The sequence below is a fragment of the Chlorocebus sabaeus genome, chromosome 26 (assembly GCF_047675955.1).
Source record: "Chlorocebus sabaeus isolate Y175 chromosome 26, mChlSab1.0.hap1, whole genome shotgun sequence".
In the NCBI taxonomy this organism is placed as follows: domain Eukaryota; kingdom Metazoa; phylum Chordata; class Mammalia; order Primates; family Cercopithecidae; genus Chlorocebus; species Chlorocebus sabaeus.
Genome location: NC_132929.1, coordinates 42,336,886 through 42,480,336, shown reverse-complemented (window position 1 = coordinate 42,480,336; position 143,451 = coordinate 42,336,886). Strand labels below are relative to the sequence as shown.

At 49.6% G+C, this 143,451-nt stretch overlaps 2 protein-coding genes across 2 annotated transcripts; one reads left to right on the top strand and one right to left on the bottom strand.

Moving 5' to 3' along the window:
- Positions 1 to 1,658: 1,658 nt before the first annotated feature.
- LOC119628060 (cytochrome c oxidase subunit 7C, mitochondrial-like) lies at positions 1,659 to 2,690 on the top strand. Its single transcript, XM_038010082.2, has one exon. It carries the CDS (start codon positions 1,823 to 1,825, stop codon positions 2,012 to 2,014), a length of 192 nt encoding a protein of 63 aa, XP_037866010.2. The 5' UTR covers positions 1,659 to 1,822; the 3' UTR covers positions 2,015 to 2,690.
- Positions 2,691 to 26,028: 23,338 nt separating this feature from the next.
- On the bottom strand, positions 26,029 to 106,817 carry SMAD6 (SMAD family member 6). The gene is made up of 4 exons (XM_008016164.3): positions 104,977 to 106,817; positions 97,023 to 97,079; positions 92,314 to 92,391; positions 26,029 to 27,033 (listed from the first exon to the last, which is right to left on the bottom strand). The coding sequence occupies exons 1-4, from the start codon at positions 105,791 to 105,793 to the stop codon at positions 26,495 to 26,497; spliced, it is 1,491 nt and encodes a 496-aa protein (XP_008014355.1). The 5' UTR covers positions 105,794 to 106,817; the 3' UTR covers positions 26,029 to 26,494.
- Positions 106,818 to 143,451: the final 36,634 nt, after the last annotated feature.

Below are 143,451 nucleotides of genomic sequence, written 5' to 3'. Positions count from 1 at the left end.
TCCCAAAGTGCTGGGATTACAGGCGTGAGCCACCATGTTTAGCCTGAGTTTTTATTTTAATCTTACTAGAGCTGAGCTGTGTTTAAGATTTGCTATAGCTATAGGTGCCAAAGGCTTTGCTTTCCTTTAATTTCCTTGGTTTGTTTTTCTCTCCATGGTTAACTTTGGGTTTCCCTAAGAACTTCTTCTTAAAGAGTCTGTGTCTTATAGCTGTTTCAGTTGTAATTCATTGTTATTATACTGAAGACCTGTTGTGGTGGTGGAAATAAAATGTTGGGGAGAGGAGGCATTCTATACTCTTATTGTTAAATCTTAGTTTTTTAGTTGGCCTAAGCCCCTGGGCTGTGACCTTCAGAAGCATTTTTTGGCCCCATTATTTTTTCCCTTCTCCTTAAGTAAGACAGACAGGAAGGATGGAAGGGGTTGAGTTGTCTAATTGCCCCAGTCAGACAAGGCTCTGATAAAGTAGTTTCTCGGGAGGGTTGGCCTTTGTCACTGAGAAAGCTCTAGGGGTATTTCAAATGGTGATTTTTCCACTCTTTCTGTCTGGAACAGGGTTTTGTTTTTTTTTTCTCTGATCTTCCCAGTGTCAGTCTGGTCGGGTTCCTGGAGGTAAAACCCACTTAAGTATTGAAGGGAGACCTACAACTAGGCCCCCAGAAGTTTTTAATTTTCAAACAAGTTCATTCTTCATTTCCAGAAATTCATCGAAATTACTATTCAAGTGTTCCCAACAGTTCCTGGCTCCAGTGGTTTCTGCTTCAAGTAAGCTGATCTTGGCTGTATTCACTCATCTCCCCAGATTTCAGAGTGGCAGTTTGCCCTGTGACTTTAATTCTCTGATGAGAATTAAGAAACATTGTTGACTTTCAGTTTGTTCAACTTATTTCATGGTGTGAGGATGGGTGTGACAACTTCCAAGCTCTTTATACATCAGAGCTAAAACCAGAAGTACCCCCTGCTGGTGTTTTAACGTATCTGCCAAAGGCCTGCCTCCCAGTCATGGGACAGAGGGACAGAAAGTGCAGGGGAAGCAAAGCCAGGAGGAGCCAAACCCATTATAGGTCCATTCAGTAGACCTGTCCCGCTGCCCTGCAAAAAGGAGGCCCAACCAGGGGAAACCAAGGCCCTAGGGAAGGAGCCACAAGCTTCATGCCCAAGACCTCTCAGACTCCCTGTTCCTCTGCCAGCCCTGGCCTCCTGGATCCCCCTCGAGGGCTTGAGTTGGGTTGCAGTAGAGGAGGAAGCATGGGACACGTGAGGGTGGCTGAGGTTAAGCTGGCCAGGCAGTAGCTCCACCCCTCATTAACTGCAATACCTTGGCCTGGTCACTGCCCTTCTGGGGCCTCAGTCCCCATCTGTAAGATTATAAAATAACAGCACTATCCTGGTATAACTGTGGAAGGGAAGAAAGTGCCTGGCACTGAGCCTGGCATACCCCAGTGTCATACAAACACATTTCCTTCTTCCCGCTACAGGAGTCACCTCCAGTCCAGTATCCCTGCCTTTGCACTGCTTTCTCTGACTCCTCACAGGTCAGCACCACCTTCCTTTCATCCGACCCCAGCCCAAGGGTCACCCAGAGGAGGGAAAGACAGAAGACTGACAGCAAGTGATGAATGTTAATGGCGTTATGTGCTAACCACTCTTCAAAGCATGATGTATATATTTGCTTAGATATATGCACCAAGAAAAGGTATGATCTAGAAAATGTGTTACCTCGAAGCACGGGAACAAGGTCATGAAAACAAGGTCTTGGTGAGATGCTGCCATTTCATCCGTCCTCGGTCTCTGCGCCTTTCGCAGAGCTTCCAGCAGCACTATGTTGGGTCAGAGCATCCGGAGGTTCACAACCTCTGTGGTCCGTAGGAGCCATTATGAGGAGGGCCCTGGGAAGAATTCGCCATTTTCAGTGGAAAACAAGTGTTCGTTACTAGTTAAGATGTGTTTGTACTTTGGATCTGCATTTGCTGCACCCTTCCTTATAGTAAGACACCAACTGCTTAAATCATAAGGATGTTTCAGTTCATCCATTTAACAGATATGAAGAGCATTTTAAGAGATACAGCCTCTGGAAATGGATCAAACTCTAACTCATATGGCATACTAGATATGTTTGTTAATAAACTTATGACATGAATGCTTAATGCCTCTTTTTTGAAATAGGGAATGTAATAATTGGCCATTTGCCTACTTTATTAATTTGGATAACATTCCAGTATTACTCTGTGATTTAGCTTATTTAATGGTGTTCAACTGAGGTTATATTAAATTTTTGATTCCCAGGTCAGGATTTTGTTGGTAATATATACAATAAAAGGGAAAAACAAATCTGAAAAAAAAAAAAAAAGAAAAAGAAAAAGAAAAGAAAACGTGTTACCTCCATATTACAGAAAAGGAAAACCAAGGTGCAGAGAAGTTTAGCAACTTCCAGGATCACAGTCAGTAAGTGGCAGAGCCTGGGTTAGAACCCAGAGCCCACATTCTAGGAAAAGAAATAAAGGAAGTGAAGATCTTCTACCTTGGGAAGTGGCGGCTCAGAAGGGTGAGAGCCTCCCACTCACTGTACTAGTTAGGCTGTGGGGTTTTAAGAACTGGAGGCTTCCTCCAGTGACCTCAAGTTCCAGGGTTAACCGAGGGGATGCTTGTGCCAATGAGGGAGCCAGAGCCCCCATGGAGCTGGACTGAGCATGGCGCAGATCCCAGATCCCCGTGATCCTGTAGTGGGAAGGGGTCAGGGATCTGCCCGTGTGCCTCACCCAGGACTTCTTGAACTTGAATGTGCTCACAAATCCCTGGGGATCTTATTAACATGTAGATTCAGATTCAGCAAGTCTTGAGTAGGGTCCACGATTCTGCATTTCTAATAGGCTCCCAGGCATTGTTGATGCTGCTGCGCCAGGGACCACATTTGGAGAAGCAGTTCTCTATGGGACCCTGAATCTCTCTCAGGCCTCACTTCCTTCAGGCCTCTTCTTGCTTCTCTCACTCCACTTGCCTGATTCTCCAGTTCTGGAGTGAGGGTTCTCCCCACTGCTCCACCTCTTAGGCGGCAGGACAGCTTCTGAAGGGCATTTTAAGACAAGTTACCCAGGGAGTGGCCAGCCAGCTACTGTACTAGTTAGCTGGCATGGGCCAATCTATGAGTTGGGCCTAGCATCATCCATCACTTCTGAGATCCCAGAACTGTGGCTTCTGGTGAAAAAGCAGCATTTATATCACCTGTAAAATGGAGAAGTTATCACAGAGCCTGACCTCAATGGGCTGGCTTGAGGATTAAATGAGTTAGTATACACAAAGCAGTGAGCTCAGTACCTGGCACACAGTGAGCGCTACTTAAACCTTAGACCTCACTTTGTTGAATGACTTTTTAGCAGATGTGGGTTTGATATTGGCCCCCAGATTATTGCATGCAGTGGTCCTCAAACTTCAGCATGCATCAGAATTGCCTGGAGGGCTTGTTAATCACAGATCGCTGGGCTGCACCCCAAGGTTTCCGATGTAGTAGGTCTGTAGTGGGGAGCCGAGGATCTGCACTTCTCTCAAGTTCCCAGGTGCTGCTGATGCTGCTGGTCCAGGGACCAACTTTGAGAACCTCTGATCTAGGAGCAACCCCTGTCCCTGCCCTACAAGGAGCCTGAAGGCCAGAGCTGGCAGTGCTAGGCCAGGTCACACCCAGAGTTAGAAGCCTTACCAGCCAGGTATCCTGGGCTCCAAGGACACCAGAGAGGGGCTTGTCTGAGGCCCGAGGCCCCTCCACAGGCCTCTCCTGCAGGCCTGTTGCCTCCTTCCTGGCCCAGCGCCCTGGCCCTCGGAAGGCCCCTCCACCCAGCTTTGTTTGCATTCCTGGAGCCTGCGTCAGCCTGGGCAGCGGGCGTGTCTATGCGGGCTGGCCTGGTGCAGCTCTGATGGCTGGCCCTGCACTCCAGGCCTCCTGGGCTGGGGCCGCAGTGGCCACGCAGGGCTCACTTGGCAGGCCAGTGACTCATGCTTCCTCCCAGATTCCGGGAAATGCCTTCCTGCTGCTGCTGCTTTTTTCTTATTTAATGAGAAGTTCTCTGCAGACTCCCATGGCAACCTCAGGATGGGGAGGCAGGGGGAGGAGGCCAAATCTATTCCCAAGAGGGGCCCCAAGAATTCCCATCTCTCTCACACACGCACACACGCTCCCACCCTATCGCCAGCCCCAGCCTGAGTCCCCAACCCACCATGGTGCTTTGGTCCAGGAGGGCCAGCCCCAGAAATGCTTGCTTTTATTAAAAAGGAATGGCCTCACAAAGGCACAACTGTAGGAAAGGTTGTAATTTGCCCAAATAAAACTTAATTTGATCCATGAAATAGCTGTGGTTTATTGTGTAATAGATGTGCTATGTGTTTCAATTTAATAGAAGCCAATATAATAGGGGGCCAATGGGGGCCTCCAGAGGCCCACCTCTTCCCCTACTCACAGTAGGGCCACACAGCCCGCTCCATTGTTGGGACCCTCCACCAGGAGAGATTGGAGAAGGGCTGGCCATAGACCTCTGGCCCAGACCACGGAGGCTCATGGGAGAGACAGCTCAGGGACAGAACAAGTAAGAGTGCTTAAAGAGGAAAAAAAAGGAAAGAAATGAAAACCACCCTTTTTCCAAAGCAAAGGCTGCGGGTGCGTGAGTCTGAGGAGGGGGCCGTGGGGGCTGAGTCACTTCCCTGTCCACTGCTGGAACAGGAGGGCCTCTGCTAGGGGCTGTGGGAGAAAGAAGGCTGCATCTGTCACTTAGAGTATATTGAGGGGATCCCTTTGAAGAAGCCTTCAGGGACAGTTCCTGGGACAACGGGCAGCTGCTTCAGCCCCCAGAGCCTGTGTGTGCTGCCTGTGCTCAGACTCAGAGCGAAGGTAATAGAAGCTGGGGGTAGGAGAAAGACAGGAATGGGGCTTAGCTGGGTCTGGTGAGGCTCCCAGAGATGGTCCCATCCAGCATCCCCCTGCCCCCCACCACCCTGGTGGTCCAGACTGAGGCCCAGAGAGGATAAGTGAGTTGCACAAGCTCAGCTGGTCCTCATTCCATAAATTCTTAGTACACACTGGTGCTAGATCAGGATGGGGGTAGGGTGGGATGCCAGGCTGGTTTTACAGGAACCACCCCCAAGAGTGCTGAGCAACTGACAGAGAGCAGCAGGGGAAGGGAAAGCAAGTATTGCTCTAAGCACGTCATGTGCATCATCTCATTTAATCCTCATGACAACCCAGTATGGTAGGTATTGGTGGCCCCATTTTTCAGCTGAGGAAATTGAGGCCAGGGCGGTGGCTTGTCCAAAAATCACAGTTACCCCTCAACCCCCTGCTGCCTCTTGTGAGCGGAGACAGTATCTACCCCATCCTCCCGTCCTTCTGGGTTCTGGGACTCTGATCCCTACATCCAGGTTATTCCTCATTCATTCTTCCCATTGGGTGCTTTTCTTTAAAAAGGCCTTTATTTGGCTCAGTGTAACCTTGGACAAACTTCTGAGCCTCGGTTTTCTGATTCATAAAATGAGAACTGTATGCATCTCACAAGGGCTATTCTAAAGGTTAAATGAGATGCTACATGAAAAGCACCATAGCCAGGGCCTGGCATTTAGTGGGTACTCACAGATACTCATGAAATCCATCTATTTCTAACAACCCCCATTGAGAATACCATATGCTAGGTAAGTTCTGGACATTAATAACGGAGGGAGAATAACTGGGATTTGAATTTCAACTCTGCCATTTATTCACATGGTATTGGAACAGGTTCTCATCTTACCTTTCTGATCTCGGTTTCATCATCTGTAAAATAGGTATAACATTGCCCATCACAGGGATGATGGGACAATTAAATGAGATAATGGATGGCACATAAAAGGTGTTCAATAAACAATAGTTGTTATTTCATCATTATTATTATTATTGCTTCCTAAATGCTTTTCAGTGGGCTGACCTCCAGTGTATATGACCAACATGTCTAGTGTGATGCTTCCCCCTTAATCTTGGTCCTGTCGGCTCCTTTCGCGAGAAGTTTCAGTGTGTCTGTGAGCTGGAGTTTCTGCCCTGAGGCTGAGAGAACGCTCTGTGTCCTGTCTGCCCCAGAAAGAAATCACACATGAATTCAATGACTGAAGGAACGGAAGGCAGTTACCCTGGAAGCATTTGCAGGACACAGTCTTCTCTTTTGTTCTTCCAAGGAAATGCCACCGCACTGCCAAACCCACTGTTGGGCTGAGAAGGGCGGGTTTGTGGGGCAACAAGAGGGGGGGAAGTTAGTCAGGGACAGCAACAGGAAGCCTTCTCTGAAATCCAAATGAGAGATGAGATGCCCCCATCCCCTCACAAGGACCCTGGGGTGCTCCTCTCCTCCCCTGCTGCCTTGCCAAATCCCACCAGTGCCCACTGGACCACAGGGAGGCCAGGAGGCCCAGTTAGAAAGCTGTGTAACGGCTTGTTCATCAAAAGTTGCACCATTGGGCTTGTGTGATATTGGAGCCCTTGAAGACCGTGATTCACCCAAGGTCACAGCACATTTGTGTGCGTGTGTGTGTGAGTGTGTCTGCCACTTCCCTATGTCGTGTGATCTCCCTTCATCTCAGTACCTCACAGGGGTGCTGCAGGGATCAAGGGAGGCAGTCACGTGTGGAAGTCCACTATTAAATGATACAAATGTGAAGATTGATTTATTTATTTATCTATTAGACGGAGTCTCGCTCTGTCGCCCAGGCTGGAGTGCAGTGATGCAGTCTCGGCTCACTGTGACCTCTGCCTTCCAGGTTCAAGCGATTCTCCTGCCTCAGTCTCCCAAGTAGCTGGGACTACAGGCACGTGCCACCATGCCCGACTAATTTTTTGTATTTTTAGTAGAGATGGGGCTTCACCGCGTTAACCAGGATGGTCTAGATCTCCTGACCTCGTGATCTGCCTGCCTCGGCCTCCCAAAGTGCTGAGATTGCAGGCATGAGTCACCTCGCCTGGCCTGAGGATTTATTTATTGTCTTTTAATAGAGTCAAACTTCAACTAAGCAGAGCACTGGCAGCCAGAGATGTTTAATTGAGATTTAATGGCAAATCCTTTTTGTTCAACATTTATTGTGGAGAAACATTTTATAATTATAATTCATAATGAAGTTTAATAGAATGAAAATGATATATGATCTGTGTAGAAAATTTTTAAAATGTGGGAAACTATAAAAGAAAAAGATTGCAAAAATCATTCCTAACTTCATATATGCATGCATTTATATCATTAATACTATTATTATAAATTTGCATGCATATATACACCATTTTATTCTGCTAGGGGCTGAATTCAGTGCTTACTACATTATCTATGTATATATGTATAAATGAAGTATCACATTACACATATGTATGTTTATCACCTGCTTTTTTTTCTCATTCAGCATTATTTAATGATAATTTTTCTATACACTAAAAAATACTCTAAAACATGATACTTTTCTTTATAACAATAATACATGTGTATGGTAAGGTAACTAGTCCAGAAAAACAGAAAGTAGAAAGAAAAAATCCAGTTGTATCTCCATCTCCCCCCGCCATTCCCCAAATGCAAGTGCCATTAACAATTAAGCATAATTTTTAAAAGCTGTATAATATTTTGACACATAGATGTGCCATCATTTCTGTAATTTCCTATTATGGGACATTTAGACTGTTTCAGAATTTTTTCCGTTATAGAAAAATGAATATTTCTCAGGAAAGATCCCCAGAGGCGGCATTGCTGGAACAAAGGGTACAAACATTTTTAAGGCTTTTGATCCAGATTGAGAAACTGATTTCCTGAAAGCAGCTGCCATTATAGCCTCATCCGCATGGAAAGAGAACATGCTTTTCGCCCATTTCATTTTATCTCAGCCCCACTGAGCATGACTTAAAAAAAATACTTTGACCAAAGTGATCAGTGAAAAACAACATCTCCCTCTTGTAATGGAATATTTTGTTTTCTACTAAGATTAAGCATTTTTCCATATACTTAGCCACTGAAATTTTCCCTTTTGATTTCCTTTATACATCCATTGCCCATTTTTTCTCATTCTGGGTTTTAGACTCTTTTTCTTTTTGATTGGTAAGTGTTCTTTACATATTTCTTTTTATTTTAATTCTATTTATGGTGTGTTTTGATGTACAGAAGTTTCCAATTGTAAGTATTCAAATATACGCATCTTTTCCTTTATAATTCCTTCCATTACTGCTGTGCTTAGAGAAGCCCTTCCCATCCAGAGATCAAAATCACGAACATTTTATGTTAGTTATTTTATGATTTCATTGTTTTCACATTTTGCAGTCTCATCCATCTGGAATTTATTCTGCTCTGTAGTGTGAGGTGAACATGGAGCTATTTGCTCCTCGCCCCACCTCCCTCCACCATCTCCTTGGTTTCCCCTGCTCCACTTCTTAAGCAAATCTCCCTTTCCAGGAGAGTTCTGTGGAATGTAGCAGCTCCAGGCACTGTGCCATCACCATCTGAAGACCCCTTAGTCCTCCAGCATCACCTACATTTGCCCATCATGTGCCACGGCCCTCGCCTCCTCCTGGGGACACAGACCCCAACACAACACAGTTGCCACTCTCAGGCAGCTGCCAGTCTAGGGAGACAGTAGTTCTGTAAACAGACAGTCACAATAGCATGTGCCAAAGGCTGGAACAACGACAGGTGTCTGGGGGCTGTGCGAGCCCTCGGAGAGGACTCAGGGTCTACCTGTGCCAGGTGAGGGGAGAGCCGTTAGGGGATGCATCCCTGAGGAAGGGACAGGTAAGCAGGAGCATTGAGAAGCCAAAATAGTAAAAGACTCCAAAACACACAACCAACAGGTAACTCCAGGGGATCACAGTGGCTGGGCCTGGGTGGGAGGAGACAATTGTCACTATATGCCATTTGGTCCACGTGCATGTATCTCCTAATAAAAACATTAAATGTTCACAAGAAGGCCGGGCGCAGTGGCTCACGCCTGTAATCCAAGCACTTTGGGAGGCCGAGGCGGGTGGATCACAAGGTCAGGAGATCGTGACCATCGTGGCTAACACAGTGAAACCCCGTCTCTACTAAAAAATACAAAAAATTAACTGGCGTGGTGGCAGGCGCCTGCAGTCCCAGCTCCTCAGGAGGCTGAGGCCACTGCACTCCAGCCTGGGCGACAGAGCGAGACTCCGTCTCAAAAAAAAAAAAAAAAAAAAAAAAAAAAAAAAAAAAAAATGTTCACAAGAATCACCATTTTAAATGAACAGAAAAGAATTTCCTTTCTGCAGTTCAGCAGTGGAGTGGGTGAAAGGCCTTCTAGGAAGAACAGAAGCAAAGGCTTGGGGTCACAAACCGGGAAGGCATGACAGCTCAGCCTAGGGAGGGTGAGAAGCTGCAGACTAGGAAGGACCTTCTATTCGCTGGGAAGAGCTCAGGCTTTGACGGGCAGCCGTGGAAGGCTTTGCAAGAGCATTGACTTGGCCAAGGCTGAATTTTAGGAAGATCTATCTTTCTAAAATTGGCTGCATCATAGAAAGAGGAACAAAAGTCACTCCTGGGGTAAGCAGAGGGACCCCGGATGAAACAGCTATGGTGATGTCACAGAGAGATGATCATGTACTCAGAGCCATGGTGGTCTGGGGCTGCCTCTTCCAGCCTGGAAGAAGGTGAACATGTGGACATCTGGCATTTAGTCACTTTGGGATCCTACCATAGGGGAGGATTCTGGGTCTGCTCTGCCGAGGCCCCAGCCTCAGTGTGTTTGGCTTCTCTGGGCGTGAGAGTTAGGGGGCTGGAAAAGCTGAGGATCCCCAAAACAACTAGTCTCTGTAGCAAGAAAGATCTCAGTCCAAACCCTGACTCTGTCTCTTATTTCTCGTGAGAACTTAAATTACTGAGATCCTGCCATCCTCATTTTTCTATATCTGCACAACAGGACAAAGGGGTTAGTGTGAGTACCCGGTGGTAAGCATCCCATTAGAGAATGTATGTAAGATTCCATGTGCATGGGCTTCCATTATGTTATATGTAAAGTACCATACCACTGCTCTAAAGAGGAGGAGTGCTTTAAAAGGAGAGTCTAGGCCAGGCGCGGTGGCTCACGCCTGTGATCCCAGCACTTTGGGAGGCCGAGGTGGGTGGATCACCCGAGGTCAGGAGTTTGAGACTAGCTTGGTCAACATGGCGAAACTCTGTCTCTACTAAAATTACAAAAAAATTAGCTGGACGTGGTGATGCCACCTGTAATCCAGCTACTCGGGAGGCTGAAGCACGAGAATCGCTTGAACCCGGGAGGCAGAGGTTGCAGTGAGCCAAGGTCGCACCACTGCACTCCAGCCTGGGCAACGAGAGCGAAACTTCGTCTTAAAAAAAAAAAAAAAAAAAGGAGAGTCTAGAAGATGCACTGCTTAACTCAAAGCCGTACCTGGGATTTCAGGCACAAGAAGGCAGCTCATGAGAAAACCCTGGCCCAGACTCTGATTAGCCCTTTCCACTCTGCTCTGTCCATCCCAGGCCCTCTGGCAAGCCTTTCATTCTCTCCTGGGCCATGTCTCAGACCACATCACCGTCTACGTCAGTACTTCCCATTTTCCAAAGCACTTTCCTGCTCCTGAGCTCATTTTTCCCTCACCACAAGACCTAAGCATGTCTTAGACCCATTTCACAGATGAGGCAACGGAGATTCCCCTATGAGTAGGGGGCATTAGAGAGCCCATTGGCTGCTCCGTGCCCCGCCCCCCCCCCCCCACCCCCAGCCTTCTAAGCCTCTCCAGGCTTAGATCTGGTGGTATCCGGAGCCAAGAAACATGAAATGCTACAGGCCAGGGTCTGTGGGGCACATGAAAGAATGCCAGCACTTTGGATAAGGGAAAAAACTACTGAGGCCGAATTTAGGGAGCACTGGAACTGAAGTCAGGCAGACCTGGTCACAACCCAGTGCTAACACTTGGCTGTGTGACCTTAAGCAATCGCTTGACTTCTCTGATCTTTTGCTTCTCCCCTGCAAAGCAGGCACTATCCCACAGAAACTGAAGCATTACTGTGAGCGTAAAACAAGAGGCCTGATGGTGCAAGAGTTATCTCTTACCTGTGTAACAAATTATGTGTCTTTGAAGAGACTGCCTAAGGGCAGTCAGTCCAATCTGTCCTGTTTGTCTACACCACCAGTCAGGTACCATTCATCATTCCATGAAATGATGCATGCCCCGCCGCCTTCCAAGGCGTCTGTGGAACAATGCGTGTGGGGCGGGGCAGACATCTGTAAGTGCTGGCAGGTGTTTTGCATGGGAGGTGCAGGAGCTGGGCTATCTCATGCTATTTCCTTCAACTTCTTAGTTTTTCAGTAAGGTTAAGGGAAACGGCAACCAGATAATGGTTAGAGCCGTCTGGTGCAGGATGATCAACCCAGCAGTCTGTTAAATTTAAGGCACTTGGAACAGTTTGGGAGAGCGGCACCAGGGCATCTTCCATTGTGAGAAAGCCTCCTGAAATCTAAAGTGTCCACCCTTTCCCAGGTGCTGGGGTGTTGCTTTTCTTCCACTAACCCAAAAGCAGTGTGTTCCATTGCAGTAGCTGTAACTTCACCTTTTTTCCGATTGTGCCTTACTTGTATCCAGACTTTTCTTCCAGAAGGGTCAGGTACAAGAGCAACAGGATATTTTTATAAAATTTAAACAGAATTCAATTTGAATCCCCAAGATACCAGCATGGGCAACATGGCAAAACCCCATCTCTACAAAAATACAAAAATTAGCCGGGTGTAGTGGCATGTGTGTGTGGTCCCAGCTACTCGGGAGGGAGGAGGCAGGAGGATCGCTTGAGCCTGGGAAGTCAAGGCTGCAGTGAACCTCTTGGCCGAACTATCAACTGTAGGTTGTATCGACTAGGTTGGCCATTCAGGAGAAGTAAGAAGTACAAGGCCCGGGAATTGTTAGAGCAGAATCTCAAATTTTCAAAATTGATTTTTTTTTTTTTTTTGAGCCAAGGTTCTCACCTTGGTGCCAGGCTGGAATGCAGTGGTGCAATCTTAGCTCACAGCAGCCTCAACCTCCCAGGCTCTCCCGAGTAGACAAGTACCATCATGCCCAGCTAATTTTTGTATTTTTGTAGAGATGGAGTTTTGCTGTGTTGCCCAGGCTGATCTCGAACTCCTGTGCTCAAGTGATCCACCCACCTTGGCCTCCCAAAATGCTGGTATTGCAGGCATGAGCCACCATGCCCAGTATCAGAATTGGTCTTTATAAACCCCCCACCTCTTTCATCCTGGTCATTACGCAGAAAGTGGCCAGGAGTAAATGATCTCTTTCTGGACAGCCAGAATCAATGACCAAACTGCCTTATTCAGGTGTGTAGACTAGGAGATGGTGAGACAGAGTTGGAAACCTCTACCCAAGTTTTGAGGAGGTTGTTCCAACACTCAGCAGTATCGGATGCCGGCGGATGGCAGGAAGCATGGAAGGTCATCGAATACCTTGATGGTCAACCCATTGTTGGGTGCTCTCTGCAATCAAACATACTCTCTCTTTTCTTTTTTTTTGTTTTGAGATGGAGTTTCACTCTTGTGGCCCAGGCTAGAGTGCAATAGCACAATCTCGGCTCACTGCAACCTCTGCCTTCTGGGTTCAAGCGATTCTCCTGCCTCAGCCTCCCGAGTAGCTGGGATTACAGGCGCCTGCCACCACACTCAGCTAATTTTTGTATTTTTAGTAGCAATGGGGTTTCACCATGTTGGTCAGGCTGGTCTTGAACTCCCGATCTTAGGCAATCCGCCTGCCTTAGCCTCCCAAAATGCTGGGATTACAGGTGTGAGCCACCATGCCCAGCCCAAATGCACTCTTATCAAGCTATAAATTGTCCAGAAAGCTGAAGACAAGACAGATAAGTTTCAAGGACCACAATGTTGTAGCTGGAATTGACCGGTGAGACTGCAACAGCAATGCCAGAACCTGAAAACGTGTCAAGAGAAGTGAGGCAGCCAACAATAGCTACCAGATGGGGTCCAAGGTTCAAGGTAGTCAATCTGCTATAAGCAGACAGAGGCCATGCCCACTGAAAGACATCCAGGTCAGCTTTTGGCAGAAGTCACGAGTCTGGCAGGCAATGGTAGAAGCATGGAGTCCTTTACTTAGTATATCTCTATGAGGTAGAGGTATTGACAGGTCTGGTAGGATGACAGGTCTAGGCAGCAATGGGGGCAGTCTGAGCAGAGCCAGCTTGCCAGTCAGTCTCATCAGAGAACAGGCCCTTATGATGGGCATCTACAGGAGTGACCCAGGTAGTTCAATCAGCAGCCTCAAATGTTTCCAGTTGGTGACCCCAAAGAGGGATGTCTTTAATCTGCCAGTCTGTAGTTTTCCAAGTGGCAGATCAAACAACCAAGCCATGGGCTACATCCAAGAGTCAGTAAAAATATCACAAACTTCATCAAAGGGAGTTGGCCTGAGCTGTGAAAACAGCATGAATTTCTGCTCATTTCTGGTTCCACAGAGCTGACACTGAGGTTGAACAGCCATAGCAGCCTGGTGGACACCGTTGGGTTTTGGCTCAGTTGAACCATCAGTGAACCAGGTCAAGTCATTTGGGGGAACCTCTGTGGATCAAGGTCCATGCTGAGCCAGCAGCTTTGCTTCAGGTGGTATAGGGTGGGATCAAGTTTCCCCACAGGGATGTAAAACTGAGATGCTGCTGGGGCCAGGTGAACTCTGTTGTTGAGTCTACCATTCCCATTGGATGAATAGAACTTGGCCTTTCCCACCTTGTTAGTCACTGAATCTGAGTTGACCCACCCCAAATGGGAATATCAGACCATGTAGTCACAAGGCCCCTGTTTGGTTAGGTGTTCAATTTCACTAAGCCCAGTAGCAAGCTAACAGACAATTTATAAAGGAGTATAAATCATATAAAGCTTCTCCTTTTAGCCAGAAGCTTCGATCAGCAAAATCACCTGTCACATTTTGCTCTTATAGCTCAAAGGGGTCGTCAGGATTGTGGGGCCTCAAAGGTATCAGCATTTCTCTGTGTATGAACTTTCCCCATTGAGAGAATCTCAATGACCCTTATGGGACAGGGAAGCACGAGCATCGAATCGCCAATTCCTGCCAGCCATTTAGATGTAGAAGCCACAATAGCAGTATATTGACATGGCCCGAAGTATCATGTTGGTTTCCCTTCCCCTCAGCGAACCTACTCAAGTACATTAGCTGAATCCAGGCTCCCCTCCCACCATGGGTAGTATGTTGATTTGGCTGCCTGTCTCCCGCAAACCCATAAAGATTTGAGCTCTTCTCCTCTCTAAAGCTCCTTGGTGTGCTTGAATGAGAGCAACTTTAGCCCCCTTGGGAACAAGAAGACTTTAGCCCCATCCCAATCTTTTTTTTTTTTTTTTTTTTTTAGGCGGAGTCTCACTCTGTCGCCAGGCTGGAGTGCAGTGGCTCGATCTCTGCTTACTGCAACCTCTGCCTCCAAGGTTCAAGCAATTCTCCTGCCTCAGCCTCCTGAGTAGCTGGGATTACAGGCACGCACCACCACACCCAGCTAATTTTTGTATTTTTAGCAGAGACAGGGTTTCACCATGTTGGCCAGGATGGTCTTGATCTCTTGACATCATGATTCACCCACCTCAGCTTCCCAAAGTGCTGGGATTACAGGTGTGAGCCACCACGCCCGGCCCCACCCCAATCATCTTACTCCTTAGATCAGTTGAGGTTGTGGTAGCAGAGGAGGGAGCAATCAGAGGTGTGAAGGGAGAGAGTGCTTCGGTGCCAGTAAGCAAGGTGCATTCACTTTTGGCTTCAACCAGCATGGTGGTTGCTTATGGCCCAGCTAAGCAGTCCACTTAAAGCCCTATATTGGGACATTCTAATGTTAGTATATTAGGACATTCTTGCATTGCTTTAAAGAGATACTTGAATGTCTAAGACCAGATAATTTATGAGAAAAGATTTTTAATTGGCTCATGGTTCTGCAGGCTGGACAGGAAAACATGGGGCCCGCACCTGCCTCTGGGGAGGCCTCAGGAAGCTTTCACTCATGGCAGAAGGCAAAGTGAGAGCAAACCCGTCACATGGTGAAAGCAGGAGGAAAGAGTAAGGGAGAGGTGCCACACACTTTCAAACAACCAGGTCTCACCACTCTCACAAAGACAGCACCAAGCCATGAGGGATCCACCACCACGATCCAAACACCTCCCACCAGGCCGCATCTCCAGGACTAGAGATTACAATTCAACATGAGATTTGGGCAGGGACAAATATCCAAACTATCTTACAGTCATCGTTGTTGACACTTCTAGCTTAGTTTTAGTGATACCTTGACTCAGCGGCTGTAGCCACATTACTTTCTGGCTGGGGCCACGGGATTTATGCCCATAGACTAAGTTGGGCCTGACCTGCAGACAGTGCAGCAACTTGTTAAAGGAGATCACCTGAATCCAGGGCATGTGCTGCCCCAAATGTAAGATCTTTCAACTTCTTATGTGGTTTCAACATAAGGACTAGGAGAGTTTTCCAGGGTGGTGCGTTGATAGCAAAAATTTATCTAGATTTCTTTGGCTCAATTTCTCATTCTCTAATGGGTCACCATTGGTATTGCAAACCCAGCATGAAGGATTAAGAGCCCTAATACCAGCCAGGCATGGTGGCTCATGCCTGTAATCCTAGCACTTTGGGAGGCCGAGGCTAGTGGATCACCTGAGGTCAGGAGTTTGAGACCAGCCTGGTCAACATGGTGAAACACCATCTCTACTAAAAATACAGAAATTAGCTGGGCATGGTGGCGTATGCCTGTAATTCCAGCTACTCGGGAGGCTGAGGAATAGCTGGAACCCTCGAGGCAGAGGTTGCAGTGAGCTAAAATCATGCCACTGCACTCCAGCCTGGGTGACAGAGCGAGACTCTGTCTCAAAAAACAAACAAACAAACAAACAAAAACCCTAATGCCCACCAATTCTTCATCTCTGGTTTCCTCTAGGAGTTTGTTTGTCCCAGAGAAATCTCCCCAAGCAGGCCAAAACTCCCATATATTCCCTTAGAGCAGCCAGGGCCCATGGTAAAAACAATAACAACAACAACAACAACAAATAAATAACAAAAAAACTGAGACCGATTTCTGTCATCTCCAAATGGATGGCATCTCCAGTTGGCATGTTAGAGGGCAGGAGGGGCTGAGTGTTGTCCTTCTTCCTTTACAAGCGTCATGTGCTCACCTCTGCATCTCCTGAGTGAACCTGCCTAAGTCGTAACAACCCTTCTGGTTTCTGCCCACAGCAGGAGTGAGTTTGCCTCCCTTCACTCCCTGTGCACGTGGCCATCTCTGTAATTGCTATCTGAAAGGCAGTGCTACCTTCTGCCCACCCAGGACAAAGCTTAGTGCTTCTTTGTTTCAATGGCAGGGGGCAGGGATTGAGGCTGGCGATTAGATTGGTGAGGAAGCCCAGAGAAGAGTTAACAACCACCAAGGCACTGTTTTGGCAGCTGTCTTTGAACCTACTTCCCAGTACTCAGCCTGCAACCACCTCTCCAATTCCTTCTCATTAACAAGCATTAAAATAAAATAGTGGGCCACTTATTGCCCATGTGACCACACAATTTGATTAGTATGTTTGGTGCTGATTTCCGTGGACTTCCCTCAAATTGCATGAATTGGTTTGTGAGACCCTCATCTTTCCTCTTCAAGAAAGCTATTTCTCTGTCAGCACCCCATCCTGATCATCAAAACTGTCAAGAACTGTGAAGAATCTGAGATTTTATCCATTTTTTAAATAAGATAAGAAGTTAGCTTGTCACTGTTTCATGAAAGACATGAGAAGACACAAGACTCCTGGGTCAGAGACAAAGGACTTCTTTCTGTTCCTCATGACACAGAATGAGCATCATCATAGTTTCCCTTGTGATGCCAAGAGAGACAGGTGATACCTGCACACTCAGTGGAGGTGCCTTACAGGAGAGGAACCCTGGACCTAGGGAACCCAAATATTTTATAATGGGCAGTAAAGATGCCTGCCCATTGCACCAAAGGGAGACACTATATCTTCTAATGCTTGTGGCTATCATATACCCTTTAAAAGATTGTCCAGAACAAAGGCCATCAGTGCTTCTGCTTGCAATATTTGCAGAGAGACCCATGGAGAATTGTCTCTAAATGCGATATGCTTCCTCATTTGATTCCTACATGGTAGAGGAGATCATCCCCATTTTACATTTGAGAAAACCAAGACTCGGGGGAAACATGAAATGCCTAAATTCACACAAACTGGAAAATGATGGAGCCAGGATTCAAACCTGTGTCCACTTTCACTTCTCTCTGAAGCTGGCCCCTCCATCATCATCAGTAGCTCAGGCATAAGGCTTGATGGAGAAGGTAGAGAAATCTCTCTGTCCAAGGATGGTTTTCATTGGCTTTGTGGACTTCAAGTACCTAGTGTCTCCTCTTTCCCCAATGACGGAAAATTCAAGAACAAACTTGCCTCAAAGGCCTTTGGTTTCTCCTGGTCACTTGGGAGCCACCCCCAAGGCTTAGAAACTGTCACAGAAGATGTGTGATGACATCGCCTGCTTCCTCTGGGTCTGGGCCAGCCCTCACCTAGCAGAGCACCCAGGCTCAGACTCAGACAGAAAAAAGTTTCCCAGACATATGGATTGACAATTCCTCAATTTACAAATCTACGTGGCTCAAGTCTTTTCTGCAAGCTGTGACAAGGACACCTCTCATCATGGCCAGGGTGCAGCAGGGATCCTAGGTGTGGGCCCACATGGTGCCAAGGGGCCCTAGGAGCTAGACCTCAGAGCCCCTGGGCCCTAGAGTGGAGAGGGTTCAGGAGCCACCAGGACAGACCCAGTGCCATTCAGCTTTTTGGGGGACCTGATGTGGCTTTTGACATTCATTGATGTTATATTTGGAGCAGCACAAAGCAGAGAATTCTTAAAGGGTCAAAATCGTTGTCATCAGGGCCAGGAATGGCAAACATCCTTGCCCCATTGGTAGAGAAGGAAAGGAAATAAGGGACGGGGGCAGTCAACAATTCCAAAAGATCAGCTTCTAATACACACACTGTACTTGGAAAATACCAAAATGCTGCCCATTTTAGGCAACTTGAGGAACTTGGCCAACATTGAATGGCCTATTTTGGAAGAGATTTTTTTTTTCTCCTCTGCAAAGACTCATGAATAGTTGTGTTTCTGTTAAAACGTTCACGAAAATGCATCTCGGACTGTGCGCATATATGCAGTGGTGTTTATGTGTGCGCTTTCCTAGGCATTCCAAAAACTCCGTTTTGTTCATTGCTCAATGATGAGAAATAGAAAGCAAAACTATTTTAAAAATAAACATTTCCAATGTGCTGGTTCCAGCAGAACTGATCAAAAAAACTGGCAACAGACATAATTATAGAGACAGAGTCTCACTATGTGGCCCAGGCTGGACTCAAACTCCTAGGCTCAAGTGATCCTCCCACCTCAGCCTCCTAAGTAGCTGGGACTATTGGCACACATCACCATGCCTGGCCCAAACATGATTATTTTAAAGATTCAACAAATACTAAATGTCACTCACGATAGTCCAGGCCCAGGCCCTGCTTAACTACTTCACAAATATTAACTCATTTAATTTAATTTCCCTAACTACCGTATTATTATGCCCATTTTACCAGATGAGAAAACGGAGGCTCAGAGACTATAAGTATCATGCCTAAAGTCACTTAGCTCGAGGAAGAGCTGGGCCTGGAGCCCCAGAAGTTGGCTGCAAAGCCTGTGTGCTCAACAGCTGTGGAAAGTCAAGTTCAGAAGTGCTGCCACCAGCAGGGGTGTGGGGGTAGGAACATCAGCTCTGGAAGGAGAGATCTGAGTGTGAGACCCAGCTCTGATACTTACCAGCTGTGTGACCTTGGCAAACTTGTTTAACTTCTCTGAGACTCATCTATAAAATGGGATAAGGATTACATGACATAATATAAACATAACAAGTACATAACAAGCCCCTCAGTAAATGATTACTGCTATTATTATCACTAAGTGAAGTAAGAGTTCTGTTACTAGCAATCGTCCCAGCTCCTCTCTGCAGGTTCAACGTGGAAGTCCGCCGTATCTGCCTCTCTTGGGAGCATAAGACTTTTGGGTGAGGGGCAGGAGTTCTCTTGAGCCCCTGAATTCCCCCAGAAGCCATCTGGCTCAGACTTCATTTGAAGGGCAGTTGAGGCCTGGGAAGAGGGGGAACTCTCCCAGCGTCACTTACCCAGGTCTCCCATGGTACCCCAGGGAGCCCAAGGAGGTCAAGTTGAAAACCATCTCTCCTCTGCTCAGACCATGGACTCCCAGTCTCAGGCTCAGAAATCCTGGGCACTTTATCCACATTCCACTAGTCCCATTGATAGTTGTTTTAAAAATGGTTAGAGAGGGCCGGGCATGATGGTTCATGCCCGTAAACCCAGCACTTTGGGAGGCCAAGACAGGCGGATCTCCTGAGGTCAGGAGTTCGAAACCAGCCTGACCAACATGGAGAAACCCCGTCTCTACTAAAAATACAAAATTAGCTGGGAGTAGTGGCTCATGCCTGTAATCCCAGCTACTCAGGAGGCTGAGGCAGGAGAATCTCTTGAACCTGGGAGGCAGAGGTTGCGGTGAGCCGAGATCATGCCATTGCACTCCAACCTGGGCAACAAGAGCAAAACTCTGTCTCAAAATAAATAAATAAATTGAAAGGTTAGAGAGACTACCAGGCTGTTTCAGTCTGTGTTGCTAGTGGTGATCGGCCTAGCCTGAGCACCTCCTCCCCAACTCCGCAACAGCCTCCTCCAAACCCCCAAATGGACCAGGATGACACACACCCTCCTCTAGGTCCTCAGGGCTGCTGGAAGTCAGCAAGGGCTCAGAATCCCAGGGAGAGGGATTTTAAAACCTTGTCTTCATTTGCCTTTCATTAAAAAGCATATGGAATGCAACAATGAGAATGTGCTTAACGCCACAGGACTGTGCACTTAAAAATGGTTAAAACGACAAATTCTATGGTATGTATATTTTACCACAGTAAAATGTAAAAAACACAGGGAAGATAGAAAAAGTTCTGAAGACGGATGGAGGTGATGACCGCACAACAATATAAATGTATTTAATACTGCCAAACTGTTCACTTAAAAATGGTTAAAATGGGAAATTTTATGATATATATGTATACATACATATATATATATTTATTTCACCACAATTAAAACAAAATGAAACATATGATCTACACCCCAACTCTTCTTGCCTCTCAACTGCTTTGCTCAGGCCAGTGCTGGCTTCCCAGAAGCCTTTGCTGCATTGCTGAGGCTGGCTCTGGAAGGAGCTTCAAGTCATGTATTGGCCTCCCTCTGCTACTGCCTTGCTGTGTGATCCTAGTTAGCACCCTGCTCTCTCTGGGCCTCAGTTCAGGGATAGCCATGGCACTAGATGCACTCTGAGGCCTTTCCCAGTTCAGATGTTCCCTAAGTCTGTGGTTCTAATTCATCCAATGGATGACCCCCCACCCTGCCCACCTCCCACCACAAACGAAGAATTCTTTTTTTCCCCCTGTACTTTAACAGATGCAAACAGTAATTCCTGCCATCACACTCTCAAGAGGGTAGAATAAGGCTGCAAGCCATGAACCCCCAGAGCCTGGGCCTGAGGGTGGGGAAGGGGTGAGTGATCTTAGGGGCCTGTAGGGAGAAGCCAGCTGGGGGTTGTCATGGAGACACATGATGCTAATAAACATACGCCCCTCTACATGCCTGCTTGGCCCTTTAGAGTTTATATAACTCGCCCACATCCACTACCTCCATAGTCTTTTCATTCCACAAACATCCAGGGAGTCCATCCTTTGTATCTGCCACTAGGCTGGCCCATGGCCATGGGAGCCAGTGGGATATGAGACATCTCTGGCTCTCAGGAGTCTCCAGGGGAAGAAAGAGTAGACACCGGTGTGGTCAGAGCCTGGATGGGGTAGGCTGGGAGATGATTGAGAGGAGGGGACAACTTGGGCAAAGGCCTGGAAGACACAAACAGACAGAGAGAGAAGTCTGGAGTGCAGTGTTTGAAGGGGGTTGTCTGGGGTTGAGATGGGGCAGAACCACATTCCATCAGTGCATCACAGGCCACTCTCAGAGGCAGGTCTACATCCTCTGAGGGTACAGGGAGTCATCCTGGCACTTGGAGGAGGAGTGGGTCAGATTTGGGTGCAGACCATCCCTGCGGGTGGAGGATGGATTGGTAGTAGCAGGAGAGGGGCAGCAACTGTCAGGGGAGGGACGTGACTGTGGATCATTGACTCTACTCCCCAACTGAGGAAACAGGGGTTCACACAGGTCAGGTGACTGCCCAAGGCCACTAGCAGGCTCAGGGATCTGGATCTGAGTCCTCACACTTGAGAAGTCCCCACACCAAAGCTTTACTCACCTCCCTGAGCTGCCTTCCAGGCCCCCAAGTCATACCTGTGAACACCTGACGAGTGGTTAATACACGCCAGGTCTGAGTGCCTGACAGGCACGGGTTCATCTAATCCTCCCAACAACTCTAGGAGGTAGATACTCTCATATTAGTATTCCTCACTTCTACAGATGAGGAAACTGAGACAGAGAACTCAAGTAACTTGCCCAAGGTCACACAGCTGCTAAGTGGCAGGGTCAGGATTAAAACAAGGCAGCTGCAGCCATAGGCGATTGGGGCTTTTATGCCCCTTGCAATGTGTGGGATGGGAGTTTGCAGGAGGGGACAGATGGGCAGGAAGTGGCCTATGGAAGTGTGGAGCACCAGGAAGTCCCCAGAGATGAATAATGTGTGTGCATGCTGTGTGACCTCAGGCCACTCGCAACCCCTCTCTTGGCCTCAGGTTTTCTCATCTGAGACAAGAACCCAAAATCTCCAGGTTCTCTTCTCTCTCCCCATCTGTTCCTCTCATTCCTTAGGTCAACCCCTCCATTCCTACCCTCAACATACACACCCAGAGACTAAGGCAGGGGAGGTGCTGGAGATCGGAGTGAGGTATGGAATGGAGGGGAGAGGAGAATGTGGGGACTAACCCTTCCCCAAAAACCTAGTCGATTGCAGGAATACCTCTGGGGCATCACCTTGGATTTGGGAGGCAGTAAGTCCTACCAATCTTGTCTCCCAGGGCCTGCAGGGACCGGGCTCCCCCCAGCACTTTGCAGAGACCCAGGGCTTGTTTAGAAAGTGTCTCCATTGGAGCCTGAGTCACCAGATCCCTGGGTGGTCTAGGGGAAACCACAAAGTTACTGCAAAGCAACAAGACTAGGAGAGGAGGGAGAACGGCAGGTCCTGCCACCGCTGAACTCAGCAGCTAGACCAACTCCCAGAACTCGGTTTCCCCTTTTGTAAACTGAGGGGTTGGAACTGGACTCTCAGACCCCCGAGAAGGTGGCCACAGGGCCTCTCACTGACACTTGAGGCCATCCGAGGACCTCAGGGAAGTCCTCAGCTTCGGAACAGGAGATAGCTTCAAGGTTGAGATCCCTGGGTCCCCAGAATTCAGTCTTTCAGGAGGGCATATTGTCCCCCAAGAGACAAGCCCACTCCAGCAAAGCCAATCACAACCAGGGCATGGGGAGAGCTCCAGACTGTCATTTGAGACAGGGGCTTGTTCCTTCCTCCAGAGAGCTTGGACAAATGATCATTAATGTAAGCATCGGCTTCTTTATCTGCAAGGACTCCCAGGGAGTGAGTGAGTGTCACTAGTCATTGCTCCAAGCACATCCTCACAGAGCAGCCTGCTACGAGCCTGCAGAGTTCAGACAGAAGGGCCAAGGCCTGAGCAGTGCAGGGAAACAGAATGGGTAGGGAGCCATGGGGACTTCCACGTTCAGTTCGGCAATGGGAAGGGGTGTAGGAGTTTGGGTTGGCAGCAGAACGAGGAGAGTTTTCCTTGAAGGCCAGGGTGGGGCCAGTGAGGCTTAGCTCTAAGAAGCAAATGTCAGCCAGGCACGGTGGCTCAGGCCTGTAATCCCAGCACTTTGGGAGGCAGAGGCGGGCAGATCACCTGAGGTCGGGAGTTTGAGACCAGCCTGGTTAACATGGTGAAACCTCGTCTCTACTAAAAATACAAAAATTAGCCAGGCGTGGTGGTGGGCACCTGTAATCCCAGCTACTCGGCAAGCTGAGGCAGGAGAATTGCTTGAACCCGGGAGGCAGAGGTTGCAGTGAGCCAAGATCACACCACTGCACTCTAGCCTGGGCGACAGTGTGAATCCGTCTCAAAAAAAAAAAAAAAAAAAAAAAGTCCTCTGCCTGGCTGGTCGCCCTCTGAGAATCTGGGAGACAGGGAGAGGATGTCAACTTTCTATATACATGCAATAGTCCCCAGGGTAGGGGGCAGGAAACCTGGGTCACACTCCAGCATTCCTTGACTACAGGCTTGAGATGAGCACCTCCCTGCTCCAGGTCTGTTTCTTCACCAATAAAATGGGGCTGTCAACCTGTGATGATGGCAGATTATAATGATCACTTCCACATCCAGGCATTGCAGGGTGACTGGCCGCTTCCTCTAATGGCAAGAAGCCCCTCTCAGGAGACTGGCATTGGTGGGCACCAGGCTCAAGGGGAGCCAGGATGGGTTCAGGGCTCAGAGGACCGTGCAATGATCCTTAAGCTGCCCAGATCTGCTCATCTCCCTGGCCCACTGAGAAGCAGCCCACCTTCCCCCCTGCCCCCTGAAGATCACCCCAGCTCCTCATCTTGGTGTGTGAGGGCCGCCCAGCCCTTTCCAGCCCTGGCTCTGTGTGAATAATGGCAGCTGTGTCCTGGTGACAGACCAGGTACTCTGTGGCATGCTTCACTCTCCCAATTCGTACCTACTTCGAGGTAGGGGCAATTCTATTCCCATCTTACAGATGGGAACACCAAAGTATGTTAAGAAGTTATTAAATCACTGAAGTCACTCTGAGTGGCAGAACTGGGATTTGAACTCGGGCAGCCCGGCTCCAGAGTACGAGTGTCTGGAAACTCCCCTCCTGCTTCCTGGTCTCTGCCATCCCCAAACTCTTTGCTCCTGCACCCTCTGCCACCTTTAGCCTGCCAGCTTCCCGCTCATTTGTCCTGTGAGGACCAGAGGTCAAGGCACTGAGCCTCCTAGGTGGCCTCCCAATTCCTCCTTCTCGGCACTCACATGGAAGTGGTTGCTTATTCCTTTTGGATGTGCACCCACAAACTGCCTGTGAGCCTGTGGTGCCTCCCATCCTGCCCCCACACCAAGAGCCCTCTGAATACTCCAGTGTGACGGCCATCTCTGCTGAGTGTCTTCAGGTCAGGGCCTCAGTGCAGAGCACCCTGGCGTGAACAGCTGTGGTCAGCCCAGAAGCACCGGCATGCCTCAGTATGGGGACATTATTACAGGGGTGGGGACAGTCTATTCGTAAATAACTTTGGGAAACAAAGTTAAACGGTTTTTCTTCTTGGACGATGTGGTGGCCATGATTCCTGTCTCCTGGTATTCATGTTCTTGTGTAGTCCCTCCCACATTGTAACAGAGATGGTTTGTATGACAAATAAGTATGGCAGAAGCGATGGTATGTCACTTCTGAGATCTAGTTACAGAAGACAGCAGCTTAGGTTGGGCATGGTGGCTCACATCTATAACCGCAACACTTTGTGGGGCCGAAGTGGGAGGATCATTTGAGCTCAGGATTTCAAGACCAGCCTAGGCAACATGGTGAAATCCCATCTCTACCAAAAGTACAAAAATTAGCCTGACATGATGGTGTGCACCTATAGTCCTAGCTACTCAGGAGGCTGATGTGGGAGGATCACCGGAGCCCAGGGAGTTTGAGGTTGCAGCGACTCATGATGGGGCACCTGCATTCCAGCCTGGGTGACAGAGTAAGACCCTGTCTCAAAAAAAAAAAAAACAAAAAACAAAAAACAAAACAAAACAAAAAACCCAGCAGCTTCACCCTTGCTGTTCTGGATCACTTGCTCTGGGGAAGCCATCTTGCAAGTAGCCCAGTGGAGATGCCCACGTGGCAGGGAACTGAGGGCTCCTGCCAGCAGCTAAGTGAGCGAGCTTGGAGCAGGTCCCCCAGACCCAGTCAAGACTCAGATGACTACAGCCCTGGCTGACAGCTTGATGGCAACCTCACCAGAGACCCCGAGCCAGAACCACTTGGCTAAGCTGCTCCCAGATTCCTGACCTACAGAAACTGTGGGAGATAATAAATGTTAGTTATTTTAAGCTGCTAAGTTTGGGGATAATTTATTATGCAGCAAGACATAATACACAGGACTTCTCAGAGCACTTAATATGTTAATATAAATCTCCAAGAAAAAAGATATACAATGCAACATTCCTCTTAGTTATCTGGCCAAGGAGACTTTCTTTTTTTGAGAATATTCTTCAGAAAGCTGATCTAATGATATGGCTCTGGTCCTACAATTCCATGTAACTTCTAACCTTGATTTTGTCTCATGAGCAAATCATTTATCCTTCCAGAACCTCAACTTTTCCCTTTTACAAAGTAGAAATAAACCATCTGCCTTTACATAAATCATTAATACCACCCTGGATGGGCAGATTCTGAGCTATTTTTGGCTGGGGGGTGGGAAATAGCCTGTCGAGGTCCTAAAAGGATCTACTCACCATGGGGCTTCAGATGGTTCTGCAAGGTAGCAGGTGGGCTTAAGGCCCATTTCAGTCTTTGTTCCCCAGGCCATTTCCACAAAATGGTGAGAAATAGTGTCTTCTTTTAGCTTGCTCATAGCTCAAAGATGGGAGGCATAGACCTGGGCCCTTCTAGGCTAGGGCATGAACCTCCTCCATGAGACTGGAAAAGCTTGTTCAGGATAAATGGCCAGTATATTTTCCCTTTCCTCACCGCCATCCCTATCCAATGGACACACCATAGCCATGGGCAGGAAGGAACAACAGAACCTTCTCTGGTTTACTTAAGAGTAAATGTGACTTTCCTCCCTTTTCAATTCGTTCTATCTTTATCCAATAAAACATGAAAACTCAAGTCAAGTTTCAGGGTACACTATGGGTCAGAAATCCGCTGAAGCCTTACCTGCCCCTCTTCGTAAAAAGAAGACAGTTTAAAAAAAACTATAATGCGAATACTTTATTATCGAGTGACTGGTATTAGCTTTTTGACTGGGCATTAATATCTCAAAAACCATACACCAAACCCAGGCTTTTCCACCTAGCTCTGCTGTATCATTTTCTTTATATATATATCTATATATATATATATATATAAAAGTAAAGAAGAGGAAGGAGGAAGAGAAAGAAAATATATCTGTATTGAAAGAATTATAAGCCAAAGTGCGTCTTTGTTTTGTCCATATACACACATTGCACCATACATAAATAATTACATTGTAAAAATGACTCCATAATTACAAGTATAATATATATTTCCATATAATATATAAAACTTTATATTAAATCTAGGTAGATGATATCTGGGGGATTTTGTCCGTGGGGGCTGTGTCTCTGGGCATCGGCCCCTCTCGAAGCCGGCAGGTGGCGGCGGCCGCGGCCTCCCACCCACCCCTCCGCCGGGCCCGCCACTATCTGGGGTTGTTGAGGAGGATCTCCAGCCAGCAGGGGCAGGAGGTGATGAACTGCCGGGAGTAGCAGGGCCCCCAACCCTTGGCGAAGCTGATGCGGACGCTGTTGGGGTCGTAGGGGCCGTCGGCGGCGTCGGGCTCCGGCGCATGCTGCAGGCCCGAGCGCTCGAAGTCGAACACCTTGATGGAGTAGCCGGGCGGCACCTTGCGCACGACCAGGGCGCGGCCGCCGGGCGCGTCCAGCGTCGGGGAGTTGACGAAGATGGGGTGCTCGCCGCGGTTGTAGGCCCACACGCCATCCGGCTCCTTGCTGAGCAGGATGCCGAAGCCGATCTTGCTGCGCGTTCGCCGCACCGACTCGCTGCGCTGCTCCAGGTTGAGCTGGCCCAGGCAGAAGCCGCTGCCCTGAGGTAGGTCGTAGAAGATGCTGACGGCCTGGTCGTACACCGCGTAGAGGCGGCCCACGCGCGTCCGGTGCTCCCAGTACGCCACGCTGCACCAGTGGCTCGGCTTGGTGGCGTCTGGAGACATGCTGGCGTCTGCGGGACAAGCAAAGGGACCGCCGCGTTATTCGGGGTGGGGAGGTGGGAGGCACCGGGGAGCGGAGGTGGGCTCTGCTGTCTGCACAGTGGGAGCTGGGTAAGGTTTCCAGCACTCAGCAGTCATGTGGGCACCGACTGTGTGCCAGGTTGTCCTCAGGAAATATAGCACACAACAGGACATCTCTTTCACACACACACACACACTCACACAAAGGAGAAAACAAAGGTTATGAGCCACGGAGTGCAAGCCAGAGAGCACCTGTTGTGTGCTAGGTGCTGTGGAAGCACAGACATGAACCCTGCATACCCGGCCCCTGCCTCTTCATGCTAGCAGGAGAGACAGACAGCTGCCTGCAGGCCCCCAAAGGAGGGACTGACTGTGGAGCACCCATCACGGACCAGGAGTGGAGCACTGTGCTTCTTACTCTTCACAGCACACAGGACTCACTTGGTCCTCATGATCACTCTGCAAGGGCGCCACCTTCTCCTCCTTCTACAGAGGAGGGCACCCTGCCAGGATATGAACCCACTAGTCCAAGTCTCAACCTGACAGAGTAGGGTTAGGCTATTGGTGGATGGGGGGGCAGTTGACATCACCACATCAGAGGACTCAAGCACAGGGAGGTGGGCTGGGGGTGGGGGGAGTTGCCCCCAGGATCCCATCTGGCCTGGAGCAGCAGGATTCCTGTGGTGACTTTGTTATAAATATGACTGCCCAACTGCTCTCTGCCTGTCTTAGCCTCCTGGTACCGCCCGCTTGAGTTGGCTTTCTTGGCAGGAAATGCAGGTTTTCACCAGAACTGCAGCCACTTCTGCATGGCGGAGGAGCTGAGGGTCCCTAAATGACAAAGAAAATGGCTCCTTAAGGGGTCTGGAGCTGCCCAGCAATCGAAGGTGTGTGCTGCTCCTCTCTGGGCCTCAGTTTCCTCACTGTATAGCAAAGGGGTAGCTAAGGTGTTACTGAAATCCCTTGTCACACTCTGACTCGGGCCATCTGTGTGTCTAGAGGAGTTTAACAATTTTCTGAGACCAAAGTTCAGACCAACACAGACCAGGGTGCTCCGTGCTCTCATGTGGCCAGCTTCTCAGATTCTGACATCTGGCCTTTCCTTGGAGCTCACAGCTCTGAGAAGCAGGCAGGCACCTGTAACTGCCCAGTGAGGTGACATGATTTGCCTGCCATGCCTGCTTCCACACAGGTCCCTGGCCTGGGCCTGTGCAGAGGCAGGTGTTCTGCTGGAGGCCTGACAGAGCAAAGCAAGGTGTTTCATGGCTGTTTTTCTGAGGAAAACTGATCAAAGTCCAACCAAATCCCAGAGGACAACACTTCTAACAGCTTCACCTGGGAGCCTGCGTGAGGCCAGCTCTGGCTGCCTTTGCCTTGGTCTTTCCCCTGCCTAGAAGCCCCAGAAGAACAGGGTGGCAGGGCCCCTGACATCCCCTTACACATTGGGAGGCCCGCCCAGCCACCTGGCAGGAGGCCGTCTGCCTCAGGGGCCTCCTGAAGGCTGACTGCTCTGCTGTGGCTTTTGGCTGGGCACAGGCTTCGTGAGTGTGCCCCTTGCCCTGTGCCTGGCACTGAGTCCCAGACCCAGGTCCCCAAGTCTGCTGGGGGGTAATCCAAGTCCTCACACCAGCCCACAGCTTGGATCATTTTGCCTCAGAGTCTCCAGGGAGGCCTCTGATGCTTCCAGCTGATGGTCAGGAGAGGAGGAAGAGGTTCTACTGCCCTCGACTGAACTGCCCTTAGCCAGTGGGCAATAGTGACAGAGACAGCCCAAGCCCTTGGGAGGTCATTAGGTTCAGGCACTAGGCCAGTCCCAGCAGATAGGCAGCTGGGAGAGCCAACTCTGAGCTCCAGTCACTCCACTCCAGTCCCCCTCTCCCCAGCCATCTATCTAGCATGGGTCTGGGAGCCCCCAAGGGCCAGAAAAGCAGCACCGTGCTAGCCTGGCCATGAAACTCCAGCACCCACACTGCCCACCAACCAACAAGAATTCCATGACTGTGTCAGGCACAGCAAGGTGGGGATGCAAAAAAGTGATGCCTGGAGTATGCTGGGAGACAGGATGGGCAACGGCATGCATGAGTGCCTTCTGTGAGCTGGGCCCCTTCTTCACAACAGCCTCATTTCACCTCTGCTAGCAGCCCATTCCACAGGTGAGGAAACTGAGGCCCAGGGTACACACCAGTGAATGCTGGGGCCGCCTTGGTGCCAGGCCACACTCTATAGACGGGAGCTCTTCTCCACACTCCAGACAGAGTTCTGCCCTGGCTCCTTCCTAAAACCTGCACACTGAGCAAGTCCCACTCCCTCCCTAGGCCTCAGTTTCCCTATCTGTAAGCATGACTGCTCTCATGGTCCATGAGTCCTAGAGGTGATTGTTTACAAGCTGAGGCGTCACTATCCCCACTCTTGGAGGACTCCATTTACTGTCTCACTGAGGGAGGGGTCACTGCTGCACCTCTTCACAGACAAGGCTCTGAGACAGCTGCCCAGCCACTCTACCCGACCCATGGAAACAGGCAGAGTCTAGCTGGGGAAGGGCAGGGGCGCAGGGGGCGGGGGGAGCGACTTTCTCTTTCCCAGCTTCCAAAAGGTTTCTGGCTGGGAACTCTGGGAGGCTGAGGCAGGAGGCTCACTTGAGCCCAGGAGTTTAAGCCCAGCATGGGCGACAAAGCAAAACCTCATCTCTACAAAAAACGTTTAAAAATTAGCTGGGCATGATGGTGTACATCTGCAGTCCCAGCTACTCGGGAAGCTGAGACAGGAGTATTGCTCGAGCCCAAGAGTTTGAAGCTACGGGAACTATCATTGTGCTACTGCATTCCAGTCTGCGTGACAGAGTGAGACCCTGTCTCAAACAAAAAGAAAAACAAAAAAGAAAAGAAAAGGAAGTTTTTCAATTCAAGGATAGGTGGGACTTCCTATTCCCCTCCTCTCAGTTCCCCCAACCCCAGCCAGGCCAAACTCACCCCATTTCCCCGCTCAAAACCCATGTCCTCAGGCTAGCCCCAGTTCGTGTTATGGTACCCTGTGACTGGGGATGAATCCACAGAGCCGCCCTCAGGCCTTGCCTGCCCCCAGCCATCCAGCTAAGGGACACCCAGGGCTTGAGCCAGGCCCCATCCCCTGCAGCTTCCTTGGTTGAACAGACTGGGTTACACCTCATCAGGCCTGCGCTCCTGGCCATGTCTCCCAAATCCAGGGAGACAGACCGCCACCTCCAGGAAGCCCTCTTTGACCTCTCCTTCCTGGGGCACCTGAACTGCAGCCCCTCCTCTGTCCTTAACAGGCGTCTGCGCTCCTGGTCAGTGCCCCCAAGTTGGTCTACATTCTGATTGGGAAGGGGTGGGGTGGGTCTCCATCTCTCCCAAGGCTGCATATCTTCCTTGGGCTCAAGCAATCCTCCTGTCTCAGCTTCCTGAGTAGCGGGGACCACAGATGTACACCCTCGTGCCCAGCTAATTTTCAAAAGCTCTGTTGTAGAGATGAGGTCTTGCTTTGTTGCCCAGGCTGGGATTAAACTCCTGGGCTCAAGTGACCCTCCTGCCTCAATTATTTTTGCACCAACCTCATAAAAGGGAAAGGGGCAGAAAATAAAATATGTCCCAGTGCCTGGACATTGCCCCCACCCCCCACCCCACAGGGAATCCTGAACCCAGCTGGTGGGCTGTTGGGTTCAGGACCTAGGGCACGGAAGGGTGGTGGGCAAAAACTGGGGTCTCTTGTCTGATCCAGAGGGTAAGCCAGCCACTCTCAGCCTCCCTGTCCCCACTCAGCTCTCAGTCCCGGGGCGTCAGAGCTTGAGTATCCACTGACATTATCTTATCCAGTGAGACCCAACACTTCAGCCTTCCACAAACCAACACTTTTTTTTTTAACAGGGGAGTTGGGAATGACACAGGGCGACTACTGCTTCATTTTTGTTTCTGTTTGAGAAACAGTCTCACTCTGTCACTTAGGCTGGGGTACAGCAGTGGCGCAGTCTCGGCTCACTGCAGCCTCGACCTCCCAGGCTCAAGCGATTCTCCCACCTCAACTTCCCAAGTAGCTGGCATTATAGGCACACACCACCGGGTTTTGCTGTGTTACCCAGGCTGGTCTCAAATTCCTGGGCTCAAGCAATCTGCCTGTCTGTCTCCCAGAGTGTTGGAATTACAGGCATGAGCCATTGCACCCAGCCTACCACTGCTTTATTTTGCCATGTACAGACTTATTTTCTAACTTATTTTTATTTCTTTCACCATGGACCAATGAAAACTTAGTCTTGAGACTAGCCTGTTGGGACCACTAATGGAGTCCAATAATCTGGTGCCCCAAAGACAGCATCCTGGGAGGCGTCGAGGGACTTGCCCAAGGACACACAGCAGTGGGTGGCAGACCTAGGGCCAGAACTTGAGAGCCCAGAATTCTACTCTAACCCATGCTGCACGGTCCACAAAGTTTCACAGTGAGACTGTCCTAAGGCTGCCACCACTGACTGGATATGTGGTCATCGATAAACTGCTGAATGTCTCCAAGACTCCGTCACTGTATTTGCAAAAAGACTGATTGAATAATCAAGTGTCCCACTCACACACTGTCCATCTCTGAATTTTCTAGACACTCCGGCAAAATCAAGTGGGTGCAGAAGGAAGGAGCTGCCTTGTTTAGGGGCTCCAGTGCTGGCCTTACCCTTCAGAGGCCAGGGGTCTTTAGTGGGGTTGGGGGTCATGGCCCAGGGTCGCCGCCATGGAAGGTCTCAATAGGACTGTGGACAAGGCCCTTTGCAAACTGCAAAGCACTTTGCAAATGTTAGGGGTTGGCCCCTAGCCTGGTACCTGCAGCGAAAGAGGTGCCCAGTGAGTGAAGGAATGGAAGAATGAAGCAATGCATGTCTGAATGTCTAGAATGAGCCCTGCTGTGGCTCCATTCTCTCACACACATATGTGCACTCAGATTTCATGCAGTGTGTCCAACACAAGCTGACACGCTCTCTGCGACACCATGAGTGAGAAGGTAGGTACCCCCTAACCCATGGTCCCTACTCTGTACTTCCCACAGCTGCACAGCCCCTTCACCCCGTGCCTCTCAGTCACAAGCCTGGGCTGCCACTCAGGTGAGGGGACAGTCTCTTATAGAAGGATCTTTTTCTCCTCGTGGCTCCTAGGCTGTGGTACTGCCATCTCCCACGGCCATCAGCCTAATTAGGAACCAACTCTTTAATTGCAAATAAATACCGGGGAGTCAGACCCGAGTGAACAACATCAAAGATGACCGAGTTCTGACCGAAACGCCCGCTCACTACCCCCTGCTCAGGGCCTGGCCTAGTTCCCAGCCAGACTCTGGGTCCTGCTGGGAGGGTTCCGGGGGAGGAGGAGAGGCGCTGTGTCTGGGATGGATCTGGCAGAGTGGCACTAGCCTGGGAGGAGTCCTGCCTCCTGGCCCTGATCCAGCAGGTCATCTCCCTCCTCTGGCCTCAGTCTTCCCCTCCGAACAATGAGATCATTACTCTCTCCCCAGCTCTAAATTTCCGTGATTTAGTTAATGTCCCTAGGACTAGCAGCTCTAGTCCTAACCACCCAAACCCAGAAACCAGCTCAGATATCTATCAACAGAAAACCAATAAACAAAAACTAGGAACATCCAGCCAATGAGACACTACTCACCAGGGAAAAGGAACAAGCTACTGACACCCGCAACAAGGTGCATGAATCTGAAGGGCATCCCATTGAGCGTGAGAGGCCAGACACAGAAGGTTCATGGCGTATTTCCACCGAGACATAACTCTCGAGAAGGCAAACTAATCTACAGCAATGTGTGGCCAGGCATGGTGGCTCACGCCTGTAATCTCAGCACTTGGGAGGCTGAGGCGGGTGGATCACCTGAGGTCAGGAGTTCGAGACCAGCCTGGCCAACATAGCAAAACCCCGTCTCTATTAAAAATACAAAAAAAATCAGCCGGGTGTGGTGGCGGGCGCCTTAATCCCAACTATTTGGGAGGCTGAGGCAGAAGAATAGCTGGAACCTGGGAGGCGGACACTGCAGTGAGACAAGATTGTGCACTCTAGCCTGGGCAACAAGAGCGAAACTCCATCTCAAAAAATAAAATAAAATAGATCAGAACAGTGGTTACCCCTGGGGAAAGGGAGACAGCTGGGAAGAGGCACAAGAGAACTTTCCAGCATGATGGAAATGTCTGATTTCTTGATTGGAACCATGGGAACTTGGGCATCTGTGCTGTAAAAAGACACAACCTGTATACTTAAAGAACCGTGGATTTCATTTTAGGTATGAGACCTTGAAAAAAATTAAAAAGAAGAAAGTGGCAATGTCCTGTAGCTGTCCTAGAGTGGCCCCAGCAGGGCTCCACAGTGGCCCAGGGGACAAGCCCTTTATCCTCCCGGTGGCAACCACATTCCTGCCACCAGAGGGTGGTGGCTGTCTGCGCCGAGGAGGAGGAGGTGACTGGTCCCAACAATAGGCCTTCTCCCCTGCACAGAAATCCGCCCCTCCGACGGCTGGCATTCTTTCCTCTACGCCTCTCTGCCCAGGGAGGGTGCTGCGAGCCCAACATGTAATTTTGTGGGGGTGCAGGGGCACCAAGGGAGCTGACTGCAGTCTGAGGGAGGCGGGGAGTGCTGAAATCCCAAGAAAAGCCTTTAGCTTCTTCGAATCAGCAGTTTTCTGTCAAAACAAAAGGCAGGAACGTTCCTGTGTGCTCCCCCGTGGGCTGCAAGCTCCAAGAGCCTGAGCATAAACTTCAGCCTGCTTTCTTCCTGCTTCCCCCTTTCCTTTTGACCAGACTGCCTCAGACTCAGCCATCCCCTAAAGGAACCAGTGTTGTGCCCAGCTTAGACTCAAAGGTTCAGGGCCTTCATGAGAGGCTCAGCCCGAGTCCTCTGGGTCTTCAAGGGTCTGGGTCAGCAGGGGAGCAGGTGGTCCCTACTCCTTCCCCTTCCAAGTCTTTGCTCTGCTTCACACACACCTGGGCCATAGCAACCTCCCTGGCTCTCCCAGGGCTAGATGGAAAGGGCCTGCTCAGCACCTCGTTGATAGGCCTGAAACAAGGGCAGACAGGCCCAGACCCTATCGAGAGCGAAGAAGAGATACTCAAAAGTCTCAGAGGCCCAGAGAGGTTACGTGACTTGCCCAGGGTCACCCAGCAAGTTGATGGCAGAGCTGAAGAGGGGCCCGGGGCTGGCTTTTCCAATCTGCTTTGCACAGGGCTGCACTGAGGCCTCCTGCCGTCCTGGAAAACTCCTTTCTTCTGTCCCATGTCATGCCTGTGGCTTCAAGTTCCAGTCCAACCGGCAGCTTTTCATCTGTGGCTCCCAGGCCTGGGAGTAATTACGTGGCCCTGCATCTGGTTAACCTAACACCCCTTTTAAAGCCTTGTTTGCCCATTAGATAAGTAGTTTTTGTTATCAAACTTAGAGGGAAAAAGGAGTTTCCACTTAACTCTCCTTTGTCGTTTTAAGCTGCAGAAATGGCTTCAGGTTTTGCAGCAAGTCTCGAGATGCAGCATTAATTAGAGGCTCTTTTTCTTTTCTTTGTGAAAGGAGGGGAAGACCAGTTCTTTATCCACTGGGCTCCGGCAGTAAAAGCAGAGAAGGAATGTGCACAGGGCCATGTTAATGGTCAACAGCTTAGAACGAGCCTCTCTGCTGAACTCTTTCCAAAAGCTGGGCCCAGCTGACAGGAGTTTCCTCTTATTCGCTCCCACCCACCCCTCCCCACCCCCCACCTCAGCTCCAGCACCTTTGGCTCCTAGAGGAAGCCGGGCTTCCAAGGGGAAGTTCCTAATCGGTCATTACATCACGGGCGGTCTGGCCACCACTGCAGCCTGCCTGCACAGGGCCCACCTCAGGGGCTCTTTTGGCGGCTGGTCTCTACACTGGCCACCACCCTCCAGACAGCCGCTCAGCTAGTCGGCTGCGGGTGGAGGGATGCCCCTAAGACAGGGAGTGTGATGGGAACAGGAGGGCAGCATGACAGAACCAGGAGGAGGGAGCCTGAGGAACATGCCGTCCACATGGCCAAGGCGCAAAAACAGGCTCAGAGAGGTAAAGTGACTTGCCAAGGTCACAGTGGAAATGAGTGACACAGCTGGGACCAGGAGGTCTCCTGCATAGGGTTAAAAGCATGGACCAGGGAGCAAAGGTGCCTGCATGTGAATCCCAGCTCTGCCACTCAGAGCTGTGAAATCTTGGGTGAGTGACTTCACCCTTCTAGGCCTCAGTTTCCTAACCTGTAACACAGGGATGCAATCAATGGTTACTTCATCAGGGTGTTGGGATTAATTTCAAGTGTGTCAGATAATGCCTGGCTCAAAATAGGCATTGCATAAGTTAACAGCTATTATGCTTACTAATATTATTACTACCATGCAGCCTTATCTACATATATATCTAAATTATATGACAGAGTGACTCAGCCTGTATAGTTCATAAGGGCATTCGTATTCAGTAGTAACACCTGCAAACATAATATGTGCCAGTGGAGTTGAGAATCAAGGGGGAAATAATAATAGTCATGATAATAATATAATACACTAGCTCACATTTAAGAAACCTTTACCAAATACCAGGCAGTGTCTGAAACCCTTTAAATGCACTACCTCAACATATGTTAATTCTCCCATCTTAAGATGAGAGAGCTGAGGCCTGAAAGTCCGGAAACATACCCCAACTTCTCAGCGACGAAGCTGCAGAATTGGGATTTGAGCTTCCATCTATCTAAACTTAGAGATGTGGACTCTGCATCACTCCTGTGGTTGCAACCTGTGGGCCGCAAAATCCTAGAGGACGTCAGGGCAATGGCACAGAGACCATGCTATAAGAAGCTAGCCACGTCCACTCCAAGCCATCATGTGGGGGTTCTGCAAAGACTGGACAAGAAGAGGGGTCCTCGGAGGTGACAGTGCTAACAACACTGCCCCACGACATGCTGCCCACCTTCCTAAGAGGGCGGTGGGCTTTTCAAATATCACACCCTAACAGCTATTGCTGGCCCCCTATGCAGCCCTGGAAACACACTTTTTGGCTTTTAAGTGTAGTTTCTCCCCCACACTCAAACATTCTACCCCTCTAATACACAAAAATGAGTATTTTGTAGATGGGCTACAATCATAAAAATTGATCTTGGGCAAGGGCTGCTACCCCTGGCTAGTCCCTGGGGAGTGGGAGGCGCTCTACATGCTTCATTCATGATCCTTTTTGAACTGTGCAAGTCCAGGAGGCAGAATCATCCCAATCCTCAGGACAGACCCAAAGTCAGAGTGCAGCGCAGGAATCCCGATCGACTGGCCTGACCCTGAGCCCACCGTCTCTCCTCTGGGCCCTCCTTGGTGCTGCCTCATATGCTCCCTTAGCTCTCCTGGGTGGTCCTCAGAGTCCCCCAGTCGCAGGAGGGGTTTAGGAGTGATCTGGGGTATCCTGACGGTCCGTGGCCACCTGGCTGGGCTGTACCCAGCCTTCTTGAGGCCAAGGGTTTTCTGCAGGCTTTTCTCTGCAGAAAGGCCTCGGCGCCCTGACTGCAGCCTGCTTGGCCCCACCTCTCTGGAAGAACAAAGTGGTGGCCTGGGCTGTGATGGGTAAGGTTTCCATTCTTTTATCTCTTGCAGTATTCAAACAAATCCTGAACAGATGAACTCATCTTGCAACCCTGACACAAAACAAGCTTTTTTTTTCACCCAGGTCCTAATATACAGGCCTGCTCAGTGTCTCCTCCACAGGCCGTTTCTCCAGGAGCTATTAGGCCTTACCACTCCAAGGGGCAAGGGGACCCACTCCCATCAGCATGCCTCTACCTGCCCTCCACCTGCAGCTCACCCGTCTGGCCCTGCCGAAGAGATCGTCTCCCACCCGCTAAGACTGCTCCGGGTTCCCTGGGCCCAGACAGCATGGCTTTTCTCTGCAGGTCCCGGGGCTCTGTGGTACAAGCTCCCTTCACTACACTCTCTGCAGGCAGCTATAGCTTTGAAGAGCCACATGGGGGTTGGTGGTAGAGCTATCTCCTCCATCAGAGGACTCATCCCTCAGACTCTGTGCCAGAAACAGTGGTGCTGCCCTCTTAAAAGAAACCCCAGCTACTCAAGCCTGAAAAGGAAAAGACCACCTGGCAAGCAAGGCAGGGAAACCCCTCAGGCCCTTGGGGAGGAAAGGAGCCCAGGTGGGGGAACTCTGGTTCCCTGTGTCCTGGAGGGAACGAGGGTGGAAAGGGAGAGCCAGGGCAAGACAAGCAGATTATAAAATCAGCCCACGTTTTGAGAAGGAACCAGTTTCTGCAACAAAGCCTCTGAACTTTGCTCCCATTCCAAGTCCTCTTTTGTTTTATCATAAAGTCAGACTCTGGAGTGTGTTTGTTTGTTTTCTTACTCAGAGACCACCTGGGGTGGGAAAGCCTTGCTTTCATTATTGCCCCTGGAAAGGTTCTAAAATAACAGTGTGCAAGACAATGAAGCTGGTACCTCAGTCCCCAGGTGGCAGTTGTGAGATGGGAAGGGGCCCCCAAATCCTCCCAGCCTATGGGTCTGCACTGCTTATGGCCAAACTGCTGGGTTCACCTATAAACCAGGGCCTGCACCACCCTTCAGGGCTGTTGTTCTCACATCAGGCTGGGCCTGAGTTCTCATCTCAGGCATTAAATGCCCAAGTTCACCAACTGAACCTAACCCTGAAGTCCCTGGTTAATCTGAGATCACAGATTGGCCCTTTGGGGTTCAGATAGGGACAGCCTGGGCGTGCATCAGAGGTGCAGGGATGCTGGTTTGTAGCAGATGATGGTAGGCTTCAAGAAAGCCCTTCTTGGCTGGCCGCGGTAGCTCAGGTCTGTAATCCCAGCACTTTGGGAGGCCAAGGCAGGTAGATTGCCTGAGGTCAGGAGTTCGAGACCAGCCTGGCCAACATGGTGAAACCCTGTCTCTACTAAAACTACAAAACTTAGCTGGGCGTGGTGGCGGGCACCTGTAATCCTAGCTACTCGGGAGGCTGAGGCAGGAGAATAGCTTTAACCCAGGACGTGGAGGTTGTAGTGAGCCGAGATTGCGCCATCGCATCCTGGGCAACAGAGCAAGACTCCGTCTCAAAAAAAAAAAAAAAAAAAGCCCTTCTTTTGGCACATTCTCCATCTTGCAGGTTCCCAGAGCTGACAGAACTTGAGGCACCTTTAATTGTCTTTTATTCCCCATATACAATGTGTTTTATTGGCAACCCTCCTGCCTTAGACTTCTTCTTGGACCTAACTAATATAAAGCCATAAAAGCAAAGTACCTAAAAATTGTCCTCAATTAGCCTGTCTCAGCTCTCAGGAACAGGCACCCACACTGGTGTAGAACTGTCCCAGGGGGTAACCAGGTAAGGTACCCACAGCCCAGCCCCCTCAAATCCTTGGCCACTTAGCTCCCTGGGCTTTGAACACCCCACCCAGTGTGCATTTCATCCATCCACTCTCTTGATCTGGAATGCTTCCTGAGACCACAGATGATGGAGAGGTGAACTCGTGCAAATCTTCACGGCTATGTTACCGTGGGCAGGTGACCACATCTCTGAGAACCAGGACCAGCTGTCTACTTGTGAGGGCCCAGTGAAAAATGAAAATGCAGGGCCCCTTGTTCCAAACTTATGAAGATTTTCAAGATGGTGAGAGCACAGCATTCAGTTAAGCAGAGACCTCTTCTGAGCAGGAGCCCTGCGTTACCCCACACATCGAACACCCATGGAGTCAGTGCTGCCAGGGGCTGGTTTCCTCTAGGTGATTACCTAACTCACAGGGGTTAAGGGGTTTTCGAGAAGAGCCTGACAACAGTACCCGGCACTCGGTGACCATGAGTTTCTTTCTCCATTCCCTAATACTTGTCAGAAACTTGCTTAACCATCCAGACACCACTGTCACTTCCTTTGGAAAGCCTTCCTCAGCCCCTGGGTCTCAATTACACACCCCTCTTCTGTGACACTCAAATTTATGCTGTCAACAGAAGGGTACGTGTCTCCATCCAACTCATCTACCAGCAGGCTGGCCTGGGATTCAGCTGGCTTGATCTCCCCTCTCCTCCCCGAGGACCTGGTACTATGTGGCCTAACAGAGGTGCTCTCAGCAATGGGGAGCTGAATATAAAAACTCAAAGGCTGGAAGGGCTTTTGGAAAGTCGTCTGCCTCCTTTCAAACCCAGCCCCAGGTTTGAAAAAGGCACTGTGGCAACACTGTTCCCATTTAACAGATGGTACTACTGATGCTCAGAGGTCAGTATGTTAGGTAGGCGAGGAGAACCAGTGTCCCCATTTGCTGATCCTCCTGATGCAGCCTGGTTAACAAAATGACAAATGAGCTCACTATGTGTGAGGATTGTTTCAGTGGCTCGAAATAAAATGAAATAAAATCACATCAAATCACCTAAAGCCTACAAGTCATCTTACCTGGCCATGGGGGTGGATTTAATTTCTCTGGCTTGTTAAGTCTATGAAGGTAAATGGAACAGGGAGCATGGCTTTGACTGGAAGAGCCAAAGAATGGGTGGAGAAGCTGGTTTCCTTATTTGTGAAGCTCTCAAATGTAAGCTTCATCTAACACTATTTTGTTGTTATTTACCAACTAGACAGAATCAGGTGACCTTTGCAAGTCAAATATACCTGCCTCTATTTACACTAAAGATGTAGGCTGGATACGGTGGCTCATGCCTGTAATCCCAGCACTGTGGGAGGCCAAGGTGAGAGGATCGCTTGAGCCCAGGAGTTTGAGATGTGCCCTGGCAACATAGCAAGTCCCCATCTCTACAAAAAAATTAAAAATTATCCAGGCATGGTGGCATGTACCTGGAGTCCCAGTTACTCTGGAGGCTGAGGTGGGAGGATGGCTTGAGCCCTGGAAGCCGAGGCTGCAGTGAGCCATGGTTGCACCACTGCACTCCAGCTTGGGAAACAGAGCAAGACCCTGTCTCCAGAAAAAAAAAAAAAAAAAAAAAAAAAGATGCAGCTTGGGATAATCACTACAAAATTAAAAGTACAAAGGTGGGACATTAGATAATAATTCTTGCATTAAATCCTTTCCTTTAAAATAGCCTTTTATTATACAAAAATACAGGATCCACACCTCTTTGGTGAACACAGAGACCTATATATACTGAATTTTCTTAAAGTGAGGATTGCCTCGGTCATTCTTGCGTGTTTCTGGAACAAGCAGGAATGCTTTATAATTAACAAAAAGCTAATATTGACTGGAGAGATTATTAATCCACAATTAAATACTAACATTTGCTGTAGAGAATGCAGGAACATGAGACTTAAGCATTCTCAACAAAAATGTTGCAAAATGCCCTACTGGCTTGGCAGAAGTACACGGCTCTGCCATGGCCACCCGTCTATTCTCTGTGGCTGTGCTACTATGCAGGCAAGTTGAAGCTGCTTGACGCATCCATGCCCAAGCTCCCAAGCTGCCAGGAAAGAGCTGGCTTGTTTGATCAGGGGTGAAAGGTGCAGAGGAGGGAGAGAGTCAACTAGTATATCCATCCCACCAGACTAACAGGCAGACATAGCCCCACAGAGACCCCAGGACCCACACCTCTACCCCAAGTCCAAGACTGGTTTCCAAGGTAGAAGGAGGCCAAGCTTGGCTCCCACAGCCCATGCCAAAAGGGCGGTTCTATCCTCATTGATGGTGATGGTGGGATGTTCTTTTGAACTGTGGAAGGTTTCCCGATTCTGCAAGCCCATTCATAAATGACCTTGTTTTCGCTTACGGAATATAAAGCTCAGAGGTTTGGTGACTACCCCGCGGCCCACAAGGTGCATGACGAAGCAGGATCAGATGCTCCTTCCAATGCCACTGCCTCCCGCCCAGCATCTTGAAGAAGTTGAGTCATTAGCTCAGTAAGAGTTTCATATTTCTCAGAGTAATTCTTTAGCCTGTGTCTGGATAAGAGCACACACTGCATGACTAACACCAACACAGCAATAACATGAGGGCCGTGATCACAACTGTCAACCGGCTTCTATTTGGTCTTCTATTGCCAAGGTTAACTTTTCAGTGAAGATCGGCATGCCATGTTTTCCATGATCCAGTTCATCATTCTGGATTTCTTCTAGAAAAGACCTGAGTCCCATGGAGACGCTGGGCTGAACTCAATGATGGCAATGCCCAAGTGCCTTCTAGAACTGTTTCCCCCTCCAGCGGGCTGTTTGCAGCTACAGAGACCTGTGTGATAGGTGGGAGGAGGGGGTGCCTTTCCTGAATCACAGGGAAGCCTTGCTGGGGTCTACCCAGCAGGCAACTTACATACATGGGCCCAGCAAACATTGGCAGAGATTCGCTAACAGGGACCCTATTTAGGTTGCTGCAGACACCCTCTGTTCTCGCTGGGTCTCCTATGGGAATCCAGTGGCTACTGAGCATCTGTGTCCACATATCCCATCTCATTTAATGCTGACAACAATCCTAGGAGGCAGGTATCACTTTACAGAGGAGGAAATGAAGGCTCAGGGAGGTTAAGCCCCCAGCCTAAGTCACACAGCTGACAAGCCCCAATCCGAACCCAGGGCAGCCAGACCCCGCAGCCATTCTTCCTGCCATTTCTCTTCACAGAGTGCATCCTGGACACTGCTCAACTTCTAGCCTGTACCTAGTTCCAACAGGCAGTCAGCACAGTCCCTCTCCCTGACACCTCCCACGGGTGTGACTTGTGCCTCCTCCACGAGGCTGGCGCCTGCCCCCTGCCCCCCATCCCTTCCACCTCCCTTCCCCATGGGCACAAATGGCCCTGCAGGCCGCCAGCGTCTGCATTCCTAGAGCACATGCCCACTAAGGAGGATCCTGAGTAATTCAGCCCATAAATCATGGCCATTGTGAATTTCCCTTTTAGCCACAGGCAAAGTCAAATTTTCCTTCCCCCACTGTAGTTAACCACTCTTTGTTCACTGTATCTCTCTCAGCTCCGTCTGGCTGGGGGCCAGCTCTCAATTATTAATTAATCTGGGAGGCGCAGGTTGCATTCCTGGCCACCTAACCACTTCCTCCTCAGTAGGGAACTTGCAGGCCGGGCCTTTTGAGTTACATCAAGTGTCGCACAACATCCCAGTCCTGTCTTGTGGCCACTGCTGCAAGAAAGAATGCCTAACATCAGAGTTAAAAATAACAGCAGAAAACCTGAATATCCAGAAGTCGCCTTTCCTGACTTCATCCCATAGCACCAATCCAACCTGCATGCCCCCATCATCATAAAGCCATGATGCGCCTCGGTTTCTCTTGTCTGTGAAATGGGTAGATGTTCCCTGACCAAGTAAGCCAGCAGTCTGTGTGTTTGTGTAGGAAGGGAGTAATCAGTGAAATCAATGAGCCCTCCCCTCTGGCAATTCTTACTTGCTGGAAAGGGAGACACCAAGACTTAAAAGTTAAGAAGCAGTCCTGGCCAGGCACGGTGGCTCACACCTGTAATCCCAACATTTTGGGAGGCTGAGGTAGGCAGATCACGAGGTCAGGAAATAGAGACCATCCTGGCAAACATGGTGAAACCCCGTCTCTACTAAAAATACAAAAACTAGCCGGGCGTGGTGGCGGGCGCCTGTAGTCTCAGTTACTTGGGAGGCTGAGGCAGGAGAATCACTTGAACCCAGGAGGCGGAGGCTGCAATGAGCCAAGATCGCGCCACTGCACTCCAGCCTGGGGGGACAGGGCCAGACTCTATCTCAAAAAAAAAAAAAAAAAAAAAAGTCCTGAGCCTGAGCCACAGCTGGTGCTGCTTCTCACCTCATCCACTCGCTTTCTCCTCGCTGGATGAAGGAAAGCGCCAGGCGACCGGGGTAGTGGGGATAGATAGCAGGGGTGAGGGCTGCAACTCAGCCTTATTAAAGTCATTCAAGCATCTTCAGGGGGAGAGGATGAAAGTGTGACCCCTCTTCGCTGGGTCAAGTTTTCGGGAGGTCGCTGCATGGACAAACACCCCGAGAAACAAGGGGACCAGACTTGGTGTGAAATGGAGCCCTATGGCGGTGAAACCCAGGGGCGGAATCTGAGCAGGGTCTTTAATTCCTAAAAGTAACAAAGGTCTTTCCTTCTTTTAAGTTACAAGTTAGAATGGGTACTTGATGTCAGCAACAATGCTGAACCTTTGCTGCTAGCTGGATGGAGCTGGATGGAAGACAAAATGAAGCCGTGAGATCAGAGAAGGACAAAAATGATAGAAACAACCTATCATAACAAGGACAAACACTTACGTGGTAAATGCCATCAAGTATCCTAGTATCCTTTTGGTCATCTCCCTCCTCTGGGTCTATACACAGCTTCCAGTATGTCAACCTTACCCACAGAATCCACCGAGCTGTCAACTGTGAACTCCAAGGACTCAGCACCTTAGGATATATAGTCTAGGAAAGATCTTTAAATCTCATGCTTTCTGCATTCCATGTTATATCTGCTTTTGATGTGACAAGACAGATGACTTGGCCCCATATCTTCATATACTCTAGGGAGGAAGGGACGCTTTTGTCTCTTGGCTTCCCTTCCCTAAATACTGAGGCTTTCGGATAAAGCACGCATCCCACCAAGATAAATTACTGTGCGCATACAATAAAGTACCATTAATTAGGACTCATAAATCCAGAGTTTGTAATAATTCCGAAAGCAGCTGGGTCGAAGTAAAAAAAAAAAAAAAAAGTTTTGATAAACAAATGCAAAATATAAATAAGGTTCAGGAGAACTGTTTATCCTATTAGCACTGTATAAACAACTGGCATACCAATTACAAATCGCTCTTATCTGCTCTCGAAAGCACATCTCTGCATGACCTCTGACGGGAAACATTATCCAGTTAGTATCACGGTCTACAGTATTTGGAAATCACAAAACCTGATTTCTTAGACAGTATCCTTTCCAATTACCCACCACCCAGTCAGCCTAAACTGGTGAGGAGCCCCTGAGCTGTCAGTGTTCTTTCTCTGTGTATCTGGAAAGGAAGTCCAGTGGATGGCCGAGGCGCCTCAGCCCTGCTCTGGTAGTCAGTGGCCACCCAGGAAGGAGTGGCAGCCCTTGGCTCTGGCATGCCAACACGCCACCCAGTTATCTCCATGCCCATCTTCGAGAAGCAGCGTTGCCTAGGGCATTTGGCCAGGGGGGCTGTGCCAACTCGGGCTTTTCCAAACGGGCAGGGTGGGCCCCACCCCTGTGTGGAAACCCCTCAGGCGTCAACTGCAGTAGGTGAACCAAGGACAGCCCGTTTGTGGCTTCCTTGGTGATTTACACATTAGCTGGGCCCCAGGTTCTCTCCCTGGGAGGAAGCAGCATTTTCAGCCTTGGGGAAGACAGACATGAGGGGCCCCAGATAAGCTGGGGAGTACGGAGTGGCAGGAAGAGGCCCCGGGCAAGGCTGTGAAGCCAAAGCGCGGAGAGAGTGCGTCGGTCCTGGCCTGAGAGGGACAGACTTCGAGGCCCCAGAGAGGTGGGCAGGGGGCCAAGCTGGAAATACCGAGGGCTGCTCCAGTTCAAGGAGATGGCCCTGCCAAGTCGGGGAGGCGGCACTGACGAGAGAATGGCAGGTTCCGGCTGGGCCAGTCCCGAAGGGCACCAAGTCAGGAGCAACTGCCTGTGTCTCTGGGCACGTGGGGGCTGGAGCCATGCCAGGGAGACCCAGAGCCGCCAGTCTCCCCAGGGTGCCCCTGTCCTGGTGCTACCCTGCAGCCCACCAGCCTGAGGACCCCTGAGGAATGCAGAGCCCCTCTCCAAGTGGCACGCTGACCTTGGGCAGGGAGTCAGGCCTGGCCACCAGACTGAAGATTGCTCTTTCCCCTCCACCTTCCGACTCCTAGTTCTGGAGGGGCTCAGCACATCTCACTGAGCCCGCTGTGCAACGGGTCCCTGCTGCTGCTTGCCTTGAGGGCACTTTGGACATCTTCTGGCTCAACAAGACCCTGACTGCACCCACTGGGTGAAGGAAGCAGCCTCAGAAGGGGATCCCAAGACTGGCAGGGACCTCTCCTCTGTGTCCTTTGGGGACGACTCCTCCTTTGGGACAGGGAAGCCAGGTGTATTAGTGAACTCCTTTTTCTCTCTCCCCCTACCAACTCCTCTGCATCTTCCCCTTGGGCTTCAAAAATTGCTATTGTAAGACCAATAAAAATACTACAGTTGGGGCTTGGCACTGTGCAAGCATCCTGCCACCAGACGGACATTCTGCCACAGACACCATGGGTTCTGAAGCTGACCCTTAACGGTACAGTTTGATGGCAGGGATTCTTTATCTCTATGTCTGGAATCTGAGCATCCACTGAGTTCAGCCCTCTTTCCCCTCATGGTGTTTACTCTAACCAACTCACTTATTTGTGAAGACCCAGCAAGAACCACTTCCCGGCAGGTCCTTCTTGCTGGAGTCTGACCACCTCTACCTCCCCCAAAGTGCCCCCTCCAGGCAGTGCTCCCACCCCACCACAGAGGGCTGCCCTGGCCTTGAACACAGGGAGCTCCACCCAGAAACCCTGGAAGCAAATTCCCTGAGGGGAAAGAGTGGGTAGAATGTTTTCAAGAACCACTCATTGTGGGTTTGGGTTTCAGCCAGCAGAAGTGCCACTGAGATGCCAGAGAGGCATTTCCTTGGGAGACAGGGTCCCTCTCACACGCTTGCTAGGCGCCTACTGTGTGCAAGGATGCACCCACGCAGGCATACCGGAAGGAGGACGGATGCTGCGGCGAGGGAGGCACTGGAGGTGGAAGTGAGGAGAAAATAACGGGGGAGTTCAAGGAAATCAGGGAGACTCTTGTTTTTGTAAACATCATTCCTTCCTTCTGGTCAGTTCCAAGTTCTTTAGTGGGCTCTACACGCATTATTTTTTTCTCTCACATCAAAATAGCCCTCCCTCAGACTGGAAGAAGAACACAAACATTCTTTGCTGCTGGCCTGCAGGAGGTGAGCAGTCGCCTAGGGCTGAGCTGACTATAAGCCTGAAGACGCCCCAGCCTGGGAGTTCTGAGCGCCACTTCCTTGCTCTCGATTCAAAATGGACTCTGGCGTCTGGGGAATCCGCACACCACCCCAGTGGGCCATGTGACTGTCATGGGGTGAGGTGGGCATGCCACCCTTGGGCTGGTAAAAGCTCTGAAAAGTACAGGGTGCTGTGGAATGTACTGTCCAGCAGCAAGGGTGTGCGTATTTCAAAGAAATGTGGAGGAAGCCAGGGAAATCTAAAGGATTCCTTGGGAATGTCTGGGCCAGAGATCATTCAGCCTGACCTCCTCCCTTTACAGAAGAGGGAACTGAGGCCCAGAGCGCAGAGATCACTCATCCAAGGTCATCCAGGAAGGTAGGGCCTTACAGCTAGGGCTGCTGCCTCGGAGGAAGGCCCCCCATCCTAGATACCACCAGACCCAAGGAACAGAGACAAATAATCCTGGTGAGTCCAGCCAACATGAATTATTTTTGCAAAATGGTCTGTTTATTTGTTCTTGTGGGTAGAAGGGAGAGAGTCCTTCCTCGCATGGCTGTCGGAACAACTCCCCGCCTGGGCCTGCGAAGTGACCCGCCCTGGCTGGCCAGCACCACCACCAACTCTCAGGCAAAGGATGTGCGTTGCAAAAATGGGGCAAAGTTTCCTATTCTGAAGATAACATTGTAAGACACAGGAAGTCTGAGAGCACAGCTTGGTTTCCAGAAAGCCTCTGCACGCCCGTTTGCAACCCCTTCCATTGTACGGGGCTGCTAGAGATTCTGAGGCTGGGGGTGGGGCAGGAGGGACAGGGACAGTGCTAGGAAGTGACAGAAGCCACAGACCAGGTAAGAGCCCAGAGAGGGGTTTTCCCGGCTCTCAGGCTCACTGGACCTCGTGGCAATGCAGACGCCCCTCTGAGTTCCAGCTTCCTCAACTGAAAAATATAAGGGTTAAAAGAGGCAGTGTTTCTCCTGCCCTGGTGTCCAGACTCCCAGGCCCCGCCCCTGGAGATTCTGATTCATGGGTCCTGGGTGGAGCTCGGGAACCTATGTTTTTAACGAGATTTAGGAGGCCCCTTTTCTGACTCTGATATATCATGATCCCTCGAGAGGAAGGTTCAACAGCCTGGCATGGTGGGGAGGGAGTTAGCTTCCTCCAGGGAGGGATGACAAGGGCAGGAAGGAGACCAAACCAAGTCAACTTCCTAGCATAAGACGGACGTGGTTGGTCCCAGCGCCAGGCCTGGGAGACTGGCCGGGAAGGCGACACTCTGGAGCCGTCGCGGATGGCCCTGACTAGTGTGTCTGGGTGTGTTTGAGGACAGGCCCTTGGGACAGTGTGCACCTCCCTGTGGGATTTGGAATCAACGACCTCAGTTCAAATCCTAGCTCTGCCGCTTCCTAGCTGTGTGTCTGGGGTGAATGCCTCAGTTTCTCTGGGCCTCAGGTTTCCCAACTGTGACATAAGATCAGGAGCAGCCATGAGGATGAATCACTGGAAGGGAACTAAAGTACTAATCACTGACAAGTCCTTCGAGCCCGCCATGTGCCAGGCACACCTAGTTCTCACAATAACCCTACAATGTGGATGTTCTCAATTTTCAAAGTCACACCGGTGGTACGGTATTCTGACGGTTCCGCTCTGGCATGCAGGGAGTCTTCCCCTCATGCTGCCTTCCTTCCCTTCTCTGGATTTCAGGCACCGCCTAGCAGCCATGACGGGCACTGCTCTGCATGGGGCACCAGGAGACTGAGACACATCTCTGCCTGCAAAGCTCCAAGTCCAACAGGAAGAAAGGGTGTGACCGCAAAAGAGCATTATAATGAGGGGCAGCGAGGCAAGGAATAGAGAGACATCACATCCGTCGAGAAAAGGAAGGTTAACCATTAGAGATTTGAAGGCTGAGTGCAGTGGCGGGGAGGGTGCGAGGGATGGGGAGGAAAGGCGGCATTCCAGGTGTGGGGAACGGCATAGGCAGAGGCACACAGGCAGAAGACAAGGCCAGAAAGGTCTCGTTTGACCAGATTGCAGAACGGCATAAGGGCTAGTGAAGAGTCTGCAGAGGCCGCCTGGGGACCAGACCACGCAGGGCCCTGACTATCTGGTCAGGAGTAAGCACCTGTATTGGGCAAGGAGAACCAGTTCCCAGATCCCAGTCTCAGGTATGCACACCCCAACAGAGGGCAGGGACCCTGCTTACACTACCTCTGGATCTCAGGATCCCACGTGGCACCGACAAATGGAGGTAAATAATACTAGAAGACAGGTGGGTTCTACAAGTGCAAACTCTAGGATTGTACAAAGCAGTGAAGATTCAGAGCTTTTGTTCCTGGTCTTTATTTCTGAAGCCTATTTAGAGGTAAGACAGACCACTCTAGTTTAAAAAATAAAAGGAGTAAACGAAAATCCAGCAAAGTACAGTGGGACGAGCATCTATAAACATATACATATGTAGATCATCAAGTTTACTGTGCCGCAATCCATAGTCACCCATAGTCACAAAGATATGGAACCAACCCAAGTACCCATACATATCGGGCACAGTGTACATTGCTCAGGTGACAGGTGTACTAAAATATCAGAATTCACCACTACAGAATTCATCCATGTGACCAAAAACTACTTGTACCCCAAAAGCCATTGAAACAAAAACAGTTTGCTATGTTGTTCATGAGTATTTCTCTCTCTCTCTCTGTCCAATAGGTCTGTGCACTTCCGAAAGCATGATTATAAAGCCCCACTTTTTCTGGGGCTTTATCAAATTCTCTTATTTCTGTCCATTTTTGATTTAGGTATTTCAAAGACATGTTATCAGGTGTACAAAGATTTTTGACTATTATACCTTACAGATTGTTTTGGCTTTGATATAAATAAGGGAATCAGCAAAAGAGAAATTTGGCCTGCCAGTTGTTTTTACCAAGTTTTGTTGGAACGTAGGCATACTCATTGTTTTATGTATTATCTATAGATGTTCTCAGGCTACAGTGGCAGAGCTGGATTGTTGCAACAGAGACTGTGTGCCCTGCAAAGCCTAAAGTGTCTACTATCCTTTTTATAGAAAAAGTTTGCTCTGAACCTCTTGGTTCCTGCTTTTTTGCCTGGAATTTTATTACTTCATATTAATATTGCTCCTTTTGCTTTCTTTTTCTTTAGCATTGACTACTATGTCTTTTCCCCATTCCCTTTAGTTTCAACCTTTCTCCATAATTTTGTTAAGTTATATCTCTTCTAGATTAGCATGTATAAAGACAAAATCTGAGAGCGTTTATCTTTTTTTTTTTTTTTTTTTTTCTGAAGACAGAGTCTCACTCTGTTGCCCAGGCTGGAGTGCAGTGGCACGATCTCGGCTCACTGCAACCTCTGCCTCCCGGGTTCAAGTGATTTTCCTGCCTCAGCCTCCTGAGTACCTGGGACTGTATGCGCCTGCAGCCATGCCCAGCTAATTTTTGTACTTTTAGTAGAGATGGGGTTTCACCATGTTGGTCAGGCTGGTCTCGAACTCCTGACCTCAGGTGATCCGTCCACCTCAGCCTCCCAAAGTGCTGGGATTACAGGCGTAAGCCACCACACCTGGCCTGAGAGCATTTATCTTTTAATAGATTATTTTAACACATTCATATTTATTGTTATGAGTATTTGGACCTGCCATGCTGTTCTGTTTTTTGAAATTTATCATGTTTTGTGGTTGTTTCCATCCTGCCAAGCTTTGAAACTCCCTCTCAGGAGAAGAGTGGGATGGGGAAGAAAGAGAAGCTTCTGTTTAGCAGTATGTTTAAATTCTATAGAGAGAGAATGTCACTATATTTCTTGCATAATCATGTATTACTTCATATTAATAATAAAAAAGAGTTTTCAAGAACCAAGAGTTGTGAATGTACAGGGATCTCTGTGATTAATTCTCAGGTCAGCAACAGTTCCAGTCACACTTTCCTGCCACTGCGTCCACCCGCAGACACACAATGACAACAACTTTCTATCCATGGAGTAAATGTGGAATTCACTTCAAGGAGTATCCCACACCCACTCCATCAGACTAACAAGAAGGTGGCCCCTCTGGGCTCTGCTGGTGGCCACGGGAAAGTGCTGTCAGGGGTAGGCACGCATGCCTGAGAGCTGTCCCTGCTGCCCCTAGTCAGGCCACCACCACCACGTCTGCAGAGCCTACCCCAGTGCCCGGGATGCCCAGCGCATTCCACGCAACTCTGTTGTCCTGCCAGCACTTCCTTCACGGCTCAGTGGACATTCTGGCATCCAGGCTGTGTGACCAGAATGCAGCGCTCAGGGCAGCCCTGGCCAGACCCCCTCCAGACACTGAACTGCTAGCTACCCTCATGCCTCTGCCAGGGGGCCCCACCTTCAGAATTCTCTTCAGCCCTCCCCAGAGTGTCAGAGCCAACCAGGACCTCCAAGAGACTGTGGGACAAGGGCCAGAAGGGGCTGGCATCAAGGCAGACCAGACCCCAGCCTGGGAGACCCAGCCTGAGGGTCCCGCTGGATACCCCTCAGGAGCAAGCCTGGTTCAGCTTTGCCTCCAGCCAGCCCCACACCATCTCTGGGCCTCTGCTCACTCCCCTGGGCTAAATACTGTGTCCACTGTCTCCTGAGTCCACATGAACCTCTGTCATTCTGGGGGACTCCTCCTTAAGGGAAGGGTGGCTAGAGGGGGTCCCTGAGCCGAAAGGAAAGCAGCATTTCTTGCTACGTCTGACACCCCTAGACACCAGGTTCACTCCTTCAGAGGCAGGCTGGGACTGTACACCACGCCTCCTTCCATACCCTACGTATCGGAGTTGGCAGTTGGTGAGGATGTTTAAAAAGTGTTCCCTGGATGTCTGCTGTGTTTCGTGTGTCTCGCACCACCCCCGTCTATTAGATCCTTATGGCGTGGCCAGGAGACGAGGACTATCAAGTACGCTACAGATGGGGAAACTGAGGCTCAGGGAGATTAAGCCATGTCCTCAGGACACCAGAGCTAGTCAGCAGCAGAAGTTCCCCATCGCTAACCCCAAGTCTAAGGACTCCCAGTTGGGGTTTTTTCCACTACACCACAACCGTCTCAGGTAGACATGAGGCAGAACTTCCCTCCCAATGTATGAGCATCGGGCCCAAAACTCCCTGTAGGGGAGGAGGAAGGAATCTTCCCAGGGAGAAGAAACAGCCAAAACAGACATAAGGGTAGCATCTTCCTCCTACCCCTAACCCTCACCTCTGTCCAGGGGACACAGCTCATGCTGCAACCACTCTGCCTGAATCCACTTTGTGATTTTCCTGGACTTTGGTTTCCTCAAACCCAAGAGGATGGACTATCAGAAACTCTGGTGTCCCTTCTGGCCCCACCAGTCCAATCTCCACTGGCAGATTCTGCCATGTGTATGGGACCCTCCCCTTTGTGGGTATGTGGGATGGAGGGGAGGGCAGACAGAACGATGGAAAACAAATATTTTCAAGGGATGGGAGTAAACACCACTGTTGGCATGGCAGCACCAGTGGAGCTGCTGAACTAGAATCCTGAAACCGTTAAAAATAGGAAAAGAAACGGTACAGTTCACATATTTTGCAAAGCTAAGTTAAATCAACATCTGCAAAAAATATCCCTGTTAAACGGAATAGCAGGATTTCATTAAGTAAATTGCAAGTTGGCAAAAATTCTGAAAGAAAGGGGAAAAGCCACGGGCTGGCCTGTAATTTAAACCTTATTTTAACTGTGACAGCATGACTGCAAAGGGCTCCGTTTCCAAACGAAAGGAAAAAAATAAAATAAAACCTAAAAAAAAAATTTTTTTTAAAGGGCCTCCTGCACTCCCAGGCACCCCCTACTCCTAGCTTCCACGTACCCACAATATTTTCAGTAATTATAATGTTACCTAGTTTTCCCATGGATACAACAAATGAGGGACAGGGAGAAGGGGGAGGTGTGGGGAAGAAGGAGGAAAAAGTGAACACACAGACAAAGTCACCATTGTCACCTCTAATTAGTTTTTTTTTTTTTTTTTTTAACCAAAATGGCTTGAAGCATAGAACTCCGGGAATCTTTTCCTTCCTCCAGGAGGCCTTTCTGTTTAACCCCACTGTGGGTTCCCCTGGCATGAAGCCCCATACAGTGGTGGGGGCCAAACCCAGCTTAGCCCAGAGAGGAGGAGATTGCCCCTTCACTTGCTGGGATGACCCTGCTGCTCACCTCGGGCAGGCTCCTCCCTCCCTGAGCCTCAGGTCCTCAGCCCTGGAATGGGGTGACAACAGCAGCCACTGCCCAGACCCTGGAGTACCAGCAGAGCAGTGGAGAGGAGGATAGGAAAGCCCTTTGCAAAACCCAGAGCACCTGAAAGTCCGGAGACAAGCTGGGGCTCTTCCACCTGAAGCCCAGGTAAGCAGATGGCTGCAGTGGTGATTTCATGAACCTGTAAGCAATTGCAGACACAGCCTTCAACACTCAAGATCCTGCCCTACATCCTCTACTGAGCACCGCAACCTCTCCTTTCATAGCTAAAACCCAGGGTTCCCTGCATCAGTCCCTGTGGTGTCATTCAAGGATGGTTCAATACCTGGAATGTGCTTCTCATAAAAGAAATTTGAGCAGAAGGGATCATCTACTTGGCTGTTAAAAAATCTGTTTTCTTATTTGGCAATGGAACACACACTCACTTCTCTCTTCCCATAAAGAATCTTACTGTTAACCTTCATATCTAAAAAAGATCAATGTAAAGCCAACCTGTCACGCTGGCTGGGCCTGTGAGTCCATGAGAACCTGCCTGGCACCATCCCGTGAACAAACAGAAATTTCTGCTGGATCCTCAAACTGGTGTTGATTCTTCAACATGGCAGTGGCCCTTTGTAGTGGGCCATGACTCCTCCCCATCCCCTCCAAACCCTTATGAAGGCTTTGAAGGGTAAAGACAGCACTGGAACCAATAAACAGCTTCTTTTCTGCACACAACTGATCTGCTGCCAGTTTCCAGAAAAAAAAAAAAAATGGACCTTGAGAGTGTGCAGTAATTTACAGGCCCAGAGAAGGTAAGGTGTTTGCCTAAGGTCACAGAGCAAATAAGCAGTAGAAGAGGGGATTACAAATAAGAATAAAGCAGCCTATCCCTTAGCCCCTACTGGAATCTTATCTGCCTGGTGAGGTGAGACACATAGCACCCCCAGCCCACACAGCCTCCCCTTACCTAGCACCCCTCTGCTCCCTCTGCTACCTCTGCTAGGAGCCACAAAGCCTCATTCTGTCCTTTTCATTGTTGTCTTAAATGGACTTTTAGCTCCCACCCTGTTGGGGTACCTTTCCTCTGAGCCTTAGTGAATCCATCTGTAAAATGGGAATTACAATTAATCATATCCCATCCTCAGGATGGTTATAAGGATTCTGGGAGACACTCTACATAAAAGGCCCAACTCTGTGCTGAACAGCTATTAGGCACTCATTCTGCATAACCCTACAAAGCCCAGCACAGAAGGCACTCAGAGAAATCACTAAATAGTATGAAAATGAGAATAAATGAATCCTATCCACCTCGTAGTATCAATGCTGAGGGACAGAAAATAAAATGGGCACACGCATCCACTGAGCTCCTGTCCGGTACCACTGGCTGTACTTCACACAAGAGACCTGGGTGAACAGTGTATGTCCACGTGCAAGTGGAAGGTGGTCAGGGGAGGCTGTCTAGAAGATGCAAGTATGAACCCCTGAATACTGCAAAGCTCAGTTCAGTCTTTCTGCAGCACAGGAAGAGCCTGCCCATTACCCAGGCAGTGACACCCAAAGCCAGGCAAAGGTCTCACCTTTCTGCAAGGGTAAGTTTCAGCTTGACCCCTGCCTTTAATTTGAGAGCACAAGCAAGAGGTTGGCCCACTTATTGAGAGTAGCAGAGGTTGAAAGAGTCCAGAGAATACTCTGCTGTCAGGCGGAGAGACTGGAGGAATGAGAAATATGCCCTTGTTTTTGAAGACCAGGTAGCCATAGCACCCATTTATGGAGCATTACTATGTATATTCTTAACTCAATCCTGAGATGAGATTTTTACTTTTACAAAGCAGGGCAGATGAGCCCATGACCACCCACCTACATGTCACTCATGTAGAGGTGACATCTGAACTTGAGCTTCCAGGCACCCTGCACACTGCCCTTTGGGGCCTCCGAGGGCAGGCAGTGCCAGGAAGTTGGCAAGGAAATGAAACCCGAGTCATCCAGCCTGGGCACCCCTGAGCCAGGATCAAGGAGTCCTGGCTACCTGTCTGGGGCTGTTTCCCTCAGACCTAAATCTCCAAAAGAGTGATGAAGTCCTGCAAGAAGAGGAAGAAAAAAAATGTAAATTTCCTCTTCAAGTTCAATGAGGATCTTTGAGGAAGGGAGGTCTGAGTTGTGCAAGGTGGGGAGCAAGTATTAGATCCTGTTGGCCCTCCTACCATGGCAGAGGGCTAGAGGAGCCACAAGGCTCACTCCCAGTTCTGCCCAGTTCCTAGTATGGTATGACTTTGAGTAAGTCGCTTCCCTTCTCAGAGCCTTGGTTTCTCCATCTGTGGAATGGACTCAGGCCCACAAATAAGATCCTTACAAAAGGCCACCCAAGGGAGCCGAGGCAGGAGGAGGGAATAAAGAGATGGTGCGTACAGCAGCAGTGTTGAGTGCTACAGGAACAAGGAGGTGCCACTGGGGGTCCTTGGAGATGGCCCAATGCACAAGGACTCACATCTGCCCAGATCCCTGCGACTGGAGTGACAGAAGGGCAGGCTGGGGTATGACAGGCTGCTGGCACTAATGGGCACTGGATGTCCCCGCCCCTCCCTGGGCACACCCTCTTACAGGACCCATCACCTTTCCCACATCCCGGATCCTAAAAGTGCTGGGAGGGTCTGATCAGGCCTCATGGACCTTTGTGGGAAATGCATGGGAGGCTGTGGAGGAAGAGGAGGGAGGACAAGGGGCTTTAAAACCTGGGCTGCAAGACCCCAAACAAGCATTCTTCCCTCTCTGGGGCCCTCCAACTTCACCTGCAAAATGGCAATAACAAAACAACCTTCCAAGGGTTGTATGTCATGAGAATTCAGTAAGACAGCACACTGAAAGCATGCAGCACATGTATGCCTTTGGCAAACATTACCCCTGTACCCCTGCACCTTCTCCCTGGATGCCCCTTGCTGTCCCGTGCCAAACATCACCTCCTCTGTGAAGCCTTCCCACACTTACCTAGGCAATTCTTCTGGGTTCCCACAACAAAATATTCAGATCTCTATAAAAGTTTTCTGTATTTTTTTTATTTTTTATTTTTTTAAAGAGATGGGGACTCACTCTGCTGCCCAGGCTGGAGCGAAGTGATGCAGTCATAGCTCACTGCAGCCTCGAACTCCTGGGCTCAAGCAATCCTCCCACCTCAGCCTCCTAAGTAGCTGAGACTATAAGCATGTGCCACCACGCCCAGCTAATTTTTATTTATTTATTTATTTTAGAGACAGGGTCTCACTATGTTGTCCAGTCTGGTCTCGAACTCCCAGCCTCAGTAATCCTCCTGCCTCCGCCTCCCAAAGTGCTGGGATTAAAGATGTGAGCTACTGCACCCAGCCCTATGTATGTATTATTAAATTATGAGTCTGCTTCCATTCAACTGTGAGCATTCTGAAAGCAGGGGCAAGAGCTGGTGGAGTGACACAAGATCATCTATCCTAGTGGAAGAACTCAAAACACCCTCCAAAGTCACACAGACAGTCAATGCCAGACTTGGCCTTGAACCTGAATCTTCTGAGCATGAGCCTGGGGCTCTCCCCTGAGGCTCTCCTCCAGCAAGATCTGTGGTCTGTCAGAAAGTAGGGAGGGCCCCCCATGGAGGCAAAGCTGCCAGCACTGGCCCCAGCCGTCCTGACCTACGAGAGTCCCAGAGTCCTGGGAGTCCTGAGACCCAGAAAAGCTTCCTAGGCCTCAATGACTCCAGCTTGAAAGTGGGCAATTCTCATTCCACCTCCCTCCATGGTTTCCCTGAGGAGCAAGTGAAAAGCTGGATTATTAACTGCCTGGGAAAAAAAAAAAAAAAAAACAGGTGCCATTAAATGAAGGGGTTTTTATTATGTTTATAAGCAACTATAATAAAACATACCTTACATAGCAGCTTCCTACGGAAGAAGTAGGAGGAAAGGCACGCTGGCCCTCCAGGGCCCAACTCCAATTCTGGCTGTCACTAAGTCACCGTGTGACTCGGAGAAGTCACTGGTGTCTCTGAGACTGTTTCCTCTTCTCAACAAAACAAAGGTTTGGTCTGGCCCATCGCCAAAGTCCCTCCAGCTCTGACATCCTGCTCTGTGCCTGGCACCGTGCAGATGTCGGGGGTAGAATGGACAACTCAGGCGTCCAAGCTCTGGTGAGTCAAACATCTGGCACAATGACCCACTGAAGACGGGGTGAGGGCCACAGCCAGAGCATGGCCAGTCACCTCCTTCCCACCACTGGCTTCATACACTTTGCTTTGACCTTGACATAGGCCTGCCACATCAGGAAAGCAGTGTAGACTAGGGGCTCAGGAGGCCAGGGCTTTGGGTCTTAGTTCCTATGGGCCTCAGTTTCCCACTGTGGAAGAGGCAGCGATAGACCCACCCAGCTTGCCACCTCACAGCCTGATGGGAGGGCCATGGGAGGGCATACACGATCAGCCTGGAAGGGAAGGGAGTGGGAATGAACAGTCCTAAACATCCACTATGCGCTAAGTACCAGGCACTGTTCATGGACTACCATTTAAGGCTCACAGTTGGTGGGCAAGTAGGTTCAGCAGCTTCACCAGGGCCACGGGCTACCAAAAGGCCGAGCTGGGACTGGCCCCACCTTTGGATTCTAGAGTAGGAGGTAAAGCCTGCAGGTCTGAGCCCTCTATGCAGAGCAAAGATGATCACCACCACCACCCTCTGACTTCCTGCAGAATAAGGCTCAACATTTTGCAAAGTGCTTTTACTCAGAGAACCTCAGGCACAGGGCCTTCTCGGTATTTGTTCTCCAAAAGGCAAGGGCTTGCTGGGTTCTCCTTTCCTTAGAACAAACTACTGCTCTAGGAGACCAGTGCAGGGGGTGGGGGTGTCTCTGGGTTACTCGTGGCCTGACACGTGGAGGCCCAGCAAACACCTCTGCCGGCGCTGTGCTCACGTACCCTCAGCCCCCACCAATTCCATGCAAATGCCAACACCTGCTTTTGTCCTAGGACTCGCCCTGCCTGCTAGGGGCTTGTTCTGCCTGAGTACTGGGACGTACCAGGAACAGATGCACTAGGAGTGGGGGATTAATACCCCAGCTCCCTCACCTGTTGAGGAGGATGTTGGGGTGAGTTCTGTATTGCTTCTCTAAGTTCCCAGCAGGATTCAGCTCCAATTGCCCACAGAAGTAGCTGGCTTGATAATGCCACCTGCACTGGCCCCTTCTCTTCCCTTCCCAGCACTCTCCTAACTGCTGTTTCCTGGGTCAACCCCCCTGCCACGATACACTGTGCACTTGAATTTCTGGTGTGAGATCTGCTCCTGGGAAAACTGCCCCTTGGCATCAAATAAATCAGACCATAGCCAAATCCAAGTCCTTCAAAAGATGGGAAGCACTGTGAGAACAAGGTTTGGGTCCTATCTGATTTGTACTCCACACTAGGTACAGGGATGTTCCCTTAAATGGAGCAAAATGAAATTCAGATGAGTCATTCAATGAGCATTCACTGGCCACATGGAATGTCCCAATCTTCTGAGCATACAGAAGGACACTTGTCCTTGTCCTCAAGGCACCCCCAGTCTAACTCAGAGCTAAGATATGCAACAGTTTATGAAGATACCCACAAAGAAAGAGGGGTTTGCTACCAAGGGGGTTTTCTTAGTTGTCTCGATTTGATGCCTCTGTCTTACTCAGCGGTGACTGGCCCAAGGTCATGTTGCTCTGCTGTTTATCTGTAAAAACAGATTTCAAGCCATTCCAGGGCAGGGTTGCAAAGAAGCCCCACTGTGTCCCCCACAGCAGCCCACAGGATAAGCTGGCAATCAGTACAGGGCCACTGGTTAATCTCTGAGAAAAGAACATATGCGTGAGGGCTACGTGTGCTTCCCATGTGTACACATTAACCTCGAAGGACAACACCTCGCCAGGGCTGGAAAATGTGCTGAGGACACATGATATTCCCTTTCTCTCTTCAGAGCCAAATCCAATCTGCAGCAGGCTCCACTGTCCCAGCAACTCTGAACAACTGTCCATGCACAAAGACTCGATTCTGGCACACAGAAGGGGGTGCCACCTGGGGTCAGTCCTCCTTAGGTAGGTATCAGCTGCGATTAGAATCACAGAGTCTCCGGATCCAGGAGGATTCAACCAGGCACCTTCCATCATGCATTGAGCTCACTGGACACAGGAAGTGCCCAATGATCGCTGTGTCTCTGCCCCCTCGTTTCCTAGACCTGCAAGGGCCCTCTGGAGCTTCCACTCCATTAATTTTTTTTTGTTTTTTTGAGATAGGATCTCTGTCACTCAGGCTGGAGTACAGTGGAGTTATCATGTCTCACTGCGGCCTCCAACCTTCCGGGCTCAACTTTGCTCCCATCTCAGCCTCCTGGGTAGATGCATGCCACCATGCCTGGCTAATTTTTGTTTGTTTGTTTTCAGATGGAGTTTTGCTCTTGTTGTCCAGGCTGGGGTGCAATGGCGTGATCTTGGCTCACTGCAACCTCTGCCACCAAGGTTCAATCGATTATCCCGCCTCACCCTCCCAAGTAGCTAGGATTACAGGCACCCACCACCATGCCCGGCTAATCTTTGTATTTTCAGTAGAGACAGGGTTTCACCATGTTGGCCAGGCTGGTCTCAAACTCCTGACCTCGTGATCTGCCTGCCTTGGCCTCCAAAAGTGCTAGGATTACAGGCCTGAGCCACTGCACCTGGCCAAGGTTTTGCCATGTTGCCCAGGCTGGTTTTGAACTCCTATGCTCAAGCAATCTGCCCATCTCAGCCTCCCCAAAGTGCTGAGATTACCGGCATGAGCCACCACACCGAGCCCACTCTGATAATTTTGAACCAAGAAGGCACAACAGAAGTACCTGGGGGAACCAACTGAATTAGAGTGGGCATCGGGCATGTGTATTATGACAAAGTTCTTAATCTGAATTCCTGATTTAACAGAGGAGAAACTGAGTCCCCAGGGGTGGTGACTGACCCAGGAATCCATAGCTCGTATCAAGTCCTGGCAAATAAAATATTTTGAAAAGCACATCTCATCCAAGTCTCTCCCTATAGCTTTAAAAGGAAACTCCCATCGAGTCTCCTTTTCCTGACAGTCTTGGGCAAAAGCAAGTTAGGGAACAGCAGGGAAGGGGAAAAGCCTGGGGAAGGGCAGGAGAGTAGGAACTCCCTCCCCTGAAAGGGCCTTGCAATCTAATGAAGTGAAGAGAGGGAGATTCAGGTGGCAGTTCAAACGCTAACGTTCTAAAGATGAAAGTATGCAATTCAATTAAATGTTTAAATAGTGTTTTCTCATACTAAATCACTGAAACGTTTGTGCATTCCTTGAATTTCTCAGGGCACTGTTCATTTTTATTTATTGTTGTAACCCAATGCCCTTAGCTGCGTGAATGGTGCTATTCGAAGGAAACTTGTTTTGCAAAGGGGAAAGTTGTCCCAGGTCTCTTAAAAGGTTCATTATGTGCGTGGCAACTAGGCTCTATTAATAATCCCGGACTATATAGGCAGGGCTTACTTTCCATTTAGCATTATATTTTCCACAATTCTGTAAACAGCTCCTCCACACAAACTCTTTTGATATTTAATTCCTCCCCATTTTTTTCCCTAACCACTCTTCTCTCTGGGCCTACTCCTTATTAAAAAAAAAAAAAAGAAAAGGGAGGGGGGAGAAAGAAATCACCAAGCACACATATTTTTTCAATTAAGCCATGCTTGGTGCCAAAATATATGGATCCCACTAATAGCCATAAGTAATCTTAAGGTCTTTTCCCCAAATATTTTGATTATTTTACAAATCCCCCAAGGAATGTGCTCTTAGGATGATTTATGGAGCCCAGGGAGGCTCATGATTGGAAGGAGGGGTCTGGCTACAATGGGCAAGTTAGGGTGTGGGGGTGGCTGTGTGCGCCCCCAGCCACTGCCTCATGCCGGAGAAGTAGAAGTGGGGTGCAAAGGGCTCTCAGGGAAGACTTTAGGCCATCCCTGTGAGAATGGTAAGGATTAAGGGTTCCTACATGGGACAGATGGCTGCAGTCAGTCCTGAGGAAATGGTGGCCAGAGCAGAAGTGACCACCCCAGACAACCCCTGATGTCCGGTAATCCCTAAGTGATTTGCATTGGCCCTGCATTCTAAGGAAGGTGTTTCGTCCAACCTCTATCAAGTTTACGCTCTTCATTTTCCAATTATCCTAGGTAGGTGTGACTAAGGGGAAACCATGGAGTCAGTGTCCGAGGAAGGCTAACCTAGTCCTAAAAACTACCTATGAATCAGCTTCAGGTGAGAAGCAGCAATGCCAGTAGGCAGATGCCAGTAGGCGGTGCCAATGCCAGGCAGGCTCTGCACTCTGAATCTCCCAGCCTCCTGACCACGAAGCCCCTGAACCCCCAGAGGGAACACCCAGAAAAGAAGGGGGCCAGGGCCCACAAAGACCAGCCGGGAGGAGCAGGCTTAGTGCCCCCACGGGGAAGCAGGGAGTCTGGCCAGAGCCTCCTGTTGACGGAAGGAGTCCAAATCAAGGCCAGGCTCCTTAGCACCAGCAGGTAAGGCACTCTTGGGGAAGGGCAGGTGTGGTGGGAAGGCCAGGCCTTGGCAGTCAAGAGGCCCTGGCCCATCCATGTCCCACTGGCCTGGTCACGCAAACACGGCAAACCATGCAACCTCTGGCCAAGCCTTATTTTCCCCACTTGACATGTGGAGATAAGAATTTCTGTCCTCCTGGCTGGATCCTCTCAGGGAAGATCAATTGGATCAATTAGATTAGTTGGATTATTTTTGTAAAATGAAAATCAAGCCAGAAGGAATTTTATGTATTAGTGCTATTATAGCAAGAGCTGACATACTAAATGTCCAAAAGCACAATATCCCAGAAAGTCACTCAAACATACTCTTCCCTTATTAATACTTCAAAACAAGATTAACCCTTTGGAGCATTGGATCATGCCCCCAGCTCTGGGGGATTCAATTCTTCCCCCACCGTCAACTCTGATTTGAAGGGTCTGGGAATCACATGGAGCCGGGGAACTTGCTGGATTCACTTATGGGTACTGTAAGTTCAAGTCCAGAAGCGAGCCCTCTCCACTACCTCCGCCAGCTGCTGTCAAATCAAACCTCGCCCTGCCTGGTCACCTGAGCAGTTTGATTATCGTGTCCACCAAGGACACAAAATCAGCCACAGCCAGAAGTGTCCAGGCCTCAGCTTGACAAAACTCAGGGTACAAAAACCTCGGCAGTCACTGTCTCAGCCTCCCACATGCAAGACGGTGTCTCAAGACAGCATTTTTCTCTGAATGAGTGATTGACTTCTAATAAGCAGGTATGCACAGATCCCCAGCCCCCACGGCCAACACCAGGACCCCCCACCCCACCCTAGTGTAAATCCAGAGAGGAACTTGGAGCCTCTGTGTCAGCAGGGGGAACAATAGGCTGAAGTCAGGGTCCTTGAGGATGTGGAACAAAGAGCTGGCTTGCCAGGGACGGAGACCTTTAACTTCCAGACCTTTAAACCACACATCCCAGCCCACGAGAACCAGCCCATGCACCCCAGCCCACGCGCCCCAGCCCACGTGAACCAGCCCATATGCCCCAGCCCATGCGCCCCAGCCCACATGTCCCAGCCCACGCGCCCCACAGGAGGGAGGAGGACAGCCTGTGGGTCATGCGGCCTTGTGAGGGTTCCAGCTTTGCTGGGGCCAGAAAACCCCCACTTCACAAAGGATTAACAGGACAGGAGTCACCAAAGTTGCACAGCTGCCGTTGCCCCTTTCAGCAAGTCTAGCATTTATCATGAAACTTTCCCTCACCTGTATGGGAGGGCTTGGGGAGGTTCCAGAAGGGGTGGGCAGAGGATGGTGAACCCACTGCCAGCCTGCTCCATCTCCCCCACCCCCAGCACCCTCTGATGCTTGGGGAGCCTCGGCCTCTTATCCGGGCCCACCAGCCAGGCACTAGGACACATCCCCACTGGCCACACCTGCCTGCAACAGGCCTTCGTCTCTGGCTCTGAACTGGCTGTGGGACGTGGGGACGAGGGAGGGGTGGGGGTACCACAGGACTTCGGGGAAAAACAGAGGAACTGCAAGGGGCCTCCACACTTGACACCATGTGGTTCTTATCTAGACAAAGAAATAGAGGTGAAAAGAACTCAAAGAGCATCTACCACCCACCCATTCACTCTGTGGGTGAGCAAGCTGAGGCCCGGAGAGGGAAAGGGACTTGTCCAAGGTCACACAGCAAGCTGGAGGCAGAGCTTGGGCTGGAGCCTGACTCTGAGTCTTCTGCCAGGCCACTGCTGGGCCACGTACCCGACACAAGCAGCATCACTTTTCTAACACTTGGTGTCCTCATCAACAAAATAGATTGAGTAGTCAGATCACCAAAATACCAGGAAAGTCTAAGATGGGTGTTTCTGCCAAAGTACAAGTGTCCTCCTGGAGTAGGAAGCCCTTTTCCCCTTGGCCTGTGGGGAAGGGGCATTTAGGGAAAGGAGTAGAAGAGAACAGGAGGGAGGAGACCACTGAGAGCTGTTTAAAAGTGGGACCCAGGAAGCCGGGTGGGGTAAGGAGAGTCCTCTCTTGGGGGAGGGGCCTCTGGAGCTGCCAGGCAGAAGGCATGCCAGCTAGGGTGGGGGTGCTGTGAAAGAGGGACCCAGGGTAGGGGTGCGGGTAGTGGGCTCAAGGCCTAGAGGGCTCGGCTAGAGCTCCAGATTTTAAAAGCAGGATGTGTGGCTGGAGCCTCTCTTCTCTCAAATAAACAATCCACAACCTTATTCAAAACAGAGGGGCAGCCAGGGAAGAGTTGGATCACCTTATTTCCATACCCCCTGGGGGTGCCACCAGCCACCTTGGAGGGTCCTGCTAAGAGGTTCTGGGGAGGGCAGGGTCCTGGGCTGGAAAGCAGCCACCCTTTGGCCAGAGGTCACCTGGTGGGGGGCAGGCTTGCTGGACCTGTAGGGCCAAATTCTTGGCAACTGACCCTCCCCCAGCCCCCATCTTGACCACAGGCACCCAGATTCTTGGCAAGAACCAGAAAGGAGCCCCCAAGAACCAAGTCTGGTCCCTTAAGAACACTGAGGCTCAGTCAGGCAATTGCCCGGGTCTCATAGGAGCTGGGGACAGGAAATCAGCCCAGACTCCCCACCCAGTGCTTCCTAGCACCCACTAGAGTGACTGGTGATGAGGGCTGTGGGCAGCACACTGGCTTATCCACTTTCCTGCTGGGATCCAGACCACTCCACCAACCTTCTTGGATTCACTGGTCCCACGGAGCCTTTGTTCACTTGACCAGTATTTATGACAACAAGGTTCTAGGCTTAGGGGGTGTAGCCAGCCATGAACAAGACTCAAGGCTTACTTTAAGGAGTTCACAATCAGCTTCTGTGGGTAACACACTGCTTTCTGTTGTTCAACATTCACTGCACGTCTGGTCCACATGGCCCTGAGCAGGTGCAGGGATGGAGGTGGATGGAGTGGATGTGGTGGCCATGGCCCCACCCTCAGCCTGGACTTGGGATCCGGTGGCCTTTCAGGTGTCTGCCAGGTGTCCTGACACATGACATCTTCCCCCTTGAGGCACATGGAAGCCGCCTGAGGACACAGACCTGGTCTCTACTCTTCAGTACGTTCCCAAATGGCCTGGCCCGAGGCAGGCCACACAGCATTCACTCAAAAACTGGGAGTGGACTATTTACCAAATGCCTCCCTTCCTCTGGCAGGAAGTCGCTCCCAGAGCCGTGGTTTTTGTTTTTTTCGACTCTTTCTGGGCTCGTGGTTTGGAAATAGCAAAGGGTTGTGAGTTACAGGATCCGGGCCCTCTCCTCCAGGGTTGCTGAGAGAGAAAACAGATACAGCCTTTCCGGAGGGCACTCTGACCTTAAATGTGTGTGGCCTTTGACCTGGCAATCCCACTTCTAGGAATATATCCTAAGGAAATCACCAATGATGTGCACAATGACATAAGATGCTCGCCAAGCGGCAATGTTTTATGATAGTTTCTTTTTTAAAAAAGTCACTGCAACAACCTAAATATCCAGCCTTGGGGGATTGGTGACGTAAATATGGCATGGAATACTAAGCAGCCATCAAAAATCACAGACTATGTGTTGAATTGAGGACAATGTTTTCAGAATTGCTAAGAGAAAAGAGCTATAAAACAGCTATATGAACTTTTTCATTTGGCTACATAGAGACCATTTCTACTTCCCATATTTTGCTAAGAAAGAGGATGATACAAAAAATAACATCCAAATAATTTTAAGAATAATAATATAATTATTTTCTTTTAGGGCAGTAGCATTAAGGGTAATCTGTTTTTCCTTTGTGCTTTTCTTGTTTTCTAGATGATCTGCATGAATCATGTATTGCTTTAAAAAAAAAAAAAAAAAGAAAGAAAAAGAAAGAGGAAATGCTACTGAGGTAGGGCTTGGGCTCAGCTCCTTCACTAACTGGCTGAACAAGCCATTTAATATCCTTGAGAGCCTCTTTTCTATATAATGAGGGCATCAGTGACGTTGATAGCTAGGAGGATTATACCTGCACATGTATGGGCATATGTGATCTCATTTTACACTCACAAAAGCTTTTTCAGGTATGTACCCATTTTACAGATGCAGAAACCAACTCCATGCCAGCCCGGAGGCCCCTGCTCACCATTCAAGCCCAGCTACTCCAAAAGAATGCAGTCCAAGTCAGCCTTGTGAGATTAGCTTATTGGGGGTGCCCTGGGAGATAATTACCCAGCCCAGAGCCACTCTCTTTCTTAGAAAGAAAACTCAGCTGCCACTCTCACTGCAAACTGCAGGGAGCTCTCAGGATCCCATGAGGAAAAAGGAACTGGAAGGGTCTCTGGCTGGTGGGAGCATCCATCCATTCACTACGCCTTCCCTGGGCAGCTGTCACATCAAGGGCAGGGTGACACATGGTGGGGCAGGGCTATAAAGGACCTATTATTTGACAGAGGGGGAAACTGAGGCTCACAGAAGGAACGGTCACACGGTCAGGGCATGGACCGCCACCACATGCTAACTGTGGAAGGGCAGCTGTTCTGGAATGCGGACTCCAGGTGGGGGACTCCAGGGAAAAGATGTCAGGGCTGAAGATTCAGAGAAGAACCAAGTAAGAGCACCCAAGCCCAGAAACAAAGCCAGGCCTCAGGCCAGGGAACGCAGAGGGCAGTCCAAGCAAAGGCAATGTCCACCAACCCCCCTGGCTTCCTTAAGGACAGCTGGGGGCCTGGGAATGAGTGCTAACTGTGGACAGGGTCAGAAATTCTGGCGGTGACCCTGAGAGCACGAGCTTCATTATGAGGGAGTACGTAGCCAATCAGCTACTCCTTCCCCACAAGAGGGGTCACCTGTGGCTGAATCCCATTTTCAGAGCGATCAATTACTGTCCAGAGGGGCTGGCTAGACCCCATGGGGCCTCAAGACCACAAACACTGAGGCTGCAGAGGATCTTGCATAGGGTCTCACTGCCGGGAAGACACAAGGGTGAGTGTCCTGGCCAAGACCACCAGACATACCCTCAGCCAGGGCAGGCGCACTGGGAAAAAGTCCATCCTTTTCATTGACAAGGTGGAACGAAAGTAATTTGTCCCCCCACCCTAAGACTGTGACCCTCATAAAGGCCTGTTAGGGGTGAAGCTTCCAGGTATCCCAAGTCGCTGAGGGAAACTAGACAATTGTGGGATTTTGAGGACCAGAGCCTCAGCCCCTAGTGGCCAGAGGAAGGGCACACGCTCAGGGCAGTGAGGGGATGCTGACTCCCGTGAGGGAGGCTGAGAAAGGGGAGAGGGGCTTCTCCGGGGTACGGGGCCACCACTGTACCTGTGTCGTGGCTGTGAGATGCTAAAAGTGCCACAAGAATTCCATATGCTGAAGCTGAAAGGGTCACTAGCTCTGAGTAAGTGACTGCCCCCCTGCTCACAGTGTGTGGGGCACTGTGGACAGGGAAAGGCAGCAAGACCTCCGCTGTCCTGGAAAGTTGTAGAGAAACAGGGCAATCTCTCCCCCAGTCTGGCTTCCTCCTCTCAGAAACTTCTCATCTTAAATCATAAAGGGCCTGAAAACCAGATTCTGTCAGCAGGAAACTCCAACCAGGAGAGTAGCCTTGCAGCCTCGGTATGTAAGGGTCCAAGTCAATGCCTCAGGACATGCACTTGTAGAGCTGCCCAGAGGGACTGGCGGCAATTGGAATCTCTCGGGGCATTTGAATGAGGGAGTGGTGACAGCTGCAGAATGTTGCAAATATACTAAAAACCACTGAACTGTGTACTTCAACATGGAGTTCTGCAAATTTACTCTCCATTTTCTAAATTGCCCCAAAAATGTACACTCAGAGGCCCTACCCCAGAGATTCTCTGATTAGTGAGCCTGAGCCTGGGAACCTGCATTTAACACATGCTGCAAGGGATGATGGTTCCCAGTCAGGGTTTAAAACTCTCAACCCCAGGACCCCTAGTTTCAATATAACATTAGGTCTACAAGTTATATGCCCTCCCACCCAACCTCCTCCTCATTTTACAGATGGGGAAACTGAGGCCAGGAGCAGGAAAAGGACCCAAAGTTCCTGCAGGAGCCTAACGAGACACAAACCTTCCCCACCTAAGAGCAGGGTCTGCTCCAGAGGTAAAGACCCTCGGCAATCCACCTCAAACGTGATGGATTTGAGGGTGGGGTTTGAGGCAATCCACCTCAAATGGGGTACAGTGGTTCAATCTTCTGCAGATGAGGGAGGGCTGGGGAGGGCCAGGGATGGCCTTTCTTGTCCGGCTACTCTGAACAGAGAGCTGCTTACAGGGCAAAGGCATCCACCATCTCCCCACCTGGGGCCGAAGAAACCAGAAGGCCAGAGGAGATGGAGATTTTTTTTTTTATTATTGTTATTTTTTAAACACGAATTATTTCCAGCCGGAAGGCAGAGGGATGAGGGCCATTGGAGGCCTCCGGCCGCCGGCACCCAGCCAGCCTCGTAAATATCTGGCAGCTGGAGGGAGACTCAGCTCATTGCTATCGAAATGAGCTCGTTCCTGCTAATTTCCCTGGCTCACCAACTGATGTATCCAGTGTGTTCCCAAATCTCCAAAGACATTTCCTACGCCACCCCCCAGGGATCTGAGAAAGTCATGAGGTGTAGGTGGGAACTTCAGGGTGGCCTCAGTTTCCCCAACCAAAGTGTAGGAGGAAGAAAATGGAGCAAAGATCATTCACTCAACTGTAGTTGAGTCAACTATAGTTCTGGTCAACCTTTACCCACTGGGCTGCTCATTCTGGTGGGTGGAAGGGGAGATGGCAGGATAAAACAGTCCCACTACTGACACTCAGAATAACCCCCATCCCTTATCAAGCACCCAACATGTCCCTGGCACAGTACTCAGCACCTGGCATATAACCTTTTTTGGTTTTCACAAGAACCAGGCAAATGGTCCATTACTATAACCCTTATTTTACAGAAGAAGCACCAAGACTCAGAGAGATTGAGGCATTTGCCCAAGGTCACACAGCTAGTGAACGGCAAAGTACTACTCTAAAGTCAGGCTCTGCAAAGAACTCAAGAAAAAGAGGCCAAACATGGCAGGACCGATACCACCATGCCATCTGGGCAGCATGTACTGAGGATCAGATGTGTCTCCTTCTCAGGAGTTCAGAGAGGATGGCAAATACCCACTGGCCACCCCAGGCTGAGTGATCAGAGAAGGCTTCCTGAAAAAGCCTTCAATTCATGCCCAGGACTGCAGAAGCTCAAAAAGGGGAATGGATAATGCAGGATGTCCACAGGACTGGGCAGGATGTAGCACAGCCAGGAATGCACAGGGGAGGACTGCCAGGGTGAGAGTGCCACGGCCTGCCATGTGGGCAAACCCCACCTCCCAGCCGGGGCTCTTTCTCCCACCTGGGAGACCAGGTGTCCAACTCACAAGCTAAGAACTCAGCCCTAGTAGATCCATAGGCCAGAATAGAACGCAGCCATCAAAAACAATGTTTATGAAGAATGTTAATGACACAGGAAAATATTTATGTAATGTTGAGGAGAAAAGGCAGGACGCAAAACTGTATTTTTCAACAGAACAGCCAGGTGCAGTGGTGTGTTCCTGTGGTCCCAGCTACTCGGAAGGCTGAGGTGGGAGGAGCGCTGGAGCCTCATAGTTTGAGGCTACCCTGGGCAACAAGGGAGGCCCATCTCTTTAAAAACTAATTAAATTTTGGCCGGGTGCAGTGGCTCACACCTGTAATCCCAGCACTTTGGGAGGCCGAGGCGGGCGGATCACAAGATCAGGAGATTGAGACCATCCTGGCTAACATGGTGAAACTCCATCTCTACTAAAAATAAGAAAAATTAGCCGGGTATGGTGGTGGGCGCCTGTAGTCCCAGCTACTCGGGAGGCTGAGGCAGGAGAATGGCGTGAACCCGGGAGGCGGAGCTTGCAGTGAGCCGAGATCGCGCCACTGTACTCCAGCCTGGGCAACACAGCAAGACTCCATCTCAAAAAAACAAAACAACAACAAAAAAAACTAGTTAAATTTTTTCTTTTAATTTAAACAGAATACAGCAAAATGTTAACAGTGGTTACCTCTGGACAGTCAGATTATGGGAGTTCCCTCCCTGCATCTCTTTGCACTTTTCTCGGCTTTCCAAGTTTTCCCTAAGAAGCCACATGCTTCTTTGCAAAACAAAAGCAAATAGGTATATTTAAAGCAAACTACAAAGATGCCACTGCCAGCCCCCCGCCCACACCTTCTGCACCCCTCACCAAGGGCTCTTAAGAATGCACACCTGCAGTCCCTGAGTGGCTCTTGCTGGCCTGCCTGCCCACCCGTGCTCCATGTGGGACAGGAGGGGCTCTGTGCTGGCAGTTAGAAGGCCTGGGTAAGGCCGGGCACAGCGGCTCACGTCTGTAATCCCAGCACTTTGGGAGGCTGAGGCAGGCAGATCACGAGGTCAGGAGTTCTAGACCAGCCTGGCCAACATGGTAAAACCCCATCTCTACTAAAAATACAAAAAGTAGCTGGGCGTGGTGGCAGGTGCCTGTAATCCCAGCTACTTGGGAGGCTGAGGCAGGAGAATCACTTGAACTCAGGAGGCGGAGGTTGCAGTGAGCTGAGATTGCACTATTGCACTCCAGCCTGGGTGACAGGGCAAGACTCCGTCTCAATTAAAAAAAAAAAAAAAAAAAAAAAAGGCCTGGGTAAGGTTCCTCTCTTAGAGCCCTGGGAAGATGGACACATAATGGTAAACATTCACAGGTCACCTCTAGTGTCCAGAAGGCTGCAGGATAGCACAGTCCACACCCAGGTCCTATTTGCAACCAGATGAGGGCCTTAGCTACTCTCAGGTGATACAGGACCCAGAGAAGGACTCCTGTGAATGCACTGCAGTGACTCAAAGATGCCACCTAAATAGTCTCGGCCTCCACCATCCATGACCTTGCTCCAGATAGATGCCCTCAAACTGCCAAAGTGTCCCTCCTCACTCCTCCATTTCAGTCCACCCATCGGAACCCGTTCTCTGGCCCCAGATGCAGCCACTCCCACACCCACCCTGCTGCTTGGAGGGGAATTCATGGAGGACACACTCCCTGGACAAAGCAGGGTTTTTCGTAGACATTTGGAAGCCTGGGTGCAACATGGAAAAGTGTTTAATGTGACGTAAGGTGAGGAGGGCAGAGAGGAAAATGTTATCTTCTCTGCCACTGGGCTGTGATCAAGTGGAAATATGTGCATGAGACAAGAAACTGAAGGACAGAAAGGAAACTGGGCATGGCAGTCGTGGAACAGGCAATATTTTTCTATTTTCCAAACTTCCTGGAGGATCGTGACACTCCTCTCATAACCCCCTGCAACGTCCATGGTGACACGAACAGATCCATGTATGAGAGCGGCACGTGTGCACAGCCCCAGTGTCCTGTTCGGAGCTGAGCCTGGAGCGTGCGCCTGCTGCACACCTCCAGCTGTGCCTCACCATCCTCCCTCGAGCAGCCTTCCCTGGCTCCATGGGCCTGTCTGTCCTGGGATTGCCTGCCCCACAAGCGTGGGAGCTTCCCACAGGCAGGGGGCTGTTTTCTTCATCTGTGTCCCCAGCTATTGATATAAAAATAGCCTCTTGGTGTACATTTTCCACAGGATAAAATAGGAGGCTTTTCTCCTTTTGCAAGATTAAGAGTTCTGTGGATAGACGGTGGTGATGGTAGCAGAGCAAGGTAAATGTACTTGACGCCACTGAACTGAACACGCAAAAATAGTCCAGACAGTCAATGGTATCACAATTTTTTAAAAGCCTTTTTATTATTACCATAGAGCAGGTACCCCACAGTTCCCTCTCCTAACCAGGGTCCTCACCCCCTCTCCTCCTCCCAGCCCTATATCAGAAGGGAGGAGGCGGCACTCCTTACTTCCACGTTTATCCAGAGTTAAGTTCTGGGAACTGGAGGCTCAGCTCCGCGTCGCTGGGGCTTAGGTCCCAGGCTCTGGGTTTGCCACACAGGCCTTTTTCCACCTCCTTAGGCCTGAAGCTGGAACTGCATGACTTCCTGGCTCACTTGCCTTTTTTTTTATTTTTTTCCCCTTTTTCTCTAAAGTTGTTATAAACCTGTTTACCTTTGGGCTGCAAAGGGCCCAGGCTCCAGGCAAACAGAACTTAGGTGCCAAGCAGGAAGAGGAGTGATGGGAAAGGGGGATCCCTCCAGGGCCAGTGGGGTGAGGAGGAAAGATGGGACCCCACTCGCCCAACAAAACCCTTCCTCCTTCCTCCAATTCAACACTCACGTGTCAAGTGCCTACACCATGCCAGGCACTGCTGTCGGACGTGGAGAAGTACTGAGCTAGCAGCGAAGTGGGTGAGCCGACCTGCGCTCACTTCTGCTAGTAGAGTGCTACTCCTGAAGCCACGAGTCAATGAAGGATGGGGTGGCCAGCTCTGCTGTGGGGTCAGGGCAGGCTCCAGAGAGAGGTGATGTGTGTGGGACCTTCAGAACCAACAGGAGGAGCCAGCCAGATGGGCAAAACCAGCCTGGCAGGGCATTACAAGTAGAGGGACTGGCAAAGGCTGGGAAGGAGCCTAGCATGCAGGCAGTTTGGGGCAGAGTTCATGTGCCAGGCTGAACCTGGTCCTGCTGGAGGCAGGGACCCAGGGAGGATGCTGAAAGGAGAAGTGATGCCAGCTCCTCCAGAGGCCTGTGCTCCCTGCCTTCCCCCTTGGTTTATTCCGTCTCAAATTCATGAACAATGAGAGCCAGCGGCCCAGGCCAATGATTCTTGGCCCTGAGTGCATGTTAGATTCACCTGCAGAGCTTTAAAAAGGCACTGAGGGCACCAGGTGCAGTGGCTCATGCCTGTGATCCCAGCACTTTGGGAGGCCGAGGCAGGCGGATCATGAGGTCAAGAGATTGAGACCATCCTGGCCAACATGGTGAAACTCTATCTCTACTAAAAATACAAAAATTAGCTGGGCGTGGTGGCACGCACCTGTAGTCCCAGCTACTTGGAAGGCTGAGGCAGGAGAATCACTTGAACCTGGGGTGGGACGGAGGTTGCACTGAGCCGAGATCACGCCACTACACTCCAGCCTGGCGCCAGAGTGAAATTCCATCTCAAAAAGAAAAAAAAAAGGAACTGAGGGGGAAGGGGACAGTGTCTAAGAGGGACTCTGATGTAATTGGTTTGGGGTGGAGCCCAGGCCTCAATATTTTTTCAAAGCCATCTGGATGATCCTAATGGGCTCTGCTGTCAGGCAGCACCCTCATGAGGCCCTGGTGAGAGAATGCCTCCAAAAACCTTTTGTTAGTGCCGTACCCTTCAGAGGTAAAAAACATAAGCTTCAGGGCCAGCTCCACCTCACTATGAATCTCAGCTCCACCACTTACAAGATGTGTAACCTAGGTAGTGTTATCAGATAAAAATATAGGACGCCCAGTTAAAATCTGAATTTTCGATAAACAGCAAGTAACTTTTTAGTATGTGTATGTCCCCAGTATTGGATGGGACACATGACGCTACAACTCATGCAAAACTTTTTTCATTGTATTCTAAAAATCAAATATAAGTGGGCATCGGGGTTTTTATTTATTTATTTATTTTTTTTTTTTGCTAAATCTGGCAACCCTACACCTAGAGCTGGCCCTTTAACTTTCCTGAGTCTCAATTTCCCCACTGGTATCGGTGAAATCCCCGAGACGGAAGAAGGCAAGCAAGATGCTTGGCGTACAGCCAGGGCTCGGTGGGTGGCTTTGCCTCCTTCCTCCTCAGAACTTTGTTCTAGTAGAAGCTTTTTATTTTTTAGGAAAAATGTCAAGCATACACCAAAAGTGAAAGAATAGTAACAATAAACCCCCATACACCTCTGCCACGGATGCTGTGACACGCCCTATCCAGGTCCTCTTTACCTCTAGCTACTGGGAGTTTTGGGGGTAATGGCTCACAGATGTCCCTTTATCGGGAGAATTGTCCTGGGTCAGGCAATAATGCCCTGCTCCAATGAGGGGTGTGTGTATGTGTGTGTGCACACGCACATGCCTGTCTGCCTACAGCCAATGACCAACGGACATGGGAACAAAGGGCTGGGCCCCATACCTCAAGGTGTGACCATTCGGAGGAGCAGTTCCCTCTCCACGTCCCCAGGGATCAGGCTGAGCTAGACTCCAGCAGAGACCACATTCCTGCTGCCCCAACACGCTCCCCTCACTTCTTTCTTCTGAGAACACGCCCCCTAATAAACTATGTGCATCTGAATCCCATCTCAGGCTGTGCTCCTAAGAACCCAACCTAAACTACCTCTCGCCCAGATTCAAAAGTTATCAAGATTTTTGCCACACTTGCTTCATCTAGCCCATTTTATTTGGTGTTTGGCTTGTTTGTTTTGGCTGAAGTACTTCATATCATTTCCCCCTACATCCTTCATGATGCATCTCTAAAAAAATATAGGCAGTTAAGTTCTGACTTCCTTCCCTGATTGCCCTCCCAAAGGAGAAGGCTCTTGTTGGGGAAAGAGTCATAACTCCCAACAGTGCCAAGGGACAGAGACCAGAGGCCAAATAGGCAGGCACCCGGCCATCCACTCTGGCTCCCACCCAGCCCTGGACTATGGTGTGGCTTTGGTGGCCAGCAGGCCATGGTCACCTCAGGTCCCACCTCTTTTGTGTGGACCAAGAGCTCTGGGATGGTGTCCTGGCATCCTCATAATGACGCTGCCAGGGCCTGAGTTTCTCTCTATCCTAGAAGCAGGGGATGGCATGAAAAGGCTGAGCTGGCTGTGGCTATTCTGCTGGCCACAGCCCCTGCACACCCTTCTGCTGGAAGCTGGGCAGTCCTACCCACTGGGAGACACAGCCATGAGGGTCCACACTCTACCATGCCATGGAGCCTGCCATGGCATGAGGCAGCATGGAAGGCACAACAGCTTTTATTTAAAAATATGGTAAAATACACATAACATAAAACTTACCAACTTAACTGTTTTAACGTGCATAGTGCAGTGGCATTAAGTACATTCACAATGTTGTACAACCATCATCCTATCTAGTTCCAGAGCTTTTTCATCATCCTAAATGGAAGCCGTCTACCTAATAAACAGTCACTTCTCGTCACACCAGCTTTTGAGTTCAGGGAAAATTTGGGTTTGCATTGCAGCTCTTTCACTTGCTATCTGTGTGACTCTGGTAAGTGAAACCTCTCTAAGCCTCAGTTTCTTTATCTGTAAAACAAAATAACTTACAGGGTATCATAAAAGTCAAAGCTAAAGGGTAGTGCCATGTACGTAGAGCTGCTCCTGGCACTATTAAATAAAGGCCAGGCTAGGGCCTGTCTGACTAAAAAGGCTCTTCCCCTCCCTTAACCTCCACTCCCTGCTCTGTTCCCCCTTCAGTTTCCCGAGCTGTCTGCAGTGACCAAGGAAGATGAGGTTGCTTCCTTCTCCCAGAGGCAGGGCGAATGGAATGAGCACTAATGCATTCCAGTGTTTTCCCCTTGCCATGCCCAGAACCCAGTTCCAAACCAAAGAGTTACAAAGGCCTTTAAACTCCACACTCAGTACCTCAGGGTGAGGTCAGCCAAAACCCGCATTTCCAAGCACAGTGCTTTTCTACTCTGAAAACAGCCAAATGTGAACTGGCCACTCCTGGGGGTCAGAGCTCCCGGAAGAGCCTTGGGCCTCTTGGCTGCAAGCACTGATGGCCACCTCTCCAGCCTCTCCCTGCCTCCCGGCTGTGGAGTCGCCTCCCAGTCACCATGCTGGGTTGCCTTTCCCAGTCCAAATCAGGAGTGCAGGACCCCAGGTCGGGCACAGGAAACCTGTCCCCTCATCAGCCACTGTGCAACCGCAGGCAAGTGCCCTGCCCTCTCAGTTCTGTACAATGAGGAAGGGAGTCCCCATGACAAGGACTCAGCTCTCCTCCAAATCTCCCACCCTGCAGTTTATGTGAACATCACTGCCCAAGCAGAATGGGACCTCACCAGGTCTTTCAATCCAGTTTTCTCCACTGCCTTCCATTTTACAGACAAGAAAAACTCACACCCAAAGGCTGAGGCAACTTGCCCAAAGTGTCACATTTGTTTCTGGGAATCCAGAAGAAATAAATTCTTCACTTTGCAACTCTTCCCCTGAAACAACGCACTCAACACCAAGCATCCAAGCCATGCAAGTCCTATGCATACATGGTCAGGATATAAAAATCAATTATACACTAGCAATAAATAACTGGAGAATGTTTAAAAGTAACATTTACAGTAACACCAAGAAACATGAACTACCTAAGTACAAGTTTAACAATAATGTGCAAGATCTGTATATTGAAAACTACAAATCATTGACGAGAAAAATCAAAAGACCTAAATATATGGAGAGATATATTATGTTCATTGACTATAAGAACCAATATTGTCAAAATGACAACGATGCCCACATTCATCAACAGATTCAATGCAATGCCAATCAAAACCCTAGCAGGCCTTTTTTGTAGAAATCAACAGCTAATTCTAAAATTTATATAAATATGCAAATGCCTAGAATAGCCAAAACAACTTTGAAAAAGACAAAAGACTCACATGACCTGATTTCAAAACTTACTATAATAAGCTACAGCAATCAAGACAGTGCAGTATTGGTAAAAGGACAGACACATAGACAACGGGACAAAGTTAAGAATCCAGAAAGAGAACTACACATACATAATCAACTATTTTAGACAAAGTTAATTCAAAAAGAAAAGAGTAGTCTTTTCAACAAATGATACAATAGAACACCCTCTATATGCAAAAAAAAGAAACTAGACTCATATTTACACCTCATACAAAAATTAACTCAACATGGATTATAAATCTAAATGTAAAACCTAAAACTATAAAACTTCTAGAAGAAAACATTAAAAAAATATATTTCTGACCCTGGGTTTGGCAGAGGTCTTCATATAACTGACATAAAAAGCATGAAAAGAAAAAACTGATAAATTGAATTTCAGCAAAATTAAAACCTTCAAAAGACTTCATTGAAAAAAGGACAAGCCACAGACTGAGAGGAAATACTTGCAAAACACATATATTTAAATGGCTGCTAACTAGAATATGTAAAGAACCCTCAAAATTCAATAATAAGAAAACAACCTAATATTTAAAAATTGGCCAGGTGAGATGGCTCACACCTGCAATCCCAGCACCATGGGAGGCCGAGACAGGAGGATCACCTGAGGCCAGGAGTTTGAGACCAGCCTCGGCAACACAGCAAGACTCTGTCTCTAGAAAAATATATAAAATAAAATAAAACTTAGCCAGATACAGTGGGACACAGCTGTAGTCACAGCTACTTGGGAGGCTGAGACACGAGGATCACTTGAGCCCAGGAGTTCAGGGTTACAGTAAGCTATGGCTACACCACTATACTCCAGCCTGGGTGACAGAGTGAGACCCTGTCTCTTTGTGGGGAGGAGGGGAAGTGCAAAGATTTGAACAGACACTTCACCAAAGAAGATATACAGATGGCAAGCCAGCACATGAAAAGATGTTCAATATCATTCATCATTAGAATGTGATTTGAAACCACAAGGCCAGGCATGGTGGCTCATGTCTATAACCCCAGCACTTGGGCTGAGGTGGGCATATCATTTGAAGCCAGGAGTTCTAGACCAGCCTGGCCAACATGGTAAAACCCCACCTCTACAAAAAATACAAAAAATTAGCTGGGTATGGTGGCGCATGCCTGTAGTCCTAGCTACTCAAGGGGCTGATACACAAGAATCACTTGAACCCAGGAGGCAGAGGTTACAGTGAGCCAAGGTCACACCACTGCACTCTAGCCTGGGTGATGGCACAAGACTGTCTCAAAAAAAAAAGAAAACAAACCACAATGAGATACCACCGCTTAATAACTCAAATAAAAACAAACTGATCATGTCAAGCACTGGTAAGGATATGGAGTAACTAGAATTCTCATATACTGCTGCTGGGATTGCAAAATGGTACAACCACTTTGGAAAACAGTGCCTGTTGTAAAGTTAAATGTACTTTCAACCATATGCCCAGCAATCCTACTCCTAGGTGTTTACTCAAGTGAACTGAAAACCACGTTCACACAAAAACCTGAACACAAATGTTTGTAGCCAAAAAACCTGGAAGTAACCCAAATGTCCATCCAAGCAACAACACGGATAAATCTCAAAGCAGTATACTGAGTTTTAAAAAAGGTACAAAAGGCTACTTGCTGTATAATTACATTTGGAAGATGGTCTGGAAAATGCAAAACTATAGAGACAGAAATCAGATGGGTGAATGCCAGCAGCTCAGGGCTGGGGTTGGGCTGACTACAAAGACTCACCAAGGAACTTTTAAGGGTAATGGAAATGTTCTCTATCTTGACTGTGCAATAATGGTTACATAATTATAAAAAATCATACACTAATACACCGTCACAAAATTTTATTGTATGTTGATTATATCTTAATAAACCAAAACAAAAACAACAAACTCTATGCAGCCTCATGAGGGCTTCCTGTTTCTCCACCCAGTCTATGAGTTCACTGATAGAATGTGATGACCATTCTGGCCCAGAAAATAAAGTGACTCATCCAAGGAAACAAGCTCTGGAGGAAGGCAGGCCTGGGTTCAAACCCCAGCTCTGCCATTTACCAGCTTGTTGCCACTGGGCAAATTACCTCTCCCCTCTGAGCCTCAGGTTTTTCACCTGTCAAGTGGAGGTAAGTGACAATAGAATTCATCTTATTGGTAGGACGAAATAAGCTTAAGGAACAAGAAACAGCACAGTGTCTGCCATCTGTTTTGTACTCATCTTTTAGCCACTGTTATTACTACTCCTACTGCTGCTGTCATTATTACTATGAAAGAGCCAGGACTGACTCTTGGGGAATGACTCCACACCATGTCCTCCTGCATGAGGTGGGCCATGCCAGGCACCAGGGCCACCAGTTTCCTGGTTACAACCCCAAGAAGCAAATGCAGACCAAGGTCCTGCCCAAAAGTCACTTACAATCTGACTGGGACAGCAGATAAACTCAATGCAAATTCAATGCACTACAAGGGAGCAGTATAGAGATGAAAGCTACTGAAGGTTCAGAAGAGAGAGGCCACTGTGGGCTGTGCAATCCCTGAAGGCTTCCTGGACAAGGAAGCTTTTCATGAGCCTTACAGACAAATCAGATGTAACAAAATCAAAAGGAAAGAAACTCTCAGAAAAAGAGGAGCCGGAAAATCCCTCTACCCCAACTTCTCCCCCATGGCCCAGCCCAGCCCTCCATCCATCCCTGGCAAAAGGCAGTGGGCAGTCCGCATCCTTGGCATTTCCTTCCAAGGAACAGCCCTGCACCAAGGGGAGGTGCGGGCATGAAAACAGAGAATCTGGACACCATGCGTCAGCGGGGCACCCACATGTGTCCCTGCATCTGGGCAGGAGGGTCTGATGGAGGGCTGGCCTGGGATCTCGGGCTTTAACTCCCTCCCCACCTTTTTTTTTCCATGGACCTGAATTTGAGTTTGTCTGGGGAGTGTTTTCTTAAGCCCAAGTGTTTTTCCTGCAGTCCAGGCCCACCCCCTCCCCGCCCCTTCTGCCGGCTCAGGCCCTCGTCTGGAGCAGAGAGCCCAGCAAAATGCTGACTGGCCGGGCCGCGGTGCTGCCTTTGATGCACACCACTCTCCAGACTTCAATGTCGCTGTGTGCACGGCCCCTTTAATAAGTTATTTCCGTGGAAAACCCTGGTAACTCGGTCGTGAATCAAGCCTATAAACACCTCAAACCCATCAAAGCACCCAAGAAAGGGAGGGGGCGGGCCAGGGAAGAAAATCCCTTACGGTAACTCACACAGTGCTCCCTCAGAAGGGCCTGGGAGTCCATGCTGTCAGAGGGGCCCGGCGCCCCCTCGCCTGGGGCCCAGTCAGCCAGCTGAAAACACCACACTGTCACCCTGAAATCCAAGGATCCAAAGCCCCAAAGGACACTGCCCGTCTGTGTGTCCCGGGGACAATCTTGACCCAACTCCCAGCAAGATTTACAGCCCAGAGAGGCAGACCCGGCCGGCTGCTCCCGGGGTACAGGAATGTAATGTTTTGGCTACTGGTGAAAGGCCCAGTTTATTGGAAACACACTTCTTTTCCAATGTTTAGTTTCCTTTCACTCTTTTCTCCTTTTTGTTTTTCCCAGAGTGCACTGCCCAGGGCCTTAGGAAAGGACATTATGGAGCTTAAAATCTGGCCTCAGGGGTGCCCGGGGATGCAGGGAGACGCATGGGGACAGGTCTCAGTTTTGTCTGAGTAGCAGGATGGCCACCACCTCCGCGTGGGCAGAGGTCCTAGACACAGAGAGGGGAGACCCTGCTCTAGGCCGAGGTCTGCCACTTGGGAACTGGGGACCAAGCACAGGCGCTGCCCCTCTCAAGGCACCATCTGTAAGGGGGCGAATGAACCAAATCCCCTCTAGAGGGGCTTCTGACTAAAACGCTGTGGTCTTGGAAAACAATCTGGCACCGAATCTAATAAGGCTGACCACATATATAATGTAGGGAGCTCAGCAATTCCACTCCCAGCTATGTACCCAAGAGAAGTATGACCCTGTGTCCTCAAAAAAACTGGTATAAGGTATTGATTGTAACATCATGGGTAGAAACCAAAAGCCAGGCACTATCAATAACTGGTAACCATCAGTAATAGAATGGATATGTTAGACTAGAATCACAGTCCATTCCCACAGAATATTATCCGGCCATGAGAATGAGCAATTGGCAATACACAACAACAATATGGATGAGGCTGGGCGCAGTGGCTCACACCTGAAATCCCAGCACTTTGGGAGGCCGAGGCGGGTGGATCATGAGGTCAGGAGTTCAAGACCAGCCTGACAAACATGGGGAAACCCCGTCTCTACTAAAACTACAAAAATTAGCTGGGCGTGGTGGCACACTCCTGTAATCTCAGCTACTCAGGAGGCTGAGGCAGGAGAATCGCTTGAACCTGGGAGGTGGAGGTTGCAGTGAGCCGAGATCACATTACTGCATTCCAGCCTGGATGACAGAACAAGACTCTGCCAAAAAAAAAAAAAAGGATGAACCCCACGAATATTCTGTTGAGTTAAAGAAGCTATATTCCAAAAAGGCAACAGGGTATGCCTCTGTGTGCATCAGTTTCAAAAACCAGAAAACTAGACAATGGGGTTAGAAGTCAGGATAGAGCTGAGGTACCCTTGGGGAGTGGGGTGTGGGGAGTGGCTGAAAGGGGACATGAGAGGGGGCTTTTGAGGTCATGGTCTGTTGCTTCATCTGGGCTACAGTGACACAAGAATGCTCACTTCGGCCAGGCACGGTGTGACTCACGCCTGTAATCCCAGCACTTTGGGAGGCTGAAGTGGGAGGATCACCTGAGTTCGGGAGTTCGAGACCAGCCTGACCAACATGGAGAAACCCCATCTCTACTAAAAATACAGAATTAGCTGGGCATGGTGGTGCATGCCTGTAATCCCAGCTACTTGGGGAGGCTACGGCAAGAGAATTGCTTGAACCCAGGAGGCAGAGGTTACAGTGTGTGGAGATTGCGCCATTGCACTCCAGCCTGGACAACAAGAGCAACACTCCGTCTCAAAAAAAAAGAATGCTCACTTTGTGAAAATTGTTCACATGTGACATCTGCACTTTTCTGCATGTATTATGCATTGGTAAAAAGTTTACATTAAACAAACAAAAAAACTCTACACTTGGGGCCATACAAACCTATTCGCTAAGCCCACAGTCATCCATGTATCAATTAAAAGGATTTCTGGGACACCCATCCCTGACCTACCACAGACAGAAGTCCAGCCCGCCCTGAAGTGGCATTCAAGGCCCTCTCCCTGTGGGCCTCATTCCTTACTGCCCTGCCAGACTCATTCCCCATTCCCAGAACAAGTGTCCTCACATCTTCCTGCCTTTGCCCGACAGTTTCCTAGGCTGGGATGCCCTTTCCCTGCTTAAGCCTGGTGAAACCCTCCACCTTCAAACCCAGCTGTGACCCCAGCCTCCCTGGCAGCCACCTGGCACACTACTCATTGGAGAAACAGCATTTATGGCTGGGCACAGTGACTCACACCTGTAATCTCAGCATTTTGGGAGGCCAAGTCAGGCAGATCACTTGAGGCCAGGAGTTCGAGACCAGACTGGCCAACATGGTGAAACCCCGTCTCTACTAAAAATACAAAAATTAGCTGGGCATGGTGGCGCACGCCTATAGTCCCAACTACTCGGGAGGCTGCGAGAGGAGAATCGCTTGAACCTGGCAGGCAGAGGTTGCAGTGGGCCGAGATCACACCACTGCACTCCAGCCTGGGTGACAGGGTGAATGAAACTCTGCCTCAAAAAAAAAAAAAAAAGAAAGAAAGAAAGAAAGAAAGAAAGAAAAAGAAAAAAGAAACAGCATTCGCCTTGCCTCCCTCGGAAGCGCTTTTCCCCCAGTCTTTTCTATTAGATTCTAAGTTTGCTGAGAATGCCCAGTCTCTTGGGTATTTTCTCCTTCTCACAATCCCATCCCTCAAGCTAACACTTGATTACCAATTCATTAAATCACCATTTGCTAAAAAGTACATGTGTGCCAGGCACACCGTGCTACATAGGGTCATTGTGATCTCCACGACCTCCTACAAGCTGTTGCTGAGCCCACCTCTCAGGAGAGGAAATGCAGGCCACAAAGGGAAGCAAAGTGTTGTTGACGGCAGGTCTGCCTGGCCCCAAAGCCTGGGCTTTCAGCCTGTGCCGGCCATCCCTACCCCTCACTCCACACCCCACTGCAAGGTCTGCAAGCGGGCCTTGGGAGCGCTGTATGGCTCTTTCGTTTTTAGTAAAATTGTTCAGACCCAAGGGAGGCATCAGGGCAAGGGCGTATCAGGGCTCAGGTGGGGCTAGCTCCGGCTTTCCTGAACAATCACAGAGAATCTACCTGCATAGGATGACAACATCCGTTCGGAGGAGTTGGTCAGCAAATGTTACTTTAACCACTGCCAGACTCAGTTTGCTCATCTAAAAACTGGAAGTTACAACACCTGCCTCACCAGGTTGTGGCGAGAATCGAATATGTAAGCCCCCAATGACCCCTCTCAGAGGGATGGTCAGATGTAACCCCCTTGCACAGCTAACCCCCAGAACATAAATCACAGCTACAGAGACTAGAGCCAGCACAGCTCACAAAAGAACAGGCTGTTTATCCCATGTATGTTCACGCCCAGAAGTAATCAGGCACCGGCCAGGGGCTCTGATACAGAAAGGACTCCTGCCTTGAGGGGAAGACGGTCTGGGGGCTCTGCGATCCTTCCAGGTCCGTCTAGATTTGAGTTCTTAGCCTAGGCTGCGCATTAGAGTCACCTGGGGAATTAAAAAAAAAAAAAAATTCCAATGCCCAGTCCAGCCCCAACCATTTTTGGAACGGGGTCTGAGCTTTTCAAAAACTCTTCAGAGGATTAATGGGCAAAGAGGGTGGAGAACCAATGATTTGGACCAAATGATCCATTTACACATGAACAAGCCCAAGTAGAAGCAGTTTGAGACCACCAAGAAACAGGGAACAGAGTCAGGACTAGGAGCTGGGCCTCCTGGCCCCCAGGTAGGGGTGGTGCTACCTTTAGACTCAGAGGAAACCCCTGGGCTCTCTCTGGCCTCCGCCCTGTGAGGGAGAATGCAGCTAGGACAGCTGGGCAGCCACGTAGCAGGAGACAGGGCCTGCCCACTGAAGAGCCTGGGCCCTCTCTCCACCGTCCTCGGCTCCCCTCTCAGTCAAACAGCACAGGAGGCCCCAGAGATTTCATCACCTAGCCCCCCAACCCCAGTCAGAGTCTCCTTGGGCCTGAGACAGACAATCCCAGCTGAAAGAGTCTGGTGGTATGGAGACGCCTTGGCCTCTCTGTGCAATCTGTCCTGCTTTATTTTGAACCCTTGGAGGGGGGAAGGAGCAGTGGACCCCTCCGTGAATCACAAACATAACCTCAACGTCTACAACACACCAGGCTCTGCTCTCAGAGCCAAGCCCCCCAAGCCTTATTCCCAACATCTGCCCTTGGGGAGCAGCCTGGAGTCCTCACTTTGGAAACAGTGTCTCCTCCTCCCCAGTGATCCTGGGCTGGGGAGCGGCGGTGCAGGGAAGAGGCCTGGGAGTGACCCTGCACATCCCTCGGGCCCAGCAGCCTCCTCAGGGGCCGAACCTGAGGTCCAGAGTGGACGTGTGGTTTACAGACCACACAGCCACTGGGTGGCAGGGCCAGGGACATTTCCCCTGAATGTCATACATAAGGCAGTGGGCAGGAAGACTGGGGAAGATGAGTGAAGGGGTGGCAGGTGGGGGAGAACCAGTCTTGGGACACCCAGAGGACACAGGCCCTGAGCATGGCCACCTGTCTGCAGCAGTGCCTGCTGGGTGCCCCATTTCACCTCATTTCTTCAAGGAGGCTGGAGTCAGACAGCTGTACCCACCCCAGCCCCTCTCCCAATGCTCCCCACTGACCACATCTGCCCAGCAAAGCCCCTCACCGTAGCTGCCTCCCATGGCTGCTGAGGAGCCAAATGGTGCCCTGCCCCTCCCAATTTCAGCCCATGTGACGGAGCTGGCCTCCCCTCCTTCTTCCCCACCTGGCATGGAAGGCCTCCCAGCCCAGCTTCTCCCTGCTCTGTCCAGCATTGGCACTATCCTGGACAACTCAAAGAGATCAAAATGACTTCCAGACCCCTATCTGTGAGCTCCCACCTCTCCTTTTAAAGATCAATTAAAGTCTTGGCAATGATTCACCTTGCAGTCTGGGATGGTAGCTTTGATGTCCGCTCCAGACATGAGACCTCTGTTTTTCCAAATCTAGAAACTGCTACCAAATGGTGAGGGTAGGGTCCCTCCCTGGGGCCAGAGCAGCCCCAGCTTTGCAAAGATGCCAGCCCCAAGGTCTTACCCTCACTGGCAGGGGGTGCCAGGCCCTGACTGGGGGGCATGGGGAAACAGGCCATGAATATCAGGAATTCCTTCCACAAAGGACAACTGGGAAAGCAATGCATCTCTGCTTCCCTTGGCAGCCAAGGGCCATGGAGGAAAAATGTTTAATATAAAAACATCTGACAAAGTGCCTTCAGGATATATTTTCTGCATCAAAGAAGTAGCTCTTGGCAACAGCCACTCTACCCTGACAAGGAAACTTTCGAGCGCAGTTCCCGATTGTTACAGACGCCCGATTGTTACAGACGCCCGATTGTTACAGACGCCTGGGGAAAGCATGCCAGTGGGGACAGGAGGAGGGGGACCCTGGAGCCCGGCAGGCAGATGGTTGTGATTAGGCTGGACGCAACCAAGTACATTTTCTGGAATTTCAGGTCTCCTCAGACAACCTGCTGGTTCCCCTGATGATGCAGGCTGCCAATGTATAGTGAGGGGTAGGGGCCATCTGCAGCCAGCCCTGGACAGGCACCCGATACCCTGTCTCGCCAGCAGCCTCCCCTCACAAGCCCACCCACCTGCCATCTCGCTGGTCATTCATTTATCCACTCAGCAACCACCCAATGAGCAGGGGGGCTCAGTGATCATTGTTCATGCTGAGTCTCAGGTACCCAGGGACACAGAAGCCCCAGAAGCTCAAGAACCATGTTTGTGTCCTGAATCTTCCAGGGCCAGCAAGGGCACCTCATCAGACACTAAGGAACCCAACAAGTGCCAGACTGCCTGGGTTCCAATCCCAGCTCTATTGCTTTCTTGCTGGGTGACCTTGGGCAAGTTACTTAACCTCTCTGAGCCTGTTACGTCTTCCTTTAATTTGGCTAATAAAAGTGGCTACTTCAGAGAGTTGTTGAGAGTAGTCCATGAATAAATATATTTATGGCACTTAGAGAATACCTGGCACAGAGCTCTGTGTTAGCTGTGATTATTAAATATGTGTGATGATCTTTCTGTCTTTAAGAGCTCTCTCTGGATCTCTTTATCCCAGGCAAAAATTCATTCATTCATTCATTCATTCATTCATTCATTCATTCCACAATGACTCCCTAGCTGTGAGCTAGGCCCAGTATTAGAAGCCAGATGAGGTCCTTTAGGACCAAGTATATCCCAGGGTTCCCTGGTATCCATGACCATGATCCCTCTGTTTCAGCTCATTCCTCTAGTGTTCAGGACAACTTCTCTGGATTCATCTTTCCCCATTCCTCCATCTCTCACTTATTTACTTTCTAGCCACAAACTCTTAGAGCATATGGTATTAACTGCATGCCTCCTTGCTTTTGCACAAGCTGATCCTCCTACTTGAAAGGTTATCTACAGCCTGTTGTCCTCTTGGTGAACTCTTAGTCATCCTACAAAACCCAACTCAGAATCACCTTCTCTGTGAAGGTGAATGCCCCCTGAACACTCCCATCCCCACCGCAACAGAGTCCCCTGCTTTGAGCACATCTCTAGGGCAGCACTCAGCATGATCAGTCACCACTGTCTGTTTGCTGTCTGCCTCTCCTCTAGACCAACAGCTCCTAGAGGGGAAGGTCCAGCCTTTCTCCATTTTGTGTCATCTGCCACTGGCATGTAGTAGATTCTTTTTTCCCCTTTTTTATAATAAATTCTTGTTTTTAATTTTTATTTTTCTTATTTTTTTAGAGACAAGATCTTGTTCTGTCGCTCAGGTTGGATCACAGTGCAGTGGTGCAATCACGGCTCACTACAGCCTCCAACGCCTGAGCTCAAGTGATCCTCTTACCTCAGTGGCTGGGACTACAGGTGTGTGCCACCATGGCCAACTAATTTTTTAATTTTTTTAAGAGGTAGGGGTCTTGCTATGTTGTCCCCAGCTGGTCTCAAACTCCCAGGCTCAAGCAATCCTCCTGCCTCAGCCTAGGATTACAGGCACAAGCCACCACACCTGGTTGCAGTAAGTTCTGAATAATAAATGTTCAATACATTGACTTGTCATTCAAAAGCCCACACTCAGGAAACACAATTGCCCTGAAGTCCTTTGTCTGAGGCCATGGGGCATCTAAAAGCTCTGTTACCTCTGTTGAGCCAGTTGCCCTCTCTGGACTTTGCAAGTACACCCCCACTGCAGCCCCCAAGCTTTAGTGCCTTGGGATGGAGGGGTGGAGGTCCAAGACACTGATCCCCTCCCTCCTCATGACTTTGTTCCATGCCACAGTTTTGCCTTTGGACAATGACAGGAGAAGCTAAGATGCCCCAGGACAGAAGCCCTAGCTCTTTGACTACTCCCCACCCCAAGGCCTGGGAGCTGGTACTTACAGCCTGGAACACATCAGCACCAAGAAGCCCTTGAGATCAGTGACCCAGTGGACCCAATATACAGCTGAGCAAACTGAGACTAGAGAGGCAAGGAATTTGCCTGAGGTCACATGGCAGGAAAAGGGCACAGCTGAGCCTAGAAACCACTCTGGCACACTGCCCACCGTCCCGCATTGCTTCTTGGCAGGCACAGGTTGTCTGGGCCCTCCTTTCAGCTGCCTGTTCCCCCAGGACTGCTCTAGTCAACCCCATCACTCCTGCCGACTGCCCCTCACACCTCTCCCCCAGCCCAGGAAGAATGGGTCCTTCTGTGAGATACTCAGGAGGCGTCAGGGAGGGAAGGCATTTTTTTTCCCTTTGGTTGGTCAAAGCTAAAAAGACACATGGCAAGGGCTTGATGTGAGTAGTAAATACCATCCATGTGGAACTGGAGCTGCATGCTCCTTCTCCCCTACCCATTACTGAGTTGGACATGGCAGGGTGGTGCTGGCCAGAATTGGTGTCAGTCTGGCAACCTATCCACTGCCTCCAGGCTGGAGCCTGACCCCTGGGGATAGGCAGAGTGGGCATGGGTCACGCCCGAGGGCCACCTCTTAAATCCAAGGGGACCAGGCTAGGTTCAAGTCTGATTGTTTCAGGGCACCACTCACCCAGATGAAATGCCCTTCCTGCTCTCCAAAACTTAATGAAATGTTCTTTTCAGCTAAAACGTATCCCCTGCCCTCCTGCTTTCCCTTTGAAACCACTCTGCATACAGCACCCCAGACCCACAGGCAATGAGCACCCTCACGTGACAGGCCTGAGCATCGTCATATGATAGCCACATTCTGCAGGCCCTGCCTATCGGTCAGGTGTGATCAGTCTGTGAAAATTCACGGAGCTGGCACTTATATGTCCACTCTGCAGGTTTGGAAAAAAGTTTTTTAAAAAATCTTTCCCAGGTCCTGGCCTCTGCCCATCTCGTCTCCCACCAACATCTGGAGCTTTGCTTCCCAGTCGCTTGCAACTCCCTTGGTTTCTCAACGTCAAGCTCTTTTCACACCTCCAGGTCTTTGCATCTGCTATACCTGGAATGCTCCAAATCCTGTCTTTCTGACTTCCATTCATTCTTTAAATATCGCCTTTAGATATTGCCTCTTCCAGGAAGCCTTCCCGAGCTACCTGCCTACCACACCAACAGTTGATCACTAATCCCTTCTTCCTCTGGACTGTCTCCTGTTATTGTTTGTGTCTTCACCCATCTGTGAATACCTTGAGGGAAGAAATAATGTAACTTTTATCTCTGTGCCCCTAGCCCTATGCACAGTGCCTGGAACACTGCGATGGCCACACCCACCACATGCAGTGTGCCAGGCCTTGGCAGACTCACAGGCATCATCTCATTTAACCCTCACCAGTAGGGATATGTTGTTATTATCATCCCCATTTTACAAGTGAGAAAACTGAGGGACAAAGCAGCTGAGTGGCTCTCCCAAGGTCACACACCTTATAGACGGCTGACTCAGGGCTTGATCACAGGGCCCACTGGTGCAGAGCCCATGCTCTTCAGCCCACCACAGCTATAGGAACTCAGGACCCACGGAATGGACCAAACCGCACACCCTGGAACACGGAACTCTTAGAGTCTGTTAGATGAGGGTGTTGGACGAGAACACACTTGCTCCCTGTAATCGAGAAAGCAGACACTGCACACACACACTCCTCTCCCAGCTTCATTAGGCATTGATGGTAACATCAGACAGCACCAACCCCAAGGGACCCCTGAAATAGGCAAATGGCAGGCACAGTTGCTACCAAGTGGCAGGTGGGTAAGCAGTGTGGACCCACCGTGGGTTGCAACCCTAGGTGGATCCACACTGCTCTGCTTGATGTGTGGCTCTGAGCCAGTCTCCCAACCTCCCTGAGCCTCTGTTCCCAAACTCTGCCAACTTACACAATGCAACAATCTATACAATGATCTGCGCCCTCAAGGAGCTTACAGTCTGGCTGGTGGAGGAAAGACACCCACATCCAGCTCAGCCCCCAACTCTCCAGGTAGCCTACTGTGGCTCCCTTCCTTCCCCAGGCATCCTCCTTTCTAAACGGAAGGGCCTGCTCTCACTGACAGAGCTCTAAAGAACCCACATGCTGTGAGGACTGACATACCAGGCACAGAGGGCCAAGGTTCCAGCAAGGACTGCCCGATCCCAGTGATGGGCAGCTTAGACCATGCCTTGCAAACAGCTGGACAGTGACTGCCCAGCTCCCACCCTGAGGGCCCTTGCCCAGTGTTCCATAACAAGCATCCCCCTCCCCTTCCCTGCGCCAGACCCTGGCAGGGGTAAAGTCTCTCATTTAACCCTCACCATTAAGGATATGTTGTTGTTATCATCCTCGATTTACAAGTGAGAAAACGGAGGGACAGGGTGCTTAATAAAGCACTTGAACGGTTATCTTACAGGCACTAGAATAAGATAGCAGAGGGGAGCCACTGGTCCTAAAGAAGCTTGCCCTGTGCGCCGCCTCCAGCCCCACAGCATGGAGTCAGGCAGGCCCGGGTGCTTAAGCAGCCCTGCCACTTCAGGCTCCCGCTAAGTGACTCAGAGCTCACCCAGCCCGGCCTGGCCAGGGCTCCTTCCCTCACCCAGGTCTTAAAGCTCCTTCTGACATGTTCATTGTTTTTCTAGGCTGGAGTCAGAGATGCTGAGAGAACCCTGCCCTCTGCCACCAGCCTTTCTCGGAACTGCCATTTCTTCATCCTGCAATTCTGAGAATTATGGCATGTTCTACTTTAAAGTTGGAAAAAAAAAAAAAAAAAGTTTGCCTACCAGCCACTCACACCTTAGTATGAATTTATTTAACTAGCTTCTCTTCCTTCCCTTCCCAAACTAAACTGAAATCAAGCAAATGGAAGAGGAATGGAAATACTGCAGAGAAGAGGACAGCCTGACAGGGACCTTGGACGGTCAGGTGACAGTACCCCAGGCCCTGAATTAGGTGAGGAAATCAGAGTGCCAGAGTTTTGACAGTACCCCAAAAGTTCTAGGCTTTCCATTCTTCCCAAATCCCATCAAAGACTCCAGGTATAAGGTCTCTAGATTTGCTTAAAGCTCTGCATTCTAGCCTCCCTCCACCCCCCTCCCCATCCCCAGTCACCTTAGTGAAGCCATTTGCCCCCTCTACACTGTTTAGTGGGGATCACGTATCCAAATTGGGAGCTGATGTAGAGATCAAATGAAGGGTTTCCATCAACTACTCAGCAGAGCTGAAGCAAGTGCGTCTCCTCTCCTGCAGCCCCTCGCCCTGCCCACGCATGCCTCCTTGCCTGCCTGGGCCTGGGACTAAGCCTCAAGAGGCCCATCCTTCTCCCAAGTGACCTCAGCAACAGGACAGGGAAGTAAAGCAGAGACCATGGAGCTAGATAAAACAGAGTCCCAGGCCCGATGCTGGGATTGTCACTGTGCAAGACAAACTAGGGCAGTCTCCATCCTGGAGCTGCAGACACCCTGTTTGGGGATGACATGCATCCCAGGACACTGACGGTGACAAGGCTCTTGGGATCGGCAGACCCCCAGAACTCCAGGAGATGGAAGGCCAGGCCAGCAAGTGGTGTGATCTCTGGGTGGTCCCCAAGGTTTGTCTAGTAGTGGCCTGGGAGGGCATGGAGCTGCCCTGCACCCTTGCTAGCCCCTCATCCCCTTCCCCAGTACTTAAATCAGGACAGGTGTCAGGCTCCTTTTGATCATTTTACTTTGCTCCTGCCAGGGTCTGGCTTGGGGAAAGGAACAGGGATGCTTGTTGTAGAACACTGGGCAGGGCCCTCAGGGTGGGGGGCTGGGCAGTCACACTATCCAGGCTCACGTTCCAAGCCTGCCACTTACATTATGGGCAGTTGGCCCAGCAATGAGCCTCAGTTTCCTCCTCTATGAAATGGGAAGAATCACACTTGTCTCACTGGGTTGTGGTAAGGAGTCAATGAAATGGAGGATGCTGGCGCTTAGTAAAGTGCCTGACACGTAGTGAGTGTCAATAAATGTCAACTACTGTCATCATCAGCACCATCATATTATTTGTCCTTAGACACATCAAATGCCCTGGCCTGGCCCAACACATTGTGCCCGCCTCTGCCCCTCACCTTTCTGACTTCACCTCCGGCCCTGCCCTCCCACACAACCTTGCACTCCATCTTGCAGAATGACTCGTGCCTTCACCACCCACCAAGACCTGTCATCCCTAGGCCATTTCCCTCCCTGAATATGTCCTCCAGTGTGACAGCCAGCACAGCCCCATGTCTCCGGGCTCCAAGTAGGCAGGTGGGCAGCTTAACCCACAGGACCTCAGATCCCCACAGCACAGAGCAAGCTGGAAAAGCTAACAGTGGGCCCTTGGGGGGAAACACTCCTCACATGGCATCCCTGGAAGGGACCAGGATGACACAAAGGTAAACACTCCATTCACCTACTGAGGCCACCCAGAACTCAGACCAAAGTCCTTCAAGACCTCACTCAATGTCCTTGGCATAGGAAATCCCCAATTTCCTCCCCAAATCCTTCCACCCCTTAGAATTCTAAGGCATTGGACACATTTTCCAACACAGTCCTTTTGCACAGTCACGAGTAGCAGAGACCTTCTCACCACCCAATACCAAAGACTACTTTGGGGTATCTGGGCGGAAATCTCAGACACAGGCCCAGTGAGGCCCAAAGGCAACCAAACTAATGGCCTTGGGGTCTCCTGAGACCTCCCAGCCTCTGGATTTAGGGAGGGGCTTCCTGCAAGTGCTTAGGGGTCTGGTCCTTCCAGCCTGAGCCACACCAGGCCTCCTCTGGAATGGCTGGGATCAAATGAGACTACATCTGCAAACACCTTGAAACTATAAGATATGCACATGCACACATGCACGCGCGCGCGCACACACACACACACACACACACACCACAGACTTTCCACCATTAACAATAGGGAGAAAGAGGATGCCAAAAAATTACCCATCTGTCCAGACAACCAACGCCAATGGAATCCATCGGAGGGCTGGCAGTGACACAAAATCGTAAATTCAGAAATACTTTCAAGCCCCCTGCTTCAAAATTATATGTGGCTTTCACTCATGTAGGTGCAGAGGAAAAAGAAAGGATTGAAATTTTAACTTGTGTTCATCTGGTTGGGACTTTGAGGGAAAGAAATTATTAGAGAAGGAAGTACCCTAATGAGGGGAGCCACCAGAGACCAGAAGGCACTCAGGAATAGGACCCAGAAGACCTGGATTCCAGGACCACTGGAGCCCAGGACCAGGCTGCCCATTGTGGGACCCTGTGTGGCAAGTCACATTCCTGCTTCCGCTTCCAGCCTCCCCATCTCTGCAACAGCCATACTCTTGTGAGCTCCCATGCCTTGGTGAGAAGGGAATGGATGGGCGAAGGCTGTGGGCCTGAAGGAAATGGCCAGGCAGCTGTGAGCAACCAGTGCTGCATTATCCTTAGAGTTTCAGAGAGACCGCATCAAGAATGACAGGACTTTAGGGGAAATACATGTATCGAAGGTACATTTGGCCCTTGCAGAAAAGTGGGGGACAAAACAGTGACGAAGAGCACAGACCCTGGAGACAAACAGCCCGTGGCTGTTCCAAGAGAATGCACCTAAAGGCAGTCAAGTGGAGTGCCAGCCATAGCATACACTCAATAAATGGCTATTATTTTGGCGACTGCTACTATGGCATGGATGTGGGGTGAGGGAAGAATGGCTCAGATGGAGACACACAGCCATCCAGCCATGCCCACGAGGTATGCAGCCCCAGCCTGAGGGGCTGTCAGTCCCAGCCAGCACGCCTCCAGGCCACTATGCCACCAGCCATGCTCCCAAAGGGCCCCACAGACACTGCCTCTGGCCCTCAATGTCTCCAGTCCAACACCAACCTCTCATTTCTCAAGGAAAGTTTGATTCAGGTATTCCTCCACATGTGGGGGTCCCTATGACCAGCTTCTAACTGCAGGGGACAGAAGACTCCAAAGCAGGGTCCCCTTGGCTTCCTATCCCAGCATCCGCTGCTCAGGGAGAGACACAGAAACCACTGGCCTTTGCCAAACTCCTCACTTGCCAGATCCTCCCTGCAAGCTCATTCAACCAACTCCAATTTCCCCAATCTTCTGACCCTTCCCATTGGTCCCTGCCCCAGTGTGGGGACAGGAGGAAGACAAATGTGTACCACATCCACTTTGCTGCCTCTCGCAGCTGGGGGAAGAGGATCTCTTTCTAAACGAGAGATGGAGAGCTGTGCTGAGTTTTTATCATTTCCAAGCGAGACAAGAGAGAGACAACTGGTTAAAACATGGTAGACAGGTGCTTTAAAAGTTATCTTCAGGTTTCATTCATACAGACTGTTCTTAACCCCAAGAACACCAGCGACTGAAACACTGGCAATCTTCCCATCCAAGGATTGGAGGAGAAGGGAAACAAAAAGAAGAGGGGAAGTCAAAAAGTCTTCCACCAAGCCCCCTCCGCAGCTGTCCCCTTCGATAAATTTCAACACAACAGCAATGCACGAGAAAAAATGCCGACCTGAGAATTCACCCGGAGCAGTGATGAGGGAGTTGGTAGCCTCCGTTTCAGTGTAAGACAATGTGGAATCGGACAGATCTGTGGGAGGAAAGAAAAAGAGAACTTAGTTGGCCGTGGGGCAGCACTCTCTTTTTTCTTCTTTCTCATGCATCTGTGTATGTGTGCACATGTGTGGATGTGTGTGCTTGCAAAGGGCAGCATGTCCCTCCCAACGTTCTGATGTCACCCTGTAACCCCTTTTCAGGATCACCCCAGACCAGCCCAGCCCAGCCCAAGAACTCTTCTGGAAAGTGCTGACTGTGAAGCTGGTACCTGAAAATGTACTGCCCTGACCACAGAAATAACCCAAGTTCAGGGGACCGAGCAAGTAGCAACTTGGAGCCTCCCTGGGTAAGGTTAAATTAAGCCCCTAAACAATCCATAGTTGCCGTACTTAATTACAACCATTAAAATTCTTGAAGTTGTTCCTTCTTGCTTCCTTCCTTCCTTTCTTCCTTCCTTCCTTCCTCCCTCCCGCTGGAGCTGGGGAAACTGTTTTAACAAGTCACCAGCCGTCCTCACTCTGTCCCGCTTACACCCCTCTAATTAAGGGCTCAAGCATTTACTCCCAGATTAACTTTGTTTTTCCTCTCCCCTCCCCCACTCCCTAACATCCAAACCTGCTCACACAGCAACTTTTAATGCCTGGACTGTTTTTCTTAAGGCGTTCTTTCTTTATTTTTAAGTAGCTTTAAGTACATTATTGGTTTTCCTCTGTCTGCAGAACAGTTAGATGAGAAAGAGAAATTCTTTTGCACATTTTCTATAGAACACTGAGCTGCTAGAACATTGACAAGCCGATGCCTTTTGGGACAGGCAGACTTGGAAAATTTTTCCTGGGCCTGTGCCTCTGCTACCAGCAATGGGTGTTGCCGCCGTTAAGGGACAGGCCTGTCCAGGAGTTGGAACGCCTGCAGCACACTCACCTTCTCACCCAGCACAATCCAGGACTGGCTTGCGTGGCCCCACCTGGCCCCACCCGGTCCAGCACAGCTACTCCAGGCAAAGGATTCCTGGGATAAAACCGTTTGCCCAGGCCCTCACTAGCTAGAATTCCATTTGATCCTGCAGGAAGTTTTTTCCTTTTACCACATGGCTTGGGGAGCGGGAAGATAAAACATTAACCAATTTGGCCTGTTTTTTTTTTGTTTTTTTTTTTTTTCCTCTCTAGTTTCCCACTTGCCAGATGCTGACTGGGTGTTCTGGGTTTTATTTTGTTTTTTGGTCTCATGTGATCACAGAGGCTTAGAAGTGAACTGGCTTTTTGTTTATGAAAAAGCAACAATGCAAGGAAGAGAAAATAATACCAAAAAATAACCCGGGACTATTTATCAGGGAATGAAAAAGTTATCTGCTGGAAAAATATGTTAGGAGAAAAATAACGACACACGGAAAAATCTTAAAAAAAAAAAAAAAAAACCCTCAATGCTCAACTGGGAACTTCTTAGAAGAGTTTTGCTTTTAATACCGAATGTTCCCAAAGTGCTTAGTGCTCAGAGCCCTGCTGCCACTTCTCATCTGAAGTAGCAACATCACAAGCCGAGTCCTATTTCTTAGTGAACTGCCTTACAGCCAACACAGACAGCATTGTGAGGTTTCCAGAAGAGTGGGAACGACAGGCGGTTTCCACCTTTCACAGCTAGTAAGTCCCTATCACGCCCTTGCCAAACCCTCACATCTAGTGTTTCTAGTGAGGCCCTGGACGGTGTCTCAATGGCTGCTGTGCAAAAGAACGTTCCCAACCTCCATCACTGCTCAAGCCTCAGGGAGGAAGAACTCCATCTGCAAGTTGGAGCTCCAGGTTCAGGTCCCGCCTCCACTATGAGTCAAGCAACATCAGGGCTCACCAGCTTTTTCTATAAAGGACCAGAGGTTAATATTTTCAGCTTTGTGAACTATACAGTCTCCGCTGCAACTACTCAACTCTGCCTCAGCCATGGACAAAATGGAAATGGACAAGCCTGGCTGTGTTCCAGTAAAACTCCACTTCTGGACACCAAAATCTGAATTTCACGTAATTTTCAGGTGTCACGAAATATTAGGCTTCTTTGGATTTTTTTTTAAACCACTTCAAAAATAAAAGCCATTCTTAGCTTGCAAGCCATATAAAAACAGGTGGTGGGCTGAGCTATTCGACCACCGGTAAATGTCACTTCCTCTTTCTGGGCCTCAGTCATCTCATTTGTAAAATCATGGGGACAACTGTTTGATTTCCACATGGTCACTCTGCAGGGCTGGGCAGTGCCCTGATTTTTGCTGCTTTATCACATGCTAACTGACAAACCCTCAGGGCGATGATCCTTGACATTCAAGCTGAGGTGCTAAGAACTTTCACTAAGAACTTTTGAAGGTTTTTTTCTCTAATGGAACTAAGGATCTTGCAAGCAACTAGGACAATTATGCTGACTTAGGAAATGCTGAGACAGGCCTCCGAGGGAAGGACAGCGAGCCCCCCACCTGAGTGGGGGCTGCTCTGAGTTTGTGCCTCAACCCTGCGGCTCATTAGCTGGGCAGCTCCTCCCCCTCACTCAGTCTGATTCTTCATCTCTTAAGTGACAAGCTCCCACCAGAAGATCTCTCCAGTTCCCCAGAAACTAAGGCTCCCCCATTCATGGGACAATTCTACTTCTGGAACAACAATAGGGTGGCCACCATAGTTTGGTCGCTGACTCCCACACCCTCGTGGGACAGCCTCTGCCCACCTAGCCTGAGAAGGTCATACTTCTGAAGGGACCTGGTGGGCACTTCTGACTTCACGGCAGGTGAGGGGTCTGGAAGGAAAACTGGGGTGGATATGCCTGAGTGTCTACAACACTAAGAAGTGACCTCCCCAGCCAGGTGCAGTGGCTCATGCCTGTATTCCCAGCACTTTGGGAGGCCAAGGCAGGCAGATCATGAGGTCAGGAGATTGAGACCAGCCTGGCCAATATGGTAAAAGTCCGTCTCTACAAAAACTAGCCGGGAGTGGTGGCGTGCACCTGTAGTCCCAGCTACTCGGGAGGCTGAGGCTAAAGAATCGTTTGAACCCAGGAGGCGGAGGTTGCAGTTGGCCGAGTTCACGCCATTTCACTCCTGCCTGGGTGACAGAGCGAGACTGCATCTCAAACAAAGAAAAAAAGAAGTGACCTCCCAGATGATGCTAACACACGCTACTGGGAGGAGGCCTTCACTTGGTGGAATGTTTCAGCATCGTTGCCACGCCATCTGACTTTTAAAGCTTGAGTCCCACGGGAACTGCTTGGGTCACAAAGTTGCTTTCCTGGCACTGTCAGGGCCAAATTAACTTGCCCCACAGTCAAGATCCTACAGATTCCATCACTTCTCTGCCTCAGAACCCATGCCCTGAAACCCCACTAGAGGAAACAGAGAGCCAAGCACTCTCCACTTTTATTTTATTTTACAGATGGGGTCTTGTTCTGTCACCCAGACTGGAGTGCAGTGGCACAGTCATACCTCACTGCAGCCTCTAACTCCTGGGCTTAAGTGATCCTCCCACCTCAGCCTCCTAAGTAGCCAGGACTGCAGGCCTGAGCCACCACACCCAGCTAATTTTCATATTTTTTATAGAGATGGGGTCTTGCTATGTTGCCCAGGCTGGTCTGGAACTTCTGGCTTCAAGCGATCCTCCCACCTTAGCCTCCTAAAATGCTGGGATTACAGGCATGAGCCATCGTTCCCAGCCACAATCTCTAATCTTTTTTTTTTTTTTTTTTTTGAGACAGAGTTTCACTCACTCTGTCACCCAGGCTAGAGTGCAGTGGCGTGACCCCAGCTCACTGCAACCTCCCAGGTTCAAGCAATTTTCCTGCCTCAGCCTCCCAAGTAGCTGGGATTACAGCTACTCAGGAGCATGTGCACCACCACACCCAGCTAATTTTTGTACTTTTAGTAGAGACGGGGTTTCACCATGTTGGCTAGGCTGATCTCAACCTCCTAACCTCAAGTGATCTGCCCCCCTTGGCCTCCCAAAGTGCTGGGATTACAGGCGTGAGCCAACAGTCTCTACTTTTGAAACCACTTACATCTACCCCAGAATATGGGCTGATCATCTAGGCTCAAGGTTTTACAGAAAACATGTTCTGCCTCTGAATGGGAGTTGTCTAAAATTATCAACTCCACTAAGCTCATCTAGGGGACAGTCCATGCCAGGGGCTTTGTATACCAATATACATTCCTTTTTAATACTCCAATTGTTGTTTCTGCTCAAGTGAACATCTTGGCTTAAAAAGGGGGAAAATACACAGCTCCTCTCAACAAAGACTTCATGCCCAACCTATTTGTCATACTACTAATTAATACACTCTAAAGGAGAATAACCCAAGGCTGGGGGGCCCAAGAGAGAAGAAAGAGACACAGAAATACCAACGCACCTCCAGTGAGATGCGTAAGTCAAAACCCATTCATCTTCGAAAGGCCCATGTTTAAAAGGTCACAGAGAGGTTAATGATGAGCCGTGGAATTTCGAGATGTAAATAGCTTGCTGCAGAAGCTGGGTCTGCTTTGGCCCAACTGTGGGAGTGTTTGCACAACTTCACCCCATTTCACAGCAACTGGTCTGGCTTTCACCCCTCCCCTCCAGCCCTCTAGCCCTGAGGCTGGACAGACACTGGGCTGAAGGGGACCCAGTGAGGGACACACCTCTGCAAGGGTAGGAAGGAGGGTGCACTTACCCAGTGGCTTGTACTCGTCGCGAGGAGACAGCCGAGAGTAGGGAGGTGGCGGAGATTCTGGAAGACAGGAGACAGCATGTCACTGCCAGGGTGGGGGAGCTCACACCTCAGGTTCTACATGCTTTTAATTTCTGGTTTTCTCAAATAATAAACTCAGCCTCCAGAAAGCCCTCCCTTTGTCCCACCTCCTCTGCTGCCCAAATCCCCTCAACAGTTAAAGCCACAGGCTTGGGGCACAGACAGATACGGGCTTAATCCCAGCTCTGCCATATTTGGCTGTGTGACCTCAAGCAACTTACTTCACCTCTCTGAGCCTGTTTCTTCAGCTCTAAAATGAGGATAATCATCGTCTAGACCTCCTAGGTTTACTGGGATAATGTATGTAAAATGCTTAGTGCAGCTCTTGGCACTATCGAAAAACACCTCCATAAACAGTAACTGTTACTACTTTAACAAGAGAAACGTGAGTGTAGGGAAAGTCAGAACCAGGGCTGCTGGATAAAATACCAGATGCTCAGTTACATTTGAGTTTTGGATAAACGTAGCATCATTTTGTAGTATAAGTGTGCCCCTTTCAATATTGGCGGTGTACTTATACTAAAATATGGTGTGTTGTTTATCTGATACTCTAATTTAACTGGGCATCCTGCATTTTACTTGCTAAATTTGGCAAGCCTAGTCAGAGCGGAGTGTAAGTGCAAAGGCCCAGACGCAGAAACTCGTGTCCAAACAAGCTGCATTAGAGCTAGCATTCCTAGGTGCAGGGGAGGACAGTAGAAAGGGGTAGGACCCAAAGGGCCAAACCCAGCTATCTCAATAGGAGGTCTTAAAGCCAGTCACTTCCACTCTTGGCCTCAGTCTCCCCTTTTGTAAAGGACAGGGGTGGAATGCAAGTTCTCTACAGCTCAGATGCTATTATTCCTTATTGTCTATGATATTTTTCTTTGGGTTTCCTTTCATTTGCCTAAAATACTCCTCCTTAAAAACATATACTTTGCCTTCAGAAGAATTCCTTAGCTTCTTGCTTTATGGGAAGTAACAATTTGCTAAACTAAGTAACAATTTGCATGAATGAAATGACCCTTCATTTTCGGTAAATGAAACTAAACACAATCAAATCGCAAACTAAAACAAACTCTCAGTGGTAATAAAGTGGTAATAACTATTATTAGGCGGGTATCAGTAATGACACAAGGGGTAATAAGTGTTTTTCGCAATTGTAATAAGGCACAATTAGTTATAGGAGCACTTGTTTTGCTCCATACACCCAATGAGGCCTCACCTCTTCCCCACCCTGGCTTTTCCAGCTCAAAGTTACTTCCAACAAAGTCAAAGCTCTGAGGTTTAGAAACAGAGACTTTCTGTGGACAGAAATTAGGGAGAAGGAAAAGTGAATCACAGAGTAGCCACTGAGAGAGACGTGAACATTTGCTCGGTGCCTACCTTGTATCTCACTCCATGCCAATCACTTTCAATTTTATTATTTTAGACCTCAGGTACAGAGTAGTTAATTATGCTCATCAGGCACCTATTTTTATTTAATCCTTTCTCAAAATACAAAAAACAAATGAGATGACATTATTATCCCCATTTTACAGATGAGAAAACTGACTTGCGCATGTCTCCTGAGCCAGTCATGGTGGAGCTGGGATTCCAGTCCAGGCCTAATTCTGCTCTGCCACCCAATGAGGTAGAATCAAGAGATGCCCTTTCTTATACCTCTTCATCCCCGCTGGGTCTGGGACATCACCTGCACAGAACATGCTCACTAAATATGGACATAGACAACTGGGATGAGGATAATGGTAAAGTTGAATGCACCTGTGGACAAAGATGTGCAGAAAGAGGATCTAGGGGGCTCTCAGGCCTAGAGGCCAGCCTTGAGGAGGACCGGCCTCTTAGGACAAGGGGCAGCGCAGAGGAAGGGCTGGAGTTCCACAGGAAAAGAGAATTGAGGCCAGTGCTTCCACTGTACAGAGGAGGAGACTGTGGCCTGGTGAGTGGAAATGACTTCCTCAGGAGCCAGGTAATGAGCCAGAACCAATGCCAGGTCCCTGACCTCCATGCCCTTTCCACTACCCGCAAGAGCTTATCAGAAAGCCTGCAATTTCTTAGGGTTACTTTTGCAAAAATCTGACTGGCTGAGGCCTAGGCCACACATGGCATGGAGCTCTGGACATCCGCCCCCAAGATTTGTCCCCAAAGGTGAATCTTGACAACTATGGGCAGTAGTGGCTGGAGTCAAGCCTCTGTAACCAATGCCAGCATCTCTTCCAGGGGCTGCTTACCTGGGAATCAAAAGGTGGAAGGCAGGAAAGGCTAATGAAGTCCCACCTGGAAGAGCTACCTGAGCCTTGAGTTGTGACACCCACTACCCACGGCCATAGCTGAGTTGGGAGTTCCAGTGTTGTGAGATAGAAAGAAAATCTATGAACCTGAACCAGGAGACATGCCAGGTAGTGGAGCACTGCAAAGTGTTCAGGAGGGACCTCACCAGGTTCCCATTAGCTCTGGCAAAATGGTATGCACACAACTGTTTATTTATTTGAGACAGAGTTTCGCTCTTGTTACCCAGGCTGGAGTGCAATGGCATGATCTCGGCTCACCGCAACCTCCACCTCACAGGTTCAAGCGATTCTCCTGCCTCAGCCTCCCTAGTAGCTGGGATTACAGGCATGCACCACCACGCCCAGCTAATTTTGTATTTTTAGTAGAGATGGGGTTTCTCCATGTTGGTCAGGCTGGTCTTGAACTCCCGACCTCAGGTGATCCACCCGCCTTGGCCTCCCAAAGTGCTGGGATTATAGGCATGAGCCACCGCGCCCAGCCAACTGTTTAACAATTGCATGGACTGAATGCTAATCACTAGATTCCACTGTAGGCAACTAAAAAAGTATGAAGGCTTTAGACTCCACCCCACAACACAAGGATTTAGAGTGTCAGAGACAGAAGAGGCCTTGGGGTTCACCCAACTCAATTCCTTCTTTTCACTGATATGAAAACTAAGGTCTCACTTGCTGAAGGACCTGCCCAAAGCCACATAGGAAAGTAGCTGCAGGTATTATGGAGAAGGCCAGCTGGAGACCAGTATCAGGTAACCCTTTCCAAAAATTGAGATATAATTCACATACCCTAAAATTCATCCTTTTTTAAAATATACCATTCAGTGGGGTTTTTTAGTGTATTTACAATGTTGTGCAACCATCAACCACAATCTAAACACAGGACATTTTTTTTCATCGCAAAAAGAAACACCATCCCCACTGGCAGTCACTTCCTAGACCCCAACCCCAAAACCCTAGGCAACCACTAACCTACTTTTTGTCTCTATTCCCATGCCCATTCTGGACATTTCATTTCATACAACATATGGCCTTTTGTGGCTGGCTGCTTCTTTCATGTGGCACAAAGTCATCGAGGTTCATCCATGTTGTAACATGTTTTGGTACTCCGTTCTTTTTCATAGGTGAATGATATTCCATTTTTTGGATGTACCATATTTCATTTATCCATTCATCAGCTAATGGACATTTGGGTTGCTTCCTCTCTTTAGCTATTATGAATAATGTGCTATGAACACTACTGGGTAACAATCAGCCACCACTCCCACGTGGCTGCATCCTATGGATCTGGACTGATGGAGCCCCAGGGCATTACCTCAAGTGGGCAAGGTGGGCACTCAGGTGGGACACTTGGTGGGTGAGACCAAAGATCAGAAAAGAAACTGTGAGCTGCCACCAGGCCCTCTGTCCACTCCCCTCTTAGAAGTTGTCTTAGTACTTTTAAAAGTTGTGTTGATTTTAAAATAATAACCCATATGCTCTAAACTTTAACAGGAGAACTTTTAGAGCACTGCAGGCCCCTCTGAAAGAAGCGGACCTGGTAGGGAGGAAAAGAAAAGAGAGGGAGACAGAAAGACATCAGCAACTCCAACCCCCTTGGACATCCAGCCTGAGGCATCAACTTCAGGAATCTCCTCCAACTTCCTGCAGAAGCAAGAGCAGTCAGCCAGGGGCCAGTGCACCAGAAGGTTCAGCTCAGCCCAGGCATGCCTCTGGTTAGCCCCCAGGGGGTACTTAGCCTTTTGGGATCTAGACCTAAATTCTAAAGCCAGAAGAGTTCACAGCCTCTCCCAGTGCCTGGAAAAGTTTCAGTTTGGGACATTACCTTCCACCCCCAATCTTTGCAGCTCAGCATCTTGCTTAGGAAAAGATTCACATGCCTCCCGGGTTGCCAAGTTTCCCCCCCTCCCAAAGAGGGGCTGTGGGTGGGGAGGGGGCCTCCTGAGTGCCCATCCTTCCTGCCCCCAGAAGCCGAAGACTCAACCCTAAGCCCCATGATGGGACACGCAGAAAAGGAGCTCCTGGCACTTTAAGGCTGGCTGAGCCTAATTGCCCAGATTCCCCTGGCAGCCAGATAAACAGCGCAGCCGGCTGGCGCCAGCAAGAGGCAAACTGCACATTATCACCCCTTCCTCACCTCCAGGAGGAGCTAGGAGGAGCAGACAGGCAGGGCTAGGGGCCGCTGAGCCGGGCAGGGCGGGGGCTTGGAAGCCCAACTTGAAATTGATCTCATTTCAAAGGGATAATGCCAGGCCAAATAAAAGGAAAACTTTCTAGCCCATTCTAATTCCTATAGTCCTGGCCTGGGAACCCTGTGTTTTCCTAGGCGGCCTCCTCCAGTCGTTCAGAAGTTCTCTCTCTCGCTCTGTCTCTCCTCCCCGGGCGCAATTTGGATAATAGTAATTTACTGAATATAATTACAGAAAAAAAAAAAAAAAGTGGGGAAGCAAAGAGCAGGAGATTTATTCCGAAGTTAATGGATACTTTCAGGAGAAAGGAGCTCTATAAACACAGGTTAGAGCTGTGATTAAAGTATTTCTCCACATTTCCGTCCACATAGGCACCCACCGAGCTCAGTGAACTGGCTTTTCCTGGGACAGAAAGACACCCAAGGGGGAGGCAGAGCTGGGCCTGACTCCCACGGGCTGGGAGGCCAGGAGGCCCCCAGCTCAAGCCCAGCAGAGGTGGGTCCCCTCCTGAGGCCCCCTGTTTCCGAGACAAGCCTGGGGCAGAGTGGGGGAGGGGACGGAGGCCTGTGTGGCCTGGAATCTGCATGTCAGCCCGCAGGGATTCCCTCCAATCCCTTACTTTAGAAACGGGAAAAGAAGCCCGAAGGCGAAACTAGCCCCAAGCCACAACTCAAGTTGATGGATGGAGAATGGGCTCTGAACAGCAGGGGTCCACACTGCCCAGGAAGGGGTCTCCTGTCACGGGGGCTCCCTGCAGTGGTCCATGAAGGTGCGGAGGTGACGGCTGCCAGGTGGGAGTCCCTCAGTGCTGGTGTTCCAGTGTACTTTGCTCACTAGCTGTGTGCCTGCGCTGTGTGTGCGAGCGCGTCCGTCTGCCCGGTGCCCGGGCTCTCTCCCCAGAGCCCTGGAAAGCGCAGGCTCCTTATCAGGACGCGCACGGCTGAGCCCCAGCTATGCGCCCGCCCAGTTATGGGAGCCAGGCTGGCGGCCAGGCGGTGGAGGCGGGGTGGGCAGCCCAGGGCTCCCCGAGCTCTCAGGCCAGGGGCAAGAGGGTCAACCTGGCACATACTGGAAACTCTTCCCTGACCATCGGTCCTCCCAGCGGTCCCCAGGGTGGCTGAATGGGGGCCCCACCTGCTAGCAGCTAGCAAAGGAATAGGGGAGGAGACTTGGGGTGCTGCAGCCCTGGCAACAGCGCCTCCTTCTGGGAGAAGGAGGGGAATCAAGTCCCAAGGCTTAGTCCGGATTTAGATAGGGAGAACGTTCCTAGAGCCACCCCCACTGACCAGCACGGTGGCTGAGAGGAGAGGTAACTCATCCAAAGTCAAGCGGCAGGTTACGAGCTGGGCAGAGCCTAGGACTAGGTCCATGGTCAAGAACCGTTCCACTGCAGCTTGCCAGGTATCTCTTGACCTGTACTTCTCCAAAACCAGTAAAAGTAAACCAACACCCAAGCCAATTCCTAGTCCCAGGAGTAGCAGCAGGAGCGGTCCTGTCCATTGTCTCCAGCTTTTTCACTCCTCCCCTCCCTGCCCACCCACCTGAGCATGCCTGGCACCTTAACTCTGAGCTGGCTGGCTCCCTCTCCTCTGACCCATCCTCCAAGGTCCTGCTCCAGGCTGGAGCTGTGGAGCTCCTTCAGGCCTTCCTATTACATACACCCCATTGCCTTCTGGTAGTTCAGACCCAGTGACCTGGCCCTGCACACTTCCCTTCTTCCCCCATTTCTCCTCCATAAATCCCTCGTGGGATTATGTTTCTTGAGGGCACAGATCCTACTCATATTTCCACTCTGCTAGCCACAGCACCCAGCACAGTGCCTGGCCCAGAACAGTCGCTCAACATTTGCTGGCACACTGAAGTGTCGAGAGAGAATATACCTGCCAGGGGCTTCTACAAGAGTGGAATGGGTCCACTGAAAAAAAAAAAAATGACCAGGAACAAGACAACCATAAATAGGGGTCTCCTTCCCCAGAGACAGGGAGGAGACAGAGTTCGCAGAGGGGAGAAAGTCACTTCCAGGGAAAGCTGTCAGCAAGGGGAAAAGAGTGCATAGAAAGCCTGGCATGGGCCACAGATCAGGGACTGCTCATAGATCCTAAATTAGGACTGGAGTTACCATGAGGGGAGTAAAGTGCCTGATCAACAATGCCCCTCCCCACTCACCCCCATCAATGCCCTCTATGCAGGAATCATCACTAAGGGAAAACTTCCTTTCCTCTCCAGATACTACTCCACACACAGACAAGATACCTAGGACAAATACACCATCCTAGGCCCATCTTCCTTTTCCACACAGAGTCAGGAGACCTAAGATCTGACCCTCTCTGTGCTCCCAGCCTGGGTGCTGACTCTCCCCAGGGAAGCCAGAATGGAGGGATTCATAGCCCTCCCAGGCTCAAGAGCCTGTGACTCCCTGCCAGTCCCACCCCTGCAAAACCTCAGTGTCACCTAATGGATTCCCATACATCCCTCAGAGGCTAGCTACAGGCTAAAATGTGTGTTCCCCGCAAGGCAGAGGTCAGAGCAAGGCAAGTGCAAGCTCCTGGCCTGCTGGAGCCTCCTGACCTGCTGGAGCCGCCGCCTGTCTGCACCTGAGCACCAGGGACTGGCCGGGTAAGCAAGGCTGAGGGTGGGGTGTGTGCAGGAAATCCCAAGAGGAGAACAAAGAAGGGGGGCAGTTCTCAGAGGTAATCGAGTATCTGGCTTCTTCAACTACTCACAGATGCCACCAAGACCCTAAACTCTATACAAAAGCTGAACACAAAAGTTGAGGAGGACTATGGAAGACCCTGGCACTTGACACCCAAGGGATGTGGGGAATGATAATATGTGGGGAATAAAGACGGTGCTCTTTACTCCAGAGAGGGATTACCCTGCAAAGCTTTGTCGAAAGTATACAAAGGCACAAATTGGGCATTTGACGAAGACTTTTGATTCTAGCTATGATTTGTGTACACCCAATTTCACAACTTACAGCTGCTTGGACATAGAAAAGCACAGTATGGGTAAGGGCACGTGCATACAAATGCTAGAAGCCTGGGTACAGACTGGGGTAGATTCCGGAATTGAGGTAGGAGGAAATAGTACCTACTTCTTTGGTCTCTCCTTGGCCTGCCCTCCCCTTTCACTGCCTATGAAGTTGGAGCCTACATCATGTGCCTGAAACTGCACAGAGAAAACTACGACGTGTACCCTTTTAAGTTTACCGGAGCCTTGAGAGAAAGTTGCCACTTGAGGTGTGTGCTGGGACACCCACTCCCCTCGGCTGGGCTAAGGCGCCTCTCCTGGTGGCTACCACGCTCCAAAGGCACCCGGGGGAGCACCCGCAGCTGCGCCGACCCGCAGTGTCACAGAGAGAAGGGCAAGGAAGGGGACGGGGACCGGGAGCCGGGGCCCCGCCGGCCGGCGCAGCGCGCTCACCTGGCCCGCAGAGCCGGCTGAAGTGGTAGGGGTTGCAGCACACGGTGGGGCCGTCGGCGGCGGCAGCGAAGCTGTGGCAGCCGCACAGTGGCTTCAGCTCCACTGCGTGCTGCAGGTCGGGCCAGCGGAAGAGGCGGCCGAGCAGCAGCTGCGGCGGCGCGGGCTGGCCGCCCAGGCAGAGGTCGGCTCGCGGCACCAGCACGCAGCCGCCCGGCACGCCGCCGCGGGACTCCACCGCCTCCAGCAGCGTGTCCAGCGAGCGCTCCTTGAGCCGCTTCAGCAGCGAGTACGTGACCGTTTTGAGTTCCTGCTCCAATAGCAGCAGCCGCGAGCGCGCTTCGCGACTCCGCCCGCCGCCGGCCGGCTCCAGGGCCGCCCCGGCCAGGGGGTCGCTGGCGTCCCGGGGCGCGCCGGCGGCGTCCCGCTCCGAAAAGAGACAGCAGGTCACCGTCTCGCAGTCACTCTCAGGCAGCCAGCCCGGGCCTCCCGGCTCCGCCACGTCCAGCAGGGAGCCCCCAGCGCCGGCCCCCGGCTCCGACATGGGCCTCGGGGGGCCCCCTGCGCGCCGGCGCCTCCCCGCGCCCTGGGCGCCTCGCTGTCCCACTGCGTCCCGGGGCCGCCGCGGGGCTACCGGGCGGACTTCGGAGCGGCCGCAGCCTCCGCCCTCTCTTGCCCGCGGGGCCGGCTCAGCTCGGCTGCCCAAGCCCCCATCCTCGTCGCCGCCACCACCGCCGCCGCTGCCGCCTTCCTCCCGGTCGGGGACCACACGACTTCGCCAAAGTCGCCGCACCAGCCCCGAGCGTTTGGACCTGAACATACGATATCCTTTGGCGCCAGGGGTGGGGGGGAGGCGGTCTCCAGTTACCGGGGGTCCGTTCCCTCAGCGAGGCGCCGGCTGCGCGGGTCGCAGCCCCACATGAAGCTCCGCCGCGGAGCGCCGTGCAGACCGTGCACAGCCTGTCGTCGAAGGGGCGCCGCAGGGCGACAACATGAGGGAGCTCGCCGAGGCGGGACGGCCGGGAACACGCGCACGCCGAGCCGCAGTCCGCGCGCGGCCAGCGGCTACATGGACCGCAGTGTCGGGGCTGCTCAACAACTCCAGTCCCCGCGCTTTAAGGGGGCTGCAGGCGGCGCACCGCCAGAAAGACCCCACATGGGCCGGCGAGCCTTCAAAAGTTGCGCGGCTGGTCCATGAGCACAAAGCGCTCGCGCGAACCCCCAAATGTGTTTGGAAAGCCCTCCCTTTACCCTGCCTTTTTTTAAACCAAATCGCTTAACTACATGGGCTTTTCCTGCAGGATCCGAAAGGCAGGCTTGTTGATAACCCCAGCTCCCTTCTTATCCCTGCAAAAAGAAAAAAAAAAAAAGGAAAGAAAGAAAAGGAAATCCCAAACAAAACCTAAATCCCTGGATTTGCATGCACGAAAGGCCAACGCCGTCTCAGGTCCCAGGCGCTAGATGCACTTGGAGCGAGTTTCTCCTGGACGCGGGTGTCAACACATGAGTGGAAGCTGTAAAAATCCCAAAGAGCTGCTGGGAATCCTTAATTAAAAATGCAGTCCACCGAGGCAGAGGTCGCAGCCCGCCCCACGCTGCCCTCGGACGCTTCGTGCGCCGACGCTGCCGAGGTCGCCCCCCCTCCCCCCTCCACAAAAGTGCCTCCCGGTGGCCCCGGGGTCCCAGCGAGGTCTGGCGAGGCAGCGCCCGGCGGCTCTTTCTCTCGGCTCGGCTCCCTCGATCGCTCCCCTGCTCCGCTCGCTCTCTCTTTTTTGTTCTCCTCAAACGCACACTGAGGGCCCCCGGAGGAGCGCCGCGGAGTCATTGGCTGACTCCCATCATATGCCAGTCTAGACACTTTGGCGGCTCCGCGGCGCTGATTGTTGCGCAAACAAGGTTTCAAGTTTCTTAACTCTTAAAGGAGAACACGTCCCACTGCAGGGCCGGAGGCTCCAAGGGGCCGGCTCCCGGGGCGGGCCGAGCTCGGGCCCCCGCCCCACACCGCCCCGGCACCCCCGCCCAGGGCCTGACAGCTCCCGCGGCCCGCTTTCTGCCTTGCGTTGTGCCCAGGGCACGGATGCGAGCGAGCACACACGCGCGCGCGGACACACACACACACATACACACACACAGGGTTACATGAGCCACTGGCAGGCGCGCGAGGCTCGGCGGACCCACTGAGACTCGGACGCAAACGGTGCGCTTTGCCTCTCCCTGGCTTGTGCACAAACTTATAAACACACTTTGCACTTTACAGTTGTTCCAAACCCCCATCCCAGGGCAGGCTAATAAAAATGGGTGTGCGTGTGTGCCTTCCTGGGTTGAGCCTGAGGAGCAGGGGGCGGCGGATATGTTGGGGTAGCGGATCTTCCGTGACTGCACGAGGGGCTCTACGCTCCTTGCACAAAGTCGGGGGTCGCTCTGCCGGGCCAAACAGGGAACTTAGGGCGCTTTGCGCACGGTGGCTCCAGGCTCGCCCGGAGTGGAGAGATGGAGAGGGTGGTGTAGAGGCGGGGAGTGTCTACTCGCTGGCTCCTCGCGGTCGCCACGGCCCTCCCTCGGAGCGAGGCGGGCCGCCGGCCGGCCGGGCCGCCTCCAGGCTGGGTGCTTCCTCTCCCTTCTCCAGTTTACTCTCCGCACCTCGGAGAGGCCTGTAGGTGAGGGATCACGCTTTCCCTAGTGAGGTTTCCACGCGAAAATTAGGGTGGGTTGGGGGCGGGATCCGGGGCGCGGCGGCAGCAGCCCGACGTCCGGCGCGGGAAGGGTTAAGGCCGCTCCTGCCCCTGGAGCCGGCGCGGCGGGGTACCTCCTCGGGCGCGCTAGCTCGTCCGAGGGTGGCAAAAGTTCAAGCTTGTAAAGTCGGGATTGGTCCCGCGCGGAGGGGAAAAAAGGCCTGGGTCCCCCTCCCCCCCCGGGCGCGGCGCCGATTGGCCAGGACGCGGGGCCGGCACCGCCCTCTCCCCCCGCTCTCGGCGGCCCCACCCCCGGCGCGGCGCCCCGCCCCTTTCCGGGCAGGAGCCTAGCCCCGCGCTGAATGAAAGAAATTCCGCTACTCTCATTGGCCCGGGGCTGGGCGCCATTCTCCCGCGGTGGCCGCTGGGCGCCGGCGAGCGGGTCTCCCTGGAGGGTGGCCACGCGTGGGGCTGGTCTGTGGCGTGCGCGGCGGTGCGAACCCCCGGCCGTGCCCAGAGGCTGTGTGCGCTGGGGGAAGGGTGGCATTTGCAAGGAGGATTCAGAACCATTTGCTGAGCTTTAAACCTGGAGCCAGGTACTGTTCGCGCTGCCCTCTCTGGGAGTGGCGGTTGCTCCCCGAACGAAAGATGGGACTGAGACACTTCCTCACACCCATCTCCTACTTTGGCCAAATTAAAGTAGCGGTCCTAGCCTCAGTTTCTTGTTTGAAACCGCGGATGAGGATGCTTGCCCTTCGTGCTTCACAGAACCACGAAGCTCCCTGGAGATTGTGCACGTTAAATGCACAAATCTCAAGCGAACAGCAGGATGAATTTTCACAAGTGAACAAACACACAAGATGTCACCAGCACCCAAAAAGCAATGCACCCCAGAAGCCTGTCTTGTGGCCCCTTTCAGTCACTTTTCGCCCCTGGGGAAATTAATACATCTTAAAATACAAAGAGAAACTCAATGTATTTTCTTTTATCCCTGTGTCTGCTCTTTGTGGATTATCTTTGACTGTGGATTACAATAATAATAGTTCATGCATATTGAGTCGTTACTATGGGCAAGGCAATGTTCCAGGACTTAGTTAATTCTCACACCACTTAACATAGGTACTATTATTATTAATATATAAGAACTTAGCATAGTTACTATTATTATCTCCACTTACAGATGAGGAAAACTGAGGCACAGGAACTCACTTGTGTAACATGCCACTAAAACGAGGATGGCATTGACAATGCTAACATGCTGAAACCAGAGAGGCGTGAACCAGCACGCCTGCTCATCCTCTGGCTGGAAGTGGTGTGTAGGTCTGTGTTGCCAGACTGTACTCTTCAGGGAGGGATTTCCAAAATGTGGTTCAAAGGCCCACCTGCTGAATCAAAAGTGTCAGAGGTTGAGGCCCCAGAACAACACTTTGGGGATAGGTGTGGTTGTTACCACTATTTTGTTTTTATTTTTTATTTAATGTATTTGTTTTTTTGAGACAGAGCCTTGCTCTGTCCCCAGACTGGAGTGCAGTGGTGTGATCTCAGCTCACTGCAGCCTCTGCTTTCCGGGCTCAAGTGATTCTCGTGCCTCAGCCTCCCAAGTAGTTGGAACTATAGGTATGCACCACCATGCCCAGCTAATTTTTGTATTTTTAGTAGAGACGTGGTTTCACCACATTGGCCAGGCTGGTCTCAAACTCCTGACCTGCCTGAAGTGATCCGCCCGCCTCGGCCTCCCAAAGTGTTGGGATTATAAGCGTGAGCCACCACACCTGGCCTGTTACCACCATTTCTTATTTGTTTTTTGAGACCGAGTCTCACTCTGTCCCCAGCCTGGAGTGCAGTGGTGTGATCTTGGCTCACTGCAACCTCCACCTCCCAGGTTCAAGTGATTCTCCTGCCTCAGCGCCCCTAAGTAACTGGAACTACAGGCATGCACCACCATGCCTGGCTAATTTTTGCATTTTTAATAAGAGACAGGGTTTTACCATGTTGGCCAGGCTGGTCTCGAACTCCTGACCTGCCTGAAGTGATCCGCCTGCCTTGGCCTCCCAAAGTGTTGGCATTATAGGCATGAGCCACCACGCCCGGCCTCTTACGGCCATTTTATAGATAAAGACACTGAGGCACAAAGGCTTGCCAAAAGTAACTTGCACAAGCTTGTAGTTAGTGGCCGATGCCGGATTAAAACCCAGCCAGTTTGGCTGAAGAAGGGGTATGCTTGTGTAATGGGAAGCAAAGGAAATGAGCCGGCAGGAAGGATTACCCGCAGGTAACCTGCAGGACCTCCTGAGGGCAGGGACGTGTGTGGTTCCACAGATGCTCAGCATGTACATACCCCTTCTCCTCACTTCCACCCCCATGCCTCTCTGAGGTACCATGGCATCCCAGTCTGCAGAGTTCCTGGGGGAATGCCCTGAGAGATGCCCCAACAGCCTCAGACCAAGGAGAGATTGAAGCAGTGACCTTTCTGGGGAGACCTGCCTTCTTTGCTGGGCAGTAATGGGCAAAATCTGGCATCATCTCTTGCTCACTGGGAGATGTGGCATCATTCCTCATGTGCTCAGGAGCGATGCCACCTGAAGCTCATGGAAACCAGAGTCTGGTGGGCCTAAATTCAGTACTGACCCTACTTACCTCCCTCAACTCTACAAGCCTTAGGATTCTCATCTGTGCAGTAGAAATAAGAATCATGCTGGAGGTGGGTGACAAAATTAAGTGACAAGAGGACCTAGAAGCAGCCCTCCTTACAGGGCCCCTGCATCTGAGTGGAGATAATGTCAGGATGGGAAGAGCAGTGACAGTCCTCCTGTCCTTAAGATTCCTAGGGCCCGTTCAGCCTAATGCCTGGCATGCGTTGTGGCCACTAGAGGGTGTGTATGGCGGGGCCCAGCAGGGCAGGGACATGCTACAGCCCAAGAACACCCTCCCTCGAGACTGCCAGACTGGACAGCAAGCTCCAAATCCCTAGGGATGCAGGGAAAAGAGAGGAAAGGAAGAAGGTGGGGTCCCTGATGCTTATCCACAGGTCTCTGCACCCGAGTTACTCACAAATTAACTCACAAGTAACTCTGACCCCCTCAGATTCAAATGTGCCCCCACTCTCTTATTCCAGTATTTTCCCCAAAGAACTCTATGCTTCTTCTTTACTGGGCTTGTCCCAGTTCAAAACCGTACAATCTTTTATCTGTTCTCTACCTTTGGGATGTAAGCTCCACAAGGGATGAGATGGTGAAAGTAGCAGGCCCAGGCCACCCACAGCAGCATGGAGGCAGTGGAGTCACAGACAGGCCATTTGATGCCATTCTGCCTGTGCCATTGAAAAGCTAAATCACATAAGACAGCACTTGCGCCATTTCTTCTTCCTGGTCCCTAGTTCAATGCCTGTCACATAGTGGGCACTCAATAAATATTTGTAGGGTGGTTGAAATAAAATCCCCCACTTAACTCCATGCTTATCCCTGTGCCAAGCACATCAGTATCTCATCATATCCCCCCAACAACACAGTGAAGAAGGTTTTATTCTTCCTAGACCCATATTTTTAGAGGAGGAAACACAGAGGTTAAATAATTTGTTACAGATCACACACCAAGTAGGTAGCAGAGTTGAAACTTGAACCCAGAGCTGCCTGAGATGTGTGTGCATCTTCTTAACACCTAGTCCTAGAAAAGAAAAGCAGTCCCTTGCCCTTGGGAAATGTCCCACACTACTGGAAAGGCACAGGGCATGAAACAGCAGAAATCATGCAAGGGAAAGGTTACTTCTGAGTGGTGGGAAAGGGGCAGTATTTAGGGGCTACCATTTATGAACAGAGACATCGCAGAGGGGATCAGGGCCACCTCTTGCTATAGGCAGGTGGATTGGCAGGGAGACTGAGTCATCATGACCCACTTCATACGAAACTGACGGATAAACCAGGGTCCCACTTATTAACTCCTGTGGCCCAAATTTTGTAGACTAGCTGTAGGCCCAAGTGGCTAAGTGGTATTGTCTCCCCCTTTGGAGGGTAAATCTGCTTGGTCAACATAGCCCCAAATGGGAGAGTTGGGCACCTGTGGGCAGTAGTAAACAACCCTTCTGAAGCTCTGATGAATGCTCTAGACCCTCTCTCCCTCGGAAAATGCATATGTGAATGAATGGAACTTTGTGTTCATTCATTTAACACAAATTACTGAGCTCCTACTGGGTGCCAGGCCCTCCTCTAGGTGCTAGCCATCCTGCAGTAAGCAAAACACAAACATTCCTAGCTCAAGGAGTCTAAGGGGAAGATCATAACAAAATAACCAGGTAGCCAGTGTATTGAAGGTAAAGGTGCTGAGGTCAAAAATAAAGCAGAGAAGAAGAGAAAGGAATGTTGGGAGATGGCAGTTTGTGGTTTAAAGAAAGTGGTCAGAGAAGGCTTCCCTGAGAAGGTGACATTTGAGCTAGGTATTGCTGGTGGGGGTAGAGTGGGGAGGAAATTAGCTATGATGCTATCTGGGGGAAGAATGTCACAGCCGCAGAGAACAGCAAGTACAAGGGCCCTGAAATAGCAGACCTGGCCCATTCCAGGACCATCAAAAAAGTGATGAGATCGGAGTAATATTGGGGGCAGATTGTAAGTTCATATAGGCTAGTGTTGGATCTTTGGCTTGTCATCTGAGTGACCTGGGAGCCCCTGGAGGCTCTGGGCAGAGAAGGAATAGGATCTCCCTTCTGTTTCAAGAGCCTCCCTTGAACCGCCTTATGAACTGACCGCAAGGGCGGGGTGGGAGAAGGGCCTGGTAGGAGACTGTGGCAGTGGTCCAGGCCAGAGGCCATGGTGGCTTGGACCAGGGTGAGAGCAGTGGATGTGGGGGAGCAGCAGTTGGATCCCAGACATTTTATATATCCTAAAGATAGAGCCAGCATGATTTGCTGTCACATCTTTGAAAGTATAAAAGAACATCTGAACAGTATACTCATGTCATTGATGCTTAATCTTTTGCTGGGAATAGTAATAATATAAGGAGGTTGTTTTGAAGATCAAAATGCCTAGCGCAGTGTCTGACATCTAGTAAGGGCTCAATGAAAAGTAGTTTTTATTAGTGAAATGAGCATGGAGTCAGTCATTACCAAGTTAAGCCTCTGAGCTAATAGCAACCCTGCAAACCATTTAGCCTCTGTGACTCTCAATTCCCTCACCTGTAAAGTGTACCAACTTGACCAAGGTGGGAGTTACATGAATAAAGTTCTGGCACACTGTAGGACTCAGCAGCTCAATAAGCTGATTAATAAGGTTATTACCTCATATGGTCATTGTGAGAGTTGACCGAGATAATATGTACAAAGCATTTAGAGCTGCCACTGTTATTCTGCTCCTTGTGTACCCACAGGGGAGGGCAATGTCCTGGGCATTGTCAGCCTTCAAAAATATCGCATGGATGAATGAATGAATGGATGGATGGAGGCATGAATGAGCAAAGTGCAGTGAGTTTCATGGTTGTTAAAAGGGATGGAGGCAGTTGTACAGAGGCCAGGGTGAGCACTGTCAGCCTGCTTTACCTAAATCCATCCTCCTCAAACTGGGCTAATGTGGGGCCTTTTGGAATCAAGGGATTTTTCTGGAGAGCTTACTTCATTCACAGATGTTGGGGACATTTATTTATTTTATTTTATTTCATTTCATTTCATTTCATTTCATTTCATTTCATTTCATTTTTGATACGGAGTTTCACTCTTGTCGCCCAGGTTGGAGTGGAATGGCATGATCTCAGCTCACTGCAGCATCCGCCTTCTGGGTTCAAGTGATTCTCCTGCCTCAGCCTCTCGAGTAGCTGGGATTATAGGTGCCCCCAACATGCCCAGCTAATTTTTTGTATTTTTAGTAGAGACGGGTTTTGCCATGTTGGCCAGGGTGGTCTGGAACTCCTGACCTCAGGTGAACCACTGGCCTTGGCCTTCCAAAGTGCTGGGATTACAGGCATGAGCCACCGAGGCCGGCCCGGAAATTTATTTTTTATATTACATTTGTAGTATATTTGATCTTTAATATTCAAGCTAACCCAGATATATCAGGGAATAGAATGCACAGTTCTCATGAGTTCTGAACAGAGATGGGAGACTTCTGAAGCATGTCATGGTCACTGTGAGCAGCATCAGACCCTGACCCCAGACTGATCACAGACCTGACCCCGCCCTCCTGGAGGAGGTTCGCTTTTCTAACCTTCGGGGGATTGTAGAAGCCCTCAGTTGAGAAACGATAACCAGAGATGTGTCACATTTTGGTGCTCGGCTATAATTCAACAGAGCATTTCTACTGGGCACTTACTATGGGCCAAAGGCAGTTAGTGCAGGGAGCCCTGCCCTTCAGGTACTAGGAGTTTATTTGAAAAAATGTCTGCATTCAATCACTCTTTTATAACATGGCCAGAGACAGCCTTCCAGCAGTCCTCTCTGACTATCAGACTTCCTGATTGAGAATGCTTTAGTGGATCCCCGTGGCTAACAAGCTAAAGAGTAACCTCCCAGCCCTGTTAGGAGCAAGTCCCACTCCATCTCCCCGCCACTCCACTACATGAATCCTGAACAAGTGAGGGCTGCTCTCTGGAACACCCCAAAGTGCCCCACCTGCTCTCTAATTTCCCAAACTTTGCACTTGCTGGTCCATCTGCCTGGAATGTCCTTCCTCCCTTTCCTCTGGGCAAATTTTTTTCCCCCTTTCTCCCCAGTGACTAGCCCAAGGCTATCTTCCTTGCACCGCCCTGGCATTTTACATTCCTACTTCCTAGGGCTGGAGATGATTTGTCCACATTGGAGAGACCCTCAAGAGCAAAGCCTGAGTCCTCATCTCTGCACCCCTAACCCAGCACCCAGGAGGTGCTCTGTTTTAGGGAGAGGAGACAGATCTTAACTTTTGATAGATATCAAAAGTTAAAGTGGGTACTCTAGAGAAATTGTACCAATTTCTCCCCCCCTGCAGCAATGCCCATATGTTGACCCTGCAATTCCAGTTTATACATATACGATAGAGATGTGCTTGCATATGAGTGAAATGATACATGTATGAGGTCATGTATTGTATAACTGAAAGCAGGGAGTTAGGCTCCATAAGGTTACTTTATAGCAAAAAGAAAGAGATTGGAAACAACCTTGACTTTATCAATACAAGATAAAGAAATTAGCAGTAGTTAAAGAAATTAAGGTATATCACCCAACTGTTGAAGAAGAAGGAGGGGGCCCCCCTGTATAAAAAGATCAACACAGGCTGGGTGCGGTGTCTCATGCCTGTAATCCCAGCACTGTGGGTGGTTGAGGCGGGCAGATCACCTGAGGTCAGGAGTTCGAGACTAGCCTGGCCAACATGGTGAAACCCTATCTCTACCAAAAATACAAAAATTAGCTGGGCGTGGTGGCGCATGCCTATAATCCCAGCTACTAGGGAGGCCGAGGCAGGAGAATCGCTTGAACCCAGGAGGCAGAGGTTACAGTGAGCCAAGATCACACCATTGCACTCCAGCCTAGGTGACAAGAGTGAAACTCCCTCTCGGAAAAAGAAAAAAAAAGATCCAGACATTAACTAACAACGATGTATACAGTGTGCTACAATTTGCTTGAAATGTTTAAAAGCATATAGGCTTGTATACACAGAAATGTTGGAAAGATACATGATTAAGTTGGTATAAATAGTTGCTTCTGGGGAAGGAAACCAGAAGACTAGAAAGCTGGGTGAATAAACTCTTCAACCCATACCCATCTGGTTTTTTGTTTGCTTGCTTATTTTTATTCTAATAAATAGGTAATACTTGAACTTGGTACAAAATATAAGAGAGACCAAAGATTCAGTACAAAAGAGACCTCTCTCCTGCCCTCAGCCTTCTTGGTATATATCCTTCCATACCTCCTGAATTTTTGCACCATGAGCTGAATTACCCATTCAAAAACAATTAAATCAGGGCCAGGTACAGTGGTAATCCCAGCTACTCGGGAGGCTGAGGCATGAGGATTGCTTAAAGCCAAGAGTTTGAGGCCAAAATGTGCTCTGACCATGACTATGAAGAACCACTGCACTCCAGCCTGGCAACATAGTGAGACCCTGTCTCCAACCTCAAACACACACACACATACACACACACACACACACACACACAAGTATTTTAAAATAATAAATATATTATTAAAATAGTAAATATTTGTTCAAGAAAGGAAGAAATCAACAAAAGAATTGTTGATTAAATCATTAAGTACATAAAACAATTCAGTAACCTGCAAAGCAGAACACTGACTGACTGACAAATGAAACGACAAAAACAAGAAGAGATGTAAGTAAGAACTGCCGACAGTCAGAACGTGCATCCTGTCGTGTCTTGCTTTTAGTTTCCTGTGTGTACATCTCCTCTTCCTAGGCAGACCAGGACAGGCTTTATGCTCTTATTTACTTCCCAGAATGAGGCACACAGAAAGTGTGTAATAAACACTTCTTGCTTAATTCCCACTAGCCTGAGCCATGCTCTGGAAGGGGTTGAAGGACATAGTCACCAGTGCCCTCCAGGGTATTATGACTTCCATGGGCCTTAGACACTGTCTTCACAGGCCCCTTCTCCCATGCCATTTTAAAAAAATATATTTCACTAGTGTATTGGCATCAAGACAAATGAAATCCAGGCTGGATTAGTTGTTATATATTTATTGCTACCATTATTATTGCTTGAAATACAATTAAAATTAAGACATTTTGTAGGCCCCCTAAGATATCATGGGCCCTAGGCCCTGGACCTGCTGTACCTAATGGATAAGCCAGCCCTAGGCCTGTACCTTGGGCAATTGTATTCAGTAAACAGGCACTGCTTCTAGGAGCGGCCTGGCTCAGGGAAATACACATTGGCTTCGGAGCCATGAAGACCTGGATTTGATCCCAGCTCCAGCACTTATCCTCTGGACCACTGTAAAGCAATCACTAAGGCTTCTTGAGCTCAGCATCCTCCCTGCTAAAACGCAGGGTTGCCCTGAGGATTAGAAATAATGTATGATGCTCAATAACGCCCATTACTACTGGTTGATTTGTCCCCAAAATGGAAGGGGTGCACTGGAGGTGGGCCAGGTACATGGTTGGTGTTGAGAACACTGACCACAGCCAGGAGTCCCAGCCCCTTCAGAGGGAGAGGTGGAAGGTAGTAGTGGGAGGTGCATTCACTTGGCATTCTCTTAGTATAAGTCTGGAGCAGATAAGGAAAGATTAAAATTCAGAATCAAGTCTCTGCTCAGCGGGTCTCAGTTTTGGCTGTGTATTAGAGTCACCTGAGAGTTTTAAAAAACTCCTAAAGCCCAATCCCCATCCCAAACCAATTTAATCAGAATATTTGGCGTGGGGCCCAAGTGTGTTGGTTATTTTTGCTTTTTTAGCTCCCCGAGGTCATTCTAGTATGGGGCAGGGCCCAAGATCTCCATGGCTATACCTGTGGATGGAAGGGGGTGAGCTGGGGAGTGGATCTGTCTTGGCTGGCAAACAACTTCTCACCTCAACCACTTCTAAGACCATGAATTATTGGTGGCTGCCTGAGTGGATTGAAAGTGGGCAAACATCAGTTGTAGGAAGCCCTTGCAAGACCCTGTGCCCAACAAAGTATTATTTTCTTAAAGACGGCTTCCCAAAATGCAGTTTCAGGCTGCATCCAGCCTGGATCCACCCCTGCGGGTGCTGCTTTCAACCCAAAACCTTTCTGGGCCTCCGGATAAAAGGGACCAGAGCATGCCCCCCCCCCCCCCCCAACAGGGGAGTAACTAAGAAGACACAGGACTTATCCCAGGAAGCATTGGGTGGGTTTCTGCAAGAGTGGACCACAGGCGCCTCTACCTGAAGGCCTGGGTATAGCTAACCTGTTGACTCCTAGGCCATCCCAGGCCTACTCAATCAGCATCTCTGGGTTAGGCCAGAGGTTGCAGTTTTTACCTGCTCCTGAGGGGATTCTTACACACAGTAACATTTTTGAGTTAAGAAAGGATGCACATTTGGATCTGGAAAAAGGTTAAATTGTATATACATTTCGATCTGAAAAAAGGTTAAATTGTATATACATTTTGATCTGGAAAAAGGTTAAATTGTATATATGTATGTAAAAAATCATCAAGGTTTACGTTTAAGATGTATACTTTACACACCTGACACAAAAGACAAAAGAGAATCTACCTACCATGAGTCTGCAGCTTTGGGAAGGAGAATAAGGAGAGGCTACCTGGAAGAGGGGCTCTTTGAGCTGGGCCTAGATGGGCAGAAAAACAGGGAGCAGAGCAGAGGGAGTTGGGAGGTTCAAGAAGAAGATACTCCTGTAGCAATAGCAGTGGAGAAGGGGGGTGGAAATGGAGGGAGGGTTGGTTCTGGGGCCTTGTCAGGCAACTACCTCATCCCCACCCAGGGGCAGGGTGTCCTCAGAGGACCAGGGCCTGTGTGGTCAGCAAAGGTAGCCCATGTAAACTCCCAACTTGCCTGCAAGTGCATCCAGGTCATTCTCCCCAACAAGACAGCATTGTTTGGGGTTCCAATGCAGGGCAAGAAAAACAGAGAGCCCAATTGTCCCTGTCATCATGGGTATATAATTTATAATAATGTCAGCTATTAAAGGATTTTTAGTAATTAACTGACAGTGGTGTGCTATTTCACTGCATTTTTGCCTGCCATAATGATCTTGAACTTTGCAAGGCAGTTTTGAACTTGCTCAAAATAAGCCCTGAATACAAAGAAGGGTGAGATAATTCCAAATGAGGGGTAAGAGGGGTTGAACAAAACAGGGCTGTCCTCCTCCCAGGAAGAGGGATGCACTGTGCAGAGCCAGGGAGGCTGAGGCCCTCTGTCTTTCCAGGGAGCTACCCACCCAGTAAAGTGCCTGCCAGGCCAGAGTGGTCAGTAAAGCAAGTCAGCCATTTCATGATAATGTGATAAGTTGCATGTTTTTTCAACGCACCTTATTTACATGATACACAGCTAGGAATATTTTTCCCTTCCCCAAAGAAATATGCTTCCTTTTTTGCTTTTCCTGAAATATATGACTCTCTTGGTATATCCTTTGCTCTATTGATTTTTAACAGAGACATAAGAATAGGAAATATTTCTTTCTCCTCTTAGTTTCACTTAAAAAAAAAAAAAAAAAAAAAAAAGCCAACATAAGCCCAAAGATGAATCATAACTGACACTGAGTACTAGAAAGTTATTAAGCCGACCAGGTGTGGTGGCTCACGCCTGTAATCCCAGCACTTTGGGAGGCCAAGGTGGGTGGATCACGAAGTCAGGGGATCAAGACCATCCTGGCTAAAACGGTGAAACCCCCGTCTCTACTAAAAATACAAAAAATTAGCTGGATATTGTGGTGGGCGCCTGTAGTCCCAGCTACTCAGGAGGCTGAGGCAGGAGAATGGCGTGAACCTGGGAGGCAAAGCTTGCAGTGAGCAGAGATTGCACCACTGCACTCCAGCCAGGCAACAGAGCGAGACTTGTCTCAAAAAAAAAAAAGAAAGAAAGGTATAAAGCCATGGTGAGCTCAGGCCCAGCGTTAGTGAAGCATATGCTTCTCCACAATCAGGACTGCAGGCCCAAGGCAGAGACAACATCAATTGACAACCTCAATTCTCCCTTTTCTCCTTAATAGCAGAATGATTATTCTTATTTAAATTATTTTTAACTGGGCAAATTTTGTCCTGGAAAAAAAGACTACCTTGGCCTGAGCACAGTCACATAACTACCCCTACTCTCTCCCTTGCACTCAGTGTAGCCATGTGACTATTTCTGGCCAATAAGATGTAAATAGAAGCATTGTGTGAGACTTCTGGAAAGACTGCATAAAGGCTGCTGAGTCAGCCAAGAAGCACCTTTTTTTGCCTTCAACCTTTCCTTCTTTGGCCTAGGTTATAGATGTGACAGCTGGAGCCCTGGAAGTCATCAGGGACCATGAAGCGACCTTTGCAGAGAAAAGCCATACACTGGGCTGGGCACCGTGGCTCATATCTGTAATCCCAGCACCTTGGGAGGCCGAGGTGGGTAGATCACCTGAGGACAGGAGTTCAAGACCATCCTGGGCAACATGGTGAAACCCTGTCTCTACTAAAAATGCAAAAATTAGCTGCACGTGGTGGCACGCACCTGTAATCCCAGCTACTCAGGAGGCTGAGACAGGAGAATTGCTTGAACCCAGGAGGCAGAGGTTGCAGTAAGCCGAGATTATGCCTGGGTGACAGAGCGGGACTCCATCTCAACAACGACAAAAAAAGAAGCCATACACTGAAGACGGAAGAACAGAAAGAGAGAGGAGCATAAGTCCCTGATGCCTTTTTGAGTCTCCCATGCCAGGCCTGGGCTGTCTATTGATCTTCTGACTTCTTTTATATGAGAAAGAAGCATCCATCTCATTTAAGCTACTGCTATTTTGAGTTTTTCTGTTATAATTGGCCCAACTTAATCCATGTCAGAGTAACTGGGCTCACTGCAATGGACTGAATGTTTGTGTCCCTGCAAAACTCACATGTTGAAACCTAATCACCAATGCGATGATATTAGGAGGTGGAGCATTGGGAGGTGATTAGGTCACGAGGGTAGAGCCCTCTTGAATGGGATTAGTGACCTTATAAAGAAGGCTCCAGAGACCTCCCTCTACCTTCTGTCAAGTAAGGACACAGCAAAAAGACAACCATCTGTGAACCAGGAAGGGCCTCACCAGACCCCAAATCTGCTGGTGCCTTGATCTTGGACTTCCCAGATCTGTGAGAAATTAATTTCTGCTGTTTATAAACCACCTCGTCTATGGTATTTTATTATAGCAGCCTGAATGGACTAAGATACTCTCTGTCACCTAATAGTCCAAATTTCAAATGTAGCCAGGTATACAGGTTTGTATATGACATATTATGATGTCAAAAATGTTAGAAACCACATAAAAATATTTAAAACACTGAGCAGGCCAAACAAACCATGTCTGTGAGCTGCATTCAGCCCAAGTGGCCCTCTGGCCTATACCACGAATGGTGGTGATTAGGCCTGTTAAAAACAGCCAGTCCTGGCTGGGCGCGGTGGCTCACGCCTGTAATCCCAGCACTTTGGGAGGCCGAGGCGGGCCGATCACGAGGTCAAGAAATCGACACCATCCTGGCCAACATGGTGAAACCCCGTCTCTACTAAAAATACAAAAATTAGCTGGGCATCGTGGTACATGACTGTACTCCCAGCTACTCAGGAGGCTGAGGCAAGAGAATTGCTTGAACCTGGGAGGCGGAGGTTGCAGTGAGCCAAGATCGCGCCACTGTACTCCAGCCTGGCAACAGAGTGAGACTCTGTCTCAAAAAAAATAATAATAAAAATAAAGAAAACAGCCAGTCCTGTCATTTCTGTAAGGATGGTACTTCCCCATCCACTTGAACTTAAGTGTGACCATATAATTTGTTTTGAACAATGAAATATGAACAGAAAGGATGAGCAGAAGGGATATAAGACATTTCTGGGCAGACAACTTCAGAACCAATGTGGGGTTTGTCTCATCCTCTTTTCTCTGCAGCCACCATTATAAAAGTATGTCAACGTGGAGCTTCCTTCAGCTGGATCTTCGAGTAACTTGGAAGAACAGAGCACCCTGGTAACCTGTCTTAGAGTACATAAACAAGAAATAAACATGTTTGTTGAAAAGCCACTGGGACTAGAGGGGTGTTTGTTACCACAGCATTACCTAGCTTATCCTGACTGACCTGCCATCTTGCATCCTGGATATTATCACTGGAATTGCACAAAACCCTCCTTTGGGTTTTTTTCTGTGGGTGAAATTTCCCCCTCTTTCTAGCCCTCCTACTCATTCTTTTTTCCATGCATTATTTCACTCTTTCACACATTCATATGTCAGAGGCATGGGAGGAGGCTTCTAGGTGGCAAGTCAAGCGCCTGCTCTCAGGGAGCTCACATGCCTCCTCTGATTGAGTGGTCTTCCCTTATGGATCCTTGTGGACCCTTCCCAGCCTCCCTCAACCAACCTAGCCATGAGTGGGGAACAGAGCAGGTGGGGTGGAGTCCTTCGAGGACAGCCTCTTAGGACTAGGATTTGTGTCCGGATTGGGTTTTTATTTTTGTTTTTTAATTTAATTCAACTCTTACCACTTCTAGTTAGAAAATCAATGCCCAGAGAGGTTAACTAACTTGCCCAGTGTTACACAGTTAGGAAGCAGAGCCCTGGACTTGAAGCCAGTTCTGACAACTTGCCAGGCCTGTGCACCCTGACTACCCTATACTACCTGCCTCTACAGAAGCCTCTCGACCAGGGTCAGTACCATCCTCAAACACCATTGGTAGCTCTGAGGCCCCACAGCAGCTAAATGCACAGGCTCTGGAGACAGACTGCCTGGGGTCAAAGCCCAGCTCTGCCCTCTCATACCTGTATTACTGTAGGCAAATTAACCTCAGTTTCCTCATCTGTAAAATGGAGGTAATACTTGAGTCTATTTGAGCCAATATAAATAAGGTGCTTAGAATGGTACCTGGCACACAGTATATGCCCACTGAATTTTAGCTATTAACACTATTATTATCTTTATGCCTCATGAACAGTTGATTTTGTCAGATTTCCTGCCCCGCTGACCTCTAGTGGAGAGGATATTGAAAGAATGGGACGCTAGATGGTTATGCTTTGAAAATATTAGTCATTATCTCATATGAAACTCACAATAAATTTGTTCAGGTAATTAGTGTAAGAGCCTCCTTTACAGATAAGAAAAATGAATCTCAGAGGCTAGTTTCCTGCCCCACATCTAAGAAGGGATAGTAGAGAGACTCAGAGCCAGATCTGTCTGTCTTTAGCTCTGGAGGGGTTTCCATGACATGACTTAGATGGAGAAGAGTCCAGTGGTGTAGGGAGCCCACTTCCCTAGGCCACGGAAGCCCACAGAAGAGGGTGAAGCACAGAAGACTATGGGTACAGTCATTTGACAATGGCTACCTTTTGGGACTCCACTGTGGGCAAGGCGGGCATGGTAAATCCATCATACTAGCTGCTGATGCCAAGTGACTTTCTCTGGTGAGCCAAGTGTGGCCCCTGTGACAGCAGCTTCCTCTCCTATTTCCATCTGCCTCTCTCTGAAGATCCCAAGTGACAGCCAGCCTTCCCTGAGCTCACTGTGACACCTGGATATAGGCAAGTCCTGCAAAACCTGGATGGGGGAAGATACAACGGCACTGAGGCTGGGGAGTCCATGCTGAAAAATAGAGGCCTACTCACCGGCCCCACGTGGGGAGTCTGTGCTAATGATGCATGTCCAGACTGGGTGGGGCCCACTTTAGCCTTTAGCTGATGGACAGGGAAACAAAGGCTGAGAACCTGGGTCTCTATGAATGCACCACACCTCTCAGGGAGGTGGGTAATGGGACCGAGTCTCCTACCTCTGCTCTCTCTCCTGCCCATCCCAGAGACTCAGATTAATGCCCTCACTATCTCCACTGCCTTTAGCTGGATTTCTCCTCAGTTTCTCCTAAGTTAAGGGAAGAGCACCCCCATGACCTACTTCTGTCCGTTTATTTTGTCATAGATTGAAAAAGGATTTGAAATTCTCACTGAATCTGATGCAGTTAGTGCAAATCTGTGGTCAGCAGAAGAAACAGGAGGGCTTGACCTGTACTCTGTGGAAGCTAATAGAGCTTGCACAGGGGCTTGAATGTGGTGGATGGCAGCTATGTCCATTAGAATGCTTTGGTGCTTTTGTTTGGGTAAAAAAAAAAAAAAAAATTTAAAAAGAAGGCTTTGGGCTGCAAGTAACTGGAAATCCAACTCAAAGTGGTTCAAACAATAAGAATCTTTATTATTTCATTAAAAAAAAAAAAACCTGGATGTAGGACAGGCTCTTAGAGAAGCTCCATGAAGTAATCAAGAACCTAGTTCTTTCTATTTGTATTTCCATCCACAGTGGGTCAGTTTTGCCTCCACTGGCTTCCCTTGCGGTTGCAAAATGGCTGCTGCAGTTCCAGGCATCACATCAGACACCCTGAAGAACATCTCTCCTGCTATCTTCTTCCTAAGAGTAAAAAACTTTTACCCAGAAACTGCCTACCAGGTTTTTCCTCAAATCTCATTTCCCAGAACAGGGTCATCAGCTAACATGGGCTAAAGGAATTTCACCATGTGTTAGGTGGCTAGGTATCTTCTGTGTGGCCCTCCCCTTCTCCACCCTCTCTGTGTCCTGCAAGGCTGATGTATATGGTCCACATCTACAGGCAACCTTGCTGTCTGACTTCAGGCTGGACTTAGCTAATGGGGAATGCCAAAGAAGTCCTCACAGAATGGGAAGAGGGAGAGGTCAAAGTGTTTGTTCTCCTGGAGCCCTCCTTGCTGGGTTGCCATAAGTCTGCTGTATCTTCAACCAAAGGCCACAGCTTCCATCAGGCAGCACTCTCCGTACTCTACCTCCTCTAGTTCCGGTTCCTGCTCCCTCCCTTGCCTTCTCAGGCTAGGAGAAGAAGCAAGCTCCCCATCATTTCCAGTCCCAGGATACTTCAACATCCCTTAAAGCAATTCTCAACCCTTCCCACACTTTTGCAATAATCCTTTGCCCAGCTCCCTCAGTTACCCAGCCAGAAGGTGCTATTCTCTATCCTTCCTCAAACCTGATCAATACACTGGACTGGGACAGAGCTCCCTTTGCAGTCTTGAATCACTGTCTCTTGGGCCTCTTCCCAGAAGGTCTCTTTGGCACGTAACCCTCAATCCATGCACCTCCCTATCCCCCATCTTGACTTCCCCATCTCTGTCAATAGTACCACCAACCACTCAGTATCCCAGGGTCAAAACCTGGGTATCGACTTCTCCACTCCCACTGCCCTGTCCCCTATTCCACACAGAATAGGATCTATTGGTTCCACTTCTAACTCTCTCCACACCTCAACCCTTTACTCAATTTCAGGCCTCCATCACTGCTCGTCTGCCTCATGATAGCAGCCTTCTAAGTGATTACCCTGCCTGTGATTCATGCCACTCCCTGCTGCTGCAAGAAACTTCCTTAACCACAGCTCTGATCACGATGTTATTCTCCTGCTCAAAAACCTGCCCCCATTCCAAATGCCTTATTCCATCATCAAAGCCCTCCATGCTTAGCCCCCTACCCAGTTTCCTGGTTTCAGTTCCTGCTATGTGCATAACCCTCGGGCTATGGAGGTCAGCTATTGCTGGGAAAAATAATCACCCCCAAAACTCAGTGGCTTAAAACAACAGCTTCTGTTATTGCCCAGTTCTGCTGATCTGGGCCAGGCTTGGCTTACTCACATGTCTGCAAGCAGCTGACAGCAGGCTGGTCTAGGATGTCTCACTCACTTGCCTGGTGGTTGTCTGGGTGTTGGCTGGGTGAAAGGAAGTGACTAGGCCATATGTCACTCATCATCCAGCAGACTAGCCTAGAAGTATATTCGTTATCTGTTGCTGTGTAACAAATTAGACAGTTAAAAATAATACACATTTATTTTCTCAGTTTCTGTGGGTCAGGAACTCAAGTGCTGCTGAGCTGCATACTCTGGATCAGCCTCTCTCACAAGGCTACAGTCAAGGTATCAGATGGGGAGCGTCTGTTTCCAAGTTCACTTATGTGCCTTTTGGTAGTTCTCAGGTCCTCACTGGCTGCTGGGGAGAGACATCATTTCCTTGCCATTTGGGCTTCTCCATAGGGCAGCTCGCAACATGGCAGTGGACCCCCTCGGCAAGGGAACAGTGACCCCCTCAGCAAGGGAACAAAAAACAGACCACAAGATGGATGTCACACAGCCTTTTAAAACCCAATATCAGAAGAGCCAACCTATCGCTTTACCAGTGTTCTATTGGTGAGAAGCGAGTCTCTAGGTCCAGCCCATACTCAATGGGAGAGGATCACACAGGGCATTCACGCCAGGAGCCATTTTCAAGGCTGCTGGTTACACTGGGCTTGATTTTAGGCAGTGGCAGTGTTCCGCCTAAGAACAGCAAGAGTGAATGCAAAAGTGTACAAAGTCTCCTAAGGCCCAAGCTTGGACTTTGCATACGGTTAGCCAAGGCAAGTCATAGGGCCAAACCCAGATTCAAGATGTGGAGAAATATCTATCTCTATCTCTTGATGGGAAGAGTTACCAAGTTACATCACAAATGAGCATAGGTACTGGTAGGCATGGAGAATAATGGAAAATTATGTCCATTTTTGCAAAGAACCACATGAGCTTTCCCAAGTGTTCCCCACTTGGAAAAGCCAAGTGTGCTTTCAAGCCCACAGGCCTTTTTTTTTTTTTTTTTTTTTTTTTTTTTTGAGACTGAGTCTCACACTGTCGCCTAGGCTGGAGTGCAGTGGCGCGATCTCGGCTCACTGAAACCTCCTCTTCCCGGGTTCATGCCATTCTCCTGCCTCAGCCTCCTTAGTAGCTGGGACTACAGGCACCCGCCACCACACCCGACTAATTTTTGTATTTTTAGTAGCAACAGGGTTTCACCATGTTGCCCAGGTTGGTCTCAAACTCCTGACCTCAGGTGATCCACCTGCTTTGGCCTCCAAAAATGCTGGGATTATAGGCATGATGCAGTGCTCCTGGCCACCCACAGGCCTTTGAAGGCTCAGTTTCCTCCTCCTGTGCTGTTCTGCCCCACCTTGGCCTGTGACCATCCTGCCAGTCTTCAAGGACCAACTCACACTCTATATCACTTTCCTTTTTCTCCTATAACAAATTACTATGAACTTAGTGGTTTCAAACAACACATATTTATTATCTTTCTTATAGTTCTGGGAGTCTGAAGTCCAAAATGGGTGTCACTGGGTTAAAATCAGAGCACTGGCAGGGCTTCCTGCCTTTCAGGAGGCTCTAGGAGAGAATCTGTTTTCTTGCCTTGTCCAGCTTCCAGAGGCAGTCTGCATTCCTTGGCTTGTGGCCCTTTCCTCCAATTCAAAGACATGAATGGCTGGTAGAGCCTTTCTCACTCATATCACTCTGACACTGCCTCTTCTGCCTCTCTGCCACTTATAAGGACTCTTGCAATTAGGCAGGGCCCCATCAGATAACCCAAGACAATTTCCCCCATCTCAAAGTCAGCTCATTAGCAACCTTAATTCCACCTGCAACCTTAATTCCCCTTTGCCATGTAACCTAACACATTCACAGGTTCCAGGGATTAGGACACGACATCTTTAGGGGGCTGTTATTCTGCCCACCACCCTACCTTACTCCCACCTCCTTAACCCCCTGTAAACAACAATGGCAGAAGCATTTATTGAGTACTTACTAGGTGCCTGCCATTGTGCCCAGAGCTTCTTCCCAGAAGGTCTCTTTGACCTTTGAATGGTCTCATCCATTCCTCACAACCCTATGGACAGGTTTCTTTTTAGTGTTCTCGTTTTACATACTCAAAGAAGTAACTCCCCAAGGTCACACAGTGAGTAAGGACTGGATATTGGAATTTGAACTCAAGTCTGCCCAACTCTGAAGCCAGAGTCCCAACCACTTGCTCATGCTGCCTCCTTTGAGGACACCCTGATCCCTCCTATTAGAAGTCACCCCTCCTCTGTGCTCCCATAACTGAGTAATTGGGCCTCTCTTTTAAGAGATACTCTTCTGAAGTTTCCATTTTGGACAGGCCACCTCCCCAGTGCCTCTGTCAAAGTAGTCATAGTACTTCTTTATCTCCTATGTACCAGATCTTTCACATACAACATCTCACACTCTCTGCTAAGGCAGGTGCTATTTTCACTTTCCAGGTGAGAAAATAGACTCACAGAGTTCTGATTCTGCCACAGCGTTCATTAGTGTCACTGCTGGGAGTAGAATGCAGCTCTAATTCCAAAGCCAGCTAGGCTACCTCCTGCAGCTGCAAATGCCCACGGCTTTTGCACACAGAATAGAAATACATCACAAGCTTGCTTCAAGATGGTTGTGTAGCACATTGGGTACAGTGGGGATTCTGGAGCCATGCTGCTGGGGTTCAACTCCCAGCACTCCCATTTTCTGTTTGTGTGACTTTAGGCAAGCTATTTAACCTATGTCTGATTCAATTTCCTCGTCTGGAAAATGGATATAATGATAGCACCTACCTCATAAGGGCTGTTGCAAAGATTAAATGAGTTAATATACCTTAAGTGCCTCTGCAGTCATGCCACGTGGTAAGTACTCAAAAGTGTTAGCTATGAATATGAGTTGGCCTGGTCAGTTGTGGGTCACTCAGGTCCTCTGCCCCAGTCTTGCTGGGCATTTCCCTTCTATAAAACATTACCCCAGACTGTGTGAATGGAAGGCTATCTGGAAGACCCACAAAGGTAAATGTTGAGAAAATACTTTGTAAACTGTAGAGTACTGTACCCATGTTGGCTATTAATGATCTAAAGTACTTGGTAATCAGGCTGGGAAACCTGAATCCCCCTGGAGGACCCAGTTCAGGCCTCCTCAGCATTGGCCCCAGGGAAACAGAGGGCCGCAGCTGTCATGTTGCATCCTCCCCACCCATCTCCGCCACTCCCTCCCCCAGTCCATCCTGGGGTGGCCGAAGCTGCAGGAATGTGATGGTATCTCCGCAAACAGACAGTCTGTTCCCAGAGGAGACAGGGCCGCCCCCGGGAGGCCCGACTCTCCCCAGACTCGGCCCCAGTAAACACAAGCCTCTGTCCTCTTTATCAGCTTTGCTCTGCAGCAGCGGAGACAGTCTGCCCGCTGGGGAGTCACTGCAGAGCGATAAGCCACTAGGCCCCTTGTTGGCCGCCCTCCTGGGGCCACAGCCCAGCTGCCTGGGAATAGGAATCTTCAGGCTGGCCTGGCTTGGGGCCTGAACAACCTCCAGGGACTAGGGGGCTGAGAGTGAGGGGCTGGCTGCCTATACCCGGAGGATGAAGGAAGTAAAGGCCCAGAGTTGTGTCAAGAGGCCAGGGGACAGAGTCTGCATGGCCCCCAATTGCTCTTAAAGACTTGTGAATCTCTTAATTACTTTGCTTTGCAAGATACCTTTATTATCATCATTATCTTTACATATTGATGATGCTTTTACTGCTAATGTTTTCAAGTCCTCGCTTTACTGGATGAATTAATGTATGTAAAGCACTTCCCACTGGGCCTGGTGAGGGCTCAGTTTAAGTTAGCTTGCAGTAGTAGCAGTGTCCTAGTGTCCTTGTCATCATTCTGGTGGTCTGGCCAACCCCCAGTTTCTTATAAATAATACTAGCTAATGTGTATGTGGGTCATACCCATTATGGCTTCAGTTTCTCAACTCCCTGGAGATGGGGAGTACTGGAGTGAACAGTGTCCTATTTGACAGAGCAGGAAACTGAAGGGACCAGAGAGGTGAAGTGCTTTGCCCAAGGCTGTACAGCCAGGACATGGGACCAGCTGGGATCAGCCCCAAGTCCTCAAACTCAAAGTCTGAGGCTTTCTTTCTTTCTTTCTTTCTTTCTTTTTTTTTTTTTTTTTCTATTCTGGGCACTGCCTACTGTTTGACCAACCAGTGAGGAGCCTGGAGTGAGTCACTGGTCCCTGTCCTGGGCCCTCTCTGGAGTCAGGGAGGGGACAGAGCAAGATCCCTCATGTTAGAAATCTGCTGACAGCTTCTCCACAGCATCTTGAAAAGCAAACCAGTGACTTCTGTGAACCCGCAGGATGAGCACTTGGCCAGGAGTCCAACAGCTCTGGGTTCTAGTCCCAACCTGCTGCTGTCAGCCTGGTGACCTGGGGCCAAACAGTTACCCTGTCTGGGCTTGGTCCCAAGATTCTATTTCCTCATCTTGTAAAATAAGTCACTTCCTCTGCCTTCACCATCTCCAAGGTTGCTCGGTGAATTAAATGAAGCGATATATGGTAAAACCTCTTGGTGAGGCGCTCCCCAGTAGAACCATCCTCTCTTCCTGAACAACTGACTTTCAAACTGCTGACCATGATGGAGGGCCCAGCTCAGACGCTTCCCCTTCCAGGGAGCCCTCTCCAGTCTTTCAGCTGGGCACAACCACAGCCTCCTCAGAGCTGGCATGCCTCTTCTGGGGCACTCTCTGCCTTGCATGGGGTCAAAATTCAGGGCTAATTTCTGGTGACATTCCCCGATTCCAGAATAGAATCCAGTACACATTATGTGCTTAATAAAGCGAATGAGTGACAGAGTGAATGAATGAACTGCCAAAGGGAAACAGCCTCTCTATCCCCCTTCTCTGTCTATAAGAAGGCTTACAGAGCATGTCTCTTCCTTCTCTTTGGGCAGCTGGCATCGGGAAAGACCCCTGAGTGGCAGTTCTTCCTGAATACAACTTCCTTTCATTGCCACCTCCTATGCTTGGCTCCAGATCGTCAGGGGCTCCCGGGGCCCCCCAGGACTCTATCCTGACTCCCTGGCCTGGTCTTTGAAGCCCTTCCCAGCCAGGCCTCTTCTCTGGCCTCTGGTCTGGTGAGCACTCTCCGGTCCTGGGCCTTGCTCATATTCTCCAACGCTCAGAGAAACATGTCTGTTCTCACCAAGCCTCCAATCCAGCCACCACTGCAGGCTTTCCTTTGCCTCCTCCCTTCCAAATGCCTCTACCTCCTCCCTTCCAAATGCCTCTACCCAGCCAGGTACTTTCCCCTAGCCAAGACACCCTCAAGTGGTCTTCGGTTGTCATAAATGGGTCCACCAGCACCTTCCCCGACCTCCAAATGTGTCCCCTGACTATTCCTTCCCTGATATCAATAGGCTCTGGATCCTCAGGGTGGCAGAGGGAGGAAATGGGCACTGAGTTAGAATTTGGGGCATCCAGAATGGCCTCCAAAATGTCTCAGGTTTTCTCAGGCCACATCTACTTCCCTGTGCCTGTTGGACTGCTTCTGCCTCCATCACCCATCTGCATCAGATTCCACATCAGATACACACCACAGGTGCCCCTTCAGTCCACTGCTGCCACCTCAGACCTCCAGCCACCCCTCCAGAATAGAGAGGTATGCCCGTGGCCTTGCTACCATCTACCCCAAACACCCACCCTATTACAACCATAGCCACAAATATCTCCTGCGTGCCTACTATGTGCCAGGTACTGTTCTAGGCACTAGAGACACAGGCTGTGAACAAAGCAGACATGGTAGCTTCCCTCATGGAGCTTTCATTCTAATGTAGGAAATGAGGAAAACAGATAATAAAACAAAATAAGTGAGTAAAACATACAGCATTTTAAGTTAGTTGCATATAGCTAACTTTGCTGTCTTTGAAAATAAATGCAGTGGGGCATAGTGGCTCACACTTGTAATCTTAACACTTTGGGATGCTGAGGCAGGAAGATTGCTTGAGTTCAGGAGTTTGAGACCAGCCTGGGCAACATGGCAAGACCTCTTCCCTACAAAAAAATCAAAAATTTAGCTGGTGACGGTGGCATATGCCTGTGGTCCCAGTTACTAGGAAGGTTGAGGTGGGAGGACCGCTTGAGCCTGGGAGGTCAAGACTGCCGTAAGCCATGATCATGCCACTGCAGTCCAGCTTGAGCAACAGAGCAAGACACTGTCAAAAAAAAAAAAAAAAAAAAAAAAAGAAGGAAAAGAAATGCATTGGCTATAAATATATAAATAAAGCAGGGGTGGGTTTAGGGAGTGTGGGATGAAGTTTTTATTTATTTATTTATTTATTTATTTATTTATTTATTTAGAGACAGGGTCTCTGTTGCCCATGCTGGAGTAGAGTGGCACGATCACTGCTCACTGCAGCCTTGACCTCCTTGGGCTCCAGTGATCCTCCCACCTCAGCCTCCCAAGTAGCTGGGCCACAGGCAGGTACCACCATGCCCAGCTAATTTTTATATTTCTTGTAGAGATGCGGTTTCACCGTGTTGCCCAGGCTGGTCTCAAACTCCTGGGCTCAAGCGATCCTACTGCCTCAGCCTCCCAAAGTGCTGGGATTACAGCATGAGCCACAGCACCCAGCCTGAAAGTTGCTATTTAAATGGGGTGACCAAGTAGGCCTTGTGAGAAGGTGCCATTTGCTCAAAGAGTTAGAGGAGGCAAGAGTGGGCCTTGAAGAGCACTTCAAGCAGAGGGAAGAGCCAGTGCAAAGGCCCCTGTTTGAGTTGGTGGGTTTCCTTCTCTGTGCGCTCACATTTGTCAGCCCTTTATTTGGTGCTTGTCAGAGTTCAAGAGTGTTGGAGGAAGTTTTTCACTTGGCCTCCTATCCTGCTTCACCAGGAGCTCCTTGGGGCAGAGACCCTGTAATGGTCAACTTCATAGTCAACACACACCCCACCCAAACATGTCTAGACACACACAGAGACACACACACATCCTAGACTCACACACTCATGTCCAGACATACACACCCAGACTCACACAAAGAGACCCTCACACTGTGGCCAATAGTGAAGGCCTCAGCTATTGTCTCCTGAAAGGGACTGAAGGAAGAGTAAATAATAATTAAGTGTGCCCAGCCCCGTCTAGTTTACAGAGGTCCCTCTTGTGTCTACTCTTGGAGCCTAAGAACTGGGTGGTTATTAAAGTGAGCCTCTGAGAGACCAAGGTGAACAGGCTGGTCACTGGTATGTGCAATACTGGAACCCGGCTTTTCTGATTATGCTCCAATTTGTGTTCATTTTTTAAAAATAGGATGTGAACATAGAACAAATTTCAAAATGTCCTTAGAGGCAAGTGTCCCGCCCTACTCCACCCCAGCACCCGGTTCCCACCACAGGGTCTGAGTGCACTCACCAGTTTATTTCTCCTTTACCTAAATGAAGACCTAGGCTCTCTTCTCTCTTCAAAGAGATTCTGCTTTGCAAATACATTTGACAGAATGAAAACAGGCCAGGAGCCTCTGGTCTGGAAGCACATCCTCTTTGCTCCTAGTACCCAGGCTGTCTGGGGCCAGGCTTGGCATCCATTCGGTTTCTCCAAAACCACAAGCCTTTTGAATCCAGGACACGGCCGCTGCATGTCCCACGTAGAAGTCCCTGGGGAAGATCCACTGACCATGAGGAACCCGCTGTCCTCAGAGGGAGGAGATAGGGACTAAGGAAGAAGGGGGAAGAAGCAGGAAGGGGTTTCAGAAGTGGAAACGGGACACTTTAGGGGAAATCACACTTTCTGGAGTTTCTTTAAAATGAAGACCCCATTGAATTACTTCATTTTCTTTTTTCTTTTCCTTTTTTTTTTTTTTTTTTTTTTGACACAGAGTCCATTCTGTCACTCAGGTTGGAGTACAGTGGCGTGATCTCGGCTCATTGCAACCCCCGCCTCCCGGGTTCAAGCAATTCTCCTGCCTCAGCCTGCTGAGTAGCTGGGATTACAGGCACCCACCACCACGCCCGGCTAATTTTTGTATTTTTAGTACAGACGGGGTTTCACCATGTTGGCCAGTCTTTTCTTGAACTCCTGACCTCAGGTGATCCACCTGCCTTGGCCTCCCAAAGTGCTGGGATTACAAGCATGAGCCACCACACCTAGCCTTCTTTTATTTTCTTCCTCCGCAGTTTTACAGCTGACAGACTGCAAGTTCCCCATGAAAAGAATGGGGCTTGAATCAGCAGATGACCAGCCCTTCTACATCCCAGTACAGTACCCCAAACACACTCAACTGTGTAGTGTGTAGTGTAATGAGTGCCTTCCCTAATGAGTGCCTTCCCTGCCCCAGGAGCAGATCAAGAGTCACCATGGGCCTGCTGCCAGGTGCTTACAGTCTAGGGGAAGGGACACACAAACACAATTAATTCCCAGTGGGCAGGCTAGGGAGCCTTGGGGGACCAAAGAATGGGTGCTCCCCATCAAGTGAGTAAAAGAGAGAGAAGAAAGGATATACAAGACCCCAGGCAGAGGGGTCAGCATATGCCAAGAGCTGGGGATGCTTAAGAAATGTTAAGGGGGACTTTAGTCTTGGGTGGCAGAGACCAAACAGAAGGTTCAGCGCAGGTCAGATGTGAAGGGCCTGGATGTCAAGGGATGTGTCTGATTTTATCTTATACGTGGGGATTTTCAAGCAGGGTTGTGGCAGGATTCAACTTGTATTTTCTCTGGATCTCTCACAACTGGTGAGCAGTGCAGGGGATGGGTTGGAGGCATTTATTTATTTATTTATTTATTCTGGAGACAGAGTTTCATTCTGTTGCCCAAGCTGGAGTGCAGTGGTATGATCTCGGCTCACTACATCCTCTGCCTCTTGGGTTCAAGCGATTGTCCTACCTCAGCCACCCGAGTAGCTGGGATTACAGGTGCCCACCATCATGCCAGGCTATCGTTTATATTTTTACTAGAGGCGGGGTTTCACTATGTTGGCCAGGCTGGTCTTGAACTCCTGACCTCAAGTGATTCACCCGCCTAGGCCTTCCAAATTGCTGGGATTATAGACATGAGCCACCGCGCCAGGTCGAGAAAACATTTATAATGCTTTCATTCTTAAACTGGGTGATGGAGATACAGTTTTTATATTTTTATGCTCTTTTTTAATGTCTGAACTAGATGATAATTAAAAATTTAATAAAATAAATAAATAATTTAATAATAAAATTAATAGCACTGTTACTAAGTGAATCAAAGCTCCAACAGGGCAAAGATAACAATAATTACCACTAATGACGAAGCTTACGCACTTAGTAACAGGGCTTAATAGGCAGTATTCCTAGGACTTCACAAATATACACTCTTAATCCTCATGACAACCCTATGAGACAGGTGTTTCCCAAATTACTGATGAGGAGAATGAAGTGCAGAGAAGTTGAGTATCTGGCCCAAGGTCACCCAGTCAGTAGGAAGGAGAGCTGAGATTCAGGCACCGCACTATTAACCGGGAGAGCGAGGCTGGCGCAGGGGGCGTGGCTATATTGGGCTGAGTCGGAGATGGGCGTGGTTGGGGCGGGGTTGGGAGGGTTGGGGTGGGGCCTCTGTAGGTGAAGAAAGTTAAATCCGGGGCCCGACCGGAAAGCGCCGCCCTCCTACCCTGTCTGCTGGGCTTTGTTGCTTCCCACGTTATAGGAGTCTTAGCGGCTTGCTACCCGTTTTCCAAGCAAAAACCGCAGTGTCCGTGCAAGCGCCTGGGCCGAATGGACCCCAGAGGGAGTGCCTGAGGAGCCTTTCTGCTCCAGGCTCCTGGTGCCATGGCAATCTAGACCCAAGAATCTAGGCTCAAGGCCTGGAAACGACCCCAACTGTGGCCGTCGCCTTCCGGGCTTCAGTTCCCTGTCTAAAATTTGGGAGTTAGGGGCCTTTCCACTGCTAGTGCCTCAGAGGCCTCAGAGAGGAACCATACCTCTCACCTCCCACCGCTGCTCTTGCCTTCCAGCAAAACTTCCGGTGATTTTCACATTACACAGAGCAGCAGCAACAGCAGCCCCTGAGAACTTGTCAGAAATGAAAACTCTCAGCCCTACCTCAGACCCACTGGGTCAGGAACTCTGGAAATAAGGTCCTGCCATCTGGTTTAGCCAGCCATCCCCGGGATTCCCATGCATACTCAAGTTGGAGAACCACTGCTCTAACCTGTCATTTCCCTAATTCTGGCCTAAAGCAAAACTGTTATCTTTCTTGTGCTCAGATACCATCAATGGCTCCCTGGTGCCATGGAATCAAGCCCAAGTCGTCCTGACATCCAAGGCCTTTCACAACTTAACTCCCCTTCTACTCCACCCCCAGAAGAATTGGCCCCAGTGACTCCTCTAGACAACTGCATTGTTGTGTTCCCCAAAGCACACCCTGCATGTGTTTCTAGATGCTTGTTAATACTGTTCCCTTGGCCTGGAATGCCTTCTAATCCCCCTTTGACCAAAGCTTCAAGTTTCTCTCTTCCAGGAAGTATTCCCAGAATGTTTCTACTGTTGAGGGTGCCTCCCTGCTAGAAGTCCTGAGTCTTTGCATTCCTGCCCAGGGATAAGCATTGATAGATTGGTGTTTGATTTCATTATGGGCTGAATTATACCCTCCCAAAATTCATATGCTAAAGCCTCAATCCCCAGTACCTCAGAGTGTGACTGTATTTGGAGACAGAGCCTTTAGGGGTTAAAATGAGTTAAAGTGAGGCCATTAGCCAATCTGGCTGGTGTCCCTCATAAGGAGGGGAAATTTGAATTCACAGAAAACACCAGGGCTGTGCACCCACAGAGGTATGACCCTGTGAAGAGGCCGCAAGAGGGTGGCCATCTGTGAGCCAAGGAGAAAGGCCTTGGAGGAAACCACCCCTGCTGGTGCCTTGATCTTGGACTTCCAGCCTCTAGCACTTTGAGGAAATTACCTCTGGTTAAGCCCCCAGTCTGTGGTTTTGTTATGGCAGCCCTGGCAAACGAATACAGATTTTTTTTTTTTTTTGAGACAGAGTCTTGCTCTGTTGCCCAGGCTGGAGTACAGTGGCGCAATCCTGGCTCACTGCAATGTCCGCCTCCTGGATTCAAGCAAGTCTCCCACCTCAGCCTCCCAAATAGCTGGAATTATGGCACCCACCATCATGCCCAGCTAAATTTTTTTGTATTTTTATAGAGACGGGGTCTCACCATGTTGGCTAGGCTGGTCTTGAACTCCTGACCTCAGGTGATTCACTTGCCTTGGCTTCCCAAAGTGCTGGGATTACAGGCGTGAGCCACCTCGCTTGGCCAGGTACAGATTTCCTAGAAGTTCATCATGTTTTTCCTGAGGTCTTTGCCTCCCCTCTCTCAGTCTCACTCCTCCTGCGGCTGCAGAGGCAGGCTCTGCCATCACTCCCTTGTGTGATCCTGGGGCCCTGCATGACATGCCTTTAGCAGATGGGATCCCCGGCTCTTCCAGGGTAGTTATGGAGGGACACAGCAAAGGCAAACGGACAGCACCTACTCGCTCTGTGCCCCAGCCTCACATATGGTTTCTCTTTGAGGAACAGTGCGCTTAGCATTAAAAAGGCTCAGACACCAATGTGCTCACGGAAGTAATTTCTAGTTGGTGGACTGTGCTTTCCTCGTTCCCTGCCTCTTCCTGCCTTCCTCAACTCAAGTCACATTTGTGATACAGCAACATCGGCAGAAGTGTCTGACCCGGGAAACTAGAAGCCATAGTGCACAGAGTTCTGAAAATCCGGGCTCCAGTCTTGGCCTCTGAACCGCTGTGTGACCCTGGTTTAGTCACACCCCTCTCTGGGCTCCACGCTCCCTTGTGAAAGGAAGGGTCTAGATGAGCAGACGCCAAGCAATTCTGGGAAAAGATGGGAGACTCCGTCTGATCACAGCAGGCGGTGCGGTGGGAGGCGGGCACATCAGGCTGAAGAACAGAGGAGGAGCAGCTGCACAGTGGACATCCTGGAAAACCAAGCCAGGAGGCGGGAGTGGCTGGGGCTGGCACCTGGAAGCCATGAGGGGGGCAGAGCAGAGGAGGGGGGCGGAGCAGAGGAAGGTCAGGATGAGGAGGGGCAGGGCAGAAGAGGGGCAGACACACCTGAGTCAGGAGGAGGACTCAGGGGAGGGGCAGCCACAACCTGCCCAGGCCCTGCCTTCCTAACTTCAGCCCTTGCCACATTCCCCTTGTGTCGTCCTGACCTTCTTCCCATTCCTGGAATGTGCCAAGTCCTTTCCCACCTCAGGGCCTTTGCCCTTGCTATTCCCTCTGCTAAAAATGTAGACCTAGAAGGAGAAAACACGTCCAGCACTTACTAATGTGCCAGGCACTGTCTTAGCGCTTCACATACATTCACTCATTTCATCCTCTCCACAACCCTGCAGGTAGAAACAGTCACCATCCCTACCGTGCAAATGAGCAAACGGAGGCACAGAGAGAAGCAATTTGCACAAGACCTCACGGCAGTGGCAGAGCTGGGATTTGAAACTCTGGGATTCCACTTTCCCCTCATTTGAGTGGCAGTGTAAAATGAGATCACACGTGTAAAATGCTTAGAACAGTACCTGAGACTTAACGAATGCCTAAAAAGTGTAAGTTGTGGCTGGTATTGTCTGTATTAAGATGACCATGTCATGTACAATGTATGCAATGCTCTCCCGCCTGCCTCCCACCACCCCTTACCCTCTGCGGTTTGTGGCACTCTGACATTTTGCACGTCTTCGTTGGTCACTGTTATCAGGATTGTTCTTCAGATTGTGAGCAGGACTGTCTTGTTCATAACTGTATCCCTTAGGTTCCAGCACAGCGCCTGGCACATAGTAGGGAAAGTTTCTTGAAAGTGTGTTGAGTGACTGGCTAAAGAAATAGGAATGTGGGCATAAGATGGGGAGGCAGGCTTCATAGCCAGACGTGGTGGGGAGGGAGTGGGGCTGGAAGCTGGGAGGAAGATCAAATGGTTTCAGCCTAGAGAGGTTTTGACAGAACCAAATATGGCCTCCATTGCTAGGGCAAGAGAAATGCCAGGCAATCAGCCGGCCACTGGCTACCAGGAGCCACTCAGAGCCCTCTCTGCCCCTCCTCTCCACAACCAGGGAGCCACCAAGGCCCACTGAGACTCCTTCCTAAGTAGCCTTGAGTCTGTCCCATTCCCCATCCCCAATCCCCAGACCCAGGGCCCATCCTCCAATCCCAAGACACAGCCTTGGCCTTCTCACAGACACGCTTGCCTCCAGCCTGCACATTGTCTCCAACCCACCACCCACTCCATATTCAGAGGGGACTTTTAGAGGGTTCCACTACTGCCATGATAAAGTCCACACTCCTCAGCGGGTCTACTAGCCGCATGATGAGCCGGCTCCAGGCCTTCTTCTCATTCTTCTCCCGCAAGCCTCTGCATCTCCCCTACACACCCCAACTTCCATCAATACCGTGCTGCCAGCAGACGAGGCGATTTCTCACCTGCCCTGAGCTTAGCCCAAGATGCATTTTCTGCCAGGAGTGCTCCTATACCACCCCACAACCTGTCCAGCAGAGATGTGCTCACCTCCCAAGGCTGAGCTTAAGCCTCACTGGATCTATAGCCTTTCCTGAATCCCCAACTTCAAGAAGAATGATCCTTGTTTTCCATGGTGTGCTGCCCATCCTGCCTCTGCACTTACTACCCCACGCAAGTATGACTCCTGGCTAGATGGTTCACCACCTAAAGACAGCAACTATGACGTGGTCATCTTAATACAGATAATACCAGTCACAACGTACACATTTTAGGCATTCACTAAGTCTCGCCAGCCTGACCAACCTGGTGAAACCCCTCGCTACCAAAAATACAAAAAAACATTAGCCAGACATGGTGGCTCATGCCTGTAGTCCCAGCTACTCAGGAGGCTGAGGCAGGAGAATCGCTTGAACCCAGGAGGCAGAGGTTGCAGTGAGCCAAGATCACTCCATTGCACTTCAGCCTGAGCAACAGACCAAGACTCCGTCTCAAAAAAAAAAAAAAAAAAAAGTCTCAGGCCCTGTTCTAAACATTTTACATGTATGAACTCATTTAGTCTTTCTAAAAACTTTGTGAGGTGCGTACCATTATCCCCATTTTGCAGCCAAGGACACTGAGGCACAGAGAGGTTACGTAACTTGCCCTTGGTCACACAACTGGTAGAGGGCAAATCCAAAATTTAGATTCAGGCCCTTGAGACTCGAAAGCCAGTGTTCTTTCCTCCATGCCGCCACTGGCAGGACTGCTCCCAAATGGGCCCCTGGGTGGAATTGAGGCCTGGGACAAGCTCTGGCCTTCTCATGGGCTGGCCAGCAACTCTTTCTGATCACACACAGTCCTGCAGGGCCTCACAGCCAGCATGCCCAGATGGCACATCAGTGGACCTGAAGCCTGACAACTGGATGAAAGCCTAGGGAACCAAAGCCCATGAAATCCCTGAATCTGCTGGGGCTTCCAGCACAGGGAGAGAGCTGGCAGGGCAGTAGCTTCTGGAATATGTTAGTTTGCTATTGCTGCCCTACCAAATTTCCCCAAACTTAGTGGCTTAAAATAATGCAAGTATCATCTTACAGTTCTATAGGTCAGCAGTCTGGCTGGGCTCTGTGGCTTAAGCCTGTAATCCCAACACTTTGGGAGGCCGAGGTAGGTGGATCATCTGAGGTCAGGAGTTCGAGACCGGCCTGGTCAACACGGTGAAACCCCATCTCTACTAAAAATACAAAAACTAGACAGGCATGGTAGTATGTGCCTATAATCCCAGCTACTTGGGAGACTGAGGCAGGAGAATTGCTTGTACCTGGGAGGCGGAAGTTGCAGTGAGCCGAGATCATACCACTGTACTCCAGACTGGGCATCAGAGTGAGACTGTCTCAGAAAAAAGAAGAAGAAGAAGAAGTCGAACATGAGTCTCTAACAAGGTGTCAGTAGGCTTCTATATCTTCTGGGCACTGTAGGGGAGAATCCATTTCCTTGTCTTTTCCAGCTGCTGGAGACTGACTGCTTTCCTTGGCTTGTGGGCCCTTCCTCCATCTTCAAAGTCTGTGATAGGGAACCAAGCCCTCTCATATGGCATTACCCAGACTCTCTATCCCTTTCTCTGACTCTTCTTCTGCCTCCCTCTTCCATTTTTCAGGATCTGTGTGATTACATTGGATCCACGCAGATAATTCAGAATAATCTTCCCAACCTAAGGTCCACTGATTAGCAACCTTAATTCCATCCACAACCTTAATTATCTATTTCCACATAACTGAACGGTCCCATAGGTTCCAGGGATTAGGATGTGGACCAGTTGCGGGGGCATTATTCTGACCACCTCACAGGTGTTTCTTAGATTGTTACTCAAACCTCCCCATCCCGAAATATCTGTGAAATCATTGGAACAGTCTCAAACTTGCACAGTGGGACAGCCTGCGTCTCAGTTGCCTCAAAGTCTCCAGCGTTGGGGCAGGTAGGAGGAACATGCCTCCATCAGAGAAGTTCCTCTCAGCCCTCCAGGAGGACAGCACATGGGGGCCTGCCAAGGACTTGCAGTTGACCATTTGGCAAGAAGAAAGTGATCCCTCAGAGCATTGTCACTCATTACCAACATCCCACTCATCCTGAGCGCAAGGTCATAGAGAGGTTCTCACCCCCATTTTAAAATGCAGGGAAGTGAGTTTTGGAGGGGTGGGGTTGCTTGCCCAATGTCTCACATGTAGCCTACATACACATGCTCTGAATTATGCACTCATTCTCCCGCCATGCTGCTTCTCACAGTGAGGTATTTGTATCACCCAGCTGGCCAGGGTCCTGGACGTCAGATAAATGACCCATCTTCCTCACTGTAACTTTTCCTCAAGCATAGGTTACCTAGAATAGTCCTTCTTCATTAAAATAGCACAAATATTATAAAGTAAAATGCTAAAGCCATTTGAATTTTTAAGCAAAAACCTAAGACCTAAAACAGACTGTGGGGGTTGCATGGGTCATGCCTGCCATATCTCAGGACATGTTTCTGCTTCCCAATCTTGAGGGGCATTTCAGAGAGGGCACCACATGCACCAACACAACACTGCATGCATGCATGTGTGTGTGTGTGTGTGTGTGCACTCACATGTTACCATCTTCCCCAGAGACCCAGAAAAGTCTGTGGTTCAGCCACAGCCAAACGAATTCTTCCATTCCAATATGGATGTTTTAAAATTTGTTTTTCTCATCTGACTTCCGCAGCTAGAACCTCTAATAGATACAATGTTGATAGAAGCCGTGAAAGTAGGCAGCCTTGTTCTGTTCCTGACCTTAGGAGGAAAACATTCAGTCTCTCACCACTAAGATATTAGCTTTGGATTTTTCATAAATGACTTGATCAGGTTGAGAAGTTCCCTTCTACTCCTAATTTATTGGGAGTTTTTATCAGGAATGAAAGTCATATTTGTCAAATGATTTTTCTGTACTTATTAACATGATTATATGATTTTTCATTTTTAGTATGTTACTACAGGCTAAATTACAATTTGATTACATTGTAAATTACATTGATTGATTTTGTTTATTATACCAACCTTGCATTCCTGGGATTAAACCCCACTTGCTATAAAGCATTATCCTCTTTATGTACTACTGGATTCAATTTGCTAAAATGTTGTTATGAATTTTTGCATCTATATTCATGAGAGATGTTGGTCTGTTGTTTTCTTTTCTTGTGATATATGTGTCTGGTTTTGGCAAGAGAGTAATGCTGGCCTAATAGAATGGGTTAGGAATTATTCCCTCCCTTTCAATTTTCTAGAAGATTTTGCATATAATTGATATGCTTTCTTCCTTAAATGTCTGGTAGAATTCTCTTTTTTTGTTTTTTGTTTTTTGTTTTGAGATGGAGTTTCACTCTTTTTGCCCAGGCTGGAATGCAATGATGCAATGTCGGCTCACTGTAACCTCCGCTTCCTGGGTTCAAGTGATTCTCCTGCCTCAGCCTCCCGAGTAGCTGGGATTACAGGCATGTGCCACCACGCCCGCCTAATTTTGTATTTTCAGTAGAGTCAGGGTTTCTCCATGTTGGTCAGGTTGGTCAGGTTTGAGACTCCCGGCCTCAGGTGATCCGCCCACCTTGGCCTCTCAAAGTGTTGGATTACAGGCTTGAGCCACTGCGCCTGGCCGATGTCTGATAGAATTCTTCAGTGAAACTGTCTGAGCCTAGAATCTTCTTTGAGGAAAAGTTTTTCACTACAAATTCAATGTCTTTAATAGACATTGGGTTATTCAGACTGTCTAGTTCTTCTTGAGTGCGTTTTGGAAGTTTGGGTCTTTCAAGGAATTTGTCCATTTCATCTAACTTGTCAAATGTATTGGCATATTTTGTACACAACAGTCCCTTATGCTTTTAATGCAGGTAGAATTTGTAGTGACATCTCTCATTCCCAGTATTATTTCTCCGTTTTTTATTGTATTGAGTTTTGCTCTGATCTTTATTATTTTTCTTCTTCTACTTATTTTGTGTTTCATTTGCTCTTCTCTTCTAGTTCCTCAGGGTAGACACTGAGTTAACAGAGCGAAAGCCTTTATCTTTTTAATGTAGGCATTGTGGTGCTGTCATTTTTTCTCTAAATACTACTCTAGCGAGATCCTACACATTTGGATATATTTTGTTTTCTTTTACATTCATTTCAAAATACTTTCTAATTTGCCTTTGATTTCTTCTTTAACCCATAGTTTACTTAGAAGTATGTTACTTAGTTTCCACATATTTGGGGATTTTCCAGAGATCTTTGTTGTTGATTTCTAATTACTTCCATTGTGATCAGAGAATATACTTGGCACGACTTGAATTACTTTAAATTCAGTGAGACTCGTTTAATGTCCTGAAGTGTGGTCTTTCTTGATAAATGTTCTGTATGCACTTGAAAAGAATGTACACTCTGCAGTTAATGGATGTAATGTTCTAGAAATGTCAATTAGGTTAAGTTGGTTGGTAGTGCTGTTGAAATCTTCTATATCATTCCTGATTTTCTGTCTGCTTGTTCTATGAATTATTGAGAGAGGAACGTTGTATCTAGAGTTGTGGATTTGCATATTTCTTTGTGCAGTACTATTACTTTTTGCTTCATGTATTTTGAAGGGTGGTCAGTAAGTGCATAAACATTTAGGATTGTTAAATCACCTTGATAAGTTGACTTCCTTATCATTATGAAATGACCTTGCTTATTCTTGGTAATATGTTTTGTCTGATATCTACCTTTTCTAATATTAACACAGCTACTTCAGCTTTCTTTTGATTAGTATTAGTATAGTGTATATTTGTCTATTTTTTACTTGGAACCTATTTTTTTCTTGATATTTAAATTAAATTTCTTGCAGGTACCAAAAATCTCTGATTTGTAATCAGGGTGTTCACATTTAATAACAATTAATGTGATTATTGATATGGTTGGGTTTAAATCTATTATTTTGCTATTTGTTTTCTATCTGTCCCATCTGCTATTCATTCCATTTTCCTCTTTGTCTGCCTTTTTGTTATTAACTGAATAGTTTTTTATGACTCTTTTATTCTCTTTGCTGGTTGATTAGTTATAATTCCTTTTTGCATTGTTTTAGTTTGTTGTTTCTCTATTATGCCTGTTTAATTTATCACAGTCTACCTTCAACTGATACTATACCA

Excerpts from the sequence above, each read along its gene's own strand:
- SMAD6 (XM_008016164.3), bottom strand. The coding sequence starts at position 105,793 with ATGTTCAGGTCCAAACGCTCGGGGCTGGTGCGGCGACTTTGGCGAAGT. Across the intron at positions 92,392-97,022 it reads CGACGAGTACAAGCCACTGG|ATCTGTCCGATTCCACATTG; the intron begins GTAAGTGCACCC and ends TTCCTCCCACAG. Across the intron at positions 27,034-92,313 it reads TGCTCCGGGTGAATTCTCAG|ACGCCAGCATGTCTCCAGAC; the intron begins GTCGGCATTTTT and ends CTTGTCCCGCAG.
- LOC119628060 (XM_038010082.2), top strand. The coding sequence starts at position 1,823 with ATGTTGGGTCAGAGCATCCGGAGGTTCACAACCTCTGTGGTCCGTAGG.